Source organism: Nicotiana sylvestris, chromosome 9 (assembly GCF_000393655.2).
Source record: "Nicotiana sylvestris chromosome 9, ASM39365v2, whole genome shotgun sequence".
Classification (NCBI taxonomy): Eukaryota; Viridiplantae; Streptophyta; class Magnoliopsida; order Solanales; family Solanaceae; genus Nicotiana; species Nicotiana sylvestris.
Genome location: NC_091065.1, coordinates 113892648 through 114036826, shown reverse-complemented (window position 1 = coordinate 114036826; position 144179 = coordinate 113892648). Strand labels below are relative to the sequence as shown.

General features: G+C 36.4%; 7 protein-coding genes and 1 long non-coding RNA gene across 9 annotated transcripts in view; 3 read left to right on the top strand and 5 right to left on the bottom strand.

The window, feature by feature from the left end:
- Positions 1-41072: 41072 nt before the first annotated feature.
- LOC104227880 (uncharacterized) lies at positions 41073-44041 on the top strand. The gene is made up of 3 exons (XM_009780248.2): positions 41073-41286; positions 41374-41426; positions 43588-44041. The coding sequence occupies exons 1-3, from the start codon at positions 41199-41201 to the stop codon at positions 43708-43710; spliced, it is 264 nt and encodes an 87-aa protein (XP_009778550.1). The 5' UTR covers positions 41073-41198; the 3' UTR covers positions 43711-44041.
- Positions 44042-65363: 21322 nt separating this feature from the next.
- On the top strand, positions 65364-69440 carry LOC104244613 (uncharacterized). Its single transcript, XM_009800071.2, has 5 exons — positions 65364-65522; positions 65624-66037; positions 66497-67408; positions 68415-68648; positions 68725-69440. Exons 1-5 carry the CDS (start codon positions 65505-65507, stop codon positions 68905-68907), a joined length of 1761 nt encoding a protein of 586 aa, XP_009798373.1. The 5' UTR covers positions 65364-65504; the 3' UTR covers positions 68908-69440.
- Positions 69441-74660: 5220 nt separating this feature from the next.
- On the bottom strand, positions 74661-76150 carry LOC138877028 (uncharacterized). Its single transcript, XR_011402339.1, has 2 exons — positions 75712-76150; positions 74661-74918 (listed from the first exon to the last, which is right to left on the bottom strand). It is a non-coding gene; the product is annotated as an uncharacterized lncRNA (long non-coding RNA).
- A 4294-nt stretch (positions 76151-80444) lies between these two features.
- LOC138878074 (serine/threonine-protein phosphatase 7 long form homolog) lies at positions 80445-81331 on the top strand. Its single transcript, XM_070157731.1, has 2 exons — positions 80445-81122; positions 81212-81331. Exons 1-2 carry the CDS (start codon positions 80445-80447, stop codon positions 81329-81331), a joined length of 798 nt encoding a protein of 265 aa, XP_070013832.1.
- Positions 81332-94570: 13239 nt separating this feature from the next.
- LOC104226675 (N-terminal acetyltransferase A complex catalytic subunit NAA10-like) lies at positions 94571-98627 on the bottom strand. The gene is made up of 2 exons (XM_009778705.2): positions 98198-98627; positions 94571-95245 (listed from the first exon to the last, which is right to left on the bottom strand). The coding sequence occupies exons 1-2, from the start codon at positions 98495-98497 to the stop codon at positions 94982-94984; spliced, it is 564 nt and encodes a 187-aa protein (XP_009777007.1). The 5' UTR covers positions 98498-98627; the 3' UTR covers positions 94571-94981.
- Positions 98628-98948: 321 nt separating this feature from the next.
- Positions 98949-108191, bottom strand: LOC104226673 (F-box/WD-40 repeat-containing protein At3g52030). 2 transcript variants are annotated; one of them, XM_009778701.2, is made up of 9 exons: positions 107961-108191; positions 107630-107830; positions 106647-106701; positions 105514-105612; positions 104705-104808; positions 104144-104233; positions 103237-103376; positions 102566-102650; positions 98949-99630 (listed from the first exon to the last, which is right to left on the bottom strand). In XM_009778701.2, the coding sequence occupies exons 1-9, from the start codon at positions 108137-108139 to the stop codon at positions 99255-99257; spliced, it is 1329 nt and encodes a 442-aa protein (XP_009777003.1). In that variant the 5' UTR covers positions 108140-108191; the 3' UTR covers positions 98949-99254. The 2 variants fall into 2 exon arrangements, with proteins under 2 accessions (XP_009777003.1, XP_009777004.1); XM_009778702.2 differs by lacking the exon at positions 98949-99630 and adding an exon at positions 100617-100957.
- A 4860-nt stretch (positions 108192-113051) lies between these two features.
- LOC104226672 (serine carboxypeptidase-like 40) lies at positions 113052-115668 on the bottom strand. Its single transcript, XM_009778700.2, has 8 exons — positions 115296-115668; positions 114738-114845; positions 114328-114602; positions 113975-114226; positions 113737-113855; positions 113537-113632; positions 113315-113420; positions 113052-113210 (listed from the first exon to the last, which is right to left on the bottom strand). The coding sequence occupies exons 1-8, from the start codon at positions 115666-115668 to the stop codon at positions 113061-113063; spliced, it is 1479 nt and encodes a 492-aa protein (XP_009777002.1). The 3' UTR covers positions 113052-113060.
- A 26519-nt stretch (positions 115669-142187) lies between these two features.
- LOC104239274 (serine carboxypeptidase-like 40) overlaps positions 142188-144179 on the bottom strand; it is a 3488-nt gene continuing 1496 nt past the window's right edge. The window contains exons 4-8 of the mRNA XM_009793869.1: positions 143670-143930; positions 143005-143120; positions 142665-142757; positions 142442-142553; positions 142188-142364 (exon numbers count right to left, since the gene is read on the bottom strand). Coding sequence (XP_009792171.1) covers positions 142188-142364; positions 142442-142553; positions 142665-142757; positions 143005-143120; positions 143670-143930 — 759 coding nt within the window. The remainder of the gene's footprint in view (positions 142365-142441; positions 142554-142664; positions 142758-143004; positions 143121-143669; positions 143931-144179) is intronic.

The window sequence follows — 144179 nt, the reverse complement described above, 5'->3', positions numbered from 1 at the left end:
CAATGCTTAACAGAAGCAGATCGATTTGTTTATTGTTCAAACATCTGAAACTAATTGACGACACATGTCGACTCGACTATATTAGTTATAACACATACAATCGAAACCAAAATCAGACATTTAACAGTATAGGACACATGATTCGAATTGTATTGACTAAGCAGAATTGTACCCGAGGAATCAGTTAATCAGTTCAAATTTGAAATTTAACTAATTGCACAACAAATACATACATACACATTATCAGAACAAGTAGAAGAAGAAACTCAATCAAACAAACAAAGGTTCGGGCAAGGTGGACAGGACACAGTTAATAAAACTCAAAACACAGATTTCACAAAACATGAACAGCCTTTAGAACAATCACATGGACTAAAACAAATAAAGAAAAGAAAGCAAACTCACCTTAAAACTCAAAAAATCAAAAGACCCTAGCTTGGACTCGAACAGACCTTTCTTAAGGCTGAACGGACTCTAATCGAAGTGTTTCTCAGATGAGAAACACTTCGATTAAGGTCCATTAGACCTTAATCTCTTCGGTTTGAACCAGATACGGACCAGTGACGAGGAACCCTAAGGTTCCAAAAATTAGATCCGGGATTCATGCTTCCCTGGTCAGATTCGGACCAAACCAAGCATGGTTTGGTCACGAGGGAGTCTGGGGAGTGTCTGGTATGAATTTAGGGCCGATCGGTGTAGATCGAGTTTTGACTCGAATCTTCAAATGAAGATTCGAGAAGGTGGGGAGGGATTCGAGCTAAATGGTTAAAAGATCTAGGTTCAGGATGGCAAGGGGGTTCTATGGTGTTAAGGGTGTGGTCACCGGCGTTCATGCCGCCGGGATTAACGGCGAGGGATAAGGGGGCGGCTAGGGTTTCGTGGGGAAAGAGATGAAGACGAAAGCCGGGGTATTGGATAGGGGGCAGGGTATGGTTGGAAGGTTATATATGGGATGGGTGGGTTGGTCTCAGCCGTTGGATGAGGCAAGATGGAAGGCCCAGATCTTTCATGTGATGGGGAAACGGTGTCTGGGGAAACGGTGTCGTTTCCCATACCAGGGTTCGGGTTGGTTTGGGTAAGGTGGGTCGGGTCTGTTGATGGGTTCGGGGTGAGAGATCTTGGCCGTTGATCTTTCAGAGATCAACGGCTCAGATCAGCCTGGATTAAAACGGCGTCGTTTGGACATTCTTGAAGTAGGCTGGTCACGGACCGGGCAAGCATGGGTTTTGGGCTGAGTTTATTTGGGCTAATTTGTTTAAAATTGGCCCAAGTCCGAAAAAAGACTTTTTTATTATTATTATTTTATTTTCTTCCTTATTTTAAAAACAAAACCTAAGTAAATCAAATTAAAATTAAATAAACACTTAATACAATTATTTGCACACACATTAAAATATTTTAAAACAGGTAAAATCAAACAAAAACAAAATCACGGACAAAGATGCCTATTTATGATTTTCTATTTAACAACCGGATTACGGTTCAAATTATGCATGACACATACATTTTTTTGTATTTTGTTTTAATAAAACTAAAACGGGCAAAAATCATAAATAATTAACAAAGCGCCATGTAAAAATCCAAAAATTGTACAGCAGGACCAATTGTTATTATTTTTATTTCTTTTGGAGCGATTGTCGTGCGAAAACAAAAATCACGTGCTCACAGCTGCCCCTCTTTGTTCGGAAACACGAAGAGTTTTCGTGCAAAGATAAAGTGAGCGTGTATGAGCGATTTTTGCCTATGGACTACTCCGTGTGAAGCATGTTTTTGAAAGATCTGACCGAATCTTGCTTCAAAGATTTCCTACATATCCTGGGCTAAACAGGAATCAGGTCAATGTAGTTCGGGAAACTTTTGGTAGCTGGGACTACCATGGGATTGCAATGCTTGCTGTTACTGCTGTTGCTGTTGTCACTGCTGCGTCACTGACCGCCTTATTACAACCAAAGGAAAATTGGAACTGAACTAACTACTTATATGCATGTCAACTGCGAGTTACAAGATTCCTATCTATGATTCTTTTGCGACTTGATCTTGGGTCTTAGCTGATTGTGCTTGGAGACTTTGATCCGAATCTTGATGCTTGCGAGTTGCGGCGACTTGTTCAATCTTTGGGATACTGAGTGAAACGCGACTGGCAGAGTTCAGGACCTTAGTCAAATGTTGGAGTCGATCCGCCTTCCATTTACTCTGATATTCTCGGGACATCTTCTTTTTGTCTTTTTCCTTCTTTGATTCTGAGTTGAGACTCATCTCGTGGGTCATTTCGAATCGGGTGGCTCGAGGTTAGACCTACGAGAGAAAACAAACAAACGAACGAAATTTTCTGCCCCAGTTTTACTAGGAAAATTTCGTGAATTATTCGCCAAGAAGTTCATAAAATTAATGAAGGAAGATAAAAAATGCTCAGTTCAGGGTTGGACCCCTAATACCGACTAGCTGGGGAGAAGTTCAGATTAGGTTTTAAAACCCTAATGCTGACTAAAGGAAAAATTCAGTTTTAGGGTTTAAAACCCTAATGCTGATTAAAAAGAAAAAATTCAGTTTAGGGTTTAAAACCCTAATGCTGATTATGGAAAAGCTCAGTTTAGGGTTTTAAAACCCTAATGCTGGCTGAATGGAAAAAGTTCAGTTTAGGGTTTAAAACCCTAATGCTGATTATGGAAAAAGTTCAGTTTAGGGTTTAAAGCCCTAATGCTGACTGAAAGGAAAAATTCAGTTTTAGGGTTTAAAACCCTAATGCTGATTAAAAAGAAAAAATTCAGTTTTAGGGTTTAAAACCCTAATGCTGATTAAAAAGAAAAAATTCAGTTTAGGGTTTAAAACCCTAATGCTGATTGCATGGAAAAGCTCAGTTTAGGGTTTAAAGCCCTAATGCTGGCTGAATGGAAAAAGTTCAGTTTAGGGTTTAAAACCCTAATGCTGACTAAAGGGAAAAATTCAGTTTAGGGTTTAAAACCCTAATGCTGATTGCATGGAAAAGCTTAGTTTAAGGTTTAAAACCCTAATGCTGGATGAATGGAAAAAGTTCAGTTTAGGGTTTAAAACCCTAATGCTGACTAAAGGGAAAAATTCAGTTTAGGGTTTAAAACCCTAATGCTGATTGCATGGAAAATCTCAGTTTAGGGTTTAAAACCCTAATGCTGGCTGAATGGAAAAAGTTCAGTTTAGGGTTTAAAACCCTAATGCTGACTAAAAGAAAATTCAGTTTATGGTTTAAAACCCTAATGCTGATTGCATGGAAAAGCTCAGTTTAGGGTTTAAAGCCCTAATGCTGGCTGAATGGAAAAAGTTCAGTTTAGGGTTTAAAACCCTAATGCTGACTAAAGGGAAAAATTCAGTTTAGGGTATAAAACCTAATGCTGATTGCATGGAAAAGCTCAGTTTAGGGTTTAAAGCCCTAATGCTGGCTGAATGGAAAAAGTTCAGTTTAGGGTTTAAAACCCTAATGCTGACTAAAGGGAAAAATTCAGTTTAGGGTTTAAAACCCTAATGCTGATTGCATGGAAAAGCTCAGTTTAGGGTTTAAAACCCTAATGCTGGCTGAATGGAAAAAGTTCAGTTTAGGGTTTAAAACCCTAATGCTGACTAAAGGGAAAATTCAGTTTAGGGTTTAAAACCCTAATGCTGATTGCATGGAAAAGCTCAGTTTAGGGTTTAAAACCCTAATGCTGGCTGAATGGAAAAAGTTCAGTTTAGGGTTTAAAACCCTAATGCTGACTAAAAGAAAATTCAGTTTAGGGTTTAAAACCCTAATGCTGGCTGAATGGAAAAAGTTCAGTTTAGGGTTTAAAACCCTAATGCTGACTAAAGGAAAAATTCAGTTTAGGGTTTAAAACCCTAATGCTGACTGCATGGAAAAGCTCAGTTTAGGGTTTAAAACCCTAATGCTGGCTGAATGGAAAAAGTTCAGTTTAGGGTTTAAAACCCTAATGCTGACTAAAGGAAAAATTCAGTTTAGGGTTTAAAACCCTAATGCTGATTGCATGAAAAAGCTCAGTTTAGGGTTTAAAACCCTAATGCTGGCTGAATGGAAAATTCAGTTTAGGGTTTAAAACCCTAATGCTGACTAAAGGAAAAAGTTCAGTTTAGGGTTTAAAACCCTAATGCTGACTAAAGGAAAAATTCAGTTTAGGGTTTAAAACCCTAATGCTGATTGCATGAAAAAGCTCAGTTTAGGGTTTAAAACCCTAATGCTGGCTGAATGGAAAATTCAGTTTAGGGTTTAAAGCCCTAATGCTGACTAAAGGAAAAATTCAGTTTAGGGTTTAAAACCCTAATGCTGATTGCATGAAAAAGCTCAGTTTAGGGTTTAAAACCCTAATGCTGGCTGAATGGAAAATTCAGTTTAGGGTTTAAAACCCTAATGCTGACTAAAGGAAAAAGTTCAGTTTAGGGTTTAAAACCCTAATGCTGACTAAAGGAAAAATTCAGTTTAGGGTTTAAAACCCTAATGTTGACTGCATGAAAAAGCTCAGTTTAGGGTTTAAAACCCTAATGCTGGCTGAATGGAAAATTCAGTTTAGGGTTTAAAACCCTAATGCTGACTAAAGCAAAAAGTTCAGTTTAGGGTTTAAAACCCTAATGCTGACTAAAGGAAAAATTTAGTTTAGGGTTTAAAACCCTAATGCTGACTGCATGGAAAAGCTCAGTTTAGGGTTTAAAACCCTAATGTTGGCTGACAGGAAAAGAGTTCAGTTTAGGGTTTAAAACCTTAACGCTGATTAAATGGAAAAGCTCAGTTCAGGGTTTAAAACCCTAATGTTGGCTGAAAGGAAAAAGGTTCAGTTTAGGGTTTAAAACCCTAACGCTGATTGCATGGAAAAGCTCAGTTTAGGGTTTAAAACCCTAATGCTGGCTGAAAGGAAAAAAAAATTCAGTTTAGGGTTTAAAACCCTAATGCTGACTAAAGGAAAAATTCAGCTTAGGGTTTAAAACCCTAATGCTGATTGCATGGAAAAGCTCAGTTTAGGGTTTAAAACCCTAATGCTGGCTGAAAGGAAAAAAATTTAGTTTAGGGTTTAAAACCCTAATGCTGATTGGCTGGGGACAAAATTCGAGAATACTAAGCGAACTCTTTTTTTTTTGAATTTTCTTGTTTTAGTAGAAGGTAAAAGGGGGTTTCGTGGAAACTTACCTTTCGAGTGAATTCCTTATTGCCAAAATATTTCTTGTAGCCATGTACCTTCTTCTTTGGGCGACACCTGCTTCTTGCACGGTTGTCTTGGATTAAACATGTTTCAACTTTTCAGACAAAGAACATTTGTTAGTTCAGAAATGACGGTCGGTTTGGTGACCTTGATCGTTCCCGGTTGCTTTGTTGCGTCTTCATTTCTGTTGCGAAGTCCCGCCATTGATTTGATTCATATGTCGGAACCTTTTAGACTGCTCAGGCTTGTATTTCCAGATTCCGTGATGATTCGCCTCACAAGGCTCTTTTTCTTTTCTCTCTTTTTTTTGTCCCGTTTTGCTTGGAGGTTCTCAACGGGGGTTTTATTGGAGGTATTCGGTGGGGATTTGTACAAAAGGAAGCTCTGAGGGGGAATATTTACAAAGTGGATTCTTTGTGCGGATTTTGTACAATGGGGCATGCTGGGTATTTGTTTCAAAGCGGGCTTTCTAGGATTTGTTGGGGTAAGCTTGTTGGGGAATTTTTACAAAGGGACTCGCTGGGGATGTGCTGGGGAAATTCCAACAGGATTTGTTTTCTTCTTTTTTTTTATTTTTATATTGGGGAGACTCTGTGGGAGATTGTACAAGGAGAGACTCTGTGGGGATTTGTACAGAGGGAGACTCTGTGGGGATTCGTCCGAAGGCGGACTTGCTGGGGGAGATTTCTCTCTTTCCTCTTTACTTTAAACACCATCAAACATCATGATTCATCAGACTTGGGACAAACGTACCAACGAAACGAGGCGTTTTCCTTCATGAAACGGAATTCCGTGCAACCAAACCTGCCACCTGTCCTTTCCGGTACATCTAGAACTTGGGCTTAAACATAAAAGAGATTCGAAGAAAAACAAAGAAAAGATAAAACGAATTTCAGAAAAGGAGTGCCCCCCTTCGGGACGAGAAAGACTTATCTGAGGAAGATAATGCTAGCTTTAATGACATGACATGCTCTTTGGACTGGACACCTGACCTTCCATAGACTTGCGTTTCCCTGAACCAGAACGGATCTGTGATTCCAAACCGGTGGAGCTTTGCCGAGACCTCCTTGGGGTGGAGTCATTCTTTTCGGCCAACAGCGCCCTTTGCGGGTTTTCGCCAGCTGACCTCTCTCATTTCTCTTCCTGTCATCGCTTGATAGCACTCTTTGCGAGTTTTTACTAAACAAGCTCTCTCATTTTGGTTTCTCTACTCCCGTCGCCTCGTGGTGCCCGAAGGTTTTCACCGACGAGACTCTCTCATTTTATCTCTCTCAATTCAGAGTGTGCCGGTCTCCATTTGTGACGCTTATTGGTTTCCCACTATCTTTGGTAATGGATCTGAAAGCTTGTGCTTGGTAAAGAGAGGCAGATGATACTAACTTCCAAACTGCTCGACGTGCCCCGGTTTCAATTTCAGGGTGAATGGGATTTTATTGTTGGTGTGACTGAACCTCAGGGAGAGGCTGCCTACGTATCCTTTCGGAATCAAGTCAAACGTAGTTCAGGCCTCAATCAATGTTTTTTTTTAAGCGGCTCAAAGGTTTGTAGAGAGAATTGGGTAGTGTTTGGGGAGTAGTGGGGAATAAAACCTTCATCATTTCAAATGTGTCAAGACTACTGGAGTATAATTCAGACGTAGTATCTCTTGACTGCATCCGCATTTACTGCTGTGTCGGGGTCATTTCCTTCGATATCACCTAAATACAATGCTCCTCTCGGCAATATCTTCCTTATGATGTATGGGCCTTTCCAATTTGGGGCAAACTTACCTTTTGCTTCCTCATGATGCGGCAGAATACGCCTCAGTACCAGCTGACCTACTTCGAAATTCCTGGGTCGGACTTTCTTGTTGTAAGCACGGGCCATCCTTCGTTGGTATAACTGTCCGTGACAAACTGCGGCCATTCGCTTTTCATCAATCAAAGTCAATTGCTCTAACCGAGTCTTGACCCACTCGCTGTCTTCGATTTCTGCTTCGACAATGATTCGAAGCGAAGGAATTTCTACCTCTGCCGGTATTACAGCCTCGGTCCCATAAACCAAAAGATAAGGAGTCGCTCCTACTGATGTGCGTACCGTAGTGCGATACCCCAACAATGCAAATGGTAACTGCTCATGCCACTGTCGGGAACTTTGGATCGTTTTCCTCAAAATCTTCTTGATGTTTTTGTTCGCCGCTTCCACAGCACCATTGGCTTTCGGCCGATAAGGAGTAGAATTCCTATGCGTTATCTTGAATTGCTCGCATACATCTCCCATCAAGTGACTGTTCAAGTTTGCTGCGTTATCTGTAATGATAGTCGCAGGAATACCGAAACGACAGATAAGATTTGAGTGTACAAAATCCACTACAGCTTTTTTAGTGACCGACTTGAGAGTGACAGCTTCTACCCATTTTGTGAAGTAATCGATGGCAACCAGTATAAACCTGTGTCCATTCGAAGCCTTCGGTTCGATTGGTCCAATGACGTCCATGCCCCAGGCGACAAATGGCCAAGGTGCAGACATGGGATGCAGCTCCGTGGGAGGTGCATGAATCAAATCACCGTGCACCTGACACTGATGACACTTCCGAACGAAGCTAAAGCAATCCTTTTCCATGGTCATCCAGTAATAACCTGCTCGAAGGATTTTCTTTGCTAAGACATAACCGTTCATGTGAGGTCCGCACACACCTGCGTGTACTTCGTGCATGATCTTTCTTGCCTCCTCGATATCGACACATCTTAGAAGATTGAGGTCCGGGGTCCTCTTATACAACAATTCACCGCTTAGAAAGAAACCACTTGCATGTCGCCTAATGGTCCTCTTTTGATCTCCAGTAGCGTGCTCGGGGTATTCTTGTGTCTTTAGGAACCTCTTGATGTCATGGTACCACGGCTGCGTATTTGATCCTGCCTCGATTACATTGCAGTAACCGTGTCTTTCCTTGATTTGGATTTCCAAAGGATCGACGTGGGCGTTGCCCGGGTAGGGTAGCATTGAAGCCAAAGTAGCAAGTGCATCTGCCAGTTCATTGTGACACCTCGGGATATACCTGAACTCTATTGAGGTAAAGCGCTTGCTGAGGTCCTCCACATGCTGTCGGTAAGGGATAAGTTTGACATCCCGAGTTTCCCATTCGCCTTGGGCTTGCCGGATAATCAGGTCAGAATCTCCCATAATCAGTAAGTCTTTGACATCCTGATCGATTGCCATATGCATGCCCATGATGCAGGCTTCATATTCAGCTGTATTATTTGTGCAAAAGAAACGAAGTCTAGCTGTGGCGGGATAATGCTGACCAGAAGGTGAGATCACAATTGCCCCAATCCCTACACCCTTGGCGTTCACGGCTCCATCAAAGAACATCTTCCAAACATGAGCTTCCTCCGAGACCACTTCTACGGTGTTTACTTCTTCATCTGGAAAGTAGGTATCCAATGGCTGGTATTCCTCATCGACCGGATTTTCGGCCAAATGATCTGCTAACGCCTGGGCTTTCATTGTCGTGCGAGTGACATAGACTATGTCGAATTCCGTAAGCAAGATTTGCCATTTAGCCAGTCTCCCAGTAGGCATTGGTTTCTGAAATATATACTTCAAAGGATCCAACCTGCTTATGAGGAACGTAGTGTGGGCTTGGAGATAATGTCTCAGCTTTTGAGCAACCCATGTGAGAGCGCAGCATGTCCTTTCCAGCAGAGTGTATTTGGCCTCGTAGCCGGTGAATTTCTTGCTCAAGTAGTAGATTGCTTGCTCCTTCTTTCCGGTTACGTCGTGTTGCCCGAGGACGCAACCGAAAGAGTTCTCCAAGACTGTCAGATACAAGAAAAGTGGCCTTCCCGGTTCTGGAGGGACCAAGACCGGGGGATTCGAAAGGTATTCTTTGACTTTATCAAAGGCTTCTTGACACTCAGTTGTCCATTTAATCGCCGCATCTTTCCTTAACAGCTTGAATATGGGCTCACACGTGCTTGTCAGCTGGGCAATAAACCGACTGATGTAGTTCAACCTGCCCAACAGACTCATCACGTCTTTCTTTGTTCTCGGGGGAGGCAGATCTCTGATGGATTTTATCTTAGTTGGATCTAGCTCGATACCTCTCCTGCTTACGATGAAGCCCAAAAGTTTGCCCGACGGAACTCCGAAAGCGCATTTGGCTGGGTTTAGCTTCAAGTCATACTTCCTTAATCTCTCGAAGAATTTCCTCAAGTCTTGGATGTGATTATCCTGTGTCCTGGACTTGACTATCACGTCGTCCACGTACACCTCTATTTCCTGATGCATCATGTCATGGAAAATGGCAGTCATGGCCCTCATGTAAGTAGCCCCAGCATTCTTCAAACCAAATGGCATGACCCGGTAACAGTAGGTGCCCCAAGGCGTGGTGAAGGCAGTTTTCTCGGCGTCCTCTTCATCCATCAATACCTGATGATACCCAGCGTAACAATCTACGAAAGACTGTATCTCGTGTTTGGCGCAATTATCAACGAGGATGTGGATGTTGGGCAGCGGGAAATTATCTTTAGGACTTGCTCTGTTCAGATCTCGGTAATCTACACATACCCGAGTTTTCCCGTCCTTTTTTGGTACTGGAACCACATTCGCCAACCATGTTGTATATTGGACTACCCGAATCACTCCCGTTTTCAGTTGTTTGGTGATCTCCTCTTTAATCTTGTCACTGACCTCAGTTTTGAACTTTCGTTGCTTTTGTTGAACTGGAGGACAATCAGGATGAATCGGCAATTTATGAACCACTAGATCAACACCTAGCCCCGGCATGTCATCATATGACCAAGCAAACACGTCTTTAAATTCAAAAAGAAGTTGAATTATCGCCTCTCGCGTTTTCTTGTCCGTGTGAATGCTTATCTTGGTCTCCCGTATTTCTTCCGGGGTTCCTAAATTTACCGGTTCAGTGTCATTCAGATTTGGCTTAGGTTTATTCTCGAAGTATTCCAACTCTCGGTTTATCTCCCTAAAAGCTTCTTCCGCATCATATTCTGGTTCTGGGTTCATTAATTCGCAGTTAAATAGCTCATTGTGATCTGGGCATGAAGTCCGCAAGCATGTCATATTTAAAGCCGCATTATTATGACTGAAAAGAAAGATAAAAGGAAAAATAACAAAAACCAGAACAAAAGAAAGAAGGGGAAAGCAATGATGATTTTTTTTTATTTTCTTTGGAAAGTTGGAAGACAACACTGTTTACAACTTAGGAATTCAAGACAACAATTGAAAGGAAGAAAACGTTCAAGTTATGTCCTGGAGATAACTTGTGACACAGGAAAGGTGGCAGGACAGGTCTACCCGGACTTCCGTCTAGTCGGGAATGGCGTGGCCTCCCAGTTTTGAAGTTGGGCGTTCGGCCCCATGTACAGCATCTCAGCAGTTGCTTGTGCCTTCACCTGGTTGAACCATGTGGACCTCGTAGAGCATCTCTCTCATCGCCCCACATATCTCCTCGATTTCCTCAGCTGTGAAGACCTCATCATCTTCTTCTTCAGCGTACCTTGGCCTGATGAAAGTTGCATATAAATCCGGCAGTGGTCGAGGTAACTTCCAACCCTCATTTTTCCTTTTCTTTGCCCACTCTTCGTCTGCTGGAGTAGGTTTGAAACCTAGTCCAAAAGGTTTCTTGGTGACTGGCAAGGTAATGGGTTCTGTTATTCCCTGAAGGGTTCGTCCAAGCCCCTTCCCTGGCCTAAATCCGTGCCGGATCATCTCTTTGGCCACCATAACCGAGGCGTTAGACAAGAAAGGCTGGGGGCAGGGTATTCCCTCTTCGTGCTGCTCTGCCAGTACAATCTCAAAAGCTTGATAGACCGTGTGTTCGCTCCCTTCTCTCGGTTCTAGATATGGAATGGATGGGTCCCGATAAATGGCATGCTCATCTTCCCCATGGACCACGATCTCTCGGTCTTCGTACTCGAACTTCACCATCTGGTGAAGAGTGGAAGGCACGGCTCCTGCCGCATGGATCCAAGGTCTGCCAAGGAGAAAATTGTAGGATGTATCCATGTCGAGCACCTGGAAGGTTACTTGAAATTCGACTGGTCCTATGACCAATAACAGGTCTATTTCTCCCATGGTATCTCTCTTGATGCCGTCGAAAGCCCTTACGTAGACATTGTTGGGTCGGATTCTTCCGGTCCCAATTTCCATTCTTTGTAGCGTGGAGAGCGGGCAAATGTCAACGCCTGAGCCTCCATCCAACATTACCCGCTTGACATAATAGTCTTCGCATTTAACTGTTAGATGCAAAGCCTTGTTGTGTGCCGCTCCTTCCGGGGGTAGATCGTTCTTGCTGAAAGAGATTTGGTTGACGGCGAAGAATCTTTCTGTCATCCGCTCTAATTGTTCTACCGAGGTTTCAACTGGCACATATGCTTCATTCAGGGTCTTTAGTAAAATCTTTTGATACTCGGTCGACCTCATTAACAATGACAGCATGGACACTTGCTCGGGGTACTTGCGCAGTTGATCTATCACTTCGTAATCTGGCATTTTCATTTGTTGGAAGAACACCTCCGCTTCTTCAACACTTACGGGCTTCTTTGGCGGGAAGCGCCTTTGTGTGGCGTTGTTCAGTTCTTGGGTATTTGAATACCTTCCAATGAAAGTATTTTCTGGAAGTTCTCCCATGACCTCTTTACCTTTGTACATTACCAAAGTCTTTTGATAATTCCACGGCACTGTGGACGGGTTGGTCATTGGCTTTTGTGGCACGCGTCCGATAACCACTGGCTCATTCAGCCGAGGTGGTTGAATCGTCCCCCGGACCACATAGGCCCCTTTCGGCACGTACATAGGTTTTGTCTTTTTGATTCCGAAGTTCTGCGTCTTCTCAGCTCGACCCCGTGGTATGTAAAGAACTCCGCCCTTTACCGGTACCACTTTCTTCTCCACCTTCTTCTCAGGCACTTTCTTTATAGCTTTGGCCTCCTCCCCCTTTTCTGGTTTCTGGTCTACTTCGGGCCTCTTCCCTGTGTCGACAATGGAAATTATGGCTTTCAGAGCGGGGTCGAACTCTTTGTCTTCACAAATCATTCCGATCAGCGGCCCATTATTGTGAGTAGGTAATGGATTGTTAGTTACATTCGGGATCTCCTCGTCCCTTAGCACTATTTTCCCTTGCTCTATCAAATTTTCGACCACTCTTTTCAACGACCAGCAGTCATTTGTATCATGTCCCTCGGCCCCTGAATGATAGGCGCATCTGACTCCAGCTTTGTAAGAAGGTGATGTCGGGTTTTGCCTTGTTTGAGGGATTGGTTGCAAGAAACCCAACTGGACCAGCTTTGGGAACAAAGTTGAGTATGGTTCACCGATGGGCGTGAAAGTCCGCCTTCTGGGTGGCTCTTGAGGGCGGAAGTTATTCTGGGGGGGTTGTGGGTTATAGTGGTTGCGGTAAGGAAGCTGATTTCTGGGAGGTGGAGCTGGGCCTCGGTTGGCTTGTTGTGGTGGATGGGTATAAGGTTGGGCATTCATGACCATATAAGGTTGATGAGCATATGCCAAATTTGAGTGGGGGTAGTAGTGTTGTGGGGTTCTTTCCGGAAAACGGGGCCTGGGATGACGATACTCCCTTGTTTCTGAGGCTGCCATAGTCGTTTCTTCCTTCTTTTTCCCTCTTGTCGTTCCTCCGGACCCGCTTTGGACGGCCTGGGAGGTCGCCCTTATGGCTGCTTGACTCAGAATCCTACCTGTTTTCAAACCATTTTCCACCATCTCTCCAATCTTGATCGCTTCCGCGAATGGCTTACCCATGGCTGACATCATGTTTTGGAAATAGTCAGACTCTTGAGCCTGGAGAAAGGTAGTGACCATTTCCACTTCATCCATGGGAGGCTTTACTCTTGACGCCTGTTCACGCCACTTAATAGCATATTCTCTGAAGCTTTCTGAAGGTTTCTTCTTCAAATTCGACAGAGAATTTCGGTCTGGCGCAATGTCGATGTTATACTGGAATTGTTTCACAAAATCTCTGGCGAGATCATCCCATATATGCCATCGGGACATTTCCTGGTCCATATACCATTCCGAGGCTATCCCTACTAGACTTTCCCCAAAATATGCCATTAGCAGTTCTTCTTTTCCGCCGGCTCCTCGCAATTGGTTGCAGTATTTCTTAAGATGTGCAATGGGGTCACCGTGCCCATCGTATTTCTCGAACTTTGGGGTCTTGAAACCCGTTGGCAGGTGCACGTGAGGGAACATGCACAGGTCGGCGTAAGAGACGCTCTTCTGTCCGCTCAATCCTTGCATATTCTTCAAACTTTGTTCAAGGCTTCTCATTCTCTTGGCAATCTCATTTTGTTCTGCAATTCTGGGGTTCTGATCCTGCCCGGGTGCAAGCTCGCACTGAGGCGGTAGAGGATTAGTGCTGGTAGCGAACCTAGTTGGTTCCATTGAGAACGATGGTGCTTGGAATGTAAAAGAGGATGAGTCAAAGCTTGGCTTGTACGTGGTAGGCTGTGCCGTAATCGGGCAAGGCGATGCAGTAAAGATGTTCATGCTTGCATCAGTGGATGACATTCGGGGATGAGGCTCAGAAGGCGATCCAGCAGAGAAGGCTGAGGTGGCTGGGTACCCGAATGGGGTAGCAGGATAATTTATGGGGACATTAGAAGTCCCACTCGACCTGGAGAATAATTCAGGGAATCCGGGGACGACACTTGGCGGTTCTTTCCCATTATTCCAGTCGTCCAACATTTCCAACATGCGGAGCCGTAGGATTCTATTTTCCTCCGCGGTTGCGGATTCAGGTGTGAGGACGGCTGAGATTGAGCTCTCCTCAGAAACAGGGATTGTTTGCAATGGAATTTCTGAAGACATTTCCACACTTCCTTTTGACCTGGTGAAGTAAGTGTGAGTACTGCTTCTGGTCCTAACAACAGGTAGTTGAACACTTCTCCTTGACCTCGTGAAGTATGAGTGCGAGGCCAGACTTTCACCAAACCGACCGTCTTTTCAAAACCCTGGAGGTACTCAACGACAAACGCACTATTAATTTGCAGCAAATAACATATAGTCAATCTCACGTTGGGCATGATGCACCTATACAGTTAAGTGGATTACTACATGTTTGCTACGAGAGCATGCGTCATTCCGGCATTTTCTTCTTATTAGTTTTCCCCTTTTTCTCCTTTTTTTTTATTATTTTTATTATTTTGCAGTAAAAGAAATGCGACCGGATCCGATGAGGATTGCCTACGTATCACGATGCCTACGTGAATCAGATCATTACGTAGTTCGAAAAACACAAATGAGCGTAAAAGAAGCAACCTCTTTATTGTTGAAATGGTCTATTACAAACTACATTTTGCAAAAGAAAGAGCAAACTTTGAAAATAAACCTAGACTCAAAATAGACTAAAAATCACCCTGATGGGAAAAACAGGCAGAAGATGCTAAGATACAGGCTTGACTTATGAGTGCATTATGGTTTTGAAAATTGGTGTCCGCGGGGCATCGTTCGGCCTCGCCGCGGTCCTAGGCGTGAGATCCCTCTCAAGTTGCTCCAGCTCATGCATAGTCTGCTTGACATAACCCATCACTGCCGAGAGGACGGTAACGCTGGACATGTTCTCACATCGTAGACATCGTCTGGTGATGGCATGGGCAATGGCCTTGATCCTATCTCTGGTTTGCTTCTTCTCTACGAGTAGGCGTTTTATCTGATCGCTACATATCTTGAATACTTGGGCATCCTGTATATGCCGATGCTTCAGTCATCGTACTTCCAACTTCATCTGGGCTATTGAGTCGTACCAGTATCTGCTCTCAATTTGGAAATCCTTGGCCTGATTAGCTGCTTTGACCTCAAGTGCAGCCATCTCTCTCTTTATTTTAGCAACAGTTTTCTCGTGGTCGCCTTCCAATTGATTCAAGTATCGGCAATGCTTATTTGTTCTCGTATCCCATTGTGCCCTGAGCTCCGCTATGACGTTTTCAGATTTCTCCAAACCATCTTGCCATTCCCTGATTTCACTTTTTAACCTTTTTATCAGCTGCTCGTCTGATCGACGCCTTGGCTGTTTATCTGCATCCACCCTTATCTGTTTGATCTGGGCTCTGAGCATTTCGTTTTCTTGAATTAACCTGTTCCGCTCTCCCAGATCGGTAGCAATTTGCACGTTGTGCTCGTATTTCAAGCTTTCCACTTGTTGCTTCAACCTGCTGATTTCGGCGCAATAGCCTCTTTCCTTCGCTAACCAATCCCACTGCTTTTGCGATGATTCGGTGAAATTCCGGATGTGGGGTCTCTTAGCCGGCCTTTCATGCTCAAATTCCCTTCTATACCATGCAAGGTATCCTGGCGCCGTCTCTCCTTTGGCTCGATCCCGTACGCAAGTATCTGATTTCAAATATTGACACTCACTCCAGATTTGGCGAATCTTCGCTTCTGGGAATTGTCCGTTAGGACTTATCTCAATTGCTTGAGTGCTAAGATCTTCCTCATGAGGTATTGTCTGGCATCTTCCGAACTGTCTCAAAACTCGGCAGGGTGCGTAAGGTTGAATGTTCTTAAGCCCCATTAGTAAGAAATGAGTCTTAGCTGCCGACATATATAGGATCTCATCAACAGGCAACCATCCTAGCGTCCATTGTATTTGGCTGGCCGTAAGAGCTTGAAAGAACGAGGTCCATGCCAGGACTCCTTTGGGCAAACTGATCTCTTTGGTTCTCGTGTAAGATTCTTCTATGCAGGTCTTTGCCGGGGAACCATGGCTCAAAATCTCGGAATGATGGCAGAGGTGCTCGGTCATCCATATCTGTAGGAGCAAGTTACAACCTTCGAAGAAATTTCCCCCAGCTTTACAAACTGTAAGAGCTCGAAAGATGTCAGATACCACCATAGGCGCGAGAGTACTGTCATTTTGCGTGAGTAAAGTGCTGACGACCCCGGATATCTTCAAATAAATGTTTCTGTCTTTCCTTGGAAATACCAGAAGGCCCAGGAACATCATCATGAAAGCTACCCGTCTGTGTTTGTCCCACTTCTGACGAACACCTTTGCTGCACAGTTTGTTTATTGGATTATTGAATCCCCCCTCATGACCGTACCTATCATATATGAAGCATGGAGTACAAAATCCGGCTGCCAGATCTGGGTTGTGGACCGTTCTAGGTATCTTCAATGAATCTAGGAACCGATGTACCGTGACAACTCTTGGGGAGACCAAGTATTTTTGCCTCAACGGAAGTTCCGCATTCCCGATGTACTCGGCCATTTCTTCCAAAGTTGGGGTGAGTTCAAAATCAGAGAAATGGAAAACATTGTGCGCCGGGTCCCAGTAGGTAACCAAAGCTCTTATGATATCTCCCCGAGGCTGGATTTCCAACAAACCCACAAGACCTTTCAGATATTTCTTGACCTCATTTTGTCCTTCAACACCTAGATCATTCCACCATAGCCGTAACTTGACAGGGATTTTGGTCATTATTGAAAAATATTCATTTTGCATCGTGCTCATCCTGCACATTTATTAAGGTGATTTTAACAAAAATGGCTTGACTCCAAAATATTTTACAAAGGGGATCAAGTTTTGAACACTGCCTTTAAACACTTTGGGGACGAAGATTTTAAGGCTGTGTGGGTCAACTGGACAAAAATGCTAAACAAGACCCAAAGGTGGTTGTTCATGCAAAGTCAGCCTTCCGGTGTCCCTTTTCGGGAACATTCGGCTATTCATGACAAAACAACATCACCTGACTTATTTATGACTCTTTTAAAAATTGACACAACTTCTTTTTTTTATTTATTGATTTTGGCTATTTTAGCAAAATGGGGTTGAACCCGACGAGGGCTGCCTACGTATCTCACATCCGGTGAGAATCAAACCGGCGTAGTTCGGGATATCGTGAATAGATAAAATCAAATAAACCTAGAAAACAAGAATGTATATTTTTATACTATTTTTGAAAAGAGATAAAGACTAAAGAAAATATTTATTATTATTTTTTTTTAGGAAATATTTGGACTATTAGTCTGAATTTATAAAAGGGGTACTACAAAAGAAACAACATTTTTTTGAATTATGGATTTTCCATTTTTTTTACTTTTAAATCAATACCTTCTTTGATTTTGAAAATGATAAAAAGAAAATTTTTATATTTTTTTTTTTTAAATCAAACTAGAAGACAATCTCTTTTTTTTATATATATATTTTAGAAGAAATTCCGGCTAGGTTTCGACACTACTCGGACATTGGTTTTTCCAAAAGAAGTAATTATCTCCCTACGCTGCTATTTTTCCCTTTTATTTTTTTTAAAAACCGGTCAGCATGCGGAACTGAAGCAAATAAATGCGCAAAACAAATAGGATGCAGCAGGATGGTCTTTTCATTTTAGGTTGCCTGTCCTAGACGGACCCAACCCTTGTGTTGAGTCCCCTAAGTCAAATGCAACATGATGCAAATAAGCGTTCCTACTAGGGATCCGGCATGAAGTCAAGTTATTCTAGGTTCGTAACCTTGGTATTTGTTCTAGACTGTGTACCCGAGCCGACAACTCGAGTCGAGGAGGGGGCTACGTACCGGGGACCCGCGAGATCGTCCGGCTTTGTAACTTGTCCGACCTCTTTCTTATTTCAGGTATTGACACTAACAGAATAGGGAGTCTCGACCAGCGAGCTTCTCCCCGGAGGTAAGAAGAGAAGGGTTTCGGCACAGTTTATATACAGTTCAGATAATATCAAAGCGGTAAAAGACAACATTTAGCACGTTATGCAAAAACATGTAATAAAGATCAGATAATAAAGCCAAATATAACAATTATTCTAAGCTCGAATTCTTGAACCCTGAACCAGTGGTTCTGGGTTAATATTTCCCCAGTAGAGTCGCCAGAGCTGTCACACCTCCTTTTTGCGCGCCCGCCCCGAAGGGTTAAATGCGCGAGGGGAGTTTTTCCAATTTAAGTGACAATATTCGAAATGGGATTATTTATTTAATTCAGAGTCGCCACTTGGGAAAGGTTTGGCTTTTGGTGTCCCAAGTCACCGGTTTATCTTGAATCCCAAATCGAGGAAATTTTCGACTTTTCCAAATGAAGTCTGCGAACCAGAAATTCTAAGTAAGGAATTTTGTTGACCCGAGGGAAGGTGTTAGGCACCCTCGAATCCCGTGGTTCTAGCACGGTCGCTTAAATTGTTATAATGGCTAAATATCTGATTTAAATACATGTTGTGACTTATGTGCTTTTATTAAGTTTAAACCGCTTTTATTATTATCATTTATTTTTATAGAATTGCAACGTCGTGAAAATGCATCTCGAACCACGCCGCAATCAATGCACCCGTAGTTGTTGACCATTTTGACTCCGTTGAGATTTGGATTCGGGTCACATCAATGTGCACCCGAGTTTAAGAATGTAATTTAATTAAGTCGCGCCTAAAGAGTCTAGCGCATTATTATTTTGTAGGAAGCCATGAAATTCGCTAAACGGCCTATCCTGAATTCTAAATATTTATTATGATTATTTATTGAGGGCCCCGCAATTTTGCATTTTTATTTGGCGAGGCTTGTCTCTATTTAGAAAGGATATCCTAAAGTGGCTACATTTCTAATACATTTGTCTCTAAAACTAGAAGAAAAAGGTACATGCTGCTTTGGCCTAATCCGGGTTTTTATGATTAATTATTTACAAAGTTAAGAAAACATTATATTTTAATGGAAAAATGCTTTAATTTGACAAGGAAATCACATACGAGTTAACGAAATACAACACTTAATCCGAACAAACATCTTTAAGTCGAATTTAGATTAACTTGCTTAAACAGGGTTAGTAGAATTCCTTATTAAAGAATGTTACCGATGATATTCAAAGCTAGTCCTATAAACCGCCTAAAGAAGTCGAAACTGGGTGATTTAAAACTGTATTGTATTTGGCTAGATTTAACAGCCATTGGCCCCTACTTATTCAAAGCATGCTGAAAGAGTGAGTTCAATTCTAACAATCATATTGAATAGTTTCACATTCCATGAACTGTGTTTACATCCTGTATGCTTCTAAATGAATCAAATACCACGGTTTCAGATCAACATAAACATTAATTAAGTACAAACTTACGAATGTATTCTCTATTAGGCTACAAATTAAAGGATTTATACAACTTTAACAATATTCGCAAAGCTGTAAGTAAAGCCACAGATGATTAAAGATTCTTCAGATCTTTCATTTCAATTTTTCATTTCGACATCAGTTACATCAGACAGATTCGAAGTGTGTACCTGAGAAGATGCTTACAATGAAGAAAGCAAGAGAGTCAGTTGAGCAAACAGTGCAAGCGAAACAGCAGCAGTAACAGATAACAGCAGCAGGACAAGTTCCGGTGCAAGATACAATTATAGACGAGGAAAAAGTGGAAAATGACAGCAGTAGGCAGTGAAGCATAAACAAAACTCCAGGCAGACCAACTCAAAAGAAACTAAGCACGAAAATACCACCAGAAATCTCAATTGAGACTTGGAAGAATCAGTACAGCCCAACAGGTTGACAGCAAATGAAGCCCAAACAGAAAACAGTTTTCCTGAAATTTCTGTATATTCCCTGTTTCTTGTTCACTCTCTATCTGTGTATATAGCTTCTCTCAATGTGTCTGTATGTGCCTTTTTATGATATCCCTCTCACTATCTCTTTTCTTCTTAAACAAAAGAGTGCCAATTTTCAATCTTGGAATCTATTTGAGTTATCAAAAGAACTCCTCTCAGTTTTTCTTTCTTTTTTTGAACTTCAAGCCCTCAATGATTCAGTCTCTCTCTCTATCTCCCTGTTCTCTTCTGTCTGTCCTCATCAAAATCCCCCCTTTTATAAGCCTCCCATCACCCCTTTAACAGCCTGTTTTACACAAATCAGAACATCCTCCCATGTGCTCTCTTATTTTCAGATTCCACTGACTATTTAAATAAGAACAAACTCCCATGATATTCCCTGGCAGACTTACCTTTTAAGTGAGGTTTAATATTTCTAAACTAAAGCAGGATGTGGGCAGCATGGTATAATCTGACAACATATGCTGTCAAACTATTTTAAATGTAACAAAGGCCTTTATGCCCATGTTGTGCACAAGTGCACATGTTGTGCACAAGTGCACATGCCCTCCAATTCTGACTGCAACTAAACAAAACCAATCTTTTTATATTTCTGATTCAGATTAACAACTATAAGTAGCTAAATTCAATTCCTAACTGATTCAGACAATGCTTAACAGAAGCAGATCGATTTGTTTATTGTTCAAACATCTGAAACTAATTGACGACACATGTCGACTCGACTATATTAGTTATAACACATACAATCGAAACCAAAATCAGACATTTAACAGTATAGGACACATGATTCGAATTGTATTGACTAAGCAGAATTGTACCCGAGGAATCAGTTAATCAGTTCAAATTTGAAATTTAACTAATTGCACAACAAATACATACATACACATTATCAGAACAAGTAGAAGAAGAAACTCAATCAAACAAACAAAGGTTCGGGCAAGGTGGACAGGACACAGTTAATAAAACTCAAAACACAGATTTCACAAAACATGAACAGCCTTTAGAACAATCACATGGACTAAAACAAATAAAGAAAAGAAAGCAAACTCACCTTAAAACCCGAAAAATCAAAAGACCCTAGCTTGGACTCGAACAGACCTTTCTTAAGGCTGAACGGACTCTAATCGAAGTGTTTCTCAGATGAGAAACACTTCGATTAAGGTCCATTAGACCTTAATCTCTTCGGTTTGAACCAGATACGGACCAGTGACGAGGAACCCTAAGGTTCCAAAAATTAGATCCGGGATTCATGCTTCCCTGGTCAGATTCGGACCAAACCAAGCATGGTTTGGTCACGAGGGGAGTCTGGGGAGTGTCTGGTATGAATTTAGGGCCGATCGGTGTAGATCGAGTTTTGACTCGAATCTTCAAATGAAGATTCGAGAAGGTGGGGAGGGATTCGAGCTAAATGGTTAAAAGATCTAGGTTCAGGATGGCAAGGGGGTTCTATAGTGTTAAGGGTGTGGTCACCGGCGTTCATGCCGCCGGGATTAACGGCGAGGGATAAGGGGGCGGCTAGGGTTTCGTGAGGAAAGAGATGAAGACGAAAGCCGGGGTATTGGATAGGGGGGTAGGGTATGGTTGGAAGGTTATATATGGGATGGGTGGGTTGGTCTCAGCCGTTGGATGAGGCGAGATGGAAGGCCCAGATCTTTCATGTGATGGGGAAACGGTGTCATTTCCCATACCAGGGTTCGGGTTGGTTTGGGTAAGGTGGGTCGGGTCTGTTGATGGGTTCGGGGTGAGAGATCTTGGCCGTTGATCTTTCAGAGATCAACGGCTCAGATCAGCCTGGATTAAAACGGCGTCGTTTGGACATTCTTGAAGTAGGCTGGTCATGGACCGGGCAAGCATGGGTTTTGGGCTGAGTTTATTTGGGCCAATTTGTTTAAAATTGGCCCAAGTCCGAAAAAAGATTTTTTTTATTATTATTTTATTTTCTTCCTTATTTTAAAAACAAAACCTAAGTAAATCAAATTAAAATTAAATAAACACTTAATACAATTATTTGCACACACATTAAAATATTTTAAAATAGGTAAAATCAAATAAAAACAAAATCACGGACAAAGATGCCTATTTATGATTTTCTATTTAACAACCGGATTACGGTTCAAATTATGCATGACACATACATTTTTTGTATTTTGTTTTAATAAAAATAAAACGGGCAAAAATCATAAATAATTAACAAAGCGCCATGTAAAAATCCAAAAATTGTACAGCAGGACCAATTGTTATTATTTTTATTTCTTTTGGAGCGATTGTCGCGCGAAAACAAAAATCACGTGCTCACAGGTTGCACGCCGCAACAGTGTGATGTTGAGTACAGTTCCCCTATATCTATTCTTGTATGTCTTGTTTCCTATTTTCTAAGGGAAGTTCATAACACCTTTTGGTTGTCTAAATTAGTTACGTGGGTTGAGTAATCTTTCCAGAGTTCGTTTTCCCTATGTATCACATTCGAGTTGTAGCTTATTGGCACGTTGTGGCATCATATGAGAATTTTGGCAGTGTTTGAGGTAGCTTATTGATTGGGCATCTTATACCAGGTGAGACGAGATTATTGGACCTAGGATCAGTGCGATCGAATTATATGAAGCATATTAAAGAGCAAATACCATTATTTGGTTCATAATGGGGTGATGATTCTATTCAAGAGGGGAGATTCAATGATTTGTTGACTTGGCAGTTAGTTATGAATTTCGCACATCTCTTCCATCGTGGCGGTATTGTAAGAGTTGGAACAAGGCTTATATATGTCATGAGGTGCATTGGGAGCATCAGATATGTGAAATTTAGGCCATTGTTATCAGATGATATTATTATGGTCATGTAAGTTATGTAGTGTTTAATGTGGATTCAGCAAAGGTATGCAACCATGTATTGGTACATCGCATAGAGATTGATACGATATTCGCATGATGGAAGTGGGCTTCGGATGTTGGAATTGGGCTCTAAGGCTTATTTGGCGAAGTAAAAAGGAGAAGAATCTTTTGATTTGCTCGAGTTGTGATAGCACGGGTAGATGCACGAGGCGTTAAACAGTGATTTCAGACAACTCCATCGCAGTTCTTAGCACGTTCGAGGACGAACGTATGTTTAAGTGGGAGAGAATGTAACGACCCGACCAGTCATTTTGAGCTCTAGCATGTCGTTCGGCAGTTAGAGGCCATGGGCAGCTTCACTTCAGGTATTATGACTTGTACGCGTGGTCAGAATTGAATTTTGGGATGTTCGGAGTTGAATTGGGAAGAAAATTCTCATTTCGAAAGCTTTAAGTTGGAAGAATTGACTAAAATTAGATTTTAGAGTAAACGACCTCGGAATTGGAATTTGAAGGTTCCAACGGGTTCGTATGATGATTCCAGACTTGGGCGTATGTCCGGGTCAGATTTTTAACGACACGGGAGCGTTTCGGCGCCATTGTGGAATAATAGCATTTTAGAAGAAATTCATAAATTTGAGTTGAAGCGTATTTCAATGTTATCGATGTCCATTTGGTATTCCGAGTTTGGGAATAGCTTCGTATGGTGATTCTGGTATTGGGAGCGCGTTTAGAAGTGGATTCGAAGGTCGCATGTCATTTTGGGGTCATTTGGAGAAAGTTAGAAATTTGAAGGTTTTTTAGAAGTTTGACCGGAAGTGGACTTTTTGATATCGGGGTCGGATTCCGATTTCAAAAGTTGGAGTAGATCTGTAATGTCTAATGTGACTTGAGTGCAAAATTTGAGGTCAATCGGACATGAATTGATAGGCTTCGGCATCGAATATAGAAGTTAGAAATCCTAAAGTTTATTAAGCTTGAATTGGGGTGTGATTCATGATTTCAATGTTGTTTGATGTGATTTGAGGCCTCAAGCAAGTTTGTGTTATGCTATGGGACTGTTTGGTGTAATTGGATGGGGTCCTAGGGGCCTCGGGTGTATTTCGGGATGGTTTCGGGCCAATTCTTGGTTGAACTGTTGCTGCTGTTTGCTGGTGCTGGTGTGTTCTTTGTGAACGCGAAGGACCTCACGCGTTCGCGAAGAAGGAGTTGGACTAGGGCTCTTTTGTTCTTTGCGTTCGCGGCAGGAGGGTCGCGTTCGTGAAAGGCTGAGCAGGTGGTGCTTCGCGTTCGCGATCCCTGTCTCGCGTTCGCATAGAGTAAATGGGGGTTGAGGCGGATTGTGCTTCGCGAACGCGAGGGGCTTTCCGCGTTCGCGAAGAGGGATTTCTGGGCGTGAGGTTTCTGAGCTTCGCGAATGCGAGGGATGTTCCGCGTTCGCGATGAAGGGTCTCCTAGGTAGTATTCTTTTAAAATCAGGGATTTGGCTCATTTTCACTTAGATTCTTCCATGGGAGGCGATTTTGGAGCAATATTGGAGTGTCATTTCCAGCATCTTTTATGGGGTAAGTGATTTCTTCTCATTGTGAGTTAAATACATGGTCTATATATGGATTTAGACATAAAAATTTGTAGAAATTATGGGATTTAGAAGAAAACCTAGAAATTAATATTTTTGAATTTTGGCCATGAATTTGGGCATGGAATTGGGAATAAATTATATATTTGAGTTCGTAATGTTATGAGTAATGTTTATCTTCAAAGAAAAAATTGGAATCCGGGCACGTGGGCCCGAGGGCGATTTTATCGACTTTCCGAGCGGAGTTGGGAATTATTGTAAATTGAATTGTTATGAGTATTAGAGTATAGACTTTTTTTCTTACCAAAAATATCCTTAACAATATATAGTATGTATCAAAATAACCTTACTTATTTTAAACCTAATACTTAGGATATTAATGTATAAGTATTGCTTCTTATTTTTAGGTTAGCTTTCTAATATATAGTAACTTCAGGGGTAACTACTTCTATATTTGTTAAATAATTTTATAATATATTTAAATCATCTTAAAATAATTAGAGTACTTTTTAATGTTATTTTAGTATTTTACTTAAATAAAATGAAATGAAAAGATTTCATTATTGTCTTTAATAACAAAATTTTGAGATTATTTATTTACTCATAATATTAACTATTAAGTAAATTTATTCATGTCCTTATTTGTAATTTCATACTTAAAAGTATTTCTTGAAAATTTTGGCCAAACACAAATTATTTGCTCAAAAGTACTTTTTAGACTGATTAGTCAAATACAAGTTGCTTCTCTCCAAAAGTACCTTTTCGAAAAACACTTTTAAAAAAAACACTTTTCAAAATAAATTAATTTTTTCAATTTGACCAAGCGGGCTATAAGGATGATGGTCAATTAAATATAATTAAACCACAGCGTGAGTCTGCCGATGGTGCAAAGAAGTAGTTGAAAACTTCACTTTGGTTCAGCATATGTCACACACTCAAACCTCTGTCAGAGGAGAAAGAGATAGAGAATTTTTTTCTCTCCTTGCCGATTGATAAAGAACTATAATGTTGGCTACTCTAATATTAGGGACAAGGTTTACAAACTGCACAAGCTCCATTACAGCATACGGTAATAACTACTAATAACCATTAGTACGATAAGTTTGGATAATTTTGTTGTCAATTTCTAAGGAAGAGTATAGTTAAGCGATTGTCACACCTTTTTTTTCCTAGCCAACCCTTATTATGAGGTTGAATTAGAAGAGTTTTTTCAATTAAAGTGACATTTTGAAAAGATATTATTTATTTGGAGTCGTCACTTGGAATTGAGTTTTGGTGTTCCAAGTCACCTTTTATCTTGAATCCCTTATCAAAAGGAGGTTTGACTCCTAATTTATGGTCTACAAAAACAGAAGACTGAGTAAGAAATTTTGTTGACCGAGGGAAAGGTGTAAGGCACCCTTCGAGTCCCGTGATTCTAGCACGATCGCTTTATTGACTAATATAAGGCTTAAATTAATTTTTGGCTATTCCTGTATTTTATTGATTATGACTTGTTCACTACCACTTCACTTAATTTATTACATTTTATTAATTATTTTGACCTAGATGCGGTATGCACACAAGGTATTCCTTTGAAGGTAGATGTTAAACTAAGGTATGGAATGTACACATGGTTAAAATATAATTATTTTAAATTCAAAGACATCGAGATGGGAAATGCGCACATGACCCTTTTATTACTTAATCATATCACTCCACGGTTCGGGTATGAACACATAAGCTAATATTTAAAGTACATCTAAAGTTTTTCTAGCGTTTTAGAGTATTTCAATTATTTTGTCTCTTTCATATTCGAGATATATATTTGTATATTTACTGAATTTTGAAAAATAAAAACTATTTAAAGTAAGTAAACTAACTTACACCAAATTTATCACTAAACTCATTTATAAAGAATACTAGTTCGAGGAAAGAGAAAAAAAAAACTAAAAGAGAGTAAGTTTTTTAATCCCAAATAAAGAATAAGGACCTAACATATTTGTAAGGATTTGCACCAGAACGTTGATAACCAAAACCAAAAATAATAAACTCACACACTAAATAGAATTTAACCAAAGAAGTATTTTGTTGACAAAAAGCTTTAAACAATTTTATGAACTATCTATGGTTTAAAATTTCACGTGAATTATGGCAAAAGAATAGATTAGGACTAAAGATTAAAAGTTAGGAACAGATTTCAGATTAGTAAAAGTTCGAAACACATTTCAGATTAATTTCAAACATACATGTACATATATAAATAACAAGAAGAAACTGGCGCTATTTAAAATACAAAAGAAAGCAAAAGAATAATTGAATTTAAATAAACTAACACCATACATTCAGTTATACATTATATTAAACTAACAAATGGGATTGAGTGCTACCTTTTGTAAGATTTCACAACAAAAAAAATATCTACAATCTGCTGAATTGAACCCGCGAATTTAAAACCACGAAGGATACTTCAATTTTCGATTCTGAACCTAATAAGTCCACCGAATAATTTAACTCTAAGTGATTTTCACTCTAAAAGAACAATGCTATTTTTTAGTTAATGATTTTTCTATCTGATTGCCTCTAATGCTCATCTCTTTTCTCCTGTTCAAAGTTTTCTCTCTTTCAAAATATCGAGCTCCTCCTTTTTTATGTGAATGTGTGTATCTATATCTATATCTATCTATATATATATATATATATATATATATATATATATAATTGTGGGAATGAGAAAGTTGATGTGGCATGTCTCAAATGCTAGGAATCATATTTATCTTTTTCTTCCTTTTTTTGAGATTTTCTCCTATTTTAATAGTTAAAAACTCAAAGTCATACCCCTTCATTGAACATAAGTACTATTAATTACAGTTACATGGTGAAAGAAAGATCATGTTTTGAAAAAAATTAATTGCAGTTTCATATTACTAATAATTAAGAAAGAGAAATGCACCGTTTCAAAATTTTATACCCAAATTTTTTGACTTTTCAACTACCATATTTAAAGATAAAAAATCATCCTTTACTATTTCATTCCTCCTCCACCGGTGAAGAATGGAAATACGCTTCCAATCTTTTCACCCTCTTTTATATTTTCTCTAATTCTCTCAAATATTTTTTTTATTGTGAGGCTGCTTTGCTTTTTCACCAAAGCTTTTTGATTAATTATAATTAGTTTAGTGGATTTGTTAAATTTCATAGGCGATTTATTTATTTAGATAATTTTTAGAGTGAATTGCGGTGCATTTTGAGATAATGATCAAAGAAATAATACAGTATACATGTCTGATTTATTGATGTTGAATGTATTTCTCTCATGTCTGACCCATGGACATAGTCCTTTTTTCTTTCTTAGAAGAAGAAATGTTGAGGAAGTGTTTTCTACGTCCTTACATATTTTATAGTGTTGCATAAACCGGGAATAGAATTGTTGATATGTCACATTCCATAGTGCAAAAATACTATATATCTTTTATCTCTATCTTTTTACTATTTTCTTACATTTTTTCATTTCTCTTATTTTAAAAAGTCCACATCCCATATAGCTCATGCCTCTTTATTTAGAGGCTATGGCCTTTAAAAAAATAAAATATTGAGGAAGAATGTGATAGTTCAACCATAAAAATGAGAGCTCGTGCAACGATTGTAATTATTTTAAAAATTATAGTAGTAAGTAAAGTAATTTATATCTCATTTTTTCAACACCACTTACCTCATCATATACCGCACAAAGAACATATCCAGCAGTGAAGAATTCTTGTGAGCTTGGGTCAAAGCTTCAGCAAAAAGATAATTAAATATTTGTTAATTACTTTCTATTTTTGCTTTATTTTGTCTTCTTGCAAATATTATAGCTTATGGATTTGGCTAACAGGTGCACTGCAATTATTTAGTTTTGATCTTATAATATGTAGTAATGTGAAAGTTGGTATATCGACAATCGTGATCCTTCTTTTCATCCCATGATCTACTCCGTCTTTCATCACTGTGTATTTCCTCGATCTCTCATTTATGTAAACGTCGTTTAAATTTCAAATTGTCATATGACTTTTACAAAGATCAAATCAATTTCAAGGCATTCCTTCATTCTGACTGAATTTTTTGAGAATATGATTTCTATGAAAATTATTAAATGTGCAGGCGGTGAAATATAGGATATGCATGAAAATGGCGAAAGAAATTAACTTGGTGATACACACTATTCTCAATTTTGTATTTTAATGTTACAAATTGTCTAGGTACTTGCTTGCCATGTTTGGGGTATCATTTTGTGGGGAAAGTTGAGAAAGGTACTTTAACTTTGTTATTGAAAATTTGAGGAAAAATTTTATATTTTTCTTTTACTGTTATACGAGTTGTTTGAGTATATATTTGGAGAGGAATTATACGTTTCATTTTGTCTTTAAGGTAAATTATTGGTCAATTCATTTCTTAACGTAAACATCTCCAACTTTTCATGCAACCAGTACCAAAACACATGTTAGTAGATTTCTTTTTATATATAGTATTCTTAAAATTAGTGTAATATCATAATATATATATATATATATATATATATATATATATATATGAAATGAAAAGTTGCGTTTAATTTTTATTTGTTGTGAAAAACTTCTTGGTAGTTGATAGGGAGGATTTTATTAAGGGCTTATCCAATATAAATCCCAGTTAATTAGATTAGTAAGGTACAATGATAATGTTGCGATTGTAAAATATACGAAAGATAAAATTGCTCAAAGAGTAATATTTCCCTGATAATTAATTGAATGCTCTTGGGATACATATATGATATTATTTGACAAAGATATGAGGATGTCGACAAAATTATATGTAATCAATCTTAAAGACCGCGCAGACAAATTAACTAGTATATATATAAAAGTGAACTTTAAAAAAGTGATATGGCATGTTTCTTTGGCCAAGACCCACACTTATCTTTTTTCTCAAATTTTTGGCATTTTTTCTAGGTATGTGCTACATTAGAAAATCCAAAATTCACTTCTTAATTACATTCTCTTAATTATACCTCCCTACGTTACTCTTCTTTCTCTCCCATTTCTTTTCAATTTAGAAGCTAATCGTTTTGCATCTATAGTAAAATAAAGCCTAATTATAGACAATCGTTTCTTATCATCATTAAAGCCCCAAACTATATGCCTCATCAGATTCCATACCAAAGTCACTTTTAAAAGTATTTGAATTACACCCACATCTCCTCCATAGCAATGATACCAATTGAATAGAAAATTATATGATAAATATAGTATCAAAATGGTATCGATTGCAGACAAAGAAACTTCTTCACCATCTCAAAGCATAGTTGCGGCCCCTTCTGATTCGAAGAGCCAATAGTTGTTGGTTGCTTCATTTCTTAAAAAGATTAAATTTTTTCATTATTGTATAAATTATTAACTCTGTTTACTTCAGTTTTTCTTTTCTAGGTGTGGAATGAGAGATTGTTTACTTCAGTTTCTCTTTTCTAGGTGTGGAATGAGAGACATATATTGCTTTAAGAACATCTAACCTATGCTTACACAATTCACGAAAAACCAGCAACGGTATATACTGGCTATCTTTATTTTGATTTTTTTCTATTTTCCTTCTGAAGGTTATATGAAGCTAAAGACAAGAAGAATAAGAGAAAATATAGATATTTTGTTTTCTCTGTGCAGATGCTCATTTGAAGGAGAAAGATTGAAGTGGGATCACTACATTGCAAGAAAAGATGGAAAACGATAATTTTCTTAGAAATATACTCACTTCCCCGACAATAGCTAAATGATTAATTGAGGGTACGATATTCTCTTAGGCAAGAAATAATTATTTCTTTAATAGTAGTAATAATTTTTAGATTTTTTTTTTTTTTTGGATGTCCTCGAAGGGACATGACTCATGTAGTTGTAACATTAATTGAAATGAGTTTAGGTACTCTTCTGTATGGATAATTATAATTAATTGTACTGAAAATTTAAAATTAATAGAGTTTGTGTTTAATTTGAATTGCTTTTGTGGGTGATACGTTCTCGGAAATATACCATATGGAATCAGCATGTCTTTACATACAAAGGAGACTACGTTGAAATATTCTTGAGTCGGAAAATTTAAGAGCTATTGTGAAAAATCTGAAAGAAGACAAAGTCGCTGGTTTCTCAACATGTTGCTTATTTTAGAGTAGAAAAATTTTTCGTAGGTATAAAGTCTCTCTCTGTCCAATGCCCTCTAAAAAGCATATTTGGTAAGAAACAAGACAGGTACAGTGATTAAAACAATGATTAAATTGATATTTATTTATTTATTCTCATTTTTTTTACTGTTACCTTTTTCCTTTTTCCCTATTTTTCCCACTGATATGATCATATATTAGAAAAAATAGAATTTAATTTATAATAGATTTTAGATGGACTTTCATCTTCCGAAGTTCACATCCGGCGTCAAGTATTTAAGAATGCTGAATTTGCGATATGCTAGAGCTGGTTTTTTACCCAATGGAGTTGATATTATTGAGGTATCTTGCTATTCACATTGTTAGGAAGGAAATAATAAAAATAAATTACTGTAGAAACGCTCTAATAATATTGTTGTTCTTGCTCTTTAATTTGGATACTATTGATATAATTATGTGAACAAAAAAAAAAATTGAGTGTTGACACAAAAGAAAAAAAAAGAACAAGGAGGAACCAGAATTTTCCTTATCCTCTTTCTGATACTTGGATCCTTTTTCTTTTTTTTTTTTTTTGAATGAATTAATTGTTTCAATTTATACAATTGGCTATGGGAACATTAAAAGAGAAAGAAGCAAACTTTTTGGAAATTTCGCAGAAAGTTAGTAGAAGAAATTGGAGATTTGTAAATACGATAAAGAAGGGAGCAAAGTGTTTTATTCTACTTATATACATTGATGATGTATAAAAAATTAGTTTACAATATCATATCATATTTACCTATTGTAGTAAATAAGCAAATAATATATAGTATATATTTTTTCAAATTATATATATATATTATTTTTTATGTTAAATCACCTGTAGAGATATCTTTTAGGTAACCTGATAATATAAAAAAATTAACTACCAATGTATGTTACTTAAACTGTAATTTTTATAATTATTCAGGATAATAGAGATTTAAAGGATTTTCTGTCACGACCCGGATTTTCCACCCTTGAGAGTTGTGATGGCGCCTACTAATGTGAGCTAGGCAAGCCAATCCTTTAAACTAATTACTTCATTATCCAATTAATTCTTTTTAACAGATATAAAGTGATAACATATAAACAGCGAAATATTTAATTAAGCGGAAGAAAAATAATAAAATATCTGAATCTGTAGCTATTACAACTACTTAAGCCTTAATCACCCAAAATCGGGTGTCACAGTGTCACAGACGATCTAAGACTGCTAAATACAATGTCCGAGAATAAAAGACACACAATTTCTGAAGCAAAAAGATGAAACATGAAATAAAAGATAGAGGAGACGCCAGGGCCTGCGGACGCCTGCAGGTCTACTTTAGATCTCCGCGTGGACCGAAGGTAGCCTCCAACTACGGTCCAAGAGTTGCTCCAGGATCTACATATAGTGCAGAGTGTAGTATCAGCACAACCGACCCTATGTGCTGGTAAGTGTCTAGCCTAACCTCGGCGAAGTAGTGACGAGGCTAGGACCAGACCACCAAATAAACCTGTGCAGTTATATAATATACAGCGGAAAGTAAAGCAGGAATAAACAAGTAAAGATGGGAGGAGGAAAACGTGTTTCGGGGAATAACAGGTAAAAACAGAATATCAAGAGAATTATAAAGGAATCAAAATCCAACCACTAACAAGAATAAGGAAAACAAAGGCAGATTTTACTTCCTTTTCACATCTTGTTGCAGGCATGTCACCCGCTCCCATTTCCTGTATCTCGTGGCAGGCGTGCTACCCGCTCCCATTTCATGTATCTCGTGGCAGGCGTGTCACCCGCTCCCATTTCATTTATCTCGTGGTAGGCGTACCACCCGCTCCCATTTCCTTATATCTCGTGGTAGGCGTACCATCCGCTCCCAGTTACAAGCCAACAATAATCACAAGGAATCTCGGCAAGGGAACAAGAGCAATATAACAACTTCCCGGCAAGGGAACAATGATATTTCAACAACATCCCGACAAGGGAACAATAATATCAAACAAACATCCCAGCAAAGGAACAATACTATCAAAACAAACATCCCGGCAAGGGATCATTAATATCAAACAAATATCCCGGCAAGGGAACAATGGTGATAATAACATATGAAGCGCAATAAACCACAACGGAGTCATAATAATTATAATACAAGACTCACGGACATGCTTGACACCAACGTATAGATACTCGTCACCATGCCTATACGTCGTACTCCACAAATAACATATAGCAAATAAGACACAACTCCTAATCCCTCAAGCTAAGGTTAGACCAAACACTTACCTCGATACCACGAACACAATTCATTATTCAACTATAGCTTTACCCCTTGATTCCACCACCAATTCGCTTGTATCTAGTCACAAGTTACTTAATTACATCAATAAACGCTAAATGAATCAACCCTAATGCATGAAAATGAGTTTTCCAAAGTTTTACCCAAAAAGTCAAAAATCGCCCCCGGGCCCACATAGTCAAAACCCGAGGTTCGAACCAAAACCCGATTATCCATTCCCTCACGAACCCAAATATATAATTTATTTTAAAATCGGACCTCAAATCGAGGTCCAAACCCCCAATTTTTGAAAAACCTAGGTTCTACCCAAAACACCCAATTTCCCCCATGAAAATCATTGATTTTAAGTTGAAATCATGTTAAAAGATGTTAATGATTGAAGAAAATGAGTTAAAAACGACTTACAATTGATTTGGAGAAGAAGAAGCCTTTGAAAAATCGCTCTAGTGTGTTTATATTTTGAGAGGTTATGAAAAATGGGTTTAAAATCGTCTAAGTATAAAAGTTGCAGGTCTCAGGTATGGGAATTGCGAACCCCGACCTTTGCTGGCTTGGGAAGTTGGGAAATGCGAACTGAAAATTGCAAAGGGAGGTTGGGAAATGCGAACTGGGAATTGCGAAGGGAGGTTGGGAAATGCGAGGCCTGCAGGCCTGCAATTCCTTAAGTCCAAAATTTCACCCTGCAGCCTATTCAAAATTCACCCGAGCCCCGGGGGCTCCAAACCAAACATGCACACCACCCTAAAAATATCATACGGACTCGCTCGTGCATTCAAATCACTAAAATAACATCAACAACTATGAATTAAACCTCAAAATCAATGAAATTTTCCCAAAACTTCTTTAAACATCAAATTTTGCATTTAAGGTCCGAATCACGTCAAATGGATTCTGTTTCTTACCAAACTTCACAGAATTATCTTAAATCATATATAAGACCTGTACCAGGTGCCGGAACCAAAATATGGGCCCGATACCATCGAATTTTAATCAAAATTCATTTCCAAATCTTATAAACAATTTCAGAAAATAATTTTCTTCAAAAATTCATTTATCGGGCTTGGGACCTCGGAATTCGATTCCGGGCATACGTCCAAGTCCCATATTTTTCTACGGACCCTCCGGGACCGTCAAATTATGGGTCCGGGTCCGTTTACCCAAAACGTTGACCGAAGTCAAATTAACTCATTTTATAGTCAAAATTTATCATTTTTCACAGATTTTCACATATAAGCTTTTCGGCTACGCGCTCGGACTGCGTACGCAAATCGAAGTATTGCTAAAAGAGATTTTTAAGGCCTCAGAACGCAGAATTTTATTTTAAAACAAGTGATGACCCAAACATTTTCTAAAATAGATGAATTAAGAGGGGGGAAGAGGAAAGAAATCAATAATGATCGAGCAGATTCAAAAAGAAAAAGTTGAAAAAGGAAAAACAATAGGAAAACGAATAGATATTGGGAATACAATTCAATACTTTTTTTTCTTTTTTAGTTGCCTTACATTCATTTCAAATTCTATACATGATTTGCATAGAAGATTTTTTTTAAAAAAAAAAAAGAGAAGAAAAACTAAAGTTTTACTATCTAACGAAAGAATGGGTATGTTTTAGATATGCATTAGACTAAGGGAATAAGGTACGCATACACAAACACATATTTAAGTGAACTTTTTTTTATATATTTTTTTCATTTCTTAAAAAATCAGATTATGAAAATTATTGTCCATCTAACCTCAATCAATATGTAGTATTTATTTTTTATTTATATATATACGTCAAAATTTTATCTCTTTTATTTTAATTAAATTTCTAAAATAATTATTTATGAATTAAATATGCTTTTATAATCGTACGAAGCGCAGATAAATTGACTAGTTATATATAGATGTGTGGGTTAATGGTGAGATGAATGGGAAAAGTAGGAAGTGAGGTTGAGAGATGTGAGCTGGTGGGGAGTTAGTTGGGATTTATACCCTTCTTCTTTTTTTTCCTTATTTTGTTACTTTTTGTTTGCCTTTTCGTTAATTACCTTTATTTAAATAACTATTGCGCCCTTTTTTTTTTTTAAATGAAGACAAGAGAAAGTAAAATATATAGATTAAAATATTAGCCAATTACTTCTAGACTTCAATATTATATACATAAGAAAACTAAATATTTGTATTATGTAGTTACCATAGCTTGCATTTAAAATTCTTATTAGAAGAAACTAAATATTTTTTGTAATTTTTCTTTTTCTCTTTACAAATAGAAATAAAATTTGTGCTATAAGTATGTGAATATTTTTGTAGATTTTTTTTAAAATAAAATATATTAAGAGTAAGATAAAAGTTTAAAATATTAAGATTAGACCTAAAAAAAATATTTACACTAAAATAGTATAAAATTTGGATGTGATAAAAAATTAATTGTTCACAACGATAATTTAATTTGGATGAAAACTTAGGCCTCAATTTCTTTGATTTTTAAGCATTATATTTCTATCCTTTCGTGAAGTATTTGAATACATAAATTTTATTCTTCAACAAATTTAAGAAACTGATATTCAAATGAACGCAAAAAGTTAAATAGTTAGGACCTGTTATAAATATATTATATTATGGATGTTCATTTAGTACTCTGTTGTAAATAAGTTTTCTGAAAAAGCTTATCTATATGGGATTTCGCCGTAAATATGTTTATCTATTTAGTACTCTATTGGAAATAAGCTTCCTGAAGAAGCTTATCACTTCGGTACCCGGTTATGGATAAATATTATCCCCAGTAGAAGATTATCGATACCAGGTATAATAAGCTTATCCTTTCGGTACCCGGTTATGGATAAACATTACCCCTGGTAGAAGATTATCCATACCAGGTATAATAAGCTTATCCTTTCGGTTCCCGGTTATGGATAAACATTATCCCTTGTAGAAAATTATCCATACCGGGTACAAAGAGCTTATCCTTTCAATACTCCGTTATGGATAATCATTACCCCTAGTAGAAGATTATCTATACAATGAGCTTATCCATTCAGTACTCCGTTATGGATAAACATTGCTCTCAGTAGAAGATTATTCATATCTGGTATAATAGCAGCTTGCAGTAGCAGCTTACACAACAACTTCCTTTCTTCTATAAATAGAAGAGATTACAGTTCATTATGTACATCAGTTTGAATTCGAATAATATATCAGTTTCTCTCTATATTTGTCTTTACTTTACAGTCTTTATTTTATAACACGTTATCAGCACGAGACTCTGCCATCTCGAGCAAATATTTTGAAAGTATCTGAGGTAAAAACTTTCTTTTCCTAAATAATGTCAAATCTTTCTAAACTTGAATTTGTAGCCCTAGATATATCGGGCAAAAGCTACATGTCTTGAGTGTTTGATGCTGAAATTCATCTTGATGCGATGGGTCTGGCAAACACCATCAAGGATAAAAATCAGGCATCAAACCAAGACCGTGCCAAAGCAATGATATTCCTGCGTCATCACCTTGATGAGGGCTTGAAAATGGAATATCTTACTGTTAAAGATCCAATCATACTGTGGAATAATTTGAAAGATAGATATGACCACCTGAAGATGGTCGTTCTTCCACAGGCACGTTATGATTGGACTCATCTAAGGCTACAAGATTTTAAATCTATCAGTGAGTATAATTCTGCTATGTTCAGAATTATTTCCCAATTGAAATTATGTGGTGATAATATTACTGATCATGATATGTTGGAGAAAACTTTCACCACTTTTCATGCCTCGAATATGCTCCTGCAGCAGCAATATCGAGAGATGGGATTTAAAAAGTATTCTGAACTTATCTCACATCTTCTTATAGCAGAGCAACATAATGGGCTATTAATGAAAAATCATGAAAGCCGACCTATTGGTTCTTGTCCATTCCCTGAAGTGAATGAGACGAACTTCCACCAAGCTAAACGTGGAAGAGGTCGTGGCCCCAGTCGTGGTCATGGCCGTGGTCGGGGAAGAAACCCCAATCATGGTAATAATAATGAACCAAAGAAGCCTCCTCACCACCAACAATGGAAAAGGAAGGAACAAAAGCATGAAGCGGTGCAAGTACCAAATGCAGAAAATGCATGCTATAGATGTAGAGGAAAAGGGCACTGGTCACGTACCTGTTGTACGCCAAAGCACCTGGTTGAACTTTATCAAGCCTCCCTGAAGAAGACAGAGAAAAATGTTGAAGCAAATTTTATTTCTGAAGATAATTTAGACTTCATGCATTTGGATGTAGCTGATTACCTTGCACTTCCAGAAGGAGAAACAAATCATGTAATCGGTGGTGAATCTGTAGAAATGTAAATATTTTAATTTTTGTTATTTGTAATAGATAGTATGGTTATGTAATTATTGTACATAAAGAAAAATTATGATTTGATAATGATGTTTACTATAATATATCTTGTTTATGTCATTTTGAAGAATATGGATAACATTATTAGATCAACTTAAACTCTAGCAGAGTTTGCAAGAAATATACAACCACAAGAAGTGGTTATATTTCGTATATCTCATTGTAATTATATTTTGTTAACTACCAGAAGTGGTATATGCCTATGATCACCAGAAGTGATAATTTAGGCTTTCTATGGTTACAATTGAAGATAAGCTACATAAATATTCTCTATATTAAATGCACGCCTCGATTTGCTCCTGAAGTAGTAAATATTTTAAAAGAGGTTGAGGCATCACAATTTGATGTGATTAATGCGCATTCAGATAATTATGTTCGATTTCCTGAAGGATGAGAACTTTTGATAATATTAATCCATTCCCTGAAGTGAATGTGACAATACTAATAAGTCGGGTAAATATGAACGCGCTCTTGATGTGAATACATTACAATTCACCTCCAGAAGAGTTAATATAATTGAGAGAATATATACTCAATATTTCGTATTTTAAATTTGCTCCTGAAGAAGTAACACAGTTGAAATTGCCTCCTGAAGTGGGAAAATATTATGAATAGGAGTTTTCGTGTGCTTAAACAATTGTTTTACATTGTTTATTTGATTGTGATTTTCTCTCATGATACCAACAGTATTTGAGCAATATTTGATAGTACAAAATATATTAACAACTCCGGAAGAGCTAACTGTTTGCCTAGAGGATACATGACACCAGTAGTGCCCGATAAATATTAGATTGTGGATAATAAATGAAGGCTCTCGAAGAGCTTATATACAAATATGTCATTCATATTATATGATTATGGTCAAAACATATGTTGTAGTAAACCTGAAGTTTACTAATACAAATGGCTATCATATTGAGACTACAAATGATTGGAAGATTGATAATCTTCATGTTTCCACAATCATAGGGGGTAAAATAATATGTATGTGAGAAGTTACCCACCTTATTGTTTAATTTGTACTATATCATGTATCATAGTAAATCTGAAGTTTACTAAAGCAAAAGTTTATGCCATAGTAAACCAGAAGTTTACTAAGAGATAGCACATGACATGATAAACTTGAAGTTTTCATTTGCCATTTTTAAATGAGCTATTTGAGAATTCAGATAAGCATATACTAAAGAACTAGAAGATTCTTCAGGAATTCTCATGTGTTGCTTGTTCTCATAATGAATTGATTATACCAGCTAAAGTTGGGACTAAGACCCCTGATTCTGAAATATATAAAAGGTGAATATGGGCCCGTTCACCTATCATGTGAACCACTTATAGGTGCATATATGAGATGGTTACATGTGTAATTATTGTCAACCTGCAGTTTGGCATTTGGAATTGCTTTTCTCGATTAAGAGCATAATTTTCAGATTATGAAATCAAGACAGTTCATCTTGATAATGCTGGTTTATATCCAAGCTGGTTTAGCATTGAATACCTCCTATTAATGGCTAAACCATTGCTTATGAGAACAAAGCTTCATGTGTTGGTCTAAGATTTTCTAAATTGCATATAGCAACACTTGTATGCATCAGATCAACAATATATGATAAGTCCTCCCTTCACAATTGGTTTAGGATCAGAAATCAAATATTTTTACTATCTTTTGTTGTGTGGTATATGATTAATTTCTCTACCATAATACACAAAGATATGTTTCCCAAAGATGATTGGGGATATATGTTAGTTTTTCTAACATTTGGGGGATGGAATAAACAGTTGAAAAATATGCTATATGAATCGAATTATCATGATCCTCACTTAGAAGATAATTCAAGTCGAATGCCAGAAGCATTTGCTGATCCAAAATTAAATATCATATTTCAGCTGCAAATGCTCCTATTAAAATTAAAGTCCCTGAAGGATAGAGTTTACTGTACGCATGAAGCGTGGTAGACCAATCGGTTCCAAAGGTAACAATCCTTGAAAAATAGTAGGAGCTAATGATCAAAATGATCATAATGAGGAGGAAATAAGCTCTAGAAGAGCCCACGACATAACATTTCATGAAACTCCCGAAAAAGTTCAGGTACCTGAAAATAAAGAAAGTGATGAGATCTCCACAAGTTATGTCGCTTCGGAACTGACACAAAATGATCGTCGACGATATATTTAATACAATATAGTGCACAATATTGTAAAAGATTGTGAGGATCGGACTAGCAGTCCAGACACTTGAAGATGTCATACCATTTAGATACAAGTCTTAACCTATATGACTTATTTGGCTAAATCTATATGAAGATCCTTGAAGGATTGAAAATGCCCGAAGCATATAATTCAAAGTCTTGAGAAATGTACTCGATCAAATTATAAAGATCTTTGTACGGTTTAAAGCAATCTGTGCGCGTGTGGTATAATCGCCTCAGTAAATATTTGCTGAAAGAAAGTTACATAAATTATGTTATTTGTCCATGTATTTTTATAAAGAAAATGTCATCAAAATTTGTTACACTTGCTGTTTATGTTGGTGACATAAATCTTATTGGAACTCCGGAAGAGCTCCAAGAGGGTCTTAAAAATACTTTTACATGGACAAAGTGTACCCATTAAGTACACCAATGAATATTCAATCACTTGAAGTGAATAAGGATCCGTTCCAACCTCTAGAAGAGGATGAGGAGCTCCTTGGTCCTGAAATACTCTATCTCGGTGTAGATGGTGCACTTATTTATCTTGCTAATGCTAACAAAAGTGGTGCAGATCGTATTGGTAATGCAGATGCAGGTTATTTATCCGATACCCATAAAGCTCGATCTCAAACCGGCAAGCAGGGAGTGAATATGATTGAGATCAGTGATTCATTTGAGAAACATGTGGGTTGGAATGTGATAAAAGACCCACAATATTATACGGAGACAATGTTTCATGCATAGCCCTATTAAAGGGAGATTTATAAAAAGTAGATAGAACGAAGAACATTTCACCAGAATTATTCTACATACATGATCTTCAGGAAATTTGTGACATTGATGTACATCAAATTAGTTCAAATGACAATCCAGCAAATTGTCTTTACCAACTTCAATTTTTGAGAATATGGTTTACAAGATTGGAATGCGGAGACTCAAATATTTGAAATAAGGTTTTCTTCAGGGGGAGTAAAATGCGCGTTGTACTCTTTTTCCCTTACTAAGGTTTTTCCCACGGGGTTTTCCTTATAAGGTTTTTAATGAGGCAGCCAGCAATGCGTATTACTAAATATGTGCACTCTTTTTCCTTCACTTAATTTTTTTCCCACGGGATTTTTTCTAGTAAGGTTTTAATGAGGCACATTATCTTTTAATGAACATCCAAGGGGGAGTATTATAAATATATTATATTATGGATGTTCATTTAGTACTCTGTTGTAAATAAGTTTCATGAAGAAGCTTATCCATATGGGACTCCGTCGTAAATATGTTTATCTATTTATTACTCTATTGGAAATAAGCTTCCTGAATAAGCTTATCACTTCGGTACCCGATTATGGATAAATATTACCCCCAGTAGAAGATTATCCATACCAGGTATAATAAGCTTATCCTTTCGGTACCCGATTATGGATAAACATTACCTTCGGTAGAAGATTATCCATACCAGATATAATAAGCTTATCCTTTCGGTACCCGGTTATGGATAAACATTACCCCTTGTAGAAGATTATTCATACCGGGTACAATGAACTTATCCTTTCAATACTCCGTTATGGATAATCATTACCCCTAGTAGAAGATTATCTATACAATGAACTTATCCATTCAGTACTCCGTTATGGATAAACATTGCTCTCAGTAGAAGATTATTCATATCTGGTGTAGTAGCAGCTTACACAGCAGCTTGCAGTAGCAGCTTACACAACAACTTCCTTTCTTCTATAAACAGAAGAGATTACAGTTCATTATGTACATCAGTTTGAATTCGAATAATATATCAGTTTCTCTTTATGTCTTTACTTTACAGTCTTTATTTTATAATAGGACCATTATTGTGCCATTCTTTATAGGACGGGAACAGTAATTTCAAGGCAAAAAAAGGAAAAACAATTATTATCGGTAGTAGAAAAATGAAAGAAAAAAAAGAAGAGAAATTAAAACAAGAACGAGACCGGTGCACGGTTAGTCCACATAGAAGGACCCGAACCGGTCTATATGTTCATTCAGAACCGCAATTCGACGAATCGGGTAAATATAAACCCTAGCATCCCACAAAACCCTAGCATCCGTTCAAACCAATTGAGGAAGAGGGTTGAAAAATGACACAAAAGGCAGGTCTATTCAAAGGGCAACAGAAGAAGAAATCAGTACCTAGTCGTCATGGAAAAGCCCCTCAAATTCGCAAAGGTATATATCTGTTTCTTTTGTGCGTTGTCCCATTGATTGTGTTATAGCGTCTATTAATTTGGGGCTTACAACTATTCTCAATTGCAGGGAAAAGAGCTGTGAAGCCGTCAAAGAATACAAAGCAGATGGATGTCGATCGGGTGAGTACTCTCTCATCCATGCTTTGTGATTTTGAGGTTTATAATTTATGGTATTTTGAGTTATTTATGTGCTTAATTAACATAAATTGCCAGCATGTTTTGCACCACCACCACCACCAACAACAACAGCTGGTGCATGTTTTGCACCAGCTGGGATAAATTATCTCAACGGTTTACTTCATGTCACTTGTTGTAACCAGAGTGTAAAAACTCAAAACTAGTCTTTGAACTAAAACAATTTACCAATGGAAGAAAAAAAACTTGAACACATTTTACATCATCCAAGCACAAAAAACGAGTAATTGAGTACATAGAATGTAATAGTTCTGGAGGTTGGGTTTGAGGAAGGGGTGTGGTTTTTGGTGATGAATAGGAGTGGGCATATGTTTTGTAGGAGTAGTTAGGAGGAGTAGGAGAGAGTGGAAAATTACTTAGACCCGTAAAGGACTAAAGTCATTTTTCCCGTACGTGTTGTAAATTATTTTCTTATGTCACTTTTCGTTTTTACTTTAATTAAGTTCAGGATAGTGGGGAAAACAGTAGCAGTGGAGCTGCGGTTGAAGCTTATTTTCTTTGCCAAGTATTATGCATATATATGGTTCGCATCAGGAAATGTAATATGTTACTGCTGGGTGTAAAGTTGCTACAATAGTAGGGGTGGGTTTGTGGAAAGGTGGCTAGTTAAAATCCTCTTTTTTTTCTTTTTTTTTTTGGTAAAGGGCTTCCTTGAGTTTCATAGTCCACTTAGTCTGCTGTCTTAATTCTGTATTCCCAGAGGAAACATGGGACCGGTGCAAACAAAACTAAAAAGAGTGTTTGAGGAGGGTGTTAAATAAGTTATTAGCGTGCTCCTGATAAATGAATAAATAAAAAGTGATTAGGGTGCTATAGTAGGGTAACACATCTGGTTTGTTTTCTGCTTAAAAGAGCTGAAAGACTTCAGACTGGTCAGGCTTAGCTTATCTGTGATAGATTTGCAAAAGCATCAATTCTGCTCAAACATTAGGTTGTTTTTATTTATGCAACCTTCAAGTACTTGAATGTAGATGCCACAAGTGGTTAAGTTTAGGGTTATGAAGAATGATATTATGCTGATTTCATATATTCTGGACACAAGGATGTAGTGGAGCAGAAAGAACCGAAATGGTAGGCGGCACAATATGTAGTTGCACTTTCTTTGTTTTTCTCTTTTCGCTTGGCGTTGGGTACGTCCAGCTATGTTTTGTTTAGATACCATTGCTCAGGTTAAAGTCTTTAAACTTATTAATTTCTTCAAACTATTGACTGCTGGCATGATTTCTGTGGTTGAAGAAAAAGTTATTCAGCTGTACCTTCAACTTTAAAATTTTAGTATCAAATCATTTGCTCAACTAATATACAGGTTTAAATGGTAATGTATAGTGGTATCTCTGTACGTGACAAGCTGACTCAGTTGGTAAAGGGAACTTGGGCATTGACTGCTTTAACAATTCAATTGCTGGTTTTTAGCAAATGATTAAGTCTGTGTCTATGTGCTTTTTTGCAAAACTATCTATTCATTGTCACTTAGAAGCAGCCATTAACTAAATTATAATGATATTGGTAAAATTAGATTGTTTTGTCATCTTGTGTTTGCATTAACCTTTTAGCATGTTGGATTGATTGACCTCATAAAGGGTATTCAATATTCCAGCTTCACTGGTGTTTTTAAGTTTTAGTACTAGTTCAACTCCCTCTATTAGCCTGTTCCAATTTATATGATGTACTTTCCATTTTGGGATTTCGAGTCTTTTACATGAATCCACAGATAACAGTATTTTACCGTAGCTCACATCTCCATAAAGGTTATATTCAGGTAAACAATTCTACTTGGACAATCATGTGAAGTTTCCTCCAATAAACTTATCCAAGTACTTATTGAATAATTTTGTCCTTTGCTAACATATAAGTAAATTTTAAGAAACTCCATGCTCATCACATAAGATAAGTTAGTTATATAAGAAGTAATAAGTTTTACTGTTGCGTCGCGGTATTTTTTGCGATGTCGAGTTTCAAAATAATTATGTGGCAACTCTAAGTGGAATTCCTAGATTTATCTCAAAAGCAAGAATTGATATAGCTATTGCGCTTTTTATTGATTGCATTTGTCTCATTATTTTGCATTGTTCTTTTCTGCGACCAGGAGTTGACAAAGTTTATAAATCACTGCAATGAAGTAAAAGCAGCTACATTTGCTACTAAGGATGGTGGTCAATTAAATATAATAAAACCACAGCCTGAGTCCTCCAGTGGTGCAAAGAAGTAGTGCAAAGATGAGTGATGACTGCCTAAGAGGCATCAGTTGTATAAACAAAATTTTGGTGTCGTCTGTTTGCAAAGGTCTTCTTTTTCACTTTTGTAAGACCTAGTTATGATTTTTTTCTTTTGTAAGGAGCCTCATTTGAAACGGGTACAATCAGAAAAATTCCATGTCATGTTATCATATTCTGGGTCTTGTTCCACAGGAAAACTGCCATATATTTCCCGGCTCAGTCATTACAGAAGCTCTCCGTAGTTTGAACTTTGAAGTCTGATATTTTCTATTTGTACTGAACTATCTATGCTATTCTTAAATAGTGCACTGGTTCTCTTGGTAAGCTTTCCCTTCTAATACTTCTCCAATTTATTCGCATCTGAAGTATAACTGCATATGAGCATTCAGTGGAACCGGTGAACTATTTTTTGCAATCATGTCTGGTACTGTTAGGTTTGTTGAGTCAGTTGTTTGGTTCGCATACAAAGTTATGTAGGGATTTTTTTTGTCAGCATAGGGATTATAATAATGATGGACTTAATATTATCCCAAATTATATCGGTTACTAAATGGCCCCACAAAATAAAGAATGGATTTCAGAGCTAGGATTTGGTATTCCTTTCTGCATTATGGTCCTATTTTTTTTAAAGGTTCTCTTTTCTACCTTTCGGATCTAATGTTCAAAAGGTTTAGAGAATAAAGAAGCAATAAAAAGGAAGTACAGATTTGAAGATTTTTCGTTCAATCATTGGTCAAGCAGGGCCTGCTCTAACATACATCAGAACTTCACGAATCTAATCACCATTAGAAAAGCGAGAAAAGAATCCTAGCTACGCCATTGTCCATAAATGACCTACCACTTATTTAGCCATCAAAAGGGTCAAAAATGCTTTTTTCAGTAAAGGACAATGTTTTGGAATATTTATTATTGAGAAAGTAGAAAAGACCTATGGTAATACCAAGAAGCACGGGTGTACATGGACCGGGTTGGTTTGGTTTTTATCAAAATCAAACCAAACCAACTATATCGGTTTGGATTGGTTCGGTTTTGTCGGGTTTTTTGGATTTTTGGGGTTTTTGTTACTTAAAAATTATTTCAATCTTACTTTGTTAAATATTTGATAAGTAAATATTTATTTAGTAAAAATATAAAAAATTGGCAAACATATTATCTATTAAAATATTCTTATGGAAGAATTCTATTAGTAACACATAATAGTTAGTCGTCTGACAATAATTTTTCGTTGCTATACACTTTCAGGTTAACCGAATTTAGTAATTAAACATAAAATCAATATGATACCTAAATATTAATAACCATCGAAAAAGATATAAAAGTTTAATAGATCTTAACATATGATATGAATATGGAAGAACAAAGAGATAGACGCATTTCAGTAACACTTAATAAGAAAGTGATAATAACCCATTATTTAAGGTCAATAAATATGGAGCACTTCATATTCTATTAAAATTTATATCCCGCAAGAGAATCCCAAATATTTCTAGATATTTTTTAAAGAAAATTCTATATAAAATCTTAAAAGTATATATAAAAATTATATATTTATATGCCGGGTTGGTTCGGATTTTTTTACTCAATACCAAACCAAATCAAACCAAACCATGTCGGATTTTTTAATCGATTTAGTTTTGACTTTTCGGTTTGGTGCGATTTTTCGGTTCGGTGCGATTTTTCGGTTCGGTTTGCACACCCCTACCAAGAAGAATAGATATAATCATATTCGAATTTGCAACATGACCAGTTATCGAATACTGAAAGGCAATAAGACTTACATTCTTTTTTTCTTTAAAGAAAAGCACTGATTAATTACAATATAATTAGAAAATTTCAACATGATGTGATTGTGCAACAAGATTGTTTCATTTCTTTTTTACTTACTAACTAACAGATATACACAAATATGCGATAATTATAGAAGTGATCAGTGTCCCTCTATGAGCCTAACACCGCAATATCAATATTGCTTTTTGGTAGGACCAAAAGAAAGAAAGAAAAAATTATTTACAGTTGTTAACTGTGGTCTTTTTTGTTTCTTTCCTTTAACTTTTATTCCTTTTTTTTTTCAATTTTCACCAAAATGTTTAAGGCTAGAAGCCACAATCTGGAACGTGCCAGCCTGTTAGATTTCTTGGTGAGATATTTTTTATTTCAATTTTTGCTGTTTAAATGTTTTCTTTTCCTTGCCTCTTATATTTTTAAATTTTAATGTTTAACAAATAGAGCAGGAAGTCCTTTCCCTGTCAGATGCATTAATAAAATACCACATATGCACTTGTATATTAATGTCCTTCCACCTACCATTCTTGCTTCTCCGTTTGGCTGATTAGTGATTCGGACAGAGTTTATTTCAGGTTTCTCAACCTGATTCTCTCTGTCTTTTACTCGGGTAACGGTCATATTTACTTGGACCCTGATTGAATTATCAGCTATTGCATATTTGAACTCGCACTATATGTGTTTATTTTTCTCCAGTTCTTGTATTTATATTCTCATGCTAACATATCAATCGGTTCACCATACTTCATTAAAACATTAATGGCGTTAGAATTGGGACATTTGCATCTCTACCCAATTTTGGGATCACCATTAAAGCTTATACACACTTTGCACAAAAGTTTACAAGTCTACCTACTTTAGGATCTACTTCAGACTTAACGGGTCTGAAGTTAAAGAAAAAAAAAATAATCTGTTGTGCAATGCACTTAAGGCCAATTAAGTCTAAAGTACAAAAATTGCACTTAAGGCCAAATAGGTTTAAAGTGCAACAAATGTTTTCATGAACTTAAGGTCAAATAGATTTGAAGTGAAAAAATTACACTTAAATGCATTTAAGGCCAAATAGATCTAAGGCCAGTGAAAAAATTACACTAAAGATGCAGTTAAGGTCAAATAGGTATGGAGTACAACCTATATTTTCATGCACTTAAGGCCCAAATAGATGTGAATTGCAAATTGTCCAGAAACATAAATTTGTTATTTGAATTTCAACTATCCAACACACGATTCAACACCTAAATCTACTTCAAATGAGCTCAAACTTAAAACATAACCTCCAAATATCATAAAGAATAAATTCCAATCATCAATTTATTAAAACAGCAAGAACAAATATGAGAAACCCATTTTGCAATTAAGAAGAAGAAACTCTAAGCATCAGCAAAGAAAGGAGCGTCACAGCAACTCACTACTATAAAATATTATAAACTACCTTAAAACTTGCTTACAAACATCATAAAAATCTACCGCCATCTTTGTTTTCACACCAAAGAAGGAGAAGAAGAAGAAAAAGAAAAAAAAAAGGGAGGAGGAGGAAAATGCTGCACTTTGAGTACTATTTAAACTTTTTTTAAAAAGTAGATATAAATTAAATGGGGCCGACTAAATAAGACGTAGGATAAAATCTTTACGTTTGAATTAAAGACTATAACTAACACAACCTTGCTCCACAACAAATCTCACCATCCAAATAAGGCAACCATCATAATATTTCTACATGGCGGACATATTAACTCCTAGATTCAATGTTTATGCTAGTTACATATTTTTCAGTAAAGTTATATCATTTACATGAAAAGGATAAAGGTATTGTTAATCAAGTTAAAATCTCGGAAAAGACAACTGAGAAATTTCCAAAATAAAATAATGATAAGGCGAGGACAGCTTTGACCATGGGATAGTATATCCTTATTCACTCCTATCTGCTTCCAAAAAAGTTTAGTAAATAGCATTCCCAACGCAATGTTCAATCCTGCAGTTTAGCTTCGGCGTAGCATCATCCATCCACCTTAGACAATCTTCTTTTTGAATCATAACCGTCAATTCCACCACCCCAATTATCTATTTCCTTTTTTATAAACGGGGATATTTATATTAATACTAGCATTGAACAAAATTATCACATGTAAAAGTTTGACCGATTATTTATTTCCTTGAGTTTCAATTTATGAAATAAAGTTTGACTGAGCATGATGTTTAAAAATAATTGCTGAAATTTGATCTTCAATATGTTAGTATTTGAATGATTATGAGGCTTTTGAAATTTATAATTTTAAATATATTATAATATTTATGTAGCCGTAAAAATTTATTATTAAGGGTAAAATGAAAAATTTAAGTTAAATTGCATTCAAATTTATTAACTTGTCATTTCTTTTGATAGAGACGAAAAAAGAAATATTGTCGTTTGAAAGACGAAGAGGTATTTTTTCTCAAACCCAAATTATTACTCTGTGTTTGACATGATAGAAGCATTCTTCTCCGGAAAATGAGTCATTTTTTGTGTTTATTGTTAGAAATATTATAAATAGTTTGTACATTGGATGCTCATATTGTGAATAGCATAGTTTGTATATTGGATGCTACATTGGATGCCTATGTTGTGAATAGCTTAAAGATTAAATCTCCTACTTTATGTCCATCATCTTTACTTTTTATGCCTATAAAAGGCTATGTAATTGCAATGGAAAGATACACCAAAGTGAAAGAAGAAAAGACTTCTTCCTTCTTTCTATCTCTTCTTATTTACATTTTACTGCATTGTTTTTATTTTATAACACGTTATCAGCATGAAGCTCTAATTTTATTCTTAACTCCCGCTAAGTTGAGCCATATTTTATTAAGGTATGTATCATTATAATCATTTTATTATGACAGTACATATCATATGCTCATTGTTTGCAGATTACTTGTGCTCTTGGGCATCTTAAATAGTTTAAGTACATTACAGTGATAAAATAACTATTTCCTTCCGTGCTCAACTCTTAGAGGACCTCAAAGTCATCAAACTAGCTATGCACTAATGTCATGGACTCCCTGGATCAAAACATATCTTTAAGGCATTTTGAAGAACTGTGAGAAATGAATTGACAAGCAATAATTTTTTAATTACTTTATATTTATTGGAACATATAAATAATGTTAGTCACGTTCAATTCTATTAACACATATATATCAATAATATAAAGTGAAATGAAACAAGTATGTAATTTCTACTTTATGGCAAGAATAAAATGAAATAGTAGATTGTTAACATGATATAACTCTATTTTCATTTCTTTTACTTTAATCGTTTTGTTTTCATTAATTGTTTATTATTATAATTATTTCTCTAACTTATTCATCTTTTATGATAGTTTTCACTATGTCAAATTTATCAAAACTTGAATTTGTGGCATTTGACATCACCGGGAGGAACTATTTATCATGGGTCTTTGATGCTGAAATTCACCTTGACGCTAAAGGTCTTGGAAATGCTATTATACAAGAAAATGAAGCATCAAATCAGGATAAAGCGAAGGCCATAATTTTCCTTTGTCATCATCTACATGAAGGGTTAAAAACTGAATATTTAACCGTAAAAGATCCACTTGAATTATGGATTAATTTGAAGGATCGGTATGACCACTTAAAACTTACGGTATTACCGAAAGCTCAGTATGAGTGGATACATTTAAGGCTGCAAGACTTTAAAACCGTAAGTGAGTATAATTTTGCTATCTTTAAAGTCAGTTCTACTACTAAAATTATGTGGAGACACTATCACAGATGAGGACTTGTTGAAAAAAATATTTTCTACTTTTCACGCTTCAAATGTGGTGCTACAACAACAATACCGTGAAAAAAGTTTTAAGAAATATTCTGAGTTAATCACATGCCTACTTGTGGCAGAGCAGAATAATACTCTATTAATGAAAAATCATGAAGTCCGTCCCACTGGGTCAGCTCCATTTCCGGAAGTGAATACTGTAGCAACATATGATAAGTTTGACAGAAAACAAAATAATTACCGTGGTAGTGGACATGGTCGTAAACGTGGACGTGGCAGGGGATGAAACAATTATCGTCATTATGGTGGAAATAAATTGGAGAACAATAAGGGTTCTCAAATTAATCATTCAAAAGGTAAAACTAGTATGTGTCACCGATGTTGTATGAATGGTCATTGGGAACACATTTGTCGTACGCCAGATCATTTTGTCAAACTTTATCAAGCCTCTCTCAGAAAGAAAAAAAGAAAATAATGTAGAGGCATACTTGACCTTTCAAAATAATGATGATGAAGCAGGTCCCTCAAACAAATATGATTCTAAGGCACATCTTGCATATAAAGATGATGATTTTGGAGGCCTAACAAATATTACTCATTTAGAAGCTAGAGACTTCTTTGAGGATATTGACTGAAAAACTAATCATCTTACTGGGAATGAAGCTATAAAAATTATTATTTTTATGTTTGCAACTAGTTTATTTGTCTTGAGTGTATTTTCCTAATGCATCATGTGTTGCTAGTTTCTACATTCCTAATATATTTCTTAATGTTTTTTTTGGTTTGTCTTTCATATTTCTTATGATGTATTTTTTATTTTTTTTATGAAGAATATGAAAATTCTCTAGTCTTCAGTTGGACTCAAGATTAATAAAGATGATATATGTCTTCTGGATAGTGCTACAACACACACTATTTTAAAAGATAAGAGATATTTCTCTTATTTGGTAATGAAAGAAGCGAATGTTAATACAATATCCGGTAGTACAAGATTAATTGAAGGTTCTGGAAGAGCCAATTTATTACTACCAGGAGGAACAAATTTGGCTATTGATGAAGCACTATATTGTAGTAAATCTCAAAGAAACTTATTAAGTTTCAAAGATATTCGCCAAAATGGCTATCATATTGAGACTACAAATGATGAAAAGATTGAATATCTTTATATTACTACAATAATGTCCGGTAAGAAATATGTGCTTGAAATGTTACCTGCTCTTTCCTCCGGCTTATACTACACAAGTATTAGCAGGATTGAAACACATGCCATAGTAAACGAGAAGTTTACTAATCAAGATAATTTTATTATTTGGCATGACCGGTTGGGCATCCTGGTTCTAATATGATGCATAAAATAATTGAGAATTCACATGGACATGCAATGAAGAATCAGAAGATTCTTCAATTTAAGGAATTCTCTTATGTTGCATGTTCTCAAGGAAAATTAATTATTAGACCATCAACTATTAAAGTTAGGATGAAATCCTCTGCAATTTTGGAACGTATACAGGGTGATATATGTGGGCCCATTCACCCTCAATATGGACCATTCAAATATTATATGGTTTTGGTAGATGCATCTACAAGATGGTCACATGTGTGCTTACTATCAACTCGCAATATGGCATTTGCGAGATTGTTGGCTCAAATAATAAAGCTAAGAGCACAATTTCCAGATTATGCAATTAAGACAATTCGTCTTGATAATGCTGGTGAGTTTACATCCCAAGCCTTTAATGATTATTGTATTTCAACTGGGATAACAATTGAGCATCCGGTTGCTCATGTTCATACACAAAATGGTCTAGCAGAATCATTGATCAAACGCCTCCAATTAATCACTAGACCAATGCATATGAGAACAAAACTTCCCACTTCAGTATGGGGTCATGCTATTTTGCACGCAGCAACACTTGTGCAGATAAGGCCCACAGGCACAAGTTATCATAAAGTCTCCCCATTGCAATTGGCTTTTGGTCAGGAGCTAAATATTTCCCATCTTAGAATCTTTGGTTGTGCGATATATGTTCCAATTGCTCCACCATAATGCACAAAGATGGGTCCTCAAAGAAGGTTGGGGATATATGTTGGATATGAGTTTCCTTCTATTATAAAATATCTAAAGCCGATGACTGGAGATTTATTTACGGCAAGATTTTCTGATTGCCATTTTGATGAATCAGTATATCTAATATTAGGGGGGGAAAATAAGTAGCTGAAAAAGAAGATAAATTGGAATGCATTATCACTGTCTCATTTAGATCCTCGAACAAATCAATGTGAACAAGAGGTTCAAAATATTATTCATTTGTAAAATATTGCAAATCAATTGTCAGATGCATTCACTGACCTACCAAGGGTGGCTAAGTCACATATTCCAGCTGCTAATGCTCCAATTCGAGATGATATACCGGCCGTACAATTAATTAAAGCAAATGAGTCTAAGCCATGCTTGAAGTAAAGGAGCAAGTGATCAAAGTGAACATAACACAGAGGTAGTGGCTCAAGAAGAGCCCCAAGACGTAACAAATGATAAGACCTTAGGGGAGGTCCAGGTACCTGAAAATAATAAAAATGAAGAGATATCAATAAGTTACGTCTCAACCGGGAAAAGATGGAACCGAAATAATATTTTTATCGATAACATTTTTGCTTATAATGTTGTTGTTGAAATAATGCAACAAGATAGGATCTTGAACCAAAATCTGTCAATGAATGTAGACAAAGAAATGATTGGCCAAAATGTAAAGACGCTATCTAGGCAGACTTAACCTTGGAAAACGTGAAGTCTTCGAACCCATAGTTCGAACACCTGAAGGCATAAAGCCAGTAGGGTATAAATGGGTTTTTGTGCAAAAACGAAATGATAAAAATAAAGTCGTTAGATATAAAGCGCGACTTGTGGCACAAAGGTTTTTCCAAAGGCCTGGAATTGATTATATGGAGACATATCCTCCTGTAGTGGATGCTATCACCTTCAGGTATCTCATAAATATGGCAGTGCAAGAAAAACTTGATATGCATCTAATGGATGTTGTTACAACCTATTTGTATGGATCATTAAACAACGAAATTTTTATGAAAGTACCTGAGGGATTTAAAGTACCAGAAGCATATAAAAGTTTTAGAGAAACTTGTTCAATAAAGCTTCAGAAATTTTTATACGGATTGAAACAATCAGGTCATGTGTGGTACAATCGCCTAAGTGAAAATACCTGTTGAAACAAGGGTACAAGAATGATCCAATTTGTCCTTGTGTCTTTATAAAAAGGTCTGGATCTGAATTTGTTATAATCGCTGTGTATGTTGATGATTTAAATATCATTGGAACTCCTGAGGAGCTTCCAAAAACAGTAGACTGTTTGAAGAAAGAATTTGAAATGAAAGATCTTGGAAAGACAAAATTTTGTCTTGGTCTACAAATTGAGTATATGAAAGATGGAATATTTGTCCATCAATCAACATACACCGAAAAGATTTTAAAGCGATTCTATATGGATAAAGCACATCCATTGAGTACCCCGATGGTTGTGAGATCACTTGATATAAAGAAAGATCCATTCCGACCTCATGAAAATGATGAAGAGCTTCTTGGTGCCGAAGTACCATATCTTAGTGCAATTGGGGCATTAATGTATCTTGCCAATAATTTCTGACCAGATATAGCTTTCTCAGTAAGCTTATTGGAAAGATTTAGTTCTTCGCCAATACAAAGACACTGAAAACATATATTCAGATACCTCCAATGGACCATTGTGTGACGACCCGGCCAGTCGTCTCATAAGTTACCGCTCCGTTTTCCCCATTTTCAGCTTCCTTATGCTTCATTATCCATATCTTGTGTAATCGAGTTGATTTGAAGTGGTTTTAATAAGAAATAAGACACTTAGTCTCTCTTAAGAAGGCTTAAGTTGGAAAAGTCAACCAGATGTTGACTTATGTGTTAGAGGGTTCGGATGTGAGTTCCGATGGTTCGGTTAGCTTCGGGAGGTGATTTGTAACTTAGGAGAGTGATCAGAAGTGGTTTTGGAGGTACGGTGTAGAATTAGGCTTGAATTGGCAAAAGTTAGTATTTTGGCGAATTCCGGTTGATAGGTGAGATTTTGATCCGAGGGTCGGAATGGAATTTCGAGAGTTTTTGTAACTTCGCTATGTCACTTTGGACTTGTCTGCAAAATTTGAGGTCATTCGGACGTGGTTTGGTTGGATTTTTGATCAAAAATGGAATTTGGAAGTTCTTGAGATTCATAGGCTTGAATTCGATGTGATTTGATGATTTTTGGTGTTAGTCGAGGTGTTTTGATGATTGGAACGAGGTTGAATAATGTTTAGGATGCGTTGGTACTTTTGGTTGAGGTCCCAGGGGCCTCGGGCTTGTTTCGAGTGAGTTTTGAGCGAGTACGGATACCCCGGAACTTAGAAAATGGAGGGGGCAGCAGTTGTGGCGCGGACCGCACTCCTTTCCGCGATGGGCGCGCTGGCCTAGCACTGACCGCGTCAAAGAGGCCGCGGTCACTGAACACTGCAGGTTGCTGGTCCTACTTCGGAAGCTCATATCTTTTGATCCACAAGGAATTTTGAGGTGATTTAAAAATGAAAGTTGTAGCCCTTTGTTGCTAGTTTCCAGAACGGTAAAGATATCACAATTTGGACATCTGTAGCAAAATTTATGGCCAAAATACTAAAGCATGTCCTTGCAGAGCAAGACCTGCGCGGCCGCGGTCGTTTTTGCGCGGACCCTGCTGGTTTTGCGCGGACCGCGGTCATTTTTGTGCGGTCAGCGGTGTCAGAATCCGAGGGGTACCCTATAAATACGAGGTTTTAGGTTTTATTTGATATTTTGACCTAGAGAGCTCGAATTTTGGCGATTTTTCGAAGGTTTTTCAAGAAATTGATTGGGGTAAGTGATTCTAACTCAGATTTGGTTAGAGTACATGAATCTATCACTGAATTCATCATTTAATTCGTGATTTGAGATGGAATTTGGGAAGAAAATTGTGGAACCTTTCAAAAATGTAAAATGATGATTTGAAGGACCAAATGGTATCAGAATTGGATAATTTTGGTATGGTTATACTCATGAGAGTATGAGGATTCTAAAAATGTAAATTTTACCCGATTCCGAGACGTGGGCTCGGGGTTCGGGTTTTGCTAATTTCGAAATTTTATGATATTTTCGAATGTTTTCGCTTGGGCTATGTTCCCTTAGCATATTGTGACATATTCGTTCTAATTTTGGATAGATTCGACGCGCATGGAGGCCAATTTGAGAGGCAAGGGCATAACGAGCTAGAGTTTTGGCCAGTTTGAGGTGAGTAATTGATGTAAATGATGTCCTGAGGGTTTGAAACCCCGGAATTTCACATCGTAACGCTATATTGAGGTAACTTACACGCCGGATAACGGGCGTGGGGTAGAGCACCGTTGGGGATTGCGACTTGGTCCGTCCCGAGAGATGTTTTTACCGTATTTTCTACTTGAACTAAATTGAGAATCATCCTTACTTGGATTTAATTGTTACATTTGGGCTTCTTGCCAATTATTTAAATCCTTTAGGGATTGACATCACTGTTTTCGCATACATGCATATCATTTGATCTCAGTCCAAGGTTTTAAATACTGTTTTGCAAACTCAACCATCTTTCTAAGATTTAAAAACTTAAATGATATTTCTAAATGATATTTCGGGCTGAGAACTACTGTTTTACAAATGTCCAAGGGGCTTATGATGATTTCTGGACTGAGCATGGATCGGGCTGCATGCGCGCAGCAGTGTTATATTGATATTGAGGTTGAGAGCCCGTTTGATTATACTGATATTAATATGAGGCCGAGGGCCTAGATTTGATGCCACGAGATGACTTGATATTGCGCTTGGGCTGTAGGAGCCCCTCCGGAGTCTGTACACACCCCCAGTGAGCGCCGTCGACGATAAATAAAATGGATGGCTCGGGCTGCACGCTGCAGTGGATACTAGAGAGTACCATCATATGCATTGCATGCACTCATGCATTTGTTTTTATCTGTTATACTCGTCTCAGTATTTGGTACTCTGATTTAATTGACTTGTTGCTTCACTATTGTTGTTCTAAACTGCCAGTTATAGTTTACTTTGTATTTTTCCACGATTTCTTATTCTCAGCCTTTATTTATGTTTATTACTCACTGGGTCGGAGTACTCACATTACTCCCTGCACCTTGCGTGCAGATCCAGGTACACCACATGCTGAGTGAGGATTTGTTTAGCTGAGCAGCAGTATCGGGGAGTATTGAGGTAGCTGCATGGTGTTCGCAACCTTGATCTCTCCCCTCTACCTCTATCTTTTATTCTGCATTTTTCCTAAACAGACTTGTAATAGGTGAATATTCTGTATTAGAGGCTCATATTCGTGACACCGGATTCTATTGGTCTATGGTGTGGTATTTTAGTTGAATTTCCGCAGATTTTATTATTAATTATACACTTGAGAGTGATGACTTAGTAAATTCTCTGTGATATTTATCTATAATCTGAATAAGAATTTTGGGATAATGTTGATGAATGGTCGGGCTTGCCTAGCAGTGTGTTGGGTGCCATTATGACCGGGGTTGGGGTCGTGACAAGTTGGTATCAGAGCCTAGGTTAATTGGTCTCGCGAGTTATGAGCCGGTTTAGTAGAGTCTCGCGGATCGGTACGGAGACGTCTGTATTTATCCTCGAGAGGCTGCAGAACCTTTAGGAAAACTTCATATTCTTGAAATTCTTGTCGTGCAACTTTGTTGATCCGAACACTAAAAATATTTTCTATCATTCTATTCTCTCGCAGATGGCGAGGACTCGCGCTACTGGATGAGGTGGACGACCACCAGTGCCACCCACTGATGCCACCAGAGGCCGTGGACGCGGTCGTGGGCGTGGCAGAGGTAGAGTAGCGCGAGCAGCACCTGTTAATCCACCAGCTGACCCAGTTCCAGATCAGGCTCCAGCAGCTGTACCAGTTCGAGCACCAGCTATGGCTATCGTGATTCCGGGTCTTCAGGAGACCTTGGCTCAGATTTTGATAGTTTGCATTGGCCTAGCTCAGGCGGTCTTAGCCTCTACAGCCGCAACTACTTCACAAGCCAGGGAAGGCACACATACTCCTGTTAATCGCACAGCTGAACAGGTTGTACAGGGATTGCAGACACCGGAAGCTGTTCCAGCTCAGCCGGTTGCACCAGTTCAGAACTTTGTGGTCCCAGCTATGCCAGACGATGAGTAGCGTCGTCTCGAGAGATTTGGTAGGCTCCAGCCTCCGACATTCAGCGGTGTAGAGGGCGAGGATGCCCAGGGTTTTCTTGACAAGTGTCAGCGTATGCTTCACACCGCAGGGATTTTGGAGTCGAGTGGTATATCTTTTACTACATTTCAGTTCCAGGGAGCTGCATTTACCTGGTGGGAAGATTTTGAAAGGCGTAGACCTGTTGGTACAACGCCCCTTACTTGGCAGCAGTTCTCCACTCTATTTCTGGAGAAGTATGTACCTCAGTCCCGCAGAGAGGAGCTGCGTAGGCAGTTTGAGTGGTTGACTCAAGGAGATATGTCCGTGACTCGGTACGAGATCATATTTTCACAGTTGGCTCGTCATGCTACTTGGATGATTCCGACAGATCATGAGATGATCCAGAGATTCGTGAATGGTCTTAACTACTCTCTCCGCATTTTGATGACTAGAAAGAGAGTATTGGGTGCTTCGTTCGAGGAGGTGGTTGACATCGCTCGTGATATTGAGACAGTTCGCCGCAGAGAGAGAGAGGAGAGGGAGGCTAAGAGGCCCAGAGGTTTAGGCAATTTCAGTGGTGCTCCGTCTAGGGGCCAGTTCCAGCGTGGTAGAGGTCGTTCCTTCAGACCTCCTCAGCCGACCCATCCAGAGTATAGTAGGACATCTTCAGACCGTGGTCATCAGGGATTTCAGCAGGGCCAGTCTTTACTTAACACTCCCCCAGCTCAGAGCTCATCCTATGCCCCTTCAGTTCAGGGTTCATCTACGCCGAGTGCATCGGCTGGTCATTCAGGTGCAAGGGGTTCCCTCCAGTTCCCTTCTCCAATACCTGGTAGTTGCTACGAGTGCGAAGAGTTTGGTCATATAAAGAGGCAGTGTCCTCGACTTCGTGGTGGTCAGTTTCAACAGAGGGGCCAACCTTCGTCTTCTGCTCCAGTTTCTTCAGCACCTGCCCAGCCAGCTAGGGGTGGAGGCCAGGAAGCTAGAGGTCGCCCCAGAGGGGGAGGACGATCAGGCGGTGGCCAGGCTCGTTTCTATGCTATTCTAGGCAGGACAGATGTCATTGCGTCAGATGCTGTTATCACAGGTATTATCTCAGTCTGCCACACAGATGCCTCTGTCTTATTTTATCCCGGATCCACCTATTCTTATGTGTCCTCATATTTTGCTCATCATTTAGGTACGACCCAAGGATGTCTTGCTTTACCCGTGCACGTATCTATCCCGGTGGGCAATACCATTATTGTAGACCATGTGTATCGGTCTTGTATTGTGACTATTGGGGGTCTGGAGACCCGAGTTGATTTATTGTTGTTGAGCATGGTAGATTTTGATGTTATTCTAGGCATGGATTGGCTATCTCCGTGTCATGCTAAGACAATTACTTTGGCTATTCCGGGTGTTCCGAGGATCGAGTGGCATAGTATGACTGATTATGTTCCTAGCAGAGTAATTTCCCTCTTGAAAGCCCAGTGTATGGTTGGGAAGGGTTGTCTATCGTATCTAGCTTTTGTGCGAGATGTTGAAGCTGAGACTCCTAGTATTGATTCTGTCCCCGTTGTGAGGGATTTTCCTGATGTATTTCCTGCAGACCTACCGGGCATGCCGCCGGATAGGGATATCGATTTTGGCATTGACTTGGTGTCGGGCACCCAGCCCATTTCTATTCCGCCATATCGTATGGCACCAGCAGAGTTGAAAGAATTGAAGGAGCAACTTCAGGAGCTCCTAGACAAGGGGTTCATTCAGCCTAGTGTGTCACCGTGGGTTGCGCCAGTTCTGTTTGTGAAGAAGAAAGATGACACAATGAGAATGTGCATTGGCTGCAGGCAGTTAAATAAGGTAACAGTGAAGAACAAGTATCATTTACCTCGCATTGATGACTTATTTGATATGCTTCAGGGAGCGAGGGTGTTTTTAAAAATTGATCTTCGTTCGGGCTATCACCAATTAAAAATTAGGGACTCGGATATTCTTAAGACAGCTTTCAGGACTAGATATGGTCACTATGAGTTTCTAGTCATGTCTTTCGGGCTGACCAATGCCCCAGCATCGTTCATGCATTTGATGAACAGTGTATTTCGGCCTTATCTGGATTCTTTTGTTATTGTATTTATTGATGACATTCTGGTGTACTCGTGTAGCTAGGAGGAGCACGCCAAACATTTGCGTGTAGTGTTGCAGAGATTGAGGGAGGAGAAGCTTTATGCTAAATTCTCCAAGTGTGAATTTTGGCTACGTTCTGTGGCATTCTTGGGACACATAGTGTCCAGTGAAGGTATCCAGGTTGATCCAAAGAAGATAGAAGCAGTGCAGAGTTGGTCTAGACAGTCCTCAGCCACAGAGATCCGTAGTTTTCTCGGATTAGCAGGCTATTATCGCCGGTTTGTTTAGGGTTTTCATCCATTACGTCGCCCTTGACCAAGTTGACTCAGAAAGGTGCTCCATTTATGGTCAGATGAGTGTGAGGAGAGCTTTAAGAAGCTCAAGACAGTTTTGACCACAGCTTCAGTATTGGTTTTACCATCAGCTACAGGTTCATATATTGTATATTGTGATGCTTCGAGAGTTGGGATTGGCTGTGTGTTGATGCAAGAGGGTAGAGTTATTGCTTATGCTTCTCGTCAGCTAAAGCCCCATGAGAAGAACTACCCTATTCATGACTTAGAGTTGGCTGCTATAGTTCATGCCTTGAAAATTTGGAGGCACTATTTATATGACGTATCTTGTGAGGTATTCACTGATCATCGCAGTCTTCAGCATTTGTTTAAGCAGAAAGACCTTAATTTGAGGCAGCGGAGGTGGCTTGAGTTGCTAAAAGATTATGACATCACTATTTTGTATCATCCGGGAAAGGCCAATGTAGTGGCAGATGCCTTGAGCCGAAAGGCAGTCAGTATGGGGAGTTTGGCGTACATTCCAGTTGGGGAGAGGCCTTTTGCAGTTGATGTTCAAACCTTGGCTAATCGGTTTGTGCGACTGGACATTTCTGAGCCCAGTCGGGTGTTGGCTTGTGTGGTTTCTCGGTCTTCTTTATATGATCGCATCAGAGAGCGCCAGTATGATGATCCGCATTTGCTTGTCCTTAGGGACAAAGTCCAGCATGATGATGCCAGAGATGTGACCGTCGGTAATGATGGTGTGTTGAGGATGCAGGGCCGGATTTCTGTGCCCAATGCAGATGGGCTTAGAGAGCTGATTCTGGAGGAGGCCCATAGCTCGCGGTATTCCATTCATCCGGGTGCCGCGAAGATGTATCAGGATTTGAGGCAACACTACTGGTGGAGAAGAATGAAGAAAGATATTGTGGGATTTGTAGCTCGGTGTCTCAACTGTTAGCAGGTGAAGTATGAGCATCAGAGACCGGGTGGCTTGTTTCAGCAGATGGTTATTCCCGAGTGGAAGTGGGAGAGAATCACTATGGACTTTGTGGTTGGACTTCCTCGGGCTTTGAAGAATTTCGATGCTATTTGGGTGATTGTGGATCGGCTGACCAAGTCTGCGCACTTCATTCCTGTGTGTACTACCTATTCTTCAGAGAGGTTGGCAGGGATTTATATCCGGGAGATTGTTCGGTTGCATGGCGTTCCTGTTTCCATCATCTTAGATAGAGGTACTCAGTTTACTTCGCAGTTTTGGAGAGCCGTGTAGAGAGAGTTGGGTACTCAAGTGGAGTTGAGCACAATGTTTCATTCTCAGACGGACGGGCAGTCCGAGCGTACTATTCAAATATTGGAGGAAATGTTGCATGCTTATGTTATTGACTTTGGAGGTTCATGCGATAAGTTTCTACCACTTGCAGAGTTTACTTACAACAACAGCTACCAGTCGAGTATTCAGATGGCTCCATATGAGGCTTTGTACGGGAGGCGGTGTAGATCTCCGGTTGGTTGGTTCGAGCCCGACGAGGCTAGACTATTGGGGACAAATTTGGTTCAGGATGCCTTAGAGAAGGTGAAGGTGATTCAGGAGAGGCTTCGTACAGCGCAGTCACATCAGAAGAGTTATGCGGACCGGAAGGTTCGAGATGTGTCCTACATGGTCGGTGAGAAGGTCTTGCTGAAGGTTTCGCCCATGAAGGGTGTTATGAGATTTGGGAAGAAAGGCAAGTTGAGTCCTCGGTTCATTGGGCCTTTTGAGGTGCTTCGGAGGATTGGAGAGGTGGCTTATGAGCTTGCTTTACCACCTAGCCTGTCGAGTGTGCATCCGGTATTTCATGTTTCTATGCTCCGGAAGTATATTGGGGATCCGTCTCATGTTTTGGACAACAACACGGTTCAGTTGGATGATGATTTGACCTTTGATGTGGAGCCAGTAGCTATTTTGGGTCGCCAGGTTCAGAAGTTGAGGTCAAAGGATATAGCTTCAGTGAAGGTGCAGTGGAGAGGTCGGCCCGTGGAGGAGGCTACCTGGGAGACCGAGCGGGAGATACGGAGCAGATACCCTCATCTATTTGAGGCTTCAGGTATGTCTCTTGACTCGTTCGAGGACGAACGTTTGTTTAAGTTGGGGAGGATGTGACGACCCGGCCAGTCGTCTCATGAGTTACCGCTCCATTTTCCCCATTTTCAGCTTCCTTATGCTTCATTATCCATATCTTGTGTAATCGAGTTGATTTGAAGTGGTTTTAATAAGAAATAGGACACTTAGTCTCTCTTAAGAATGCTTAAGTTGGAAAAGTCAACCAGATGTTGACTTATGTGTTAGAGGGTTCGGATGTGAGTTCCGATGGTTCGGTTAGCTTCGGGAGGTGATTTGTGACTTAGGAGAGTGATCGGAAGTGGTTTTGGAGGTACGGTGTAGAATTAGGCTTGAATTGGCGAAAGTTAGTATTTTGGCGAATTTCGGTTGATAGGTGAGATTTTGATCCAAGGGTCGGAATGGAATTTCGAGAGTTTCTGTAACTTCGTTATGTCACTTTGGACTTGTCTGCAAAATTTGAGGTCATTCGGACGTGATTTGGTTGGGTTTTGATCAAAAGTGGAATTTGGAAGTTCTTGAGATTCATAGGCTTGAATTCGATGTGATTTGATGATTTTTGGTGTTAGTCGAGGTGTTTTGATGGTTGGAACGAGGTTGAATAATGTTTAGGATGCGTTGGTACTTTTGGTTGAGGTCCCAGGGGCCTCGGGCTTGTTTCGAGTGAGTTTTGAGCGAGTACGGATACCCCGGAACTTAGAAAATGGAGGGGGCAGCAGTTGTGGCGCGGACCACACTCCTTTCCGCGATGGGCGTGCTGGCCTAGCGCTGACCGCGTCAAAGTGGCCGCGGCCGCGGTCACTGAAGACTGCAAGTTGCTGGTTCTACTTCGGAAGCTCATATCTTTTGATCCAAAAGGAATTTTGAGGTGATTCAAAAACGAAAGTTGTAGCCCTTTGTGTCGAGTTTCCAGAAAGGTAAAGATATCGCAATTTGGGCATCTGTAGCGAAAGTCATGACCAAAATACTAAAGCATGTCCCTGCAGAGCAAGACCTGCGCGGCCGCGGTCGTTTTTGCACGGACCCCGCTGATTTTGCGCGGACCGCGGTCATTTCTGTGCGGTCAGCGGTGTCGGAATCCGAGGGGTACCCTATAAATACGAGGTTTTGGGTTTTATTTGATATTTTGACCTAGAGAGCTCGAATTTTGGCGATTTTTCGAAGGTTTTTCAATAAATTGGTTAGGGCAAGTGATTCTAACTCAGATTTGGTTAGAGTACATGAATCTATCACTGAATTCATCATTTAATTCGTGATTTAAGATGGAATTTGGGAAGAAAATTGTGGAACCTTTCAAAAATATAAAATGATGATTTGAAGGACCAAATGGTATCGGAATTGGATAATTTTGGTATGGTTAGACTCGTGAGGGTATGAGGATTCTAAAAATGTAAATTTTACCCGATTCCGAGACGTGGGCCTGGGGCTCAGGTTTTGCTAATTTCGAGATTTTTGATATTTTTCGAATGTTTCGCTTGGGCTATGTTCCCTTAGCATATTGTGACATATTCGTTCTGATTTTGGATAGATTCGACGCGCGTGAAGGCCAATTTGAGAGGCAAGGGCATAGCGAGCTAGAGTTTTGGCCAGTTTGAGGTGAGTAATTGATGTAAATGATGTCTTGAGGGTTTGAAACCCCGGAATTTCACATCGTAATGCTATATTGAGGTAACTTACACGCCGGATAACGGGCGTGGGGTAGAGCACCGTTGGGGATTGCGACTTGGTCCGTCCCGAGAGATGTTTTTACCGTATTTTCTACTTGAACTAAATTGAGAATCATCCTTACTTGGATTTAATTGTTACATTTGGGCTTCTTGCCAATTATTTAAATCCTTCAGGGATTGACATCACTGTTTTCGCATACATGCATATCATTTGATCTCAGTCCAAGGTTTTAAATACTGTTTTGCAAACTCAACCATCTTTCTAAGATTTAAAAACTTAAATGATATTTCTAAATGATATTTCGGGCTGAGAACTACTGTTTTACAAATGTCCAAGGGGCTTATGATGATTTCTGGACTGAGCATGGATCGGGCTGCGCGCCACAGCAGTGTTATATTGATATTGAGGCCGAGAGCCTGGTTGATTATACTGATATTGATATGAGGCCGAGGGCCTAGATTTGATGCCACAAGATGGCTTGATATTGCGCTTGGGCTGTAAGAGCCCCTCCGGAGTCTGTACACACCCTAGTGAGCACCGTCGACGATAAATAAAATGGATGGCTCGGGCTGCACGCCGCAGTGGGTACTAAAGAGTACCATCATATGCATTGCATTACACTCATGCATTTTTTTTATCTGTTATACTCGTCTCAGGATTTGGTACTCTGATTTAATTGACTTGTTGCTTCACTATTGTTGTTCTAAACTGCCAGTTATAGTTTACTTTGTATTTTTCCACGATTTCTTATTCTCAGCCTTTATTTATGTTTATTACTCACTGGGTCAGAGTACTCACATTACTCCCTGCACCTTGCGTGCAGATCCAGGTACACCACAGGCTGAGTGAGGATTTGTTTAGCTGAGCAGCAGTATCCGGGAGTATTGAGGTAGTTGCATGGCGTTCACAGCCTTGATCTCTCCCCTCTATCTCTATCTTTTATTCCGCATTTTTCCTAGACAAACTTGTAATAGGTGAATATTCTGTATTAGAGGCTCATATTCGTGACACCGGATTCTATTGGGCTATGTTGTGGTATTTTAGTTGAATTTCCGCAGATTTTATTATTAATTATACACTTGAGAGTGATGACTTAGTAAATTCTCTGTGATATTTATCTATAATCTGAATAAAAACACAAAGACACTGGAATGGTATTAAACATATATTCAGATACCTCCAAGGGACCATTGATATGGGTTTATTTTATTCAAATGAATCCAAGCCATCATTGATTGGTTATGCAGATGCAGGATATTTGTCTGATCCACACAAAGGTCGATCTCAGACAGGCTATTTATTTACAAGTGGAGGTACAACCATATCATGGCGTTCGACAAAACAAACTATGGTTGCTACTTCTTCAAATCATGCAGAGATAATAGCCATTCACGAAGCAAGTCGAGAATGCGTTTGGTTAAGATCTATAACTCAACACATTCAGCAAACATGTGGTCTTTCTTCGAAAGAGAATATTCCAACAATATTGTATGAAGACAATGCTGCATGCATAGCTCAATTGAAAGGAGGATATATCAAAGGAGATAGAACAAAACACATTTCACCGAAATTCTTTTTCACTCATGATCTTCAGAAGAATGGTGAAATAGATGTACAACAAGTTCGTTCAAGTAATAATTTGGTTGATCTGTTGACTAAAGCATTACCAACCTCAATGTTTGAAAAGCTGATATATAAGATTGGAATGCGTCGTCTTCGAGACATTAAGTGATTTTTCATCAGGGGGAGTAACTACACGCTGCACTCTTTTCCTTAACCAATGTTTTGTCTCTGGTAAAGTTTTTAATGAGGCAACAAGCAATGCATATTATAAATAACTATGTACATCCCAATATTTTTTTTGTAAGTTCTTAATGATGCACATTATCTTACATGGACATCCAAGGGGGAGTGTTATAAATAGTTTGTACATTGGATGCCCATATTGTGAATAACATAGTTTGTACATTGGATGCCTATGTTGTGAATAACTTAAAGATTAAATCTCCTACTTTATGTCCATCATCTTTATTTTTTATGCCTATAAAAGGTTATGTAATTGCAATTGAAAGATACACAAAAGTGAAAAAGAAAAGAATTCTTCCTTCTTTCTATCTCTTCTTATTTATATTTTACTGCATTGCTTTTATTTTATAAGAATGAAAATATTTTTGGAGGGAAAAATAACTTTTTCACTTATTGATGGAAGTCACTTTTGTACAATAATCTTAACTTGTAACTTCATATGCAACTAACGCTAATGCATTAATTAATCTTTAATGCTAAAAAGTTTCATAAAAATGCTTTCTGATTTGTTATATATTATTAATTTGTAATATAAATTAATTTCAGAAATTACTCTAATATTAATTCATTCCTCATACCAAACACATTAACATGAAAATATTCCAAAAACTTTTTTAAGAAAAAAGGATATTAGCTTTCAGTCTTAAAAAAATAGTACTATATCTTAGCAGCCTTCACTTTATCTTCGTCTCTTGTTCGCCATGTGCGCTCTTAACTCGAAACTGCTGCAAAATTTTCAACCAAATTGAACACGTGCGAGAAACAACCGCAGCTAGGGACTGTGTAATCACGCGCCGTAAGATGCACGTTTGGAATGTTTTACCCAAATTCGGTCTTTAACAAGTTTGCGAGACTGAGGTAAGATATGTAAAAAGCTAAGTTGGCGATAGCAATATTTCGATACCAACCAATAGCAACATCAGCCCCCACAATCCAACATAGCAACAAAATCTAACGTTCCTCTCACCATAACATCACCACCACAAACTTTCTTCCCTCCTCCTCAACCTCCTTCACGCGCTTCCGTACTCCGCCGCCGTTCATGGGTGCAGTAGAACCTGTAAGCCCAGCTCCTATATAATTTTTTCCTGCAAAATATCCATTTTCTTTGGTGGTTAAAAGTGAATCTAAAATCTTTTTCTGTTTTCCTTTTTATTGTAGGTAGTTGAAGAAGAAAATGGAGAAAAGGAGACTAAAATACGAGAAGAAGAAGAGAGAGATGTGGAGAAAGGTGAAGTGGGTAGTCAACAAAGGGGATTTCAGACGCAGCCCCCACCTCCGTACCAACAACCACCCCTACCAGCAACAGGCAGTGATAATTTTAACATGTCGAGAATGCAAAGATTGAGTGCTACAAATCCGCTTAGGCTTGTAATGAATGCAGGAACTAGAGTTCCTCCTCCTTATCATCACGCTCCGCCACCTGCAGCTCATCATCAGCACCGTTCTTTTCCGATTCCTTTTCAGCACCGCCCTTCTCCGTCTCCGTCTCCGCCTCCGCCTCAGCCTCCGTCTCAGCACCGTCCTTCTCCGGCGCCTTCTCAGACTCGCTCCACCCCTACCACTACCCCTCAAGTATGTCGTCTCTAAGCCACAACTGGAGTTACCTTTTTCCTTCTTTATTTTTTTGGAGAAAAAGTCCAAATTACTTTTCTGCTATACAAAAAAATCTTAATTTTATCGTCCATTAAACTTTGAGGCCCTTGATACCGTTAGCAAATCATCTCGATTGCCCTTGACTTTGACGGAGCTCTAACGTGCCTGTCAAAATATTTCGGGAAAAAGGTCCAAACTTAATTCATATGTTTGACCATGCTTATAATTATCTTTCATTATACGTTGATTAGGGTCCATGTTAGAGCTCCATCACGCTCAAGTATAAATACACGACATATGTTAGTGGCATACCAAAGTATAACGGACCATAAAATTAAGATATTTTATATAGCAGAGTATTAGTATTTTTTTACCCTTTTTCCTGTTTTTCATTTCAATATATATTTGATAAAAATCTGAACTTTTTGGTCCGACCAGCAACCTTCAGTAATAACACTGAATTCAAGATCCTACACGAACAAGTTTTCACTATTTATCTTCCTCCTACACATGGTTGCGGCAATTGGACTAGTTGGTTTTCTTCTATTCAAAGGTGTACAAGGTATACTAGAAGCAGGGGAAGCACAAAGAAAGGAAAAAAGGCTACTAAAGTATTTTTTGCCACAAGTAGAAGCAGCTGCTCTACTTAGCATAACACTAGCATTTATATGGCAAAAGGCAATGAGAGTGTGGCCTACATTCATGATTCATTTCATACTCTGGGGTTCCTTTATTCTCACATTATCAGCTGGAATCCTATTGATTTGCTTCCAAAAACCTGCAACTGATGGTGTTGGAGTTGTGTTTATTATGTTTGCAATTGGCAATGGATTGTACTCATGTTGGGTGACGCCAAGAATCAAGTTTTGTACAAAGATTTTAATCAAAGCCCTTGAACCTGTAACAAAATTCCGTGATTTAAACCGGCCAACTTACATAACACTTTTTGTTGGATTCTTGTGGATGTCAATGTGGATTTTGGCTGTGATTGGAGCTATAAATTTCTACTTTCCACCTTTGATTATTATTTTATTGGTTCTGAGCATGGCTTGGATTACTGAGGTAATGAGGAATGTGGTGAATTTGACAGTGAGTAGAGTGATTGCTCTGTATTATCTAAGAGGGATGCAATCTAGCACTCAGTTTTGTTTTCAGAGGGCATTGTCCGTGAATCTTGGGAGTGCAAGCCTCGGTTCTTTATTTGTACCTGCAATTGAAGCGCTGAGGATTGTGGCTCGTGGGTTGAATTTGCTAGAGGGTGAAGATGAGTTCATGTTTTGTTGTGCTCATTGTGGATTGAAAATCATGGATTCCATCTTTAAGCGTGGCAATGGCTGGGCCTATGTTCAGGTACTTTTCATTCTAATAATAGAATAATATTTTAAAAAACATTGTTGTTATTAGTATAATAAATTTTTCTAATTTAAAATGAAAGTTTGTTTCCAAATTTTGACAGTAATAGGAGGTTTTTAGGACTTAATGGTGATACTATTATCTTTCATATAACGTTAAACCAAAAAAAATTGTGATTCTATTTAATGAAATTATGATATTATATCTAATTTATAAAGAACAATAAAGTAGATTAGTTGGCTATTTTAATTGTTTGGATTTGTTAACGTTTTGACTTTTGAGTGCAATTTTCAGATTTTTACGAAATTTATATACTCTGCTTGGAGTTTATAGGAATTCGTATTTATATGTTCAGTTAGTAATGTCCTGGTTTTTTGGCTTGACTGGTATTTAGAGAGTAGTAACAACCCTTAAAATGGAGAATTTTTTTTTTATGCTCTAGAGATTTCTAAATGATAATTTGCTAGGAGTTTCTAGGATTTACATTCGATGTTGACGTTGTTATCTTATGATTTAATTTTCCTAAAAAAATCGATGTCCATTTGACTAAGTAACATGTGGACATATTTTCCATCATACTCAGAGTTATACTAGTAATTGGTTTTGGGGTCATTCTCAGTTTATTACTTAATACAGGCGTTTCCGACTTGTTAAATGTATATTTAATACATAGAGTTAGAGTCGTAATTCCCTCTCGCCTTCAATGCGGCGTGAGTTGAGATGTCTGCAGTTTCCTTAAGATATTTTTTCAAATATTCAGAAAAAAACATATAAAACTTGCACCATTTTGCAACCATATTTAGTTGGTGACTCTTTAATATATCGAATTCGTGCTTAATTATTGGGAAGTTTGTCACTAAGGGCGTCCATCTCACAATTATTCAAATAAAGAAATAAGTTGTTTAATTAAATTTTAATGGACTAATTTATCTCTACCTTCGTTCCTTTATTCGAGCTTTGGATGGGCATTAAATGTAACGTTGATTGGAAATATTTTTCACAGATTGCTACATATGGGAAAAGTTTTGTGAAGGCATCACAAGACACATGGGAGTTGTTTGAAAAGAGGGAAATGGAGACAATAGTAGATTCGGACATGACCAGTGCCATTTGCTTTCTGACCGGAGTTTGTAGCGGTTCTATTTGTGTCATTGTCGTTGCCGCTTGGACTGCCACCGTCTACCCTAATTTCATCGCCACCTTGTCCCTCCTCTCTGCCTACATCGGTTACCTTCTGGTCAGTCCTTTTCCCTCTTAATTGTTTGTTTTATACTTGTGCGTAATTAATTCATGACATGTATTTATGATGTCAGACGAGGATTGCCATGGCTTTGCCTCACGCTTGTGTAAGTAGTTACTACGTATGTTACGCTGAGAATCCCGATAACAGATGTTTTGACAAGTCCATAATTCAAGATCGACTAAACTTAATGAAGTCTGATCGTGACGTGATTGTGCCCACGCCTAGATCAGTTCCTGCTCGATTTGCACGGTAGCTCAATTATCATACCATGCACATGTACATAATCATTAACCATTGTTAGATCAATTTATAAGTTCAAGCTGATCTTGATATATGGATCAAGCTAGCTAGTGTTTTTCACATCAAAGTGGGTGGTAATAACTATAGTTAGTTCGAACACCATAGGAAATTAATGATGGGAGAAGGAATGATGACGTGAAATAACCATCAGGATTGGATTCTTATGAAAAAAGAAGAAAGGGGAGTGTGCCCAGCAAGAAGCCCACGAGGAGGTGTCTTATGGTCTTGTCTTTTGTATTTATTTAATAATTGACAAGTATACACTATTGTGGTTGGTCCCACCACTATTTTATTGTCAACATCTTAGTTAGGTAAACCTTATGTTATTTAATAAGATTTCATTCTTTACGTAATCATGTAAAGTTAGAACTAATTATTTCCGTTTTTCAAATTTTAAACATTTTTTCTTTCTTTTGTTCTGTTACTTGGTTGGTGGAACCATATAGAGGATATATAATCAATGGAAAATCACCTTCGGTTGTTCTAGTTGCATATTATTTATTTATTGATTTATTTGCATGACCAGATATGTGACAAATTCATATGGTTCTCTGTTATCAACTATAATACCAAAGTAGGCAATACAAGTTTCAAATTTACTACGGGTAGTTTTTGTTGTTGAATAAAAGAAGTGCACACTTTTTAGGATCAACTAATGCGATTTCAATAAAAGTAGTTCATAATGTTTGTTTATTATCCCGAACTAAACTTGGCATGTGAAGAAAAGTTGGTTGAAAAGATACAGCACTAAAATAGATATAATATGCAGTGGTGGTATTAGTTTATCTTTGTTTGATTTGCTGGTGAACAAAAACAAGTTCGTTAATCTAGAAAATAGGGAATAATTTTATGTGGGAATAAAATGAAAATTGCATTAATCAAAATAGAACAACTTTTTTTTTTTTGGCATTGCACACGTATGAATACACATGCATTACTTTCGCCACTTTTGCTTTGTAACTCTCTTTATTTACCATTTTTTTTTTACTCCGTTCAATGCTTTAGTACTTTTGAAGCTTGGATGCTAATCTTTTTTTTTTTTTCCAAAACAAAGACTTCATATTACTGCATCAACAAACAATAATGTTCAAATGTACTCTTTATATTTTGGACAATCTAAGTTGGAAAAAACTTCTCCCAGAAGATATCATTCAACAAAGAAATAGAAAATTTAGCTAAACTATGAGCTACTTTGTTTAACTTCCTTGGAATATAAAAAAATTCGATGTGATCTAACATGGTTGATAGCTTCCAAATATCTTCACACAACACTTTTATCTCTCATGAAGTAGCCACCTATTTTTGGATCATATCAACAACATTCTTAGCATCAGATAAAATCTTCACACTTTTCCATCCAAGAGTAATAGTACATTCAAGTGCCTTTCTTATGGCAATCGCTTCAGCAGCCATGGTTTTCCCAACATATTGAATTGAGGATCCATGGGCATGAAGCAGTTTTCCAAGGCTATTCAAAGCCGCGATATCAATACTCGCATGTCTATCATTACACTGTAATCCGTCTGTAAATAATAAAACATCATCTTGAAAATTTGTTAGTTTAGACAGAAACTCATTTCCAGTTGAATGTCATGCAGCGAGGCAACTAATTAATAAATCTTTATATTCTTCATACTCAAAAAGAGCTTTAGAAACAATATCAGTTGGCATTTAGAAAGTGCTTGGCATTTAAGAACAAGTTGTACCACCACACTGAAAAGACAGTTATGTTTTTAATATCAGGCTAATTAATAGGATTTTGTTTCCATACAAGCTGAGATCGGGGACATCAAAATAGCATATGTTCTATATCTTCACTTTCAAAACCACAAATCTTACACGTTTTATCCAGGTTCTGTAATCTTTTGATGCTAATCAACTTTGAAATGAAAAATTGCTGAGAAGTGCGAGAAATTTTGATTGTATCCAAGAAATTCGCATTTTCTTAGCCCATAACGTGTAAAATATGTGATATAATATGTACGAGATGGATGAATCTCTTTTGTTTTCTATAGAAATTGAAATGAATTTCTTTATTGATTTCCAATAATCTTTTTCAATGTTTCAAGTGTCAGGTCCTTTTCCTTTTCTTGCCCTAGATATTAGAATGAAAACGGGATCTTTTCTTTTAGGTTAGAGTTTCAATTGCTATCATGAATGAGTGTGATGAAATGATTGAGAATTCTCTGTCTTTAATTGAAGGTATCAGATTCAAGCATGAACATGAAAATTTCTTGGTAGCAAGTATTTTACACATTTTAATGGCCTACTTAACGCAAATTATTCAAACTAGTAGATTTCGAATACATTGTGTGTCCAAAGGAGGAAAAAACTAACGAGATTCAAGTACATCTATGTTTACCCTAAAATTCGAGCAATAATTAAACTTGTATTGTGGTCTTAAGGATACGTGATTTAATTCAATGTCAATTGATAAACAAGGAATTAAATAGATAAATTAAAGAATAAAATAGATCAAACCAGTGTGTAAGCTAAATCTCGACCTCAATCTGTGATAATCTCGAGGTATGATAATGGGAATAGCAAATGATAAAACAACTCTGATGAATAGTAAGTGAAATAACAAGAGAATAGTGTGCGTATATTTTCTTATTAGTGAACAATGAGTGCTACAAATGAATAGGATCTCCTTTATATAATAGGGGAGTCCTAAATAAGATAAGTGGTATCGGCCTCGACCTTGGAAAGGAACTTCGACCCCAAGCTCGACGTCCTGGTCTTCCGATGTGGTATCATTTTTTCCATCGAAGAATCAAATCGGGTAGCCCCAATTTTCACCGTATACAATGTGTGTGTACATATTATAGTGAACGAAGGTAAAGTCATTTTTAAAGATATTAATCACCACTTAGAGAAAATTCAGATAAGTATAACCGTAAGTACTAATATTCATAGAAAAATAATAAAGTCGAACTTCAAAATTTTATGTTCTTGCAATCTCAACCTTAAGTATATGCTAGACTGCAGTGTCATATACAACAATAAACCGTTGTCTCAAACTCAATTGGACAGAAGTGAGAAAAAAAGACATGAATTGTGGTTAAAGAAGACAAAGCTTTGTTAACCAAAAAGTTGGGTGTAGTGTTTTCGTGACTCACCGAGCAAGCTTTTCCTATTTAATTTGTTATTTCCACATAGATATGGTTATATATTAAAGTACTTTGTTTTGGCTTTAAATGGATAAGTTCACTACTGTTGCTTGTAGGGCCTAAACTTTTTCCTCATCCTCCCACTTTTTGCCGTGTTTATAATAATATTGCTACAATACATGTATATTTCATGGCTTCCGTTTGTTTGTTTTCGTTATTTAATTTGTTCCGTTCCTTACGCATGATTTATGAATGAAAAGGGAGAAATTAAAAGTAACAAAAGCTGTTTGGCGTTCTGTTATTTCTTTGTTTCTGTTAACACACTTTTTTCTTTAGAATTTCAAGTTATGCATTTAACACAATGCTAGCGATTTATTAGTTTCACGAATGGTTTCTTTTATGTTCCATGTGATGTGATACTGTTTCTTTTAGTATATATTTATATACTAAAAAATATTTAGCTTTAAATTTCTCATTTTACTAAATAACAAAATTGTATAGCCACGCAAATGTCATCACGTGTTTCATACTACAAATTTATATATTTTTCTAAACTCTATGTTCGCTCATACGCATCTATATCAAATGAAATATATAGTGGGAATATAAGATAGGCAAATATTATATTGCCTACATACAAAATAGATTTGCCAAGACGGCGAACAAAATTGAAATTTTTTACCTCCTATAACAAAGGTTGATACCTTATTTATTTTAAATAAATATCCTTTTAAAAATTATATTTCATAGTCACTTTTTAATTTTTATAGCCAGATATCTATTTATGGTCACCTCCTACCCTTAAGCCATAAAATACGCTTTATATTATTTTTCTCTATCATTCTTTCAGATTTTTCTCCACCCTCTCTCTCTCTCAACGCCAGTCTTTCTCCATGAATACAACCACGATTCTCCACTGATTCATCTCCATTGCCTTGCGAATTTTCATTATCAGTGGGCTGGAGTTCTGAATCAATATCGAAATCAAGCCCTATAGAGAAAGATGAAGGTTCGAAATCTACCATTGAAAGGTGAATTGAGGAATTTTTTTGAGGGGTTGTATATTTGAAATATGAATTAGAGGGATTTGCAAATGAAATTATAGTGAAATTTTGGGGGAATTTCTTTCGTTTTTGCGTCAAATTTTGAGAATTTCGAGTCAAAATCGCGGCCCTCTCGACGAGACGACATTAGGGTTGTTCTTGAACAAAGACGACGGAGTTTGGGGCTGAGCAACTTGACGAGTCTATTACCTTTTTTTCATTGTATTTCAATATATCTCGTTGCATTCTATGTATTTTATTGTATTTATTATCTTTTTTTTTCCATTGTATTTCAATGTATCTCGTTGTATTCCATGTATTTCATTGTATTCACCATCTCGCTATATTCCATGAATGTATTCATATATATTTTTTAATTAATATAATTTATGTATTCAAATGTATCTGCAGTATGTATTCATATGTTTTTGCACTACATATGACCTGTTATAGTTCATGTATTCAATGTATTTTTATATATTTAATTGCATTCAATGTATTTATATAATTTCAATATATAAATCTATTTGTAAAGATACCACTAAAAAATATTTTAGTAAAGATACCACTAAAAAAAGAAAGGATGGATTGAATCTCTGAAGATTGCTCTGTTTTTGAGGTATTTTTCAGTTGAGAATTTTTTTTATAACTGGAAATACAAATTTTGTGTTTTATAATTGTCATACCCCTTTTTACCCCTTCAAGAGATAAGTGTAAAATGTTATGGATTGTGGGTTAAAGAGTTTTTCCAATTAAATTGACAAATTTGAAGTATGGATTATTTTATTTACAGAGTCGCCACTTGGAATTGATTTTTACTGGTGTTCCAAGTCACCTTTTATTTGAATCCCTATTCAAAGGAAGGTTTGACTCTATTATTATTGGTCTGCGAAAACAAAGTCCGGGTAAGGAATTCTGTTGACCGGGGAGAAGGTGTAAGGCATTCCCTGAGTCCCGTGATTCTAGCATGGTCGCTTTATTGACTACATTTGGCTTGAATTAAACTTGGATAAACTGTGGTTTATTTGATTTTTATGCTTTTCTTATGTCCGTTTTTATTTATTTTTAAAAAAATTAAAGAAAAGATTTGAATAATAATCTACAACTTAACTAATGAGAGAAAATTATTGTTATGAGTACTAATTTAAAAGATGAGAGTAATGAGAGAAAATTATCAATTAACATTGCTTAAAACTAGTAAGATGTGGGCTTGTCTTGACATTGAATGAGGCAGCCCACTATTGGGTTGATGGAGTCAAATGGGCTCATGTCCAAGACAAAATCCAAAAGCCCATATGCTTTTGGACTTTAAATCTGCAGATATGGCCTTTTAAAGCTATGTTACAGATTTGGCCATATCTTGCTATTTGCAATCCGTAGCCAACTATTTACAAAAATAAGTTTACAGATTGTCTTTCTAATCTACAACTTAACTACCTTACTAAATAAGTATTTTTAAGAGATAAAAAAAGATTATTGGGACTCTAAAATATAATAATAATAATAATAATAAAAACTTAGCTTGGTGACAACAAAGGGACAAACATGACTACAAGGGTTCAAATTTTAATATATATGCTCCTTTCAGACAACCAAATACCAGTGGAATTATATCTAATGTTTTGCAAAAATAAAAATAATTAAAGATGCTTAACACAATTTAATTAACTAACATATCGTTATAACATTATCAAACATTCAAGAGCATATAAAAATGAATTACAATAGAAGGATAAGGCTACTAATATTTCCCAGCATCATTTTCTTTCATTCCAACTCGATTTTATGAGTAAACATGGTCCGAAAATTACCTGGACAGCAGAAAGAAGAACAAATACAACAGAGTCAGCTCTTTCCAAAATCAACAGCAAAACAATTAAACGGGCAGCATCAACAGCAAAAAACAGTGACAACCGGCAGATTCAAACCCAAGAAAATAAACTAGAAATACCCTAGCAAAACAGTACAATTATGTAACTCCAGAAAAATCTTTCAAGACTACTCTATTTTCCTTAAACAAGTTTTTCACTTAAGAATCAACTCACAAAAGTTGCTAAGGGATATTATAGCTACTGATTTTTTTTCTCTTTTTTTTTTGTGTAGAGCTCCCTCAGTAAGATGGAGTGTCCTCCTTTTATATCAAAACAATCAGCTATTTCAAAAAAATTAAAAATCACTCTTTTTGACAGATTTTTCTACAAAATCTGCTCTTAAATTCAAAATGCCAGACTTTCTGGTTCAAATCTTGTCAAGTATTTCAAACAAAATCTGCTCTCCACTATTCAAAGACAGACTTTTATTCAAACACTGTCCAAAGGTCTACATTTTCTTACCAAACAATTTGACTTTTGAGTGTTGTACTCAAAGAGTCTTGAAGTAGTAAATAAACAATCAAACAAGTACCATATACTCTTAAGTATTTTTCACTACCTCACTTTTATCAACACAAAACTATTTTACTACTTCAACAAGTGCAAAAACAGAAAATTTGGCATTTCAAACTTCAAAAACTAATGCTAAAATAATTAATAATAGACAAAAATAAGATCTGAAAAAATAAAAATAAAATAAAAAATCAACTACGAAAAATAATAGGATTTTTACCATTTTATAATTCAAGTGGCCGAAAAAATGGTGGTATGCCAAAAGAGGGTGTTCGGGGAGGTCGCCGGAATTTGACCGGATTTTGGTCGCCGAATTTTTAGGGTGAAATTGGCATCAATAGTTAGGTCTTGAGGAGCTCTATCCATTGATGTACGTATTGTGGGGTGGTAGTGGTTGGAGCTTCAATAATTTGGGCAAAAAAGTGACGGGAAAGTTTCCTAGATCTAAGATTCAAGGAGTTTGAGGGATTTTGTTTGGAAATATGGAAAGTGGAAGTTGTGGAGATTACATGGTGTAAATTTGGAGGTGCTTGGAGGTGGTCCGCCGGCGGCGGCAATTTCCGGCCAGCGGCGGTGGGGCGGCGACAGCGGCTTGGGGGGGAGAGAGAAGAGAGAGTGATGAGAGGGAAAGAAGAGAGAGGAAATAATGGGGAAATGAGGCAAATTTTTGGGGATTTTAGGCTATAAATACCTAGGATGAAGATCAAACTAGGACCGTTGGATTAAATCAAGATGGGTGGATGAGATTGAATCTTGTCACTTAACCAAAACGACGTAGTTTCAAGATAAAACTACGTCGTTTTAAGCTCTTCTTGGCAACCCCTTTTGGATCGGGTTTGGTCCCTTTGGGCTTAAATTTTGGGCCAATTTTGGCACAATTTTAATTAAATTACACTAGCCCAAACCCTACCCCATTTATCAAACCATTACTCAACTCTTACAACCTATACATACACAAATAAGAACAAACACACATACATATATATTATATATATATATATATATATATATATATAAGGCGAAAATTAGGCATTTACAATAATTGAGTTTGTTGAGTTGTATTAGGAGTTTATCGCGTTAATTGATTCACTTACCATTTTTAAACAGTTGAAGACTTTTTTTCCGCAAATTCCGTTACTGTATTTACGAATACAGCTCGCGAATACAATCGAATACATTCTGTACTTAGCTGGACTCCCCTGTTTTTCACCGAGTTTTGATACTCTATTCATGAATACAGTAGCAAAAATACATCGAATACGATCTATAACAACTGAAAACATAACCATAAAAAGTAATTTAGTAAAAAGTAGCTATAGCAAGCTAATAATCACTAAAACATAGTGGTTTCTGAAAATTTCTCTAGGTATATGTTTTTATTTGTTTGTCCCGTTTTAAAAATAATTGAACAAAGGCACGGGTTTGGTTAAATTATTTTTTTATTTAAAATAAATGACATGAGCTACAAGAATTGCATGGTGAGCTGCATTGAACACTATTACATTGCTTAATATTTTTGTACTTTGAATTAAACTATTCAAATCTATATATTTTCCAATAAAGCTTTTCATAATAGATAGTACTATCATATGTCTACTATGAAGCTAAACATTTTATATCTTGTAAAAATACTACTCACATTATAAAACTATAAACACCAAAACGAAAAAGGACACTCCTATTTTGCATACTTGAATTTTTATGTTATAACTCAACATGAAACTTCCCAACTGTATACTTGCAAAACTAAGAAACTCGGTCGTCGAAAAATTCAAAAGGCAACCCAAAGGAATAATACGATATTCTCTGTCACAACTTGGTTATGGTGGATTCGGATTTTTATCTAAAAATTTATATTTAAAACCAATCATTATCTCTTTAAAAGATTTGTGAATTAGATAGGAGTCTTATAGACTTTTGAATATCTCTTTAACGGCAGAAAGTGAATATCTCTAGGCATTCAAAGTGCCTAGAGGATCATTATGCAATCATCATTTTGTGACTTTACCATATGCAACGTGATTACAATCATGTGTGTGGGTTATGGAAATCTTGACGGCAACTGAGAGGTGATCTTCCTAATTACACATTGGCTCTCGATCAGGCGTAGACTTAAATACTGGAATGGAAGATTTGAAATGGATGAAGTTATGAAATTTCTAAAAGGCATCACATATTTATTTTACATATAATTGGGATATGTATCAATGGGATTTAGGGACATGATCAGTAGCACAATAGAAAAAAGTCATGCTATTTTCTTTTTTTCCCCTTCTACTTTTTCCTTCTTTTCCTTTTTTTAGAAAAATAAAAAAAGAAATAAGAATAAAATAAGAAGAGCAAGATGGAATTATATTCTTCTACGTACTTTTTTTGGTTCGTTCTATAGTAGTTAATTGAGAGGGAAAGAATTCAATGAAAATGCTCAACTTCGTATATTATAGAACACTTTTCTCATTATTAGAAGGCAAAATAGGCTCCGAGCCACTTAAATTTGCATCTGTTTATCAATTCGGTAAATGAACTTAGAAGTTTTCCATTTGAATACCTTAATTTAATCATTTCACATTAATAAACCACTTTAATCATTGATCATGATTATGTAGCGATGACACAACTAATTTGGCCGAACTACGTGCAATTCACGCTTGCATGACGCGTGATTGTGCTAGTTTTTACAAAAAAGAATACTAAAACTACAAAAAATAAAGAAAGACAAGACAAAGGGGACGACTAAAAAGAAAAAGGAAAACAACGGAATTTGTCACTTTCTTTCCCTACCCCTTCGCTAACCCCCCAGTCTCATTACCCTCGAGTCCGAAACTTTTTTGATGCTTTTTTGGACAAAATTCACGTTTCTAATGCTAAAAAAAAAATTACATAACTAGGTAAAATACAGTACTATATTGCGTTTTACTTTAACGGAAAGTTAGCCGTTAACGTAAAACGCAGTATAGTACTGTGTATTATTTAAATTTTTTTTAAACTAATTCGCAGTACTATACTACGTTTTACTTATTAATTTGGGCCCAACTCTATTTTATTAAAGCAATTCGCAGTACTATACTGCGTTTAACTAAAATGCAGTATAATACTACGAATTGCTTTAATAAAATAAAGCCCCTTCTTCTTCCTTGGACAATGACAGAACCCTCCCCCATTAAAAAAAATTAATCGAGCACTGCTGGTCCTCCCGCCCCCCGCCCCCCGCGTCAGTTAAATTTTTTTTTTTGGGCCCAACCCGTCACCTAAAGAGCAAGGAGTGTAGGTCTCACACACAAGACAAACTTTGGATTCCTTCTTTCGGGTGCAAAAATTCGATTTCAATCAAATTTAAAATACTTAAATCGAGGTATTTTGATTTTGTTTATGTCGAAACTCGTATAGTACATGCATATTTGTATTGTTTAATGTGTTTCCATGTTAATTTGTGTTATATTTATGTTTAAATTTGAATCTTATTTATACCCGGATTGATTTATTAGCTTTGGTACAAAAAACTGTTAAAATTTGATAAATTATTTGTATTGTTAAAAAATTAATATTATTTATTTTGTTTGTTGTTCATATTTGTATTTTATGTTAGTTGTTTTTATATGTAATAGTGACCTTTTAGCGTAATAAAATATAGAGCCTTTTAGTGTAGTAAAATATAGAGCCTTTTAGTGTAGTAAAATTTAGAGTCTTTTAGCGTAGTAAAATATAGAGCCTTTTAGCGTAGTAAAATGTAGAACCTTTTAGCGTAGATTCTATGTAGTTTAAGTATGTAGTAACTGCAAACTCTACCCAATTACACTTTACAAAATTAATTATTTAATTTATAACAATAAACTTACAAAATTAACAAATTAATATATGTTGTAAAATTAACTCCAATATCGAGTCCGGAACCCATACATAATTATTCAGTCCAATTCAATAATTTTTAATTTAATTCCTTAAACTAACAAAATTCTAAAAATATTGAAATTGACACGCATAATAATTAAGGATAACTCGATGCTACCGGACCTCAAAAATCAAGCCTGGAACCCATACATAATTATTCAGTCCAATTTTAAACATAATTAATTATTTAATTTATTAAACTAACAAAATTCTAAAAATGTTGAAATTGACACGAATAATAATTAAGGATAACTTGGTGCTACCGGGCCTCAAATATCGAGCTTGGAACCCATACATAATTATTCGGTCCAATATTAAACATAATTAATTATTTAATTTATTAAGCTAACAAAATTCTAAAAATGTTGAAATTGACACACACAATAATTAAGGATAACTTGGTGCTACCGGGCCTCAAATATCGAGTCTGGAACCCATACATAATTATTCAGTCCAATATTAAACATAATTAATTATTTAATTTATTAAGCTAACAAAATTCTAAAAATGTTGAAATTGACACACATAATAATTAAGGATAACTTGGTGCTACCGGACCCTCAAATATCGAGCCTGGAACCCATACATAATTATTCAGTCCAATTCAATAATTTTTAATTTAATTCCTTAAACTAACAAAATTCTAAAAATGTTGAAATTGACACGCATAATAATTAAAGATAACTTGGTGCTACCGGGCCTCAAAAATCAAGCCTGGAACCCATACATAATTATTCACTCCAATTTTAAACATAATTAATTATTTAATTTATTAAGCTAACAAAATTCTAAAAATGTTAAAATTGACACACATAATAATTAAGGATAACTTGATGCTACCGGGCCTCAAATATCGAGTTTGGAACCTATACATAATTATTCAGTCCAATATTAAACATAATTAATTATTTAATTCATTAAACTAACAACCACAATTAATTTTGTTTAAATTATAGTAGATGACATGGACTTTCCTCCGCCTGCGCATCCTGGACCTGCCGAGGATCAGCTACTAGTGTTGCGGGGCGACCATAGGTCCTCCTTGTATGGGAGGGACAACTATCGATGCAGGCTCTCCGCCCCAGGAGACTTGACGATTTGTGGGAGTTCATCGTGGAGCATCCTTTCCATGCCTGCGTAGTCGCGCGCCTACAGGCTACGGGCTTCTATACGATTTTTGAGCTTGGACGGATGCAGCTTGATTGGTCTCTCATCACGACCTTGGTAGAGCGGTGGAGACCGAAGACACACACTTTTCACTTGCCCACTGGAGAGGCCACCATCACGCCGGAGGATGTTCAGGTTTTGTACGGGCTGCGCGTAGATAGACAGGCCGTGGCACTGCCCCAGTACATTAGATTCATGACGCGTGCACAGTTTTTGGATATGATGGGGCAGTTTATTGGTTATAGACCTCAGGGTGACGTTGGGGGCAGTCACGTTGCTTTGTCAGCCATCAGAGATCATATGGTTGTTTTGCACCCAGACATTACCGGTGAGACGGAGGATCTCCATATTGAGAGGTACACGCGGTTGGCACTGCTCCTGTTTTTCGGATGTGTCTTGTTCCCGAACACTTCGGGGAGTCTCGTGGGTATGCGCTTTCTCCATCATCTTCAGCAGCTGGATGATTTACCCCAGTACAGCTGGGGTGCTGCTGTTCTCGCATACCTGTATAAGAGCATGTGCTGGTCGAGCATGGGCCCAGCGGTGGACATATGTGGTTTTCTGCCCCTCCTACAGGTGACAACATTTTCGAATACTCTGTTCATAACTTTGAATTCTATATGGTCGAAATGACTCATAAATTTTACATCAACCTTTTATCTTAGGTTTGGGCCTGGCAGCGGATCATGCCGTTGCAGCCACCTCTACCACCATTTGCGCCCGGTGAGGCTTATCCGTTTCTCGCTCTAGCTTCTAGGTGGATTCTCCGGTGTGGGAACTACTGAGGGACTGATGCTCATCATAATCTCCCCCTTGTCAGGGATGTGCTAGATATGCTGGTGAATGCATAGGTAAATATGTACCTACACTTACTTGTTTTAAATTGAGTTGTGTTGCACATACTCACTTTTATGTTATTATTTGGTAGTTCATCTGGACTCCATACAGCGACGATTTGCTAGCTCAGTTGCCCGTTTATTGCTCAGTCAATCGACTGCTTTGGAGCACCTCCGTCCCGATGATCTTCTTCGATATGGTTGAGTATCATGCCACAGAGCGTGTGCTTCGCTAGTTTCACCATCCCCAGCCTATACCGGGGGAGCCTGGATGGGTGGCTACACACTATCAGCGGGATGACCATGCCAAGCTGGACGATATATATATATAGGACGGATAGAGAAGTAGGTCCATATTTGGGAGAAGCGAGCTGACCGTATTCTGCCAGCGCCTACATTTACCCAGGAGGCCACTATTCATCTGTATGCGTCATGGTACCGCCGTCACACTCGACTGATTATCGGGAACCCTATTCATGTACTTGGCGAGCGCTACAGACTATACGCCGGGAGGCACGAGGCATTGGTATGTTTTTTGGTTTATTAATATCGTATAATTGTGATATAGCGTTATTTAATTAATATTTTAAATGTTTCACAGGCTATTGGGCATCATCACCTCTACCAGTTGGGATAGGAGATGCAGCAGCGTACTGACATCCCTGCAGTCATTGACTATGGCCGGTGGGTGGCACAGTTGGCTCATCGGACCCTGTTTCAGGCGAGAGATGCCACAAGGGTTGGACCACGAGGCTCATATGCGGCGCCAGAGGACTACCATCGGGGTAGGGGTGTCCCACGAGGCAGGGGTAGGGCACGAGGGAGTGGTGCCCTACGAGGTCGCGGGGGACGGCGAGGAGGTGGTCCCCAGCAAGGGGGCGTTGAGGCACATGTCGACCCACCTGTTGAGGGACATGATGATGACTTTGGAGTTGAGGCGCTTGGAGATGATCAGCCGGGTTATATACCTCGGGTAGATGATCCTTCCAGCAGCATGCCTTCGTACAACCTTCAACTATCTCTGCCAGCATCGCAGGTCACCCCGTCAGGAGCATTGTCAATCACGGGTACATTCGACGGGGATGTAGACCAGTACTTACTTTGCATGCCCATCTACCGCAGTTGAGGATCGGCCCACCCGGGACGTGGACGGAGGGCGCAGGTTGAGTTATGCCTCATCCCCGGCGGTTGATGCAGATCTACCATAGGCGCATGTATGTTTGTATTAATTTAAAATTTTAATTTGTTTTCTTTTCCTTAATGAGCTGACATTAATTAAATTTTAACTTTCTTATGTAGGTTTTGTCCTGTCACACCTCCTTCTTCCGCCCCCGCGAGGGTACAAGGAGTTTTTTCCAATTAAAGGACAATCGAAACGGGATTTATTTATTTATTTCAGAGTCGCCACTTGGGAGATTTAGGGTGTCCCAAGTCACCAATTTTAATCCCGAATCGAGGAAAAGAATGACTCCATATTATAGTCTGCGTACCAGAAATCCGGATAAGGAATTCTGTTAACCCGGGAGAAGGTGTTAGGCATTCCCGAATTCCGTGGTTCTAGCACGGTCGCTCAACTGTCATATTCGGCTTATTTATCTGATTTTAATACAATTATGAACCGATGTGCCAATTTTAACTTTTTACCACTTTATTATTTTTAAAAGAATGTGAACATCACATAAAACACGTCTTTGGACTTCGTCACATGAAATGCACCCACAATCCGGAACACATTTTATTTGATGTTTTGGGATTTGGATTTGGGTCGCATGAAATGCACACCCGTGTTTAGGAATGTATTATTATTAAAATCGTGCCTAAAACGATTAGCGTATTATTATTTCTGGGTAAGACCGTGGAATTCACTAAACAGTCCATCCCGAATTCTAAATATTCAATTAAACATTTATTGAGGGCCCCGCAATTGGTGCATTTTATTGGGCGAGGCTCATCTCATTTTATTTTTAAAGGACAGTCCTAAAATGCCTACATTTTTCTCTTATTAAATTTGTCTCTACAAAATAAAAGAGAAAATGTCTTAATTTATTTACATGCTTGAGTTGTTATAGATGGGTTTCGAATATGATTCATAAAATCTGAAAATGATGCAAACAGGACAGTCCGTTACCACTGCGGGCTCAGGCCCAACGTGTATGACATAAAACTAGACCTGGGCCATCTTATTCACATGTTACTACTTAGTTACATTATACTAAGCATGTTCTCAGTTTGTCAAATTTTAAAAAAAAAACTTAGCAATCTAATTTTAATCCTAGACCATTTACATGCTGAAATTAACCAATATTATTTAACTAAACAATATTCCTACCAAGTTCCTAAATGGCCTATTCGTTTGAATTTTTGACTAGACGGAATTACTACACCATTTATTTATTTTTAGGCAATATATAGATAGTTCATCCGTTAAGCTATCGTCGGATGTTCCACTATATATATTAAATAGCTACATGATTCTGATTTTTGCAAGCTAAATAATTTATACATACAAATAAAATTCAGAAATATAATTAAATTAAATTTAGAATTTCAACTCTTCATTTTCGTATCCATGCTTCATATTTCGGTTTACAATAACCAGCGTGTCAGTTGTGTACCTGATATTGGAAGCAGAAAGGAAGAAGAGAATCAGCAGCAGTAATAACAATACAGCACAGCAACAACAGCCCATGAACAGATTTGAAAATCAAAATAAAATCCAGAAACACCGACAACAAACAACGGACAGAGACCAAGGGAATTTTCAGATTTGAAAGGCTAATTAATGTTTAACCCTTAATTTCTAAAACATGTATATCAGAATATTTATCAGGTGTGTACTACTCTCTCTTCTAATTTCCAGCTCTTTTTTTTATTTTGTATTTTTTTTATTTTCTTTTCTTTTTCTTGAAAGTTTTAATATTTTTCGGAATTTTCTTTCTCTCTTAAATATTCTGCTCTTTTTTTTTCTTTCTCTCTCTCTCTCTAACTGTCCTCTTTCTGTATTCTCCCCCTAAAATCTGATTCCAGACCTCTTATTTATATCCTCAACCCTTTAATCAATTAAAATCAACCACTTTCTCCTACCAAACCCATTATCTTCTCACTCATCCCCCACTATATTAAACTAATATATCAAACCAACCCATTACATTTTGTCCCCCATGCCTACCATAAACAATTACCATATTCCCCTCCACTACATTTTGTCTTGTCCCCATTTATATTAAACAACTATATCACCCACACCCCATTACATTTTGTCCCCCATGCTTAACATAAAGAATTATTCAAAAATGTTCAATTCCTAAACTACCCCTCTGACCTTATTGCAATTACCATTTTACCCCTAAACGTACTGCAATTTACCAAATTACCCTTATTAGCTATAACCAATCAATTAATCAAACTCAACCAAAATATAGTCAATATGATTAATTTCTACACAAATTCAAACAACAAATCACATGAACATGATTTCTGAACCAATTCAACAACAATATCACATGAACACAAATCGAACAACAAAGAACAACTAAAATTTTGATTGAACAATATTTTTAGCAACAAACAAACCTACTTTCAGATTCAACAACAACAACAAACAAGTATATTCAGATTTCTAAATTCAATAATCATTTGAACTTAAAATCAACTCTAACAACATTACAACCAACAATTCCTATATTAAACTTAAACAAGATTATGAGACAAACTCAAGAAATAATCATAAATGATGAACAATAAACAAGAAAAATCAAACTTATACTAATTTCGGATTCAAGAACAATCAAACAAAGTATGAACATAAATGAAAAGATTCAACAACAATAACAAGCAAGTTTTATTCAAATTCGAATTAAACTTGTATTAAGCTTAAACAAAACAAATAAACTTATTCAAATCACTAAACTTCAAATAATCAATTGATCTTTTAAAATTAAATCCAACAAAATTATAACAAAGATACATGATTCCAAAAAAATTAAAAACCAAAACATAACTTCACATTAAATCACTGAATTAAAAACGAACTTCAAACAAAGATGAACATGAATTAAATCTATTTTTAAACAACAAAACATGACGGATTCACATGATTAAACCAACATACTCCCCGACTACAACTAAATTCTTTTTAGACAAATAACAAGATCGAACAAGAACCAATTATGAGCTTAAACTTGAATCTAACAATATTAACAATTTCTGAAAAATACATAAAATACATGAAACAAATTGAAGAAATAATTAATTAAATTTCAATTTGAATCTAACAAATATTAAACTAACAATTTCACATGAACAACTGAAAAATTAACAAAACAATGAACATGAACAAAACAAAAATCAAACATCTACCGATTTTAGATTCGAGAAATATCAAAACGAAATACGGACAAAAATAAAACTCAAAATCTACTAACCGGATCGAAACGACGAACAACGACTAACCAACGATGACCTCGGACTATGTAGGGACTGTTTTGACGACCCCCAACCAAAACTCGAACAGAAAACTCGACATACCGGACCTCGACTCAACGAAAGACCCTCGAACTTTGACGAAACGAAGAAGATGAAGCAACAACAGAAGCAGAAACGTGAAGCAGAAGCAGCTGGCCATGGCGAAGCAGTGGCAGCGGTCGCGAGCAGCAGTAGCAATGCTACTCAACTGGTGGCAGCGATGGAGACGACGATGCTCGTTTGGACGAAGACATGGTCGACGTCGGCAGCCATGAAAGCTTGAGCTTGAGCTTGTTCATGGCTGCTCAGAGACGAAGAAACATCGAAGGTGGTCGACGACGCGATGGACTGTGTGCGACTAGCTGGACGGAGCAGCAACATCGCGATGACAGTAGGGTCGTTTGGTCGTTTGGATGAAGAACGAAGAAGAAACAGCAGTCATGAAAGGCTGCTGCGTGTGTGCGTTTTTTACTGTGTATGTGTGTATGCGTGTTGACGTGTGTGTGTGTGAGTGTGATGGGGTGAAGGGGAAGGGCTGGAGGGGTGGTCGTTGGGCAAGGGGGAAAGGGCAGCCATGGTTGTGAAAGCTTAAAGAAGGAGAGCAAGAGAGGGGGCGGGTGGTTTTTTTTCAACAGTGAATATTTTAGGGTTTTGTTAAATGAAAGATAGGGAAATAGGGGTGTTGGTATTTGGGGTTATGGACTGGGTCGACCCGGTTTGAAATGGACCGGGTCGTTTGGGAAGATTGGATAATTTTTTGGGCCTTTGGCTTACAATTGAAGAAGTGGCCCAATCCGATTTTTCTTTGTATTTTTGCTCTCTTTTCTTCTTTTATTTTTCTAAAACTAAATTATAAAAATACTTAAATTATTATTAAGAACTAAATTAAGTTATAAAAGCGCAAATTAACTCCCAATAACAATTAACGCACAATTAAGTAATAATTAAGCATAAAATTGTATATTTGGACATTAAATGCTAAAAATGCAAACGATGCCTATTTTTGTAATTTTTAATTTTTGTAAAACAAATTTAATTACTAACAATTGTAGAATTAAATCCTACATGCAAAATGCGACATATTTTTGTATTTTTTATTAATTTAGCAAATAAACACGCACAGACAAATACAAATAATTATTCAAAATATCACAAAATATCACAAAATTGCACACCAAAGAAAAATCATTTTATTTTTGAATTTTTTGGGAGTAATTCTCATATAGGGCAAAAATCACGTGCTTACAGCTGCCCCTCTTTGCCCGGAGACACGAAGGGTTTTCGTGCAAAGATAAAGCGAGCGATTTTTGCCCATCCGAGTACTCCGTTGAAGCATTTTTTGAAAAAGATTTGACCGAACCTTTGCTTCAAAGGTTTCCTACATATCCTGGGCTAAACAGGAATCAGGTCAATGTAGTTCGAGAAATTTTGGTAGCTGGGACTACCGTTGGACTGCAATGTTACTGTTGTTGCATGTTATTACTACTGCTTACCGATCTCCTTGTTACACCGTGCTTAAAAAAAACAAGAAGCTAGGCTAGAGTACAATTTGTTTTTGTTGCCTTGCTTCCTTGTCTGCTTGCATTTCTTTCGGTGCTTTACTTCTTTTGACACATGTACTTGAGTTTGTACTGTGACCTCTTGTTGCAACCTTCTGTTTCCCGGTGCCGGGGAATTTTATTGTTTCCTGCTGGGGATTCCTATTGTAACCCTCTGTTTTATTGTCCTCTGACTTGATTTTGAAATGTATGCCTCTGTTATCTGGGCGGGCTCCCAATTTTAATACTTGAAAATTAAAGACTTGAAATGTATGCCTCTGTTATCTGGGCGGGCTCCCAAGTTCAATGCTTGAAAATTAAAGACTGAAATGTATGCCTCTGTTCTATGGGCGGGCTCCCAACTTCAACAACAACTTTAAAAATGAATGTCATTCCTCTCTTCAACCAATACATCGCCATTCTGTTCTTCAGAGGGGGCTCCTGATTTCAACAACTGCTCCATGCAAAATTGTTGGGACGGTGGTGAAGTTGGACGCCGCTATTGGTGCTGTATGAACCAGTTATACAAGGTTCCCGGCGAACCTATTTGTGATTTTGAGGAATGGGTTGATGAACCATGTTATCAGGAATGCTACAGAGAACAACTGTAGTTTCTTTATAATATGTGTTTATGCCAACGGGAAATACGAAGAGAAAGCGATAGAATTATTGTAGAAATGAGGGCGAAACTGAAGGAGGTGGGAGAAGAAAAATGGAAAGCACAAAAGGAATATAAAGAAAAATATAAACGGGAACTTGCGGATGTGAAGACGAAACTGAAAGAAGTAGAAAAAGAAAAAGAACAAATGGAAGAACGATTTAAGTGGTTGGAACGGAGAATAAAATGGCAACCGGGACTAAATATTGGCATGTATGTGTTTAGTGTATTTTTCATATTTCATGTTTTTTTATTATGTTGGCCTGTTATGTTTATATTTGTGATGTAGTAATATTTTATTTTAATTGAAGTGGCATGTATGACATGTATTGAAGTGGCCTGTATTGGCATGTATGGCATGTATGTGTACTAAATTTTATTTTAATTGAAGTGGAAGTTAAGTTTAAGTGCTTGTGTTGTTATATGAAACTATCAAACCATGCTTTACATATTACATTTTCCAACAATTAAACAGCTTTTTCTTCACTCATTCCAGATTATGGAACATAATTTTATTTGATATATATTACAACATACACAAGTACAAATACGTATTACAAAAAACAATACCAAAACAAAAGACTAGGGGTATCTTTGATAGTTGGGTACATTCGACGAACTTGCACCAGGAGCCGGATTACCACCGCCATGCACACCACCAAAGAACATTTACGACGGTCGTGTCCTGTTTGCTAGCATATGCCACATTTATGCGCATAAACGGTGTCACCAACATCCATTTGGTTTCGTATACGCGTTCTCTTTTGCACTTGCAGCTTGCACAAATAGTCCTTGTTACTTATCATCTTAAAAGTTTCCGGCAGCCAATAATGCTCAGCACCTAATGGCTGCAACTTCCCACTATTCGTGTCTACGTATGCAACAACACTGTATTGCCTATCAATATAGTTTGTTGCCCCATATCCAACTTGTTGAAAGCACTTCAACGCATGTGCGCACGACATGTGGTAGATGGTCCATTTCCCACATGAACATAACCTTCTATTTTCATTCACCGTCTGTAGATTATTCCCACGGTGTCCGCGGATAGCGGTCTTAACTTCAAAAACACCCCGTTCATGATCGTACTGAAGAAATGAATGCCACTGTGCTCGCCTCCTGGACCTTTCAAATCTTCTCATGGGTATTGGCATAAATTGAACACCCATGTCCATCAATGCTGATGCAGTTGCATGCCTTTCAACAAACCTCTCTGCACTCTGTTTGAATGTCATGCGGACCATGGCGGTGACAGGCAGTCCACGGGCAGACTTCAACAAGCCGTTGAATGACTCCGACACGTTTATAGTGAGGGCTCCCCATCGTCTGCCGCCATCAGCATGCAATGTCCACATGTGAAGCTCATGCCCCATCAACCAAGTATAGTCTCGTGGTTCTAACTGCCGGATCGCTTCCATGCGCCTCGTGAATTTGTACTGCTGGTGCTCAGTTGCAACCATCCACATTTAAGTCATGCAAGGCCTTGTCAGGATATTTCTTCTGGAAATTGGCCTTCAGGTGACGCACATAGTAACGGTGGTATGCATATGGTTCCTTCCATTCAGGCAAGTGACGTACAGAACTTAAAATACCACCATGTCGATCAGATATTAGACAAATACCTGAACTTTATTTGACAACGTGCTGCTTCAAGTGGTTCAAAAAAAGCGTCCACGTCTCTTCGCTTTCGTTGGCACATATGACAAAAGCTAATGGAAATATTTTCCCATTGGCATCTACTGCAACTGCAATCAAAAGTTTAATATCATACTTTCCATAGACATGAGTACCGCCTATGGAAATAACAGGACGACAATGCACAAAACCATCAATTGCTGGTTTAAATGACCAGAACACATAGTTGAAAATATATTTGGGTCTGTCCGGACTCCGCTCACGCCTCCATTCAACAACAGTCCCGGGGTTAAAGTGTTGCAGTGTGGCCATGTACCTGGGCAGATTTGAAAAAGACTTATCCCAGTCGCCACAAATAAGTTCAAAGGCACGTTTGCGACCGAGATATGTCTTTCTTTTGGTTATAGTACAACCATACTCCTGGTGGACGGCTGTAATACACTCTTTAATCTTGAACCTAATGGACACTTCCAAATATGGAATCAAGACAAGAGAAATCAAGTCCACATCCAAGTTGAAGTGATTCTCATTGTATGTGTCCATTTCACATCTGTGCTCGCTAATAAATTTACCCACTTTCCATAAACCTGATTTCTTCTTAGTGGCACGCAACATCCAGTGACAACCCATAAAGTCTCTACGGCATACAGCCTTATATTTCTCCGTAGTTGACTCACTTACCGTCATCTCACGGTACTCTCTTATACTGTAGATTTTTACAGCCCTAATTAGGCGAACTTTATCGGGGAAGTACATGCCCTTTGTCAGATAGCTGGTCTAGACTCATCCCATATCGCTGACCGAAATTTATCATCATCCCTTCTGAGGGCATCCACGTTCGGCATGCTTGGAAAATTATCAAGGTAGGGAATATTCCACTCATAAAATGGCACGCGGGACTGGTACACTCTTGGTCTAGCGGGAGGTGAAGGAACATGCTCCCTCGTCAGCTCAGGTTCAACATTCGCTTCCTCCCCATCATCACCCTCATCATGGAAGGGTGTGTCATCCCCAGACTCATCCGCATTGCTGTCATAATCACTATCATCTTCCTGACTCTGCACATCTGCCAAATCACGAGTAAATACATCGTCTATGGGCAATTGTGTGAGGTCAGGAGCTTCAAGAAGCTCGTTTTCACTGCACATAAAGAACAAAATGATAAGTTACCCAACTAGATAAATACTTTAGATATAGCTATATCACTTTACTTACAAGTCATACTGTCTTGACGTTTCATGATGGATATTTTCTTGTTGGTGATGACTCCCGGATGGACCACTGTGGTCCAATACTCCAGAACTACACATATTCCAACTAGGGGTGGGGTCATAACTTGTAAAATTCATATCCGGGCGGTACCCCCTATAAATAATATGAGTGTTAATACAAATCCAATTAAAACATAAAATAAACATCGCTAAAGCGTAGTAAAATTGAAGTTTACCAGTCGACATGTTGATTATACAAAGTCGAAAAATTATTTTGTGGCTGCTCATTCGCCGGTGGTGACAAGTTTAAATCAAGGCAAGCTCTTTCATCAGCAATCTGTCCGGCAAAAACTGCTCCAGAATAACCACCCGATGACTGGGGGTTATCTGTACTATGCACACCCTCATTATTGGGAACGTCTTCCACCTTGACGTACATTTTCAATAATTTTATTACAATAAATTCCTTGTATTCATTCGGAATCCGCAAAAAATCTCTAAGAGTTTCATCATCCTCGATGTTAAACTCAGAATAATAAGCAAACCCCTGCGGAGTCACTGAATGCGAAAATCTACCAGTTACTTTAAGGTTAACCGAACGCCTCCTATCACTCATTTTTTTTACGTAACAACGATACCAATTTATAGTACTCCATTATAAGCGACAATTAACATGACACTGTGGAGGTGACCTATACCTCACAGAGTTATTCTCCAGCACAACCTCACCCTCCCTCCCCCCAGTATAGTGAAACCCTTATTTTTGGCACTTAAGACATTGTAAAAAAATGATTGATAAGAAGAAGAGAGAAGTATGAACGTAAGTTTGAAGTAAACTATTGAATGGATTTTTATAAAATTGAAACGCCTTTAAATAAGGCAAGTCCGAGCTTGGGGTGTAGAATTTTTCTATGTAAAACGCAGTACAATACTATATTTTATGTATTTAAATTATTGTTATGTCAGTTAATTGGTGGGGCCAAAAATCAGAGTAAAACGCAGTATAATAGTACGTTTTAGGGTAAATTTTTTTTAGCATTAAAAACGTACTTTTTGTCCAAAAAAGCATCAAAAAAGTTTCGGACTCCATTACCTTCCACCTCCCCCAGTTCCCCTTTTATTTCTCATCTTCTTCCTTTTCTCTATAGATTTTTCTCTTATGATGAAAATCTTGTGCAATTTTTTTGGAATTGTGATTTTGATTGATGTCAGTGGTTAAAAGTAAAAGAGTGATGATTATTAGTGGTGGTTTTTTATGAGTGGCGTTTTCATGGGATGAATTGATTGTTCTTCTCTAGATAGTTGATTTGAATTTTGGGATTTTGAGAATTGAATCTATCAAAATTTTCACATATCTGGTACAACTCCTCTATTTCCTCCGTCCCTTCTCTTAGCTCCTCCACGATCCTAGAAGGTATTGGTTAAAAGAGAATGGGACCTACAAATTACACATGTCAAATAATAATTGTTTAAGAAAATGATGCGTCAATCATGTCATAGCAATTGAGATACACGCTCAGGTGGAGGTGTTTATTAGTATTCATTCTGTCAAGTATAAGTGTAATAGGAAACTCTTAAGTTTATTTACCGGGTTGATAAACAGGTACAAGTTTAAACGGCCCGGAGGCCATTTTTTCGTATTAGAAAGGAGATAAGATAGGATAAATATACATCCCAAACTAGACTTGCCAAGATGGGGAAGAAACTTCAGTCGCATGCTTTCTGTTTGGCGACAGGCAATCATGCTACGGTTTTGTTTTTATTTGTGTGTTCAGTTTGGTTAACAAGTGAACGAATTCAGGGGTTTTATTATTTGTATGTTCAGTTTGGTTAACAATTTAGAGTCTCTCCTCTTTTCTTACTAGTAATATCTAGGACAAGTTATTATTTGAGTTGTTACTAACAGTTCCTACAAAGAAAAATGTAAAGCAAACAGAAACAATTTGGTGATATAACACATCTTAGACGGGATTTTTTCCTTTCTATATAATATTTGAAATTTATTTACCAAAATCGTTCTAGTTTTATGTATTACCCACTCTAAATAAGGATTATTTACAAATTATATACAATCCATTATTAGTGCCTTGAATTAGGAGATTTAGTTACATTTTTTTTCTTTCTCTCCTCTCCTCTTTCCTCACTGCCGCATCTCTCATCAATTTTTCTTTCTTTCTTCATCTTTCTCTCTCACTATTTTTCTCTCTCAATAATGTAAACCTAAAAATTCTCTTCTGCCAATCAACCTATTGAAGTAACCTCCAGGTCATAGAAATTGAAGATTCGAAGACTAATCTATCATAAAGCTTTGAATTCGAATTTGAGTTTTCAAAAATCATTTTTTGTTTGGATTGGGTGTTGTTACAAACAATTGAGAATATTATTTGGAGTTTATACCTCAATTTTGAGAGTGCTTGGTGAAGATTAGATTTGGTTCTGGTTAAATTTCAGATTGAAACTCGAAGAATGAGAAGAAGCCTTTGTAAATTAGTGCACTGCGGACTATGAGCCCGTTTGGATGGGCTTATTTTAAGTAGCTTTTAAGCCAAAATAGCTTTAAAGCCATATGTTAGGATTTCTAGCTTTTGGCTTGTTTTTATCATTTTAGCTTAAAAATAAATGCTTAAAAGCACTTTTTTCACTTTATCCAAGCACTACAAAATGGCTTAAAAGCTATGTTGGCTTAAAAATACTTAAAATAAGTCAATCCAAACGAACTACGTTACGGTTTTGAATCGTTTTAATATGATAATCTAAAAGAAAACATTATTAAGAGGGCGTATGGATAAGGTAACTGGTCCACTTTGACCACCATAAGTCTCTACGAACGAAACCTTTGAGATGTAAGTTCATCTTATTTGAGACTAAAATAAAATCATTGAAGTCTTTTTGGCCATTTGAGATGTAAAAACCTTTGAGACTTTTGGATTTTAGCCTTCAATTATTGATTATCTTATATTCCAATAAGTGACAGCGACAACTTGAAATAAATATACGTTATCACCTTACCCAAATTTGCCGGCAAAAAGGACATCATAAAGTAAATAGCATGGTAGCTTGACATAGACAAAAGGTAGACGTGCAAAACTGAAAATTATACTACTAATCTACATTAGTTTTCCACTTCTTTGGAACTCTCTATTTAAGAAATTTAGAAATCTTTGTTCTTCATTTAGTTGTGTCCTTGTGGAAGTCTCCAGCGCATTCCATCTCTTAAGAAATTGAATACCCCTTCTTTCTTAAGAAAGAAATGGAGTATTAGTTTCTCAAATTTTCAATTGTGTACAAAAAATTCACCTTTTAATAAAATCTCAAGTATATGATCTTCACTCATCAGAAGGCGAACTTCATGTCCAATTTTGGTACCTAACATAGAAGTCGCAAATGAAAAAGTGGAATTTCATCAAAAAGGGGACAAACAAGGAAATGGTGGAGATCCTTGGCAGGGAATATTCCCTAATCTTGTTTACGTAATATCAGAGTAAAAGTCATTATGAGAATAGCAACTAAATTTATTGGCAAATCAATTTCTCCAAAGTAAATTTTTACATGCATTGACAAATGAGCTTCAGAATTAATGTGTCTTTTCAACATCAAAGAAAAATGGTTAATACTCTGTCTACTTTGCCTTGAATGGACTTTCATGTCCAAAAGAAATTTCTTAATTAGATGAAGTGCATACTTTAAGAGAAGCTTCCATAGTGGATTATAGCACGGAGTATCATCTTACAAGTAGTTCCTCATCAGAAAATATAGATGGCTACAGTATATTTTACTATTCAGTTGATCAGGATCATTAATAATGCAACAAATGGAAATTCCAACTTACTATTTAATCTAGTTACTAAAAATAAGGTAAAACAGTAGCAACGTATGTCATCAAAGATTGAAACTTTTGGAATTTCAATATTTCCCCAGAAAATAAATATGAAGGGTGAAAACTATATCGTAGAAACCAAAATCTTCAATTGTACGACCTTCCAACCTTCCAAGGTGTAGTTGTTTCACATCGGAAACATACAATAGTAACTTGTATTTCTTGTAAGCAAATTGACACGGGACAATTTGTTAATCCCGAACTTCACATTCACAATCACGCTGCTTTTGCTTCTGCTGCTCCCTCCTTTGATCCGACCTTGGCCTCACCAGAGCAACAGCCACCACCATGATGATGGTGATGATGCTGGTGGTGCTTCTTCCCCTTCAATTCCTTCCTCATATCATAAGCATCTTCCCCATCTGCATAGTACTTGGCTTCCATATCATGAATCTTGTATCCCAATGTCTCTGTATACAGCTTAAATGCAGCCCGGTTACTCTTCCTCACATGCAGAGATACATACTCTGCTCCAAACACCTTTACCAAGAGCAAAACCAGACCTAATTGTTAGTGTCATCCCAACTGAGGAACATGGTTGTATGAGGGCAAAAAGATTTGCATGCTAAATAAGATTATTCTGTTTCATTTTTAACTTTCAGCTCATTATAGAATCAACAAGTAATAAAAGTGACAGAATGAACACGGACAGAGTAGGTTCCAAAAACTATAACTCAACAAGTTAGAAATCCAATACTATGTACCTAATCACATTGATACTATGGTCACATGCTACCAAAAACTTGTGCTTCCCAACAGGGGTGGGTCCAGGCTCCTTAGTGCAGAGGAGCTATCTAATGGCACAATGTAACAACAGTTGCAAAGGGTAGGGCAAATTGATCATACACTACCAGTTTCTTTAATTAACGTGATTTTCAGTCCCCATGTCTTAACAGATTGATATTCAACCACCTTCTCAAACTGTATTTAGGAAGATATAACTCTTCATTCTAGCCGTGACATGTAGGTGCTTCCAATGTCATTTCTATCCCTTGGGTCTAGTTTTGCAGTACTGGTCCCTACTTGGAATTAGCTCATCTTCACTCTCTTTTAGGTTCTCTATTTTTATTTTTTGGGCGGAAAATACATCAGTTTAACATCAGAGGTGTCCTGTGAAGAAATAATAAATTGGCTGATTCCCTTTACCATGAACCCAGGATGAGTATCCATTTTTACCAATTTTACGTCCTACTCCTTCATGGCATCGGTGGGAACGGGAATTCAGGAAGTTATAGTTGGCAGGGATTTATTATAAAACATAAGAGAGAAATTCACCTCAAATTGCTATCTCTGCCCCTCATTTCCTGGGTCCAGTACATCTAAGTTCTCAAAGCATAACATCATCATAAGTCTCTGATGTAAATTACATCTGACTTACTATTCTCTTCAGGTTCTGTGTCCAGGCTAGGTTCAGCGCTCAGAGGGACACCAAGATGCCATGATCTATACAACCAGACCATCTACGAAAGAATTGAAAAAGGGTGAGACTTCCTCCATACCTTCACCCATGAATCATCTTAATCCCATATACCAATCCAGGTTGACAGTTTCTGCAAGAAGCCCAGCCAATTTTTTTTTTTTTTGGATGAATAAGCCGTACCGACTTTGATATGGTATTAGGTAACCTTAATCTTACCTTATCAAAAAAGAAGAAGATGGTAATAGGTTAACCAATGACAATCACAGCATTAGTTCTCGCAACATTCACATAGATCACCATGACACATTCCCCTGATGTGGGAGCTATGTGAACCTGAAAGTGTGAAGAGAATCACTTTTAACTGAGCAGAGCAAAGATGTCTGCCTTTCCAAACAAATTCGGGGCACCTTGTTGCTGGCCTCTTAAGTCAGTTAGCTTAGTTATATCTATATCTTCTTCTTAACGATGTTCTCAATTGACAAGAAACAAAGAAGAAGAGATTTAGCTGTCGCATGATGCATTCCATTTCAACTGGGGATTGATCAATGGGTAAGTGAATGAGAAGTGCAGCACAACACCATACAATAGCATCAATCTTTAAGGGATACGGAAACCACTCTATCGAGCAAGTGGTGCAATAAAAGATGTCATATTGAAACTTTTTACAGCTATACTTTACCAGAACACATTGATCAATGGGTAAGTGAATGAGAAGCGCAGCACAACACCATACAATAGCATCAATCTTTAAGGGATACGGAAACCACTCTATCGAGCAAGTGGTGCAATAAAAGATGTCATATTGAAACTTTTTACAGCTATACTTTACCAGAACACACCCAAAAATTATGATTTTATAAAACAATACTATCCCCACTACTGGTAGAGCGCCAGCATTAAACACCTAAAGCTCATTGATTGAAGATGAAGGGAACAAAAATGTCTGGAATAATCCACATAATTTCAGTGATTATGTGCCTCGTTAAAATATTCTTTCCACATATTTCACTAAATTGAAGCTTTTGTATTCATGTGGATTTCTCGCCAACAATGCATTACTGTTAGTCTACAATTTTTTGATTCTTTTTTTAAAGACCATAGGAAATGCAGTAATGCATCAAAGACCATAGGAAGCATTGTTGGAAATTTCTTGTTGGTTTAATAGACTCATTTATCTCACAGTAATCATATTTTCTTTGGTTGATTATGCTATTTCAAACTGCATTTCTGCCTAATGTACTTCAAAAACGCGACAAACCAAGCTCAAGAGTAAACTTGTCAAGCATGCTCTTGAGCTTAAAACTTTTATTTAATCCATAGTTGAACAACACATAAAGCGTTGAGTTTGAATATCTATAACTCAGCCTTGACCCAACTCGTGCACAACCAGGGGCGGATTTAGGTGGGCGGAAGGGGTTCACCCGAACCCCCTTCGCCGAAAAATTACACTGTATATATAAGGCAAAATCTGTTTTTACCTCTATATAATAAGTTTTGGATCCCCATGACACAACCCAAGAGTGTAGCTTAGCCTTAGCGGTCAAGCGGGTTCAAAACCTTTGTAAGCTCATAGGTTCAATTCCCACTACTTACAATCCTTTTTAACTTTTTTCTTTTTGAACCCCCTTAGCGGAGATCCTGCCTCCGCCACTGTGCACAACCCAATCAAAGCACACACAGAAAAAATAAAAAAAAGGTCCAAACATGTCACCCATAAGCAAAATCTTCGTTCACCATCAGACGTAATCAGCCAATTCCAACTTACAAATTAACAACTGGGCCATATATCCATCTTCACATAACTAACTGTCTAATTTCCAAAACTAATTTACTTAGTAAAACGTTCTCTCACTAATCTAATAGGAGTACCAGATACAAATCACTTATTTATTATTTTAGAAAATGAATCTATTTTCCAAATTTAATCACTAGTAGAAACAATATTAATGTAATATATATCTCCAGAACTAAAGCACTTGTCATCAATTTTTGTAATAATTACAAAAAATTACCTGTTCCATGGCATTCTGAGCAGCGGTCATGAGCTTAGTAGCTATACCAAGTTTACGGTGAGTTCTGAGTACAGCTAAGGAGGTGATGTGTCCGTGGCACTCTGTGGGTTCCTCTTCCATTTTAGCTAATACATATCCCACTATCTTACCATTGTAATCTTCAGCAACGTACAGAAGCTGCGGCCACGAAAGTATGTGGTAAAAATAGTACTTCATCTGGTAGTTCTCCGGTAAGCATAGCAGATTGCATGCTTGCATTGCAAGCAAATCATCTATCGTCGCCTTTCGTATGCACACCATTCAACGGATTGTTAGGGTTTCCAGAAATGAAACCGTGCTCTTGTTAGGGAATCATAAATTTGGGCTGGGCTCCTTAGTGGAAGGTGGGAGGGAGGTTTGCACACATAGGATTTATATTTTGTCCCTCTTTAAGCAAGTTTTGTAAAAATACAACCATATATTCTTCGTTTAATTTTGTAGCACATGTAATATAAACAGTAGCGTCGAAAAGGGCTGTTCGCGCACATCATTGCCTTTTTATTAAGTTAGTCACTTTTTCAACATTCCATCAATTAATTTTTTGTTCAAGGAATATATGGTGTTAGTTTAAAGGTTTTGCAACTTTTTGTGGAGTAAACATGGTTGAAAAATTGTTCTTTTAAAAATGTATACTGTATCGCGTGAACATTGTTTTTCCATAGTGGAAGAATAAAAAATAGATCTGAACAAATAGACCAATTTGAAACCAAAAAAATAAAATAAAGGAAGTTGTCTAATTTTAGTGATATTTCAAAACTATCAATGTCATGACTTACTACCAAATTATTCAAATAGTTGAAACTAAAACTCAAACAACTAAAAATACGATTCTAGTTCTAGGTAAAAGGAAAAGTCTATGTAACGTAGACATCCGGTGATTCTTTACACTGGAAGAATTCTCAATTAATTTTACACTGGACGAACAGGCACGCCCGCGCTCGCGCGCACACGAACAGATTACAAAGAAGTGCTACAGAACTACAACAAATACCCGGAATCTCAGGTAGTGTAATCCTTTTCATTTCCTGAATTTCCAAACTCTGATATACTTATCATTATGTGTAGTAACAACTTTCTCCATCCCAACAGCTAAACATGTGATTTGTGGCCGGGAAGCTCTTGGCATAAGATCAATTCGATCATCTTCAGAGAGCCTTTTCAGTTTCCTGCTCTCAATTTGGACAGTTCCAAATCTCTCTGTTGAACAATGCAACACAGTGCTACTATCATCCATTATGCATCTCGAAATTACTTCACCAGTTACCTGGTCGACAATTCTTAACACACCGTCGATTCCACCAACCACCAATGTTGAAGTGTCGTTTCTAAGGTGATGCATAGAATAAACAACATTAGGAGACACTCGTGTTTCCCATAGAGTTCTGTTTATCTTCCTGTATCAAGCATTTTCAGGATTGAAATTATCAAAAACTAGAAATATCATGTAAACTACACAGGAAAACAAATTTCTCGAATCAGAGCAGATAGCAGCAAGCTGTTGCTAAGCAAATCCAATCATCATCTAAATCTATGATGAAAAGAATCCACGTTCACATTTGAAGACGAGAAAGACAGAAGACATATCATATTAGCCCTTCACAAGCTTTTCTTTTCAAGTTTATGCATCAAGAAAGAAAGAAAGAAAGAAATTTCAACTAGGAAACAACCATCTCTTACAATGAAATATGTTTTGGTGCATCACTGCAATCTCAGTCAAGAATGAATCTACTCCACCCACTGAATCAAATTTTGACACTGATATTTGGTTCACATTTTTTGAGTTATCTTCAGAAGGTCCAAAGTTCTCTCTACTTCAGCCTTGACTTTAGTGCCTAATCAAAACTGCACTTCCCTCTCTGTACTTTCGGTGAAGCCAATTTATGAGTCAATATTAGTACCCTTGAAACAATTCTGTGTCCCGGCACCCTCCCATTCTAAAAGATACTTTTCATTTCAAAGAGAACATTACTGGCCCTACTAGACCTATCCTACATACTACTTTTTGCATTCAGAACAAAATTATAAGAAACATGCAACCTTGGCTTCTTTTGTAAAGAATCCTTCAGCAAGTGGTCTTACATCATTAGGTAATCAAGCCCATTTGCTTTATCTTTCATCATGCTGATTGCTCAAGTTGTGTCTTTTGAAATGTATGCATTATGATTGATGGAACCTTTCAACAATTTGGTCCTCGGTCCTCCATTTTCAACAATAATTTTTCAAGAGAGCATTATCATTTTAAAATTGGCCTCAGAACCACATGTTATACATGCCCAGTATTAATTTTATTCCATTCCATCTTAGACAGCAGTCAGTCAAAGAGAAATAGTAAGTTATTTTTTCTTTCTTTTTTCCCTTTCTTTCATTCTAGTCTCTCCACTTATTAACTTTTATATATATTAATAACATCAGTACATAGGTTGTACTGAAAACCAGATTTACAAGTAGGTGGTAAGTAGATGTGTTGGTGTGCAACCTAGCAAGATCCTAGTATGTGTACGATTGTCAATGTATCTTCTGTGTAAATTTGTTTACACCAAAAACAAAAAAGAAGAATACAATTGAGTTTGATCTTCTGTACTGGGTTGCTTCTATCTTCAAAACATCTAGCATTCCTTTCCCTCCAAACTGTCCACCAGATACAAGCCGACAGTCCTCCATCTATCTCTGTTAATTGCTTCAGCACCAGCTTCTTCCCAACTACAAAGAACTTCATTAATCCTGCATGGCATTGTCCATGAAATACTCCTAAGACTAATAAAGATTTTCCATAGTTGGTTTGTTATCTTGCAATGTAGAAATAAATGGCTAGCAGTCTCCGCGTTTTCCCCACATAGGAAACATCTTGAACACAGAGAAATTCCTCTTTTTATGAGATTATCCTGGGTTAATACAGCCTCCTTTGCTAGTAGCCAAGAGAAACATGCTACCTTATATGGAATCTCTCTTTTCCATATATGCTTCAATGTAGGGGTGTTCATAAAAATCCGAAAACCCGAACCAAACCAAACCGATCAAAAAACCGATACTTTTTGGTTTGGTTTAGTTTTGGTTTTAAAATTTAAAAACCGATACTTTTTGGTTTGGTTTAGTTTTGATTTTGAAATTTAAAAACCGATCAAACTTGGTTTGGTTTTGGTTTTAATAAAAAAAAAAACGAACCAAACCAAATATAGGAGTAGCTATTTTAAATTTATTATTACACCTATATATATGTATATTTTTAGTTTCAAAAATTTTATAGTAAATGTTAATCGTTTGCACTTTTAGTACAGCTCTTTACCTTTACATTCTAATTTGATTGGTAGTTTTCTTTTGTTAAGTGTAAGAATCTATTTCATGTTAAAAATAATATATTTTTAATTGAGTCCTTAAATTATTCATCACTATTTGATTCAATTATCATCAATATATCTTGGTAAATAATAGATTTCTCAAAGGGCAATTGATTTGATAGTGTTACGTTGAAAATGTGGTTACCGAAATATGTGTTTGGTAGTGTATGTCTTATATTTAAGAAAAAACCGACAAATAACCGAAAAAACCGAAAAACAGACATAAACCGAATCAAGAAAAAACCGACTTAATTGGTTTGGTTTGGTTCTAATATTTGAAAAACCGACTTACGTGGTTTGGTTTCTTTTTACGGGAAAACCGATCCAAACCGAACCATGAACACCCCTACTTCCATGGCCAAGCATCTATCTGAAGATCATTTTGATTCAAAATCTTATATGCATCCTTCACCTGATAGACCCCTCTCCGCTTATTTTTACTTGTTTCCATTTCCTTGTTTAGCTATTTAGCAATTACCCCCAATATCCATGACAATGCTATATTTGAAACCTCGGAGATCTTGTAAAAGGGAAACCCAGTACACAAAGCGGCCCGTATTATACAGGGTTTGGGGAAGGGCCGCACCCCAAGGAGTGTGATGTTGACAGCCTACCCTAATGCAGTGGCTGCTTCCACGGCTCAGAGATTTTGTACTGGCGCTAAAATGGCATTTACAACAACTCAAATCCCACAGAAACTAGAGTAAATATTTAGAAACTGAAGGATGCAATCTGGGGAGACTTATTCGAACAGATTGAGCAACTTTTGTCATGCTCGTCAAACATAAGCAGACTCGAAAGTTTTACGAATACGAGACATCCCTAATTAACCCTTAACAACTGCAGCAGCATATAAAAGGATCGACGAAGCTACTGTCTAAGGATCGAAAACTGACTCTAGCACAGAAAGCATGGAACAAGATCAGAAAGGCTGGGGTGCGTTAAAAAAACACATGTAAGAATGTTGATTCAAGTTTTAGTCATTTCAGCAAACCTGAGGTCCCAACAAGAGACATTTCCAGCAGTTGATCCGGCAAACACCATATAGGAGCTAGGGTTGAAACACAAAGTCTTGATCCCTGTCAGTAGAGATTCAGAAATGAAGAAAGAAAACAAATAAGAAATCAGATTACATAGAGAAAAGCAATATTCCGAAAATAAGACCAAACATAATCTAATTGAGCTAGAGTCAGAACATAAAGTTGGCAAGAGATAACAAAGCAGAGAAAGAAAACAAATAAGAATTCAGATCAGAAAGAGAATCAAGATTCTAAAAGAAAGAACAAGATAATCTGTAAAAAGTGTGTAAAGCATTTGCTCACTTGCAATCAAAGATTGACACTAGGAAGCCCTCGCAAGTGTGCTGATTAGAAGCCAGTTTGAAAAGCCTAAACCGGAACAATTTTTGTATATAAGTCAAAAATAAAGCAATATACTTGGTAAATACGGTGGTTAACATTTTCTCCTCGAAATTAAAGCTTTTACATTACTCATCTCAAAAAAGAAAAAGGGAAAAGACTTAAAAAAAGGAAAACTGAAAAAGAGAACAAACTGCACATGCGTTCATGGGTATTAAGGCAAGAGAAATCAATGGCAAGGGGTGTAGAGGCATCGTTCTATAAGTTATCAGTGTATTGTGGATCTGACAAAATGTATTTCACAAACCTGCAGAAAAGGTTGATCCAAGCAGAACAACTCGCTGATCAGAAGAAAGATCCGATAGTGAAAGGGTGCCAAGAGAGGAACCACTAACAAGCAATTGGTCATCAGTAAAAGCTAAGCAAGTAACAGGCCCCTCATGCATCCTGCAAGAAATTCAACTAAACTAATTACATATTCGTCTTGAATGTAATTTTCGGATTAAAGGAAGGTGAAGAAAAGGCATCAATTCTGAATTTCTGTTAGGGAGAGAGGAAGAAATCACCATTTGTTGGCATCATACCCTTAGTGCAGCAGGTCTATTTAGAGGTTACAAGGAGTTGCATTTAGAATATGTCTTCCCTCCATTCTGCAAAATATTGCCATTCTTCATCCCATCCCCCCCCCCCTTCTTTCTCCTCCTTTAATCCAGACTCCTTTTTTTAATTAAGTAAATAAATTTTCATAAATTTGGGCCAAACAAAAGCGCCCATATACAAGAAGTTTAATCCAGGCTCCTTGAAGCTGGTTTAACTATAATTAGCTGATATTGATATGATCCTTGAGCTGAATTGATTTCTTATGCTAGTTTCCGATTTTGTTGATAAAAGACACTACACATTACAGAGAAGGTACATCAGCTTGACAGCTTCCTATCTCATTCTCCTTCCTGATTATTTATTTAATAGGTTCTGAGAGCGGAAAAAGAGGGGCAATCCTGCCAAAGGGATTTCCTTAGGATATAAAAGTACCAGACAGAAGCATAAATTTCATGTTCACTATAAAGCGATTATAACATAGATTAGCGTCCCAAAACAGAATGGTCTATGTGCACGTGTGCAAAGAGGGGCAATGAATGATCCAGGGGAAAATCGTTTTAACCTTTTTATATAGTGCACAAAGCATTTAAAGTAGGTATGAAACAGAATCATACTTTATTATTTGGGAACACTTTCTGCTGTATAGGTCAAATACACGAACCTTTCCATCCTCACATCCAATCACAGCTTCCGGATCTACATAACTGGAAAGGAGGAATGAAACTACTATCAGCAAACGACAAGAAAAACATTCCATTAGCTCTAAGGACAACATAAGCAGCAGAGATTTGCAAACATGGAGTTAACGGAAACAGAGAGATTCAAGTAATTCAAAACTTTAAACTTGCATACTGGTCCTCTCACAAGCCTTTATCTCAATATCAAAGGGGTCTGAGGGAGTCTCACTTTAGCACCATTTCATCAAAATGAAGTCCCAATAAAATTTCAAACTGCTTTCTTCAGTTAACAAATATTTGATTCTTCTCCATGTGGACGACATAGAAATCTTAGCCAAACTAGAACAATTAAAATACTGTAAGTTAATTAACTTATCCAAAAAGATGATATAAGTAAATCATTAAATGACATTATAATGACACTGGAATCGCCTCTTCCCACATTGCTGATGGAACTTTGAAGGGAAAGAAAGATGAAAAATAAAAGAGGTTACACACCGCATACAGAGGCCCTTTGTAAATAAGTTCTCACGTGAGGAAAATACATTTCTTGTCTCCGTCCGATTCCAGATGCATATACGGGTGCCAACTAAACCAACAACCTGTAGAAAAACATTTCCAATATCAAATACAAAATGTCTATGTCAGACTTGATTAATGAGGCCAAAAAAGATATACTCCATCTTGCAATTGGTGTCAAATGAGCAAATGTAGAAATGAGCCTAATGTGCACTTGTTTATGTCCTTGTCTTTTGCAACAGAAACTACAACCAGGACAAACCTGTATCACTCCTAGAAAATAAATGAGCTCTTTCTTACGAAACTTATGGCTTTGGGGCCAATTAAGGTAAAGCTTCATGAAAATGTGCAGTGCCTGTGGTTGCACAGAGTATTTTGATTGAGACCAATGCTGGAGGATTCCAAGACAAATGCACACAAGTTTAGCTTGTAAAAAATATTTCCTCACATCCTCGGTATTGCAGTGTAAAATGATTCTGTGATAGTGTTAATTGACCTCAAAGGATTAACTCGCACTTCTTACTATTATATCGCACGCTGCTGTCTAATGAGGAAATCTTGTTTGACTCCTTTGCACTCTTTCTCCTCTTATTGTAACTGTGTTTAAAAGCGAAAAGCGCAAAAGAAAAAGTAACAAGATCCATAGGGCTTGAAGTGAAACGCACGATTCACTGAGGTGAAGAAGTGCACAATTACGAAAAATTAAATAAGATATATAAATTTAGTTTTATAATATAACTAATCTTACCATCCAATATACAATAAAAATTATAATACCTTGAACTCACCTTGCCCTCGTCAAAATCAAAATCAATTAAAGGGGCTTTATCGACAAGGAAATATTCATCCAAACATTTGCAGCTTTCTGCCGACCAGAGACGCATGACCTGGATTATGAGGAATGTAGAATGTAAACTTAAAACCATGTCCTATTTTGATGTGAACAAGGCATGCAGAGACGTGTGGCCAATGGCAAAAGACAAGTCATGAATACCATATTTTTCTGGGAGAATAATACAAGTAATGAATAACATGATACACGATAGCAATTATATTGGCAGTACTTAAGAGAAACAATGACACTTGTCAAAAATATCCAATTGATAACAACTAAAGAGAGAGAACTGCCTACTCATTTCTGAGAAATTAAACAAGAAAACATGATCAGGGATGTTCTACTGCTACACTTCATCCAAACATATTCCACAACAACCAACAATCATCTTCGCATCTTAGGCCTAATAATGTCTCTCCACCCAGCACCCATGGAGCTCCACGGCTGCTCAGCCTATGCATTGCACACTGGCTTTATAGTAAAGCCTTCTTGCCACAACGATTAATAGACAACAGAAGAGCAAAGACAAGCTACGGGACACTGCCACCCAAACATAACCAATATGGGAATCTATCAAGTGCAGATAAAACAAGCATTTTGTATGATACAGGTTTATTTTACCAGAATTTTAAATTAATTACAATTTTAAAATTTAAGTATCTTAGAAAGAAAAAGAGAAATCATGGAGGACATTTAAGTGCAGCATAAGGTCCACAAAAGGAGGAGGATTAAGGATTTGATGAAACGAAGAGAGGCAGTTCCAATGAAATCATAATGATTCACATGTATTATTACAATAAATCTCATGTAATAACTATGAGTGCAGAACTTTCCATGATTAAGCACTTTAATCAATCTGACCAGAAGCATGACATCTTCACCATGCTTCCACATCAACAACTTCTGATCACTAAGCAAGGTTCACAAGCTATCTCCAAGAGCTTACTGGGAGGAAATGGATAGTATACATGATTTTCCTAGTAGACAATGTAGTAGTATGACTTTGCGCTTTCCAGCCAAAGGAAAGAAGCCAGTATGAAATTTTTATTAACTCCTATAATTCTTAACAGAAAAAAGCGACCCTACCTTGTCACCCACGCCGGTAAGGACTTTTCCCATCTTCATTCTGCACTGATTAACCCTAATAGGAATTGAAGTTAGAGAAAATATCAAATTTCACAATATGTAGGCTTAATGCATAATTAGAAAAAGGTATTATTATGGTGAAAAATCTTCGTTAACATAAGGAGGAAATTGAAGTTCATTTGGTATTACTGGGAAATGTGAAAGAAAATGATTTGTCAGAGAGAGAGAGGGAGAGAGAAAGAGAGAGAGAGAGAGAGAGAGAACTAGCTCAACAGACTGTTCTTAGCTTTTCCTCATCTTTCCATATCCTTCAATACTTTTATCTTGTACATTAGGAGCTAATTTTATTTTGTATATCCAGGGATTTGAATATGAATATCATATTAATTCTGGAAGAGGAGAGGCTAGTGCACTAGGAGGGTTGAACTGCTTATATTACTAAAACTCTATAAGGGTGACTATAAGGGGACCTTTTCTTCCATTTGGGGATTCTGCTTATATCTAGGAAGTCAATGTAATATGGCAATGGGAGTCAGGATAGTGGACTCGATCAAAACGGAGAGGATTTAATGAGTGTGATGAGATTTTCAGTGATAGAAATTGAATTCTAAGTCGCTTATGCCATATGATACTGAATCATGTAAATGATAAACTGACGATTCTACAATAACAAAAGCAACGACCCTAGAAAGTGTACATTTTTAATGCAAGATTTTCATGTTAAGGATTATTATAAGCCCTATATGTAAAGCTGCAGAAGCTGCTTATATTTTTTGAGCTCTTTTTCGTTTTGTTTAATTAAGAAGCTATTTTTCGAACTTAATAAGTGTCTTCTTCTGTTTCTATGTAATGTCTCAGTGCCAGTGTGTGTATGAGAGAGAGAACTATGTTTTCCTAAAGAAGCACTAAATCCATGGAATATTTAAATAGTTTGATCATAGTTCCAACTTACAATTATGAATAATGGATATTGTAATGCTTACCCAACTGAATGACCTTTCCATTGAATAACACTAGCTGGAGCTCTTTGTAAAGCCAATGCGTGTCGTTCCATAGCTAGCTGTTCCGCTTGTTCACTCAATGATCTCTGAGAGAAAGACGCATCCTGGAGGCCATTAGGATCATTATGCCGTTGCTTGACGTATTCTGTTTGATTTAATTTTAATTTATTTATGGCTTTTCTCCTTTACATGACAAAGCAAGGGCAATACAAAGAAGACAGTCAGTAATTGGCTGAAGCAATGTTACATAGCTGAAGAAATTATATTCAATTGGCTGTTAGTAGGTCAAAGGTGTGGAAATTTGAGGTGGTACCAAGAAGTGGAAACGGCGGAGCAGCGAATGAGCTGGAATAAGTCGAGAAAGGAGAAGATGATGCACAAGACGTCATGGCTCAGAGCTTCTGCTGTTGTTTTCTTCTTTTTCTTCTTCGCGGTTGCCGTGCCCGCCGTGAACGGCTGCCGGGGACTTGACGTCGTTGCACTTGGGTCCATTTTTTCCAGAGAAGGAAGAACAGGAACAAGAAGCCTTTTTAATTTTTTTTTTTTTTTTGGGAATGTTACATAAATGTGCCAAAAAAAATAACTTACGGAACTCTAACCATTAATTATATATACTTTCCAAAAATAGCCAAGCATATATAAAAATTAACAACCCAAAGAAATAAGGTTTTTTCTCTCCATGAATCACACGTAAAGATCTCCTTCCATATTTTTAAGCGTCATTAGCAACATTAGATGTAAAACGAAAAGGAAATTCCATGAATGAAGTAGTAAATAAGGTGATGAAATACAAAAAAAAAATATACAAAATTCCAAAATCTAAGCAAAAAAGGACTTTTTTCAATGGATATGGTTGAAATTCATTGAAAACATATAGATGAGCCAATATACAAAATTTGGGGAAGATTGGAGGTGATTTGGACTCAATTGGTATCAAAATTCGTAGTTAAATCGAGTTCAAAAAGTTTCTGCGACACATGTATCAAACATATATCACACATGTATCTCACACGCAAGTATATATGGATATACATGTGATAGACATTTGATACAAATATGATACATATCTGATACACATTGTGATACACATATTATTTTTTCATGTTCATCTTCTAATTTGAATTTTCAATTCAAACCATCTCAAAACTGAGATTCAAGCTCCTTAAGATGTACTCAATCTATTCTAATAACACCTACTCAAAAGAAAGCAAAACTTTGACTTATTTTGGCTACAAATAATTAATTGGCTAATACTATTAGTAATATTTTATAAATTGGCGAATTTTTATAATACGCTACTTATAAATGGACATAGTTGGTATTTTCTTTTTCTTTTTTTTTTGGGACAACAGAAGCATTTTAAGTTGAGGCCCATTAGTTAGGCCCACGAGAGAATAAATCAATAAAAATAGCACGGGCTAGTCAGTATTCAGGCTGGTAATTGAAAAATAGCTAGTGTTTGCAAAGTCATTGAAAAATAACCACTATTTTACTGCAACACAGAAAGTTCTAGTATAATATACTGGTAATTGGTGTACCTATGTATGAACTTCCAGCAAATTACGCTGGAATTCCAACACGCGGAAAGTTCCAGCATAATATACTGGAGATTGGAGCATTTGTGTATGAACTTCCAGCATATTATGCTGGACCAGTATATTATGCTGAAAGTCCAGTATATTATACAGGAACTCCAGTATATTATATCGGAATTCCAGTATATTATGTTGGAGTATTTTCCGAATTTTGAACAGTATTTTCGTTCAGATATATCTTTACATGAAAAGTGGCTAAATTTCGATTACTTTTGAAATTGTGGCTGTTTTTCAATCACCACTTGTAAATCTGGCTATTTTTGAATTTCAGTCTCATCGAGCCTGGTTTGGCAAGTTTAGCACAGTTATCCAGAAGTTTGGCATGACTCGTAATGAAGCTAATCACTCTGTGTTTTATCGGCATTCTGCTTCAAGTCTCTGTATTTATCTGGTGGTATATGTTGATGATATTGTTCAATGATCATGATGGTATTACTAAATTGAAACAACATCTCTTTCAACACTTTCAGACTAAGGACCTGGGCAGGCTAAAGTATTTTCTAGGTATTGAGGTCGCTCAGTCTAGCTCAGGTATTGTGATCTTATAGCGGAAGTATGCCTTAGACATTCTTGAGGAGGCAGGAATGACAGATTGTAGACTGATTGACACTCCGATGGATCCGAATTCTAAACTTTTGCCAGGACAGGGGGAGCCGCTTAGAGATCCTGCAAGATATAGGCGGCTAGTTGGCAAATTAAATTATCTCATAGTGACTAGACTTGACATTTCCTTTCCTGTGAGCGTTGTAAGTCAGTTTTATGGATTCTCACTGTAATAGTCATTGGTATGCAGTTGTCCGCATTCTTCGGTATATAATCGGCTCTAGGCAAAGGGTTATTGTTTGAGGATCGAGGCCATGAGCAGATCGTTGGATACTCAGATGCTGATTGGGCAAGATCACCTTCTGATAGACGTTCTACGTCTAGTTATTATGTTTTAGTAGGAGGCAATTTGGTGTCTTAGAAGAGCAAGAAACAGAATATAGTTGCTCGGTCTAATGCAGAAGTAGAATGTCGAGAAATGGTTATGGCAACATGTGAGCTAATTTGGATCAAACAATTGCTCAAGGAGTTGAAATTTGGTGAAATCAGTCAGATGGAACTTGTGTGCAATAATCAAGCTGCCCTTCATATTACATCAAATTCGATGTTCCATGAGAGGACTAAACACATTGAGATTGATTGTCTCTTCGTCAGAGAAAAGATACTCTCAGGAGATATTGCTACAAATTTTGTGAAGTCGAATGATTAGCTTGCTGATATTTTTACCAAATCCCTCACTGATCCTTGTATTAGTTATATATGTAACAAGCTCGGTACATATATTTTATATGCACCGGTTTGAGGGGGAGCGTTAGTTTGGTAGTTAAATAATTACATGTAAATAACTCTAATCCTATATGTAGTAGGAGTATAACATGTATTATATAGGCAGAATGTCCTAAATGGCACCTATACTTGTGCCACTTTGTCATGCCGGTCCCCAAACTCAACAATTTGCCAACTAAACCCCTCTACCCTTAAAAACTGAGCATTTTAAACCTCGTTCATCCTATGTGTCATTTTTTACTGAAGTGTGTGTGCTACACTCATTTAAGGAGCATGAGACCTATTAAAAAGGTAACAAGAGCCATTTCTTGGCTGTCATATTCTTCCCGATTGTTCATCCTCCATTGTTGAACAAAAGTGAGGTTTTCTTCTCTGCTTTTCTCTCTCTCTCCAACATTTTCTGTCCAATTCTTTTTTTCACTCTTCAATATTTTCTTTTTAATTCTTTCTCCCCTCCCATATCTTCTTTCCTCGAATCTGAAACTTTATCATGAATTTAGAATCCTTTGGCCAATAATTCAGATCTCTTTTAAAATTCAATTATATGCCCTTTTTTTTATAAGGGAAACACATCAAATCATCAAAATACCAACAAACCAAAAAAAAGGTCAACCGAAAAATCCTCAAAAATCACCACACCTCAAAATTAACCCATAAAGGATTTTGAAGCACAAATTATACATTTTTTACCAATTAATCTTTTAAAAAGATTAGAGCTTTTTGAGAAAATCAAATAAGGCAAGACTTGTTAAAACTGACTTTAGCATTTCGTCGAACACTTGGTGTCTGCAATTCAGCAGATTTTGTTTTTTGGATTGTTGTGACGATAAGCTCATTATAGTTGTTGTTTGATCATTTGGCATAAATCACTTGCTCATTTGGAGTCAACTGGCATTGGTCTTGTTCAATTTGGACACTTGTAGCTCCATGCTCGACCAACTAATGTTCGCCGGTCATATTTAGTTGGTTGGAGGAGACTATTTCGGCATTGAAATTGTCTGAAACTTGGTGGGTTGATGGTATTTGAAGTGGAAAAAAATCTCCACTGCTTGGAATCACTCGATTTGAAGCAGAATCGATATGATAAATATCATTTTTGCCTAGGCGATTTTTCGCTATAGTACTCGATCCACCATTGTTGAAATCTGCAATAGCTTGGGAAGAAATAAGAGGGGCGCCTAGGTGGGGTTTATGCACAATGGTGAGACGCATCTTTTGGGACTGGTCCGGTAGCTTTTCACCATCGAACGACGGCACAATGGCCATTCCGCCGTTGCTGTGTTACTGTTCACATCAGTCGCACCATTTGAGGGAGGGGATTAATGTTTGATTTTTATTTTTGATTTTGATTTTAATTATTTTTAATCTACCACGTGGCATGGCATCTACACATTGTTATTTTTTGACGTGGCAGCCAACGTGGAGGAGATTGTGTTACATGCACTGACAACCTCATGTCATAAGCATTTATTATACACGATTTGAAGGAGTGTAAGTGTTCAATAGACAAAAATTGTTAAGTTTGGGGACCGGCATGACAAAGTGGCACAAGTATAGGTGACATTTAGGCCATTCTGCCTATTATATATATAGGACTCTCATTGTATCATTGTCAATACATCAATTTGGTGTCTTGGAAGAATTCAATCTTTTGAAATTTAACAATTTTTCCATGTAAAGATAAAATTTAAATAAAAATATCCTTTAAAATTCAGAAAAATTCACATATTATGCTGGAACTTTCCGTGCTAAAATAGTAACTATTTTCAATGACCTTACAAATGCTAGTTATTTTTCAATTACCAATCTGAAAACCGGCTAGTTCATGAGCATACCTCAGTTATATCAAAACAACCTTGGGCTAACTCAACCATAGAAGTTAGTTCATGAGGTAAATATTGCTGAAGATCATATAAAGAGTTACAAGTATACAATCTTTGTCCAATGTGGGAAACCAACAACTTATAAACGAAAGACTGCACATAAATGTTGGAAGTCTACTTCTCTCATTCTTGTCTCATGCCATAGAGCTTTTAAGTAGGAAAATCTAATTCTTCTATTGTTTGTCCTTCAAAAGTGGCGACGACATCATCCACTATTTCAGAATAAATTAAGTGTGCTCGAGATATTCTTGGTCATCTTCACTTTATGGATTCCAAGCTTGTTTTTTTTTATTATTCATATCAAGTTTCTTGGTGTTGACTTTCATTTGTTCCGAAGCATGTTGCTTAAGAGGCAACAAACTCATTGATATTAGTTTATAGAGTGCCAGCTTGTTATCGTGAAATTAATATTTGCAGTTGCCTAACACTTAATGGCGCACGTTTGATACACAAAACAACATATACAAAAGAGAGAGATGTCATAAACTAGTTCAAGTGATCATGTTCAGTTCTATTCAACTTTGACTAAGCAAGCTCATGATATGATTAATTAATAATATGATCATAATTAATTACACAAAATGATCAGCTGCTTGATTAACTAATTTAAGCATCTCCTGGAGGTGCTGTACCCGAAAGGAAGTGAGAAATAAGAGAAAGGGCTCTAGCAGGTTGGTAACTCGGAACTTCATGTCCTGCCCCTCTTACTGTTGCAAATGTTAGTCCTCCTTTATATGTTTCTATGTATCCTCCAACCTACAATATCCAAATGAAATTATTATTTTTCACTAATTGTTACTTTAAAATAGAATGTTTAAGTTGTTTTAATTTGATAAGCAATTAATTAATGATATTCTTACCTCTCCTCCATACAACCAAGAGCGCCAAGGTTTGTCTACTGTAAGCTCCATTGCCTTTATAGATCTCTTTGAAGAAGTTACAGGTACTCTTCCATCTGTATCACCACTATATTTTACAAGTACAAATAATATATGTTAAATTGAAACATATTTCATTATATACTTTCGAATGTATATTGAAGGCAAAATTCCTTATAAATAAACTAAGCAACATAAAAGTACCTAAAAATCCATACTCGAACACCATTTGCCAAAGACTCTTGTAGGAGAGGAATTATAGTCAACGGACTATCTTTCCAATTGTAAAAAAGAGGATCACTACAAAATGGAAAATAATTGTTGGGTTGAGAAGAGAACACAGACAAGAAAAAGCTAATTTTTTTTTTATAGAAATCCGTTGAAATTTGTTCATTTACAATTACCTGCAAGCTTCCCAATCATAGCTGATATTGGTGACATTAGCGTGGAGCGCCTCTTGAACATCCCGCCTGTTCAAGTAAGCATAAATGTAATTGTCGGAGCATGGATCAAATTGCAATGTCTGCATAAGATAAGACATAGCAATCCTTGCGTTATTATTCATCGCGTAAATTAAAATAATTTCTACATGTTATAATATCCACATAAAATAAAACGACAAATACAAGTTATCCCACTTACAGAAGGGAATTTAGGGTGTTTGGTGAGATTGTCATCGTGGCACAAGGGAAAATAAATGTTGTAGATGTCAAGATTATCGGTATTGCTGTCTGAAACTGCACCTGCCTTGTTGCACTTTTTTTCATTGTAAAAATCGGAGTAACAATATTTGTGGATATCAAGGAAAGTTTGATCTGATATTAGGGCATGAGAGGCAAAGTATTCATACATTCCTAAGTTATCTGTATCTTCATTGATCACTGCATTCCCGATCTACAATTTGTTGCAACAATAAAACGTCAGTGGTATGAAAACTATAAGAATATTTAACTTATATACACTAACAACGTAAATAATTAATTAGAGAAACTTACAATAAATCCTTTTAGATTGATAAGAGTCTTGTTGGCGCGCTTGTTAAGGTGAAGAATTACATGTGCCAATTGAGGTACATAATGACCCGCATAACTTTCACCAGAAATGTAAAAATCTCTGTTCTTGTACTCGGGAAACCGCTCGAGCCAATTCAGTAAAAATACAACATTATCATTAGCTGTTCTCTTATCTCCAGTTGAGTTGAAGTCACTGCTTGTATTTGTATAAGAAAATCCTACTCCAGCAGGAGACTCCAAAAACAATACATTTGCAACTATATATATAATTCAATCGGAGAAAGTTAGAATTATATTAATATATACTCCGTTGATAATTTCTCAACTGTTTCGAAATATTAATAATAGAAAAGTTACATCAGTAAAAGGAAAAATTAAAGAAAAGAATTTACCAAGATTCCATGCATAACGATTCCTGTATAATGTTTTTCCATCACTGTGAACTCTAAAAGGTCCGAGTTCCTCCATGGCCCCAAATGCAATAGAAGAACAGCCAGGACCTACACATATAGTTCATGTCTTTTTAAGTATTCATTTAAAAAATTATGTACATATTTAAGATTAAAAACTATACAAGCATGTCCAATAATGTATTGATCAAATACTTTTAAGTGTTGCTTGAAGCAAGTGATATAAGATTTAAAATTTTAAGATAGTGAGGTAAAAAAAGATTTTTGGATCATATGTGAGGGAAGTTATTTAATTTCCCCTTTTAATGAGAATTGTCACATTTTCTAGCAACCAAACGTTAAAAACTTACTCATGAAATATTTTTCTCAAATAGTTTAAACCATAATGATGCTTATTAACATGCCATATTCAGACACGCAAAAATAATGTTTTGGGGCTGGTGGAAGTACAAGTGGTCAATTTAATAAAATTATACATGTAAATGAAAAGGTTTATGTCAAAAGTATATAGTATAATACAAAAAAAAATAATATATATACCTCCATTAAGCCAAAGAAGCAAAGGCAATGACTTAGAATTCTCAGCTTCAGTAAAGTAATAATACAAAGCACGACCAGCAGATTCATTGACAGTAACATATCCACCATATTGTTGGAATTTAACTGGTGGTTGTCCGGGCAATTTCTTAATCCAATCTTTTTCTTTCTGTCCCTCTTGAGATAGAATAACTTTGTCTAAATTTACATGATTAAGGACTGCCTTAAACGGGCTCTTGTCAATGGATGAATGTTTCTTTTGCTTAGCCTTGTAAAATTTGCCAAGAACATCACTTTGCCTTTTTCCAAGGCTTGAAGCCACAAAATGTGACAAAAAGAGGGTAAAAAATAGGAAGAAGAAAGTGATTTTTCCCATTTTCTTGTCTTTTTATTTCTCTTACGAAAAGTGGAGTTAGAAAGGGGTTTTATATCATGCAATTCCGTGATTCTTGATTTGATTATTATGCCATTTTGGTACTGAAGACAAATCATTTTTTTAACAAATTGTCAATGTTATTGGGATTATGATATGACTTGCTCCAATTACGCATGATATTATACCAAATATAATTGTTGATTTCTTGCATTTGATAATTTTACTATATTTTGATTTCTGAAGACAAATCAGTTTACAATAAATTGGCAATCACCAGGACTATTGTATATGACTTACTCTAATATGCAATATTTTATGCCAAATATAGTTCTAATTGACAGGATTTTACTACTTGATTTTCGACTTTTGGCATGTAAATAAAAATAAATTGAACTTTAATTCAAAAGAGGGTGTAATAAGAATGAAAATCTTCGGACCGAAAGAATAAATGAATATCTCGATATAATCTATCTATATCTATATCTATCTACTAGTCTTAGAGTACGCGCGATGCACGTGTACTCATGTGTTGAATAAACACTTCTTAAAACGGACATAAATATTATTTAAAAAATATGTCTTGCGAGTAAGATATTAGGATTCACAATGTCAGTTTACATTTTTCATCGTCAGTATGTTTGTCCTTTAACTAAATATTTTCAAAGGTTTAATTCTAGTCTTTTATTAATTGTAGGTAAATATTAACTCATTAATAATATTCTACTTGATATTGTTGGAATTGAAAATATGAAGGGTGCGGCATCTTTATTAATGAAGGATTGGGGAGATTGGCAGAATAAACGTGGAAAAGATTTTGTGATTTAGTTGCTAATTTTGGGTCGTTGGTGATTTTTCGTTCTTTTTAATAATTTATATATATGGTAAAAGTTTATTTAATTTTAAAGTCCTAAATATTATAACTTCATACTTATTTCAAAAAAGGAATAATTTAATAAGAATGATTTTAGTTTTTTTCAAAGTCCTAAATATTAAGAAATAATCAAATGACTATTTTATCTAGTGTAAACTCTATTTTAAAAAAGTAAAAACACGAATGATATTTCGCTAAAAGTAGGGTGCCCACTTTGCATGTGTTCCCCTTGTCAATAAGTAAATAACTTCTTTAAAAATTACATAAATAATATTAAACAATGTTTTGATTTAAAATAAAAAATAAAATAAAATATATAACTTTCTATATATATATTGATCTTATATTCAACGCAATGAAAGTCCTTATAGTTTTATAAGAATATCTTACGATAATTATTGTTATTTTATGCATTGGTAATGATCAAATAATTAAAATTAATTATTTTTATCATGACGAGGTTGGCCTGAAAAAAATTGATATGTGAAAATAAAAATGTTATATATATATATATATATATATATATATATATATATATATATATATATATATATATTAAGAAGCTTTCATTTATTAAAATATTTTCAAAAAGAAAAAAAAATTGACGACAACTCATTTAGAGTCAATTTTTCTTCTATTATTTTATCATCATTGTTTTAAGTTTGCATACATTAATAAAAAATAATAATTGATTGTATGTTGTTTTATAATTAGTGAATAGATTCTACACATTGAGAATAAATGATGTTTGGAAGTCGAAATAATTATTGAGTGTAGTTTCAACTATTATACAAAAGTTCAATAGATAAAATTTAGTTGATTTCAAAATTATAGATATTAAAAAATTAACATGAAAGATATTATAGATGTGTTACACACTTCAAATAAGTAAATAATTTATTTAATATTTAAAATATTAGAATTTTGTATATAGTTATAATAAAGAGTTGTTTAATAACTAAAATTTTAGTTGATTTAAAAGTTTTAAATATTAAATTATAACTTTATCCAGTGGCTAAGTTAAGAGTATTTTACTTTGTTTTTCAACTGCACTGAATTGTATACTATTTATTTTTCATTATTTTTTTGTATAGTTGTCGAGTATTATTTCAAAACTTCGATTTTAAGTTTTTCATAGTACTCATGATTTTTAGATGGTTAGAATGGGCTAAAGTTATAGATAGAAAAGAAAACTACAATTAATTACATAAGTATATTTTCAAGTAAATAATAATATAAATTGATGTATATAGAGTAGTTTAAATATTTTATTGGAAGAAAAGTGTACTACATTGAATGGAGCTCTGCACGTTCCTAAAATATTCTATGCACGTAGAACAAGAAGAAGAAAATTATAAACTAATTGTTTGATTTTTATATGGTAAACTTAATTGATTTTAATGTCCTAAATATTATGATTTTCTATGTAAGGAAAACTTTAATAAGTAAAGTTTTAATTTACTTCAAAATGGTAAATATTATGGGAATAATTAAATGATTATTTTGTCTAGTGTGAACTTTATTTTAAAAGGTTAAAAAATACGAACGACATTTCGCTAAGGGCCTTCGTGCTTTTAATATAGTATAGATACTATATTAAAAGTACGAAAAACCTAGCAAAATATCGTTCGTCTTTTTTACCCTTTTAAAATAACCTTCACACTAGACAAAAATGGACATTTGTTTTTTTTTTAGAAGTTTAAAATTAACTCAAATTTTACTTATAAAGTCTTTCCTTATTTGAAATAGGTAAGAAATCATTATACTTTGGGAATTTAAATTTATTAAAATTTTACCTTATATAAATCTTACAATAAAATTATACATGCACATAGAACAACTATATCTCCGTCCTCTTTTAGGTTTGTCCAAACTTTAGTTTTGATATTTCGACATGCTAATAAACGAAATTAAAAATATAAGATATTTAAGGGAATTAGTGAAAAAAATACAATTCAAATAAAAAAGTTATCTTGAATATTGCGTAGTGTACGTTATGGTCATGTGATGCTTGTGTATCTTGTATTAATGAGCATAAACTTCTAAGAATATCAAACAAACAATATTAAAAATATTTTTGAGTTATAAAATAAAACCCAAAAAATAAATCGTAAATTTCTAAAATTGACAAATATTAAATTGATAATCATGTTTAGCTAACTCCTTACAGAATGAAACCATTCTTTACATGCAGCATTTTTAGGTTGTAAATATTAATAAAAATATTAAAAACAAATCAAACAAAACATACATTAGCACGTTAACTAAGGTTACTTAAGCTACCCTGATTTAACCAGAGCATTATGAGATTCACATGAAATATTAATTAAATATTTGAATTAAATACTTAGAGGAATAATTCAATTTTATTCTTTCTGAATTCATCATATATGTAAAATTATTTTTCAAGTTTACCCAAATTTTAGAGTACATTACTTTTTTTCATTAAAAGGAAGGAAATCAAAAAAATAAGAACAAAATCGATTATAGTATAATATTAAGAATTAAATGCTAAAATGTAAATCTGAAGAAATGAGGATGAAATAATAAAAGACAAAATATATTCATAAAGAGATGTGAGGTAAGATACAACTTAAAATATATGTATCTCATATTATAAAATGTGTATAATTTCAAAATATTATTCAACTAATTTAATTAAATTCATCCTTTTTGCATCAAAAGATATTGAATTCAATAACTTTGTCAATATAATAATATTTAATTTATCATTTAAATAAATATTGTAATTTATTTTAATATTAATGTATATATGTTTGATTGATTGATGTGACTATATTAAAAGCATGAATACTCTTAACGAAATGTCGTTCGCCTTTTTTACCCTTTAAAAATAGAATTTACATTGGACAAATAGTCATTTAATTAGTGACCTTTTATTTAGGACTATAAAATAAAATAAAATTTGATTAGTAAATCTTTCCTTATTTTAACTGTGTAGTCCTAATATTTAAAATTTTAAAATAAATTTAGATTTTTTACCTTAATAGATCAAGTACTTATTTGAGCTATGGAGCAGAATATAATTTATTCCATATTAATATTCCTAATATGTAGGACTTTGAAATCAATTAAAATTTTATTTACTAATTAGTTAAGTAAGATGTTCTCTACAATATTATGAACGAATATTATGTCATATATAAAATATTACCTTCTGCTTATTTTGAACTCCTATTGTTGTTTTCCTACCCCCTTCACTAAATCCAAGGTAAGTGGTGCTTATTTTATTTACTAACCCGTATTTACTTTCATTCTTTTATTCTACTGCTCATATTAATATTTAAATTTACTAATAATATGCATTATTATTTATTTATTTTATTTATTAATTTAGGTCTCACACTATCTATATCCTATCTTCTTATATTATTTTCTTACTATAAAATTTTATATATTTTATTAAGTGTTTAATTCAATAATAGACAAAAAAGGAGCATGCATTTATATTTTCTTATACTTCACCAAAAACTTGAGGTATTTTTTTTTCGTCCTTGAGGTTTTCCTTTCCTATTCAAAAGCTTGGATAAGATTTTATTTGTTTATTTTTCCATTCAAAAGCTTGAAAAAGAATTGAGTTGATATGGCTTAAGAAAATAATATAAGATATATAGATTAATCTCATTATTATTAATTCTATGGCAAATTTTTAAGGAAGAGATAGCGATAAGAAAGTATAGAATATATGTACGATATGTGTTTTAATTTATTAATCCTAAAAAAATACAATTAACTTTATGTAAAGAAAATTTTCTATAAAGAGCCGATATAAATGGGATGCTTGGATGTTTGTTTCCCGAAATATTTGTGTAATACAACATATAGTTTAATTTTAATTTAATAAGGTTCCCAAATATCTTATTAATAAATTTTCACTTGTCGTGTTATAACTTGCCACTAGGCTTAATTAAAATTGGAAAATTTATTTCTTATATATATAGAGAGAGATGTTTACATTTACTATTCATTTTTACCATATACATTATTATACAATACAAATAAATATAAAAGTTATTCAATAGTAACTTATTACTCATATTTCAAAGTGTGTGTTTTTATCCTAATTTTTTATAAAAAAAATCTTATCACAAAATTTTTACAACGATAGTTCCACTATCGGGTATTTTTTACATGATGTTTCTAAAAAAAAATATGAAATGGAAGAAAATGAATTATGTGGTTAGTAAATAATTACTAAAATAGAAATTCTTGTTTTTGGAAAGTTTTTGAATCTATTTGCAACGAAAACAGTATTCAATCTTATTTGATTTATAGCTTTAAATTAAATTTGATCAAATCTAATTTGCCTTACTTATTATTAGATATTGTCTCTAAATATTTTTAAATTTTGTCCTAAAAATACCAAGTGACTTTTTTCAGTACGACACTCAACTTAATATTAAGCTTGACTACCCTCTTATTTTATGATTTTATCATAAAACTACTGATTTTGTTAATAACTATTACTTTTCTACGTGCCATAAGCAAAAATAAATTTATATTTATATTCAAATATTTTTATCTTCAAATTATCACTAACTATCACATTGAAAACTAAATTATAATTTATTTATTTTCAAAATATACATAACTCAAAAGGTCCTTCCATGATTTCTAGTTCCTAAACATACAAAAAATAAAACTCAACTCAAAATCATCCATAAAATCACCTATCTTAGATTAGATGGTCACCTCCATTTATGTAATCTAGCTCAAATTCATTTGTGCAATTTTGATCTTTGTGTAATTTGAAAACGGTATAAATGTAAAATGTAGTTTGGGAATAACTTTACACTACTAAAATATTTTTATTTTTTTCTTCAAAAATATAAATCGATGCTAAGAGGTTTGGCTTTCAATTTGTATACATGTAAAATTCAATTAATTTGATTATACTAAAGCAATGCTATTAATTTAATTTTTTAAGTACTTAATTTTAATTGGATGAAAATCCAATTAATAAATGTACTTGCGAACAGATTCCAAATTATAAGCTCCTTTCTTATTATGGTACAAAGTTGCCATTTGGAAATTTCATTGATTAGAATTGGATTATCAATTCGAATTTTTTATATAGATTGTCATCAAGTTTTTCCCAATTATTTATCCTAAAATGCCAAGTGGCTTTTTCTCCGTATGCCACTTGGCTTAACCACAATATCAATTATATATGGTAACTTTCTTGCTTTAATATATATAGATAGATATAGATATATAGATTCGTTCCAACAAAGAAGAACAAAGAAAGAAATAGCTTGGTAAAATAAGTGATTCTTCAAAGTAGAATAGAATAAAGAAGAAAACCATGACAATCACTTTTTAGTTCTGTAAGCACGTGATTTTTGCCCTATATGAGAATTACTCCCAAAAAATTCAAAATAAAATCATTTTCCTTGGTGTGCAATTTTGAGAATTTTTGTGACATTTTTGGATAATTATTTGTATTTGTTTGTGCATGTTTATTTGTTAAATCAATAAAAAATACAAAAATATGTCTCATTTTGCATGTAGGATTTAATTCCACAATTGTTAGTAATTAAGTTTGTTTTACAAAAATTAAAAATTACAAAAAATAGGCATCTTTTGCATTTTTAGCATTTAATGTCCAATTATACAATTTTATGCTTAATTATTACGTAATTGTGCATTAATTATTATTGGGAGTTAATTTGCACTTTTATAACTTAATTTAGTTCTATATAATAATTTAAAGATTTTTAGAATTTAGTTTTAGGAAATAAAAGAAGAAAAAAGAGCAAAAATATAAAGAAAATCGGAATTGGGCCTCTTCTTCAATTTCAAACCACAAGCCCAAATAATTGCCCAACCTTCCCCATGACCCGGTCCATCTCCACACGGGTCGACCCGGTCCCCCCCATAACCCCAATACCCAACCCCTCTTCATTTTTCATTTTTCCCAAAACAAAACAAAAACAAACAAAAAAAAAAACTCAAAAAACCCTAAAACCTAAACTAAACTATCCGCCCCCACCCTCTTTTCTTCTTCTCCAAAATCTCCAACACCCCAAGCATCCATGGCAGCCTTTCCACCTCCTCACGCCCAGAACAAGCTCCAACACCATCGTCGAACGAGCTCCAAACGACCATCGTTGTTGCGTCTTCTTCTCAACCCCGTCGTCGCTGCTTCATCTTCAACTGCCTCGTCGAGCTCGAGCATGAGCTCGAATGGCTGTTGGTCACCGTGTCTTCAGCTTCACCTGCTGCTCGACGACCATGCTGCCCCCAGCTCCACCATAACACCATCGTTGTCATTGCTTCATCTCCTTCGTCAAGCTCGAAGCTTGCTCGACATCCATGGCTGCCACTGCTGCGTCGTCTGCTTCTTCAGTCCGTGCTGCTGCTATTTCTCCTCCATTCTAGCTGCCTCGACTGTTTCTGCTGCTTCTACTAAGATCCAGCCATGACGAGCAGCTGCTCCCAACCAAACGACCCTACTGTGCACGTCGAGCAGGTGAGTCTAAAACAAACCTCCACTGCTGCGTCGTCTGCTTCATCTTCTTCGTTTCGTCTGAGCTCAAGTTGAGTGGTCGAGTTCTCGAGATCCATCCATGGACGTGGGGCTTCACTTCACTTGTCTCCATCCAAACGACCAGCTGCTACTGCTTCTTCTTCGCTACGTCCAAACAGACGACATCGTTGTTGCTTCACGTTTGCTTCACCTCTTTCAGTTGCTTCTTAGGATCGTCTCCGTCGTTTGTTCGAGTTTTGGTTGGGCTCGTCAAAACAGTCCATACCTAGTTCGAGTTCGTCGTTTCGATCCGGTTAGTGGGTTTTGAGTTTCATTTTTGTCCATAATTTGTTTTTGATATTCTCAAATCTAAAATCGGTAAATGTTTGTTTTGTTTCGTAATTTTTCAGTTTGTTCATGTGAAATTATTGGTTTAATGTTTGTTAGATTCAAATTAAAGTTTAATTAATTATTTCTTCAGTTTGTTTCATGTGTTATGTATTTTTTCAGAAATTGTTAATGTTTGTTAGATTCAAGTTTAAATTCATAATTGTTTCTTCTTCGATTTTGTTTTGTTATTTGTCTAAAAGAATTTAGTTGTAATAGGGAAAAATGTTGGTTTAATCATTTGAATCCGTCATGTTTTGTTGTTTAAAATAGATTTAATTCATGTTCATCTTTGTTTGAAGTTTATTTTTAATCCAGTGATTTAATGTGAGTTTTTGTTTTGGTTTTTGATTTGTTGATTTAGTTTGAATCATGTATTGTGTTGTTAATATTGTTGTTTCCTTGCTCATCCATTTTGGTATAAGTTAACCAGGATTGGTTCCCAATATGGTTAATTTATTTCCATTAATTTGAAGTTGTATGATTCATCTGTGTTCATGTGATTTGTTGTTTGAATTTGTTTAGAAATTGGTCATATTGGCTATATTTTGGTTGAGATTGATTATGTGATTGGATATAGCTGATGGAGGTAGTTTGGTAAATTGCAGTACATTCAGGGGTAAAATGGTAAATGCAATAAGGTCGGAGGGGTAGTTTGGGAATTGAACATTTTGAATAATTCTTTATGTTAAGCATATGGGACAAAATATAATGGGGTGTGGGTGATATAATTGTTTAATATAATGGGGGACAAGACATAATGTAGTGGAGGGGAATATTGTAATTGTTTATGTTAGGCATGGGGGACAAGATGTAATGGGGTGGGGTTGATACAATTATTTAATATAATGGGGGACAAGACACAAAATAGTGGGGAATAATTCATTTGTTTAAGAAAGTGGGAAACAAAGCATGCTTTGAGGGGAATATTTCGGGTTGGGGATTCAAGATAAGAGTCTTGTTATATATAGGGTCATTTGACACATTATAGGGACAGACTTTTACAAGAGAGACTTTTACACTTGAGAGCTGAGACTGAAAAAAAACGGGCAGTTTAAAAAAGAAAGAGAGTTTTTGGACTGGAACTAAAAAAGGGATTTCTACACTTAAGAGTCAAGACTCGAGAGGAGGAAGACTTAGACTTGAACTTGGAAGAATTTTAAGAAATCAGAATTTGAGAGTAAAAGAGAAAGACAATTTGAACTTTTACTCGAATAATTTCCGTTTGCCTTTCCTCAAGTGTTATTCAAAATCAGTAAACTAATGCATCTTGTATCCGTCTCTCTTCTGCTTTGACTGCGATTGCACTTTGGTATTGCTGATTTTTCAATCCGTTACTGGGTTATTCTACTGGTCGTTACTGGTTTTGCGGTGTTGCTGAACCTGTTGTTGCTGTGTTATTACTGCTGCTGACTCCTCCTTCTTTTCTTCTTGTACTGCCATTTCCAGGTACACATTTGTACACTCTCGGCTTGAAGCGAAATGAAATATTAATCAGGCTTTGTTCCTGTTGAATTCCTCCTGTTTAGATTTGTGTTTGAATATAATTTTCCTTTCTTTGTATAAAAATGTAGTTGACTGATTAATGAGTAATGAGGTTGCATATGTATAACTTCTTCATCTAATAATGTTAGTTTAAATTAATCGAAGAACAGGTAATCTGTTTTGATATTATTGTGCGTTAATCTCATGTTCCAGTGTTATTAAATAATAGAATATAGAACGGAAGCAATCTCTCTTTGTACAAACTCGATTGCAATTTTCCATTTGCATTAGCCGTAAACTAATAACTAATAAGTTCGACTTTTTCAGCATGTAATTAATTGAGGGATTTCCTTTTATTTTTAGAGACGAACTTAATAGAAGAAATGTAGTCACTATAGGTTTATCCTTTTAAATAAAATGAGACGAGTCTCGCCAAATAAAACACACAGATTGCGGGGCCCTCATAAATGCATGCGCTAATTACTTAGAATTTGGGATGGACTGTTTAGTGAATTTCACTGCCTTCCCCAAAGATAATAACGCGTTAGCCTCTTTAGACGCGATTTAATTAAATTACTTTCTTAAACTCGGGTGCACATTTATGTGACCCAAATCCAAATCTCGACGGATTCGAAATGCCTCTCTAATCACGGGTACATTGACTGTGACGTGGTTCGAGATGCATGTCCATGACGTTGCAAATTCATTAGAAATAAAGAACGAGGTGAGCCTCGCCAAATAAAAATACAAATTGCGGGGCCCTCAATAAATATTGCTTTAAAAATTGTTTAGGCTTCGGGATGGACCGTTTAGTAAAATTCCACGGTCCTACCCAAAATAAATACGCTAGTCGCTTTAGGCGCGCCTTTAATAATTTAATTTCCTTAAACTCGGGTGCACATTGATGTGACCCAAATCCAAATCTCAACGGAGTCAAAGTGTGTCGACGACCACGGGTACATTGATTGTAACGCGGTTCGAGATACATTTTCACAACGTTGCAATTCCTTGTAAAAAATAATAATAATAATTATGAAAGCGGTAAAAAGTTAAAATTTGCACATAAGTTCATATTTGTATTAAATCAGATAATCAAGCCAAATATGACAGTTGAGCGACCGTGCTAGAACCACGGAACTCGGGAATGCCTAACACCTTCTCCCGGGTTAACAGAATTCCTTATCCGGATTTCTGGTACGCAGACTGTAATATGGAGTCATTCTTTTCCTCGATTCGGGATTAAATTGGTGACTTGGGACACCCTAAATCTCCCAAGTGGCGACTCTGAAATAAATAAACAAATCCCGTTTCGATTGTCCTTTAACTGGAAAAAACTCCTACGCCCCCGCGGGGGCGGAAAAAGGAGGTGTGACAGCTCTGGCGACTCTGCTGGGGATTTAGAAAACCCAGAACCACTGGTTCAGGGTTAGAAATTCGAGCTTATATAAATTGTTATATATGGTTTTATCTGATTTTGTTACATGTTTTGGCTCAATGTGCTAATTGGTTGCCTTTTACCGCTTTGATGTTACGTGAACTGTATATAAACTGTGCCGAAACCCATCTCCTCTCTAAGTCTTCTGAATCATGAAGAAGGGTGTACTTCGTACGACTTCTTTTCTGTATAGTGTCAAATCCCAATTTAGAACGAGGTTCGGACAAGTAGCTAAGCCGGTGAAGCTTCTGTATTCCCGGTACGCTGCCCCCCCCCGGCTCGAGTTGTCCGCTCGGGTAAGCCAGGTCTAGAACAAACACCCAGGTTCTGAACCTAGTATAACAAAGCCACATGTCGGATCCCTAGTAGGAACGCTTATTTGCATTATGCGCATTTGACTTAGGGGACTCAACACAGGGGTTGGGTCCGTCTAGGACTAGCAACCTGAAATGAAGAGACCATCCTGCTGCATCCTGTGTGCTTTATGCATTTACTTGTTTCAGACTTGCATGCTGACCGGCTTCGAAAAATCGGGAATATTGAAAAATTGCGAAAAGAGGGTAAGTAACTGTGTAGAGAGTTACTTGCCTATTTTAGAAGAAAAAAAACCAATGCCCCAAATACTGGCGAAATTCTGCCGAAATTTTGGGAAAAATGAAGAATTTTTTTTTTTTATATATAGTTTGCTTCACTCAAAAAGCAAAAGAAAAAATAGAAAAGAGTCTCTTATTTTTAGGTTGAAGAATAAGTTGGTCATTTTGTTGAAACGAAAAAAAAATCTTCACTTTGTTTTGTTTTCAAAATGAAAAAAAAAATAGAAAAGGAAAATAATTTGTCTTGCCATGGAAAATGAAAATGAAAAAAAGGGTCTTATTTTTAAAATAGTTTTTATTTTTATTTTTATGAAAACGCCCAAAATTGAAAAGGAAAAGAGTCGTGCTTTGAAAGTGGGTTTGATATTTGTTGCCAAAAATGAATGGAAAAAAAAGAGTTTAAAATAGTTTATGTTAATGTCCCGAACTACGCGGGTTTGATTCTCACCGGATGTGAGATACGTAGGCAACCCTCATCGGATCCAACCTCCACCTTTTGCTAAAATAGCCAAAAACAAATAAATAAAAAATGTCAAAATTTTAATTCTGTCATAAAGAGGTCGGGTAACGCTGTTTTGTCAAAACATAGCCGAATGTTCCCGAAAGGGACGCCGGAAGGCTGACTTTGCATAAACAGCCACCTTTGGGTCATTTTTTAAGATTTGGTCCAGTTGACCCACACAACCTTAAAAATCTTTGCCCCCGAGGTGTTGAAAGGCCGTGTTTGCAATATTGAGTTTTCTATTTTTGAAAAATGATAAAAAGAGTCATAAATAAGTCGGGTGATGCTGTTTTTGTCAAAAATAGCCGAATGTTCTCGAAAGGGACGCCGGAAGGCTGACTTTGCATAAATAGCCACCTTTGGGTCATTGTTTTAGGATTTTGGTCCAGTTGACCCACACAGCCTTAAAAATATTCGTCCCCGAGGCGCAGAAGGGCCGTGTTTACAACACTAGGATTTTATTGTAATTTGAAAAAAAAACAAAGAGTCAGCGGTCAGGTGAATACCGTTTGGATTTTTAGTCAAAAATAAGCCGAGTCAGCTTCGGTCGCGTCTTAAACCGTTCTTGCCGAAATAGCTTTAGAGTATCTTTCAGTTGTCGAAAGACTATTTTCGTAAAAGAACGGACAAGTTTAAAGTGTCATAAAATAATCCTCCCCGGCCTCAAAATTCATGTGAAATTCGGAAGGGGCCACGTTTGCAAAAACAACCGTTCGGTTGCATTTGTCAAACGGAGAAAGGAAGCTGGCCATTTGTTTTTGGAGTTTATAAATCTTTTTATTAAGAATATGTGGGTTGTTTGATTTTCGAGTTTGTAGGTCATCTTCAAACCTTTGAAACCCAGTTTGTTTTAATATGAAAATTGAAAAAATGTTTATTATTGTTTATCTTTTATTGGTCCGAACGACGCAAGGTCTGATTCATGTGGGGTCATGATACGTAGGCAATCTCCATAATATTCGACCACGACAAAAAAAAATTGATGAAAAAGAATGAAGAAAAAAAAAGAAAGAAAAAAATGAACAAAAAATGAATGAAAAAAAATCGAAAAAAAAAGAAAAATGAAAAAAGAGAAAAAAAAAGAAAAAGATGTTGTTAATAATAAGGACCGACTGAGTCCATTCTAACCTGTTTTGTTTTGAATCACAAAGAAAGAAGGCGGTTGGTTTGTGGTAAGCCGGAAATACAAGACCCAGAAGCACACTTTGAGGGGATCAGGCCTGATAACAGAAGCACTCGAATCCTATTGGGACTTGTTGACTAAGGTTGATGATATTGAAGTTGGCAATGGTTTGGACAATACTGATGCGAAGCTCAGTGGCTGAGATGCCAGTTTTGATAAAATGGGAGGACGCTCCGTTCCTTGGTTAGCAAGAGAGAAGCTTTTGGTGGCTTATTTTGTTGTCATTTCTTTTCTCTGGATTATTAGGGTTGTAATTCGGATATTGTCTTGTGTCAAACCTTCTTATCTTTCCATTTTGCCAGAGCGGTTTGTTTAAGTTTTGTCTAGTTTGTTTTAGGATTTTATTCTGGTTTGTTTTTCGTTTGTTTTGTTATTCAAACCATTTCACCGGTAGTCTAATGCAAAATCCGGTCTTTTATTATTTCCAGTCATCTTTTGTTTAGTCCTTTTATCATTTTTGTTCAGCGGTGATTCCAGTGACATGACATGCGCACACAGTTTGCGGCCTAATCTTAAAAGTTAATCATAAAACCCCGGAAAGGTGATCAGAACATATAAAAGAAATAAGGACGGTTTTGGATTATTCGGAGCTCGAGTCATACGGAACTAGGGCAAGTAAAACACAAAGAAAACCGCTAAAAGAAGGATTCGCCAAATTGGCATGAGGGTCGAGAGTGAGAGCGTCACCCAACGGTGCTTTAGAAATGACAAAGGAAAAAGAAAATGTGTGAATATAATTGTCAAGTCCAGCACCATCAGAAGAGGCTACAAATATTTGTTTAATTATGTTGTTTGCACTGGGCATGTTTTGAAGACTGGAATGACGAAGGCATTTTGTTCTACTACCTAAACACTTTATCCTTCGTTACCCCTTTCGAGTCTTATTTATTTTTCTTTCATACCCCTCGTTCGGAATCAGTAGCAACGACTAGAAAACGCAAGCATGACAGGTAAACAAAAAAAAAGGAAGAAAAGAAAACAACAAAACGAAAAAAAGAGAAAAGAAAAAAAAAAGAAAAGAAAAATGAAAAAAAAACACAAAAGAAAGTCAGAAGAAAACAGAGGAATTGGGAACTACGTTTGACCTGATTCCTCAAAGAGGATACGTAGGCACTTCACGGCTCGGTCATAGGGTGCATAATGTCCATAATGGTCATAGTGTGCATGATGTAATAAAAGTTAAAAAAAATAAATAAATAATCCCCAAGCAAGAAATTGGGGCAAGGGTTGCGCTTGTTGTAAACAAATATGATTTCGAAGGTTGTAATTTTGAACCCCAAATTTATTTTGTTTTTTGAGCCTTTAATACCCTTTCTTTCTAGCCTATCCAAAACCCACATTACGGTCCAAAGAAAGACCTTCTGATCAGTCTTCAAAAGATGCCAAGTCAGACAAATGAGAGTCTTACCGGTGAACATAACACTCTGTTCCACAGCAGAAAGGACTCTAATCCCCAGCAGAGAGAATCATACCGGCAACACTCCAAATCCCCAGCTAGAAAGTGATATAAATGAGAGAGTCTTATCGGTGAAAATCTTTACGGACACCGTAAGGCGATGAAAGTTGAGAGAAAAAATAAAATGAGAGAGGCTTGATAGTGAAAACCCTTCGGGCACTACAAGTCGAATAATATTGAGAATCAGATGGGGAATTGCCAATTGAAGGTCTTGAAAGACGATTGACGGCGGAGGATAGGCCTAAATTAAGTTATAAAAGAGCAAATTAACTCCCAATAACAATTAACGCACAATTAAGTAATAATTAAGCATAAAATTGTATATTTGGACATTAAATGCTAAAAATGCAAAAGATGCCTATTTTTGTAATTTTTAATTTTTGTAAAACAAACTTAATTACTAACAATTGTAGAATTAAATCCTACATGCAAAATGCGACATATTTTTGTATTTTTTATTAATTTAACAAATAAACATGCACAGACAAATACAAATAATTATCCAAAAATGTCACAAAAATTCTCAAAATTGCACACCAAGGAAAATCATTTTATTTTGAATTTTTTGGGAGTAATTCTCATATAGGGCAAAAATCACGTGCTTACAGCTGCCCCTCTTTGCCCGAAGACACGAAGGGTTTTCGTGCAAAGATAAAGTGAGCGATTTTTGCCCATCCGAGTACTCCGTATGAAGCATTTTTTGAAAAAGATTTAACCGAACCTTTGCTTCAAAGGTTTCCTACATATCCCTGGCTAAAGGGGAATCAAGTTAATGTAGTTCGGGAAGTTTTGGTAGCTGGGACTACCGTGAGACTGCAATGTTACTGATGTTGCATGCTATTACCACTGCTTACCGATCTCCTTGTTACACCGTGCTTAAAAGAAAACAAAAAGCTAGGCTAGACTGCAATTTGTTCTTGTTGCCTTGCTTTCTTGTCGGCTTGCGTTTCTTCCGGTACTTTTCTTCCGAGACTTTGGGGATGACACTGGCCCTTTGCTTTTCTGAATACCAGTTTTCATCATTTTGTTCGGTCTGCTGGGGACATGGCTTTCTTCATTAAGCTTTTCGGCGGTTCCTCTGGGGATACGACTTTCTTCATCAGATTTGTTATGCTGGGCATAATTTAATGTTCACAAGCCGCTTCTTTCAAGACGCGTCTTTTCTTCCTTTTGACTCAGGCGCTTGAATTTGTGCTGGGACCTCTTGTTGCAACCTTCTGTTTCCCGGTGCTGGGGACTTTTATTGTTTCCTGCTGGGGATTCCTGTTGTAACCTTCTACCTTCCGGTGGGGTTACTGATTTCAAAATCTGCAGTATAAGACTAAAAAGTATTCCTCTCGTTATACAGGTGGGCGCCTGACTTCAACAAACAACTTTGAAAAATAAAACGCCTTTCCTCTCTTCAGGCGGGCTCCTAATTTCAACAACAACTTTAAAAATAAACGTCATTCCTCTCTTCAGGCGGGCTCCTGACTTCAACCACAACTTTAAAAATAAACGCCTTTCCTCTCTTCAGGCGGGCTCCTGACTTCAAACAAACAACTTTTAATATAAACGCCATTCCTCTCTTCAGGCGGGCTCCTGACTTCAACAACAACTTTAAAAATAAAACGTCATTCCTCTCTTCAGGCGGGCTCCTGACTTCAACAACTTTGAAAATAAAATGTCATTCCTTTCTTTAGGTTGGCGAGATTTAAACAACTTTAAAAATAAAACGCCTTTCCTCTCTTCAGGCGGGCTCCTGATTTCAACAACAACTTTAAAAATAAACGTCATTCCTCTCTTCAGGCGGGCTCCTGACTTCAACAACAACTTTGAAAATAAACGTCATTTCTCTCTTCAGGCGGGCTCCTGACTTCAACAACAACTTTAAAAATAAACGTCATTCATCTCTTCAGGCGGGCTCCTGACCTCAACAACAACTTTAAAAATAAAACACCATTCCTCTCTTCAGGCAGGCTCCTGATTTCAACAACAACTTTGAAAAATAAATGTCTTTCCTCTCTTCAGGCGGGCTCCTGACTTCAACAACAACTTTAAAAATAAAATGTCATTCCTCTCTTTAGGCGGGCTCCTGACTTCAACAACAACTTTAAAAATAAACGTCATTCCTCTCTTCAGGCGGGCTCCTGACTTCAACAACAACTTTAAAAATAAACATCATTCCTCTCTTCAGGCGGGCTCCTGACTTCAACAACAACTTTAAAAGATGACATTCCTATGGGTAAAACAAACTTAGGAGGAAATGCATCTCCTATGGGTAAAAATAAACTTAGGAGGAAATGCATCTCCTATGGGTAAAACTAAACTTAGGAGGAAATGCCTCTCCTATGGGGTAAAAAACAAACTTAGGAGGAAATGCATCTCCTATGGGTAAAAACAAACTTAGGAGGAAATGCATCTCCTATGGGTAGAAACAAACTTAGGAGGAAATGCATCTCCTATGGGTAAAATAAACTTAGGAGGAAAAGCATCTCCTATGGGTAAAAACAAACTTAGGAGGAAATGTATCTCCTATGGGTAGAAACAAACTTAGGAGGAAATGCATCTCCTATGGGTAAAATAAACTTAGGAGGAAATGCATCTCCTATGGGTAAAAACAAACTTAGGAGGAAATGCATCTCCTATGGGTAAAAAACAAACTTAGGAGGAAATGCATCTCCTATGGGTAAAATAAACTTAGGAGGAAATGTATCTCCTATGGGTAAAAACAAACTTAGGAGGAAATGCATCTCTTCAACAACAATTTAGAAAATAAAATCCTATTCGAGGGCGGATGAACCCAAAATATCCTATTCGAGGGCGGATGAACCCAAAATATCCTATTCGAGGGCGGATGAACCCAAAATATCCTATTCGAGGGCGGATGAACCCAAAATATCCTCAAAACTTGAAAATGTCTTACCTCAAAACTTGCTGGGGATTATTTTGCTAGGGATGAATTTTCCTTTTCTTCCTTACCCACTCTGGGTTGTCCGACCCTCTTGAAACATGGTCGAAACTCTGTCGAGGATGATTCTACATCTCGATGATCCGCTGGGGATAACATTGCGAACTGCTGAGTAACCTTGCTGGGGATAACACTGCTGAGGATAACTCTGTTGAGTAAATATGTTATTTTGCTCCTTCCAAAACTACTTCCTTTTAAGTAGGATGTTCATTCCTCTGCCAAACTACTTCCCCCTTTTTTTTTCTTTTTTTTTCTTCTTTTGCATAGCTTCTTCCTTCGAAGACTACCTCCCTTACGACTCGTTTTGCCTTTCCCCGAAAGGAACCGCTGAGGATACCGATTTTCACCAAACTTGTGTTGGATTCCTCGAAACTGCTGGGGATAACACTGTTGGGGAATTATTTACTTACCTGTTGGGGGATAAAATGTTATCAGCTGGGGATAACGCTGTCGAGGACAACACTGTTGGGGGATTCTGATTCCTTCAGAACTAGTGTTTCACTCTTCGGAAGGCTGTTGGGAATGATAATGGCCTTTTGCTTTTTCTGAGCTCAAGTTTCATCCCGTAGTTCTGTCTGCTGGGGAACAACTTCCTCCATTGAAAATTATTATGTTGGGGCAACACTGGTTCAAAAGACCACTTCCCTTGAGACTGTGTTATCTTTATTCCTCCCCGAATGGGTACCTGACTTCCAGAAAATTTTCTAAATGGAAGGAAAATTTTCTGCCCCAGTTTGATAATCTTTCTTGTGGCATGCATTTCCGTTATCAATGCCCTTTCCTTTACCTGTTTCAAATCAAACAAAATTTGTTAGTTTAAACGCGGTGGTTGGTTGTGATACTCCTACTGGGATGGTTTTCCCTTTCTCCTTCCTTGCTCTGCGTTCCACAACTTGTTGGGGATGATATTATTTGCTGGGGATAATCCCTTTCTGCTGGGGATATCCCTTTTCTTTTGTGGCATAGCTCGAAAACTGGCATTTCTCTGACCTTTTAGTCTAGTATGAATTTCCCACACCATGCTCATTGCTCTCCTTGCTTTGTCCACGGGCCTCGGCTTTGAGGTTTATAACCTTTGATTTCGGCAAGGATATCCCTCTTCACACTCGTCAATCATTTTGTCAATTCCCCGTTGCTAGGGATATCTTTTTTTGACACTGGCCTCGCGCCTGTTCCTTGCTGACTATACCACTTGGATGTACTAGTCAGATCTCATCTTGCACAATTGTTAGTAATTAAGTTTGTTTTACAAAAATTAAAAATTACAAAAAATAGGCATCTTTTGCATTTTTAATATTTAATGTCCAATTATACAATTTTATGCTTAATTATTACGTAATTGTGCATTAATTGTTATTGGGAGTTAATTTGCGCTTTTATAACTTAATTTAGTTCTATATAATAATTTAAGGATTTTTAGAATTTAGTTTTAGGAAATAAAAGAATAAAAAAGAGCAAAAATATAAAGAAAATCGGAATTGGGCCTCTTCTTCAATTTCAAACCACAAGCCCAAATAATTGCCCAACCTTCCCCATGACCCGGTCCATCTCCACACGGGTCGACCCGGTCCGCCCCATAACCCCAATACCCAACCCCTCTTCATTTTTCATTATTCCCAAAACAAAAAAAAAAAAAAAAAACAAACTCAAAAAACCCTAAAACCTAAACTAAACTATCCGCCCCCACCCTCTTTTCTTCTTCTCCAAAATCCCAAACACCCCAAGCATCCATGGCAGCCTTTCCACCTCCTCACGCCTAGAACAAGCTCCAACACCATCGTCGAACGAGCTCCAAATGACCATCGTTGCTGTGTCTTCTTCTCAACCCCGTCGTCGCTGCTTCATCTTCAGCTGCCTCGTCAAGCTCGAGCATGAGCTCGCATGGCTGTTGGTCGCCGTGTCTTCAGCTTCACCTGCTGCTCGACGACCATGCTGCCCCCAGCTCCACCATAATACCATCGTTGCCATTGATTCATCTCCTTCGTTAAGCTCGAAGCTTGCTCGACATCCATGGCTGCCACTGCTGCGTCGTCTGCTTCTTCAGTCCGTGCTGCTGCTTTTTCTCCTCCATTCCAGCTGCCTCGACTGTTTCTGCTGCTTCTACTAAGATCCAGCCATGACGAGCAGCTGCTCCCAACCAAACGACCCTACTGTGCACGTCGAGCAGCTGAGTCTAAAACAAACCTCCACTGCTGCGTCGTCTGCTTCATCTTCTTCGTTTCGTCTGAGCTCAAGTTGAGTGGTCGAGTTCCCGAGCTCCAGCCATGGACGTGGGGCTTCACTTCACTTCTCTCCATCCAAACGACCAGCTGCTACTGCTTCTTCTTCGCTACATCCAAACAGACCCCATCGTTGTTGCTTCACGTTTGCTTCACCTCTTTCAGTTGCTTCTTAGGATCATCTCCGTCGTTTGTTCGAGTTTTGGTTGGGCTCGTCAAAACAGTCCATACCTAGTTCGAGTTTGTCGTTTCGATCCGGTTAGTGGGTTTTGAGTTTCATTTTTGTCCGTAATTTGTTTTTGATATTCTCAAATCTAAAATCGGCAAAGGTTTGTTTTGTTTCGTAATTTTTTAGTTTGTTCATGTGAAATTATTAGTTTAATGTTTGTTAGATTCAAATTAAAGTTTAATTAATTATTTCTTCAGTTTGTTTCATGTGTTATGTATTTTTTCAGAAATTGTTAATGTTTGTTAGATTCAAGTTTAAATTCATAATTGTTTCTTCTTCGATTTTGTTTTGTTATTTGTCTAAAAGAATTTAGTTGTAATAGGGAAAAATGTTGGTTTAATCATTTGAATCCGTCATGTTTTGTTGTTTAAAATAGATTTAATTCATGTTCATCTTTGTTTGAAGTTCATTTTTAATCGAGTGATTTAATGTGAGTTTTTGTTTTGGTTTTTGATTTGTTGATTTAGTTTGAATCATGTATTGTATTGTTAATATTGTTGTTTCCTTGCTCATCCATTTTGATATAAGTTAACCAGGATTGGTTCCCAATATGGTTAATTTATTTTCATTAATTTGAAGTTGTATGATTCATCTGTGTTCATGTGATTTGTTGTTTGAATTTATTTAGAAATTGGTCATATTGGCTATATTTTGGTTGAGATTGATTATGTGATTGGTTATAGCTGATGGGGGTAGTTTGGTAAATTGCAGTACATTCAGGGGTAAAATGGTAATTGCAATAAGGTCGGAGGGGTAGTTTGGGAATTGAACATTTTGAATAATTCTTTATGTTAAGCATGAGGGACAAAATATAATGGGGTGTAGGTGATATAATTGTTTAATATAATGGGGGACAAGACATAATGTAGTGGAGGGGAATATTGTAATTGTTTATGTTAGGCATGGGGGACAAGATGTAATGGGGTGGGGTTGATACAATTATTTAATATAATGGGGGACAAGACACAAAATAGTGGGGAATAATTCATTTGTTTAAGAAAGTGGGAAACAAAGCATGCTTTGAGGGGAATATTTCGGGTTGGAGATTCAAGATAAGAGTCTTGTTATATATAGGGTCATTTGACACATTATAGGGACAGACTTTTACAAGAGAGACTTTTACACTTGAGAGCTGAGACTGAAAAAAAACGGGCAGTTTAAAAAAGAAAGAGAGTTTTTGGACTGGAACTAAAAAAGGGATTTCTACACTTAAGAGTCAAGACTCGAGAGGAGGAAGACTTAGAGTTGAACTTGAAAGAATTTTAAGAAATCAGAATTTGAGAGTAAAAGAGAAAGACAATTTGAACTTTTACTCGAATAATTTCCGTTTGCCTTTCCTCAAGTGTTATTCAAAATCAGTAAACTAATGCATCTTGTATCCGTCTCTCTTCTGCTTTGACTGCGATTGCACTTTGGTATTGCTGATTTTTCAATCCGTTACTGGATTATTCTACTGGTCGTTACTGGTTTTGCGGTGTTGCTGAACCTGTTGTTGCTGTGTTATTACTGCTGCTGACTCCTCCTTCTTTTCTTCTTGTACTGCCATTTCCAGGTACATATTTGTACACTCTCGGCTTGAAGCGAAATGAAATATTAATCAGGCTTTGTTCCTGTTGAATTCCTCCTGTTTAGATTTGTGTTTGAATATAATTTTCCTTTCTTTGTATAAAAATGTAGTTGACTGATTAATGAGTAATGAGGTTGCATATGTATAACTTCTTCATCTAATAATGTTAGTTTAAATTAATCGAAGAACAGGTAATCTGTTTTGATATTATTGTGCGTTAATCTCATGTTCCAGTGTTATTAAATAATAGAATATAGAACGGAAGCAATCTCTCTTTGTACAAACTCGATTGCAATTTTCCATTTGCATTAGCCGTAAACTAATAACTAATAAGTTCGACTTTTTCAGCATGTAATTAATTGAGGGATTTCCTTTTATTTTTAGAGACGAACTTAATAGAAGAAATGTAGTCACTATAGGTTTATCCTTTTAAATAAAATGAGACGAGCCTCGCCAAATAAAACACACAGATTGCGGGGCCCTCATAAATGCATGCGCTAATTACTTAGAATTTGGGATAGATTGTTTAGTGAATTTCACTGCCTTCCCCAAAGATAATAACGCGTTAGCCTCTTTAGACGCGATTTAATTAAATTACTTTCTTAAACTCGGGTGCACATTTATGTGACCCAAATCCAAATCTCAGCGGAGTCGAAATGTGTCTCTAATCACGGGTACATTGATTGTGACGTGGTTCGAGATGCATGTCCATGACGTTGCAAATTCCTTTTAAAAAAATAAGAATGAGATGAGCCTCCCCGAATAAAAATACAAAATTGCGGGGCCCTCAGTAAATATTTGCTTTAAAATTTCTTAGACTTCAGGATGGACCATTTAGCAAAATTCCACGGCCCTACCCAAAGTAAATGATACGCTAGTCACTTTAGGTGCGCCTTTAATAATTTAATTTCCTTAAACTCGGGTGCACATTTATGTGACCCAAATCCAAATCTCAACGGAGTCAAAGTGTGTCGACGACCACAGATACATTGATTGTGACGCGGTTCGAGATACATTTTCACAACGTTGCAATTCCTTGTAAAAATAATAATGATAATTATGAAAGCGGTACCGAGTTAAAATTTGCACATAAGTTCATTTATATAAATCAGATAATCAAGCCGAATATGACAGTTGAGCGACCGTGCTAGAACCACGGAACTCGGGAATGCCTAACACCTTCTCCCCGGTTAACATAATTCCTTATCCGGATTTCTGGTGCGCAGACTGTAATATGGAGTCATTCTTTTCCTCGATTCAGGATTAAATTGGTGACTTGGGACACCCTAAATCTCCTAAGTGGCTACTCTGAAATAAACAAACAAATTCCGTTTCGATTGTCCTTTAACTGGAAAAAACTCCTACGCCCCCCGCGGGGGCGGAAAAAGGAGGTGTGACAAGTTCTACTGAGTTACCAAGATAAAAAAAACAAATGCTAGAGAAAATTGCAGGAATAATCGCTGGAGTGGATATGAAATTCTTAAACAAGACTATTATTTATAATTTTTAAAACTATGACATTCTTAATTTTTAATTTTATTACTCAAACACGTCTATTAAATTATTTTTATTTAATCTTCAAAAAACTTATTCTCATTAATACAAGGTACACGTCGTGCAAAGTGCGTCCTTTAAGACTAATCTATATCTATCTATATCTACATCTATATCTATACTATATTAAAAGCACGAAGGTCCTTAGCGAAATATCGTTCGCCTTTTTTGTCCCTCTAAAAATAAATTTCACACTAAACAAAATAGTCATTTTATTATTTTTCTACTCTTTAGGAATAGTCATTTAATTAAGTTCCTAATATTTTGGAATAGTCATTTAATTATATTTAAAGATAATCATTTAATTAGGACGTTGTAATCAACTAAAATTTTAGTTATTAGATCTTTTCTTATTTGAAATATGTAAGAGTTGTCGGTTAAAATTTTTACCTTATTAAAAAAAGAGATAAAGAAGCAATAGCCCTAGAAAAAAACGTTATACTCGGAAGACAACATAAAAATTAAAAATCCTAAGAAACGAAATAAAGAAACCCAAATTACGGATGAACTAATTACTCTGCAGTTTGTAATGATTTATTTAATAGAATGAAAAAGATTCATTTTTGAAAACTTGAACCCTGAAAAGACTCGACAAAAAAACACAGCATTGTGACCTCACTTATATATTATCAACATGAAGCAAGTGAAAAAACACACACTTGAACTATTCAAAATCATCAAGATCTCTCTCTCAAGTGTGCTGCCATTTTCAAGTGACTTCAAGACTTTAAGAACAAAGCGATAACAGAACGAAGGACTAGTTTCCAACATTGTGTTACCATATGTCCTTAGTTTTATTGTACCTTTTTAGAGTGATCTGTTTGTAATTCCTACTTAGCTTAGTTAGAAGCATTCTATAGGAAATCGTTTGTAAAATAATAAACCTTGTGTTTGTGTTTTGGCTAGAGTTAGTCAAAGTGTGAGCTGTGAAACAAAGTTATTACAAGTAGGTGAGAGATTAAGAGGTGAATTCCTAGATTGCAAGAGTTTGTAATCTAAAGTTTGCTCAATTAATGAAGTTGAAATCCTACTAGTGTAGGTCGTGATTTTTAATCCCGTGAGCTAAGAGTTTTCTACGTAAAACTATGCTGTATCATTTACTTATCGCTGAGTACGCATGTTCTTTAGTAAATGATAGAGAACCAGTTCTCTATATAGTTTGGTGGACCCTAAGTTTCCATCAGAGGACATTATATAGTTGATTAAGGCCCATAGAAACACACTTGTATATTTCAGTAGTTCTTGACAAAAGTGTTCAGCGAGCTAATTCACGCACACACTTTAACTATTCAAACTATGGTTGTGACGTCCCGTCTCGGTCCCGTCCCGCGTTCCGTCCCGTCCCACTTTATTTTAAACGGGATAGGCCAATGTTAAATGGGACACGGGATGGGACGGGACGACCATTTCGTCCCGTCCCGTCTCTGCTGTCCCGCGAGTTTTTATGGTATATTTGTGGAATTTCTATTTTATTTGATAAGTATAAAACAAATCCAACTTATGCACCGACCATTAACGAAATGATTGCACAATTTAAAAAGTATTTTTTCTCTATTCCTCAAGTTTATTTAATTTCTACAATACTTAACCCGTATTTAAAATTAAGAGGTGCAAAGGAATTTGTTCGTAAAATTTATCAAAATTTAGCAATTCAAGAAAATGAACAACCATCTCTCGAAGACTTCCAAGCTAACATATATTCTTATGCTAGAATCTACATCAATGTTTGATAAATATAAATCTATGGAAACAACGGTGGTGAAACTGCTCCTTCTACTTCTAAGTCTAGAGTAGAAGTTCTATGGGAATATATGGATGATATAACATGTTTTGATTCATCTATTGATGATGAACTTGATTCTTAGCATCGGAGAATGCTTTTAGCGCAACAATATTTCAAATCGGAGATCACAAACATTCATAAGCAAAGGACAACCTAGAGATTTCCATCTTATTAAGAGATTGGATTAATGCAGAAAGAAGAAATCTTGGTTTTGAAAAATTAACCAATTGGGAAGAAGAAAAATACAATGAGATACTTCGCATTGGGACCAATGACGGCATGGAGCTCATAGAACATCAATCAACATTGCCAATTTCAGAACAATGTCCGAGAGAAATTATAGATAAGTTACAACGAAGCTATATAAGAGCTTACAAATATTAGTATGATAATTTGTAATTGGCTATCAAGAGTCCTAGTTCAAACAAAACCCTTCCTAGAAGGTGGCTGCGTCGATTAGGTGCTCTTCAAAAGATTTATATTTGTACGTGAGATTTTAAAGTTCTATTAATAAAATAAAAGGCTCTAAGCATTTTTTTATGAATTGTCTTACACTCTTACTTAGTTACTTAATGGCTTGAAATTGTATTAAATAAATTATAACTCTATTATAATTACTAGAATATTTCATTACAAGTCTTTTGTTTTAATATTTTATAATTCTTTATTTAGTTTTCCAATTTTCGTTTTAACATTTAAGTTTATTAAATAAGTCAAAAAATTAGTCGTTGCTAACTTTAAAAACTTAGTCATTGTCAAAAAACTAGCCGTTGCCAAACTTAATGCTTAAATAATTTCTTTTAAAAAACAGCCCACTTAAGGCCTGCCATCCCGTCCCGTTCCGTCCCATCCCATCCCGTCCCATCCCGTTTGTTAGTGGGACGGGATGAGACGATCATTTCGTCCCGTTTATCCCGTCCTGTTTCGTCCCGTCCCGCCATCGTTCCGGCTAAATTCGTCCCGTTCCTTCCCGTCCCGTTAATTTTGTCCCGTCCCGTTGGACACCCATAATTCAAACATGACTTTTTCACTAGGAAACTTTTGGGGAAACAAGATTTTTAGCTATAGGTGGTACAACTCAAAGTGCTTTTCTTACCAATCTTTTCTCACTAGATTTAAGTCTTTCATATATCTATATTACACAATATTTAACTTATGGCCACGCTAATATATAATTTTATCAATAAACGCATAGAAACAATATATTAAAAGATTCATATTATCACAATTTTATCGCGTTTATCAAATTATCAACGGGTGTATATGTCAAAGAGTCTCTTTACTAGGCTTTTTCAATTTCTTCGCGACAAGCTTGAGGAGGCGCATCAATAGCTTCACTTGTGGGGGAGTATTACGATAGAATCTAAGTATAGGCGGAGTCAGGATTTTAAATTTATGGGTTCTGGATTTTAATTGCCTTAAGTTACATGGTTCTAAATTAATAATCTATACATACTCAATGAATTTTTAAGACAAATACAAGATTTGAACCAAAGCTACTGGGTTCGGTCGAACTCGCTTTCGACACTCTAGCTCCGCCCCTGAGTCTAAGGCTTGATATCCTTATTATATAACTTTATGGGTAAATAACGAGGAAATAATTTCTAGTGACCACTTACAATAGAATAAAATAATTTTTTCAAAACCTCTTATGTGTAAAATAACCAACAATACGTAATATTGCATAGATAAGAAGGTAAAAAAAGAAAGGAAGCCATTAATATTGTAATTATTTTGTTTCATTGTGACGTTTTGACTAAAATCCACGTGTACATTATTAAAAAGACAAAGAAAATTATAATTGTCAATATAGGATTATATAACTACGTTATTATTTTTGTGTTTTGGTGAATTGGGGAGCTCTGTTCCTGCAAGGAAGTGCTTAACCAGTGAAAGAGCTCTAGCAGGCTGATAACTTGGCACTTGATGTCCTGCTCCTCTCACTGTAGCAAATGTCAAGTTTCCTACGTATATTTGTGCATATCCACCAACCTAAATATATAAAAAACAAGAAATAACCCAAATAGCCGCTTACACAACTGCTTAAATTAAAAATAACCGACACACACCTCATCATTGTGGAACCAGGGATACCAAGCTGTTTTAATTGGAAGCTTCATCTTCTTAATAGATTTCTTAGTCGACGTTACTGGTACGATTCCATCAGTGTCCCCGCTGCATCTACAGACCCATGTATAAATAAATTAAAACCATTAAGAAATTTAATAACACTATAGAAAAGAAAAGAAAAAAAACAAGAAAATGGTGGCTTGAGGAGTTAAAAGTGTTCACCTGAACATCCATAGTCGTACTCCATTTGCCATAAGTTCTTTGAGAAGAGGAATTATTGTTAATGGGCTATCCGTCCAACTTTCTATGACATCACTGCAATATTTATAACTTTATGTCATAAGCATCATAATTGGTAACTTGATAAAAATTATAATTATGCTACTATGATAGGTTTAAATTGCACTGATAGCATTAACAATAGTTTCAGTGTCGATGTAACTTAAAATCTTATTTTTCTCTATGTTTTGATTTGACAAAAACAGAAAACAGAGGAAAAAGGTAGTGGGGATCTATACAATGCAAATGAAGATTGTCTAAATTAATTATGTAGTGAAAATACCTGCATGGCTGCCAATTATACTTAATTTTGGTGACATTGGCATGGAGAAGCTTTTGAACATCGGGACGATTCATGTAGGCAATTACATAATCATCACTGCATGGATCGATCACTTGCTACAATATTCCAAAAATTAAATTTTCTTGTTAGTGCAAGTACTCTAAAAGAATACATCATGAATTTAATAAACAAAGTGCTACATACATATTTAAAGCTTCATTTACATAACAGAATCTTCCATATGTCCATTCTATACAAGGGCAAAGCTAATGGTCAACTGACCATCCTTCGTCGGAAAAATACATTGCGTATATAGGTAAAATATTATATTTTAGAGGTATATAATATATATTAAACACTCTTTGTCGGAATTTTTTTTCCACTTCTTTGAAGTTTGAACACCCTTGAGAAAATTCCTGGCGTCGCTACTGACTCTATAGACCATCTTTTTAACTTTATCATCAAGGTAACAAGGATAAGTTTTACTATTTTACATTAACATCAAGAGTCTCCATATGCTCGGTCATTTAAACTCGTCTCAGTACAATATTAAAAAAACTTAATTAGTTTGTCTTAGCACTGTAAGTTCTCTGCATTTTTTCAAGTGTGATTAGAAAAAATTCAAGCCAATCACAATTGTCAAAAACTCTAGCACAGTAACTTACTGAAGTTTTCTTGGGCTGAAGAGTGAGTTCGGAATTAGAGCATAAAGGGGCATAAATGTTGTAAACATCAATGGGTTCAGTATCAGCTATAGCAATATCAATGGCATTGTCGCACTCTTGTGATTGAGGAAGGGCCTTGTCTGAGAAATTGCAATATCTCTCAATTTGCTCTAAAATCTCATCTGGAATCAAGGCATGACTTGCATGGTACTCATACATCCCTTTTCTATCAGTCTCATAATTTATCACTGCATTGCCAATCTGCAATATTAAAAAAAAAAAAAATGGCAAGTAATTTCTTTGCATCTGGCTAAAACGATTATTGGTATAGTCTAGGCATCAAATTATAGCAAGAGAAAAAATGTCAAAGTAACTTTTTTAGATCTAATCTACCTAAGCTTTAGTGGACGATTATTGAAATAGTCTAGGCGCCAAATGTCAATGATTCACCCCTATATAAAAGAATCCAATTATGAAAAGCTATAAAAAGGGGAGATTAAAATAACTATG

What these genes read in the sequence shown, in the direction of transcription:
- LOC104227880 (XM_009780248.2), top strand. Translation starts at nt 41,199, where the DNA reads ATGACACAAAAGGCAGGTCTATTCAAAGGGCAACAGAAGAAGAAATCA. An exon ending in AGCCCCTCAAATTCGCAAAG is followed by an intron (nt 41,287 to 41,373) that starts GTATATATCTGT and finishes TCTCAATTGCAG; the next exon opens with GGAAAAGAGCTGTGAAGCCG. An exon ending in AGCAGATGGATGTCGATCGG is followed by an intron (nt 41,427 to 43,587) that starts GTGAGTACTCTC and finishes TTCTGCGACCAG; the next exon opens with GAGTTGACAAAGTTTATAAA.
- LOC104244613 (XM_009800071.2), top strand. An exon ending in ATGGCTGGGCCTATGTTCAG is followed by an intron (nt 67,409 to 68,414) that starts GTACTTTTCATT and finishes TATTTTTCACAG; the next exon opens with ATTGCTACATATGGGAAAAG. An exon ending in CCTACATCGGTTACCTTCTG is followed by an intron (nt 68,649 to 68,724) that starts GTCAGTCCTTTT and finishes TTATGATGTCAG; the next exon opens with ACGAGGATTGCCATGGCTTT.
- LOC104226672 (XM_009778700.2), bottom strand. Translation starts at nt 115,668, where the DNA reads ATGGGAAAAATCACTTTCTTCTTCCTATTTTTTACCCTCTTTTTGTCA. An exon ending in TCGTTATGCATGGAATCTTG is followed by an intron (nt 114,603 to 114,737) that starts GTAAATTCTTTT and finishes TTATATATATAG; the next exon opens with TTGCAAATGTATTGTTTTTG. An exon ending in AACACCCTAAATTCCCTTCT is followed by an intron (nt 113,856 to 113,974) that starts GTAAGTGGGATA and finishes TATCTTATGCAG; the next exon opens with ACATTGCAATTTGATCCATG.
- LOC104226675 (XM_009778705.2), bottom strand. Translation starts at nt 98,497, where the DNA reads ATGGTGTGCATACGAAAGGCGACGATAGATGATTTGCTTGCAATGCAA. An exon ending in CTCAGAATGCCATGGAACAG is followed by an intron (nt 95,246 to 98,197) that starts GTAATTTTTTGT and finishes CTCTTGGTAAAG; the next exon opens with GTGTTTGGAGCAGAGTATGT.
- LOC104226673 (XM_009778701.2), bottom strand. Translation starts at nt 108,139, where the DNA reads ATGGACCCAAGTGCAACGACGTCAAGTCCCCGGCAGCCGTTCACGGCG. An exon ending in TTGATTTTGACGAGGGCAAG is followed by an intron (nt 104,809 to 105,513) that starts GTGAGTTCAAGG and finishes GTTTTTCTACAG; the next exon opens with GTTGTTGGTTTAGTTGGCAC. An exon ending in TGGATCAACCTTTTCTGCAG is followed by an intron (nt 102,651 to 103,236) that starts GTTTGTGAAATA and finishes CTCTACTGACAG; the next exon opens with GGATCAAGACTTTGTGTTTC.
- LOC138878074 (XM_070157731.1), top strand. Translation starts at nt 80,445, where the DNA reads ATGCAGGCTCTCCGCCCCAGGAGACTTGACGATTTGTGGGAGTTCATC. An exon ending in GTTTTCTGCCCCTCCTACAG is followed by an intron (nt 81,123 to 81,211) that starts GTGACAACATTT and finishes CTTTTATCTTAG; the next exon opens with GTTTGGGCCTGGCAGCGGAT.